This window comes from Rhinolophus sinicus, linkage group LG12 (genome assembly GCF_036562045.2).
Source record: "Rhinolophus sinicus isolate RSC01 linkage group LG12, ASM3656204v1, whole genome shotgun sequence".
Taxonomy (NCBI): Eukaryota; Metazoa; Chordata; class Mammalia; order Chiroptera; family Rhinolophidae; genus Rhinolophus; species Rhinolophus sinicus.
This window is the reverse complement of record NC_133761.1, coordinates 42,842,268-42,986,152: the sequence shown is the minus strand read 5'-3', so window position 1 is coordinate 42,986,152 and position 143,885 is coordinate 42,842,268. Positions and strand designations below refer to the sequence as shown.

The 143,885-nt window shown below is 43.2% G+C and overlaps 3 protein-coding genes and 1 long non-coding RNA gene across 15 annotated transcripts; 2 read left to right on the top strand and 2 right to left on the bottom strand.

Annotated features, from left to right (window-relative positions):
- Positions 1 to 12,385: 12,385 nt before the first annotated feature.
- Positions 12,386 to 29,794, top strand: FAM89A (family with sequence similarity 89 member A). Its single transcript, XM_019757379.2, has 2 exons — positions 12,386 to 12,707; positions 28,665 to 29,794. Exons 1-2 carry the CDS (start codon positions 12,447 to 12,449, stop codon positions 28,920 to 28,922), a joined length of 519 nt encoding a protein of 172 aa, XP_019612938.1. The 5' UTR covers positions 12,386 to 12,446; the 3' UTR covers positions 28,923 to 29,794.
- Positions 13,354 to 21,804, bottom strand: LOC141567829 (uncharacterized). The gene is made up of 3 exons (XR_012490681.1): positions 21,673 to 21,804; positions 20,308 to 20,465; positions 13,354 to 18,474 (listed from the first exon to the last, which is right to left on the bottom strand). It is a non-coding gene; the product is annotated as an uncharacterized LOC141567829 (long non-coding RNA).
- An 11,000-nt stretch (positions 29,795 to 40,794) lies between the features above and the next one.
- ARV1 (ARV1 homolog, fatty acid homeostasis modulator) lies at positions 40,795 to 54,119 on the bottom strand. Its single transcript, XM_019757364.2, has 6 exons — positions 53,861 to 54,119; positions 47,496 to 47,615; positions 45,834 to 45,987; positions 42,907 to 43,131; positions 42,078 to 42,224; positions 40,795 to 41,463 (listed from the first exon to the last, which is right to left on the bottom strand). The coding sequence occupies exons 1-5, from the start codon at positions 54,083 to 54,085 to the stop codon at positions 42,082 to 42,084; spliced, it is 867 nt and encodes a 288-aa protein (XP_019612923.2). The 5' UTR covers positions 54,086 to 54,119; the 3' UTR covers positions 40,795 to 41,463; positions 42,078 to 42,081.
- A 165-nt stretch (positions 54,120 to 54,284) lies between these two features.
- TTC13 (tetratricopeptide repeat domain 13) lies at positions 54,285 to 130,879 on the top strand. Of its 12 annotated transcripts, none has more exons than XM_019757356.2 (25): positions 54,285 to 54,634; positions 68,531 to 68,625; positions 72,277 to 72,352; positions 75,538 to 75,608; positions 84,024 to 84,089; positions 85,591 to 85,683; positions 88,320 to 88,436; positions 89,391 to 89,501; positions 95,090 to 95,172; positions 96,623 to 96,764; positions 97,020 to 97,194; positions 98,977 to 99,133; positions 104,040 to 104,170; positions 105,527 to 105,659; positions 106,240 to 106,332; positions 108,545 to 108,628; positions 109,444 to 109,528; positions 116,022 to 116,131; positions 117,441 to 117,576; positions 119,561 to 119,640; positions 121,661 to 121,739; positions 121,887 to 121,966; positions 123,527 to 123,596; positions 129,894 to 129,993; positions 130,328 to 130,879. In XM_019757356.2, exons 1-24 carry the CDS (start codon positions 54,358 to 54,360, stop codon positions 129,963 to 129,965), a joined length of 2,616 nt encoding a protein of 871 aa, XP_019612915.2. In that variant the 5' UTR covers positions 54,285 to 54,357; the 3' UTR covers positions 129,966 to 129,993; positions 130,328 to 130,879. The 12 variants fall into 12 exon arrangements, with proteins under 12 accessions (XP_019612915.2, XP_019612914.2, XP_019612916.2 ...); XM_019757355.2 differs by having other exon boundaries at positions 130,318 to 130,879; XM_019757357.2 differs by having other exon boundaries at positions 116,025 to 116,131; positions 129,894 to 130,879.
- The last annotated feature ends 13,006 nt before the right edge of the window (positions 130,880 to 143,885 follow it).

The window sequence follows — 143,885 nt, the reverse complement described above, 5'->3', positions numbered from 1 at the left end:
CCATCAAACTCTTTCCCACAGAGACTGCATGACTTTGTACAAGAGTTCCAATTTCTCCACATCCTTTTCAACACTTGTTATTAACTGCTGTTTTTAAATTATAGTAGTAGCTCATTATGGTTTTGATTTGTATTTCCCTAATGACTAATGGTATCCAGCACCTTTTCATGTGCTAATTTTATTTAAAGATTTTTTTTTTTTTTTTTATTGGGGAAGGGGCACAGGACTTTATTGGGGAACAGTGTATACTTCCAGGAGTTTTTTCCAAGTCCAGTTGTGTCTTTTCAGTCTTAGCTGTGGAGGGCGCAGCTTAGCTCCAGGTCCAGTTGCCATTGCTAGTTGCAGATGGTGCAGCCGACCATCCCTTGCGGGAGTCAAACTGGCAACCTTGTGGTTGAAAGGACATGCTCCAACCGAGCCATCTGGGAGCTCAGCGGCAGCTCAGCTCAAGGTGCCGTGTTCAATCTTAGTTGCAGGGGGCGCTGCCCACCATCCCTTGTGGGACTCAAAGAATTGAACTGGCAACCTTGTGGTTGAGAGCCCACAGGCCCATGTGGGAATCGAACCGGCAGCCTTCGGAGTTAGGAGCACGGAGCTCCAACCGCCTGAGCCACTGGGCTGGCCCCCTCATGTGATAATTTTGCATTTGCGTATCTTTTTTGGAGCAATATCTACTCAAGTCTTTTGTCCATTTTAAAATTGGATTGTTCGTCTTTTTGTTGTTGAAATGTATGAGTTCTTTATAATTCTGAATACTGAACCTTATCAGATATATGACTTGCAAATATTTTCTCCCATTCTCTGGGTTGTATTGTAGGCCTCTTGAGAGTGTCCTTCCATGCACAAATGTTTTCATTTTTTATGAAGTCCAATTTATTTGTCTCTTGTGTTGTCTGTGCTTTTGGTGTCATACTTAAGAACACATCCAAAGTCATGAAGAACTTCCCTATGTTTTCTTCTAAGAGTTTTATAGTTTCAGCTCTTAAATTTAAGTCCTTGTTCTGGTTATTGTTTTCTTCTATTCATTTTGAGTTGATTTTTGTATATGGTATAAGCTAAAGGCCCAATTTCATTTTTTTGAATGTGGATATCCAGTTTTCCCAGTACCATTTGTTGAAAAGATTATTCTTTCTTGATTGAATGGTCTTGGTACCCTTGCAGAAAACCAACTGACCACAGATGTGAGAGTTTATTTTTGGTCTCTCAATTCTAGTTTATTTGTTCATATGTCTGCCCTTATGCCAGTTCCACAGTGTTTTGATTACTGCAACTTTATCATAAGTTTTAAAATTCTGAAGTGTGAATCTTTCAAGTTTTTCTGCCAACTCAGTTTTAGGGTCTCCTTTAAATTTAATGGTCTCTCATGCTAGACAATTTTTGTTACTTGTTAAAAATATACAACATTTCTCAGCAGGTAGATTTAACTCCTGTGAAATCCTATTATTTCCTCCTTTACGTATTCCATTCATCCTTGTAATACCTAGAACTCTGGTAGTCTTCTTCTATTACCTGACGAAGAAGAAGAGGAAACATAACTATCTAAACTCTGTTCATGAATGAACAGATTTATCATAAACTTTGGAAAATGCACACTTGATCTTGCTGGTTGATGGGCCGTATTTTTAGATTGAAGCAGGAAAATATTCTGTAACAAACTCACTTTACCTCCAGAACACGATCCTGTCCGAGAGGGGGGCGAACCCTCCACCCTTCAGTTCTTATGGCTGGACTAATAATAAAATAATGAAATTGATGCAAGATCTGATTAACAGGGAAAAAAACAATTTAATATGTGCGCATAAGAGAATCATAAGATGATGCTGATATTATAAAATGAGGCTCAAAGAAATGGCTGAACCAGGCACCTTTTTGTACTTTTTAGACAAAGAAATAATAAATCTATGAAGAATTGACAGGACAAAAAAAAAAGTTAGTGCTCATTAGAAAGGAATCTAAGCAAGGTTTGGGTATTCATTAGTGAGGAATTTAAACAAGGTAGTAAATTAGCAAAGAGGCCACAAGCCTTGTTTATACAGACTCTTTGGCTGGAGTTGTTTAACTCTAATGATTAGGGGTGTCTCCAGGTTTAAGGAGGACACCTTTCACCTGGGAGATTCATTTCCTGCATTCCAGGAGACAATGGAGTGTCAAAGTGCCCTTTTGTCACTGTCTGCTTGTCAAATAACTTTAATTAAAGTATCCAGTGTGCCACTGTGGGATATTTTCGGGTGGCCTGTCTTGGGCCCCAACAATCTCTTGGTAGCAGTAAAATCTGTCCAGATGGCAGAATTCATTGTGTTCATCAGGTCTTGCCAAATAGCTCCAGGTAAGAGGGTTAATATATGCACAGAAAGTAGGTATGCATTTTGGATAGTTTAGGATCCTTCTCACTCTCACCAGAAGCCCCTCCTAGGAGTGGGAGCACAGTAGGAGAAGGATGGAGGGAAGCATGGAGACCCTGAGCCAAAGTGGGAACCACTTCTGCCGAGTGTGGGCAACCCATCCCACCTCCCTCTTTAGATGTAAACATCGAACCTTGCGAAAAAGCTGCTGGTCATTTGTTTGTTTGCTTGTGTTTTTTTTGTTTAAGCAGAAAATTTCTCTTAAAATAAGGATGGCAAAGGGGTAAAGATGAGGTGGAAAACAAACCTTTTTGCCTTGTTTGTGAATTTGACTTACTCTGCTACTAACTCATTCTGGCGATTGAACAATTTGAGAAAGTGTTTTAGGCGCTAAGTACCTAAAGGACCAGCCAAAGTCTGGGGGCGGAGCTTGGCTGCTCCAGAATGCAGGGACACCGGAATACAACTGGAAGAATGATTCTGAGAAGGTTAGAGTCACTGAAGAACCAGCTTTTTAAAAAATAGCAGATTTGGGAAATGGGAGAATTCTTTATGTTCTTAGAGTTACAAAATGACGATTTAAATTTCAGATTGCCCCATTTTACTGAGTTGCCTCCGCAAATTATCCCAGTGTCATTCTTGATCTGGGCTACCTTGTCCTCTCACCAATTGGAAATCTACTTGGTCAGCGTGTAGCATATAAATTAGGATGTCCTCCTCTCACTCTTACAATCTACTACCAGAAAGTGACAAGAAACCCAGCCCCTGCTTTGACTCAGGGAAAGGTTTGGAGCCTAGAGGCGCCTACAGTCAGAGTATCGAAACCCAGATCTGGTTTCCTGGCCATTAAGCCATGTGTCCTTCGCAAGCCACTTAACCTCATCTGTAAAATGTGGATAATAATACGCATTCCATCTGCTAATGGTTGGTGTGATGACCAAATGAGATAATGCACGAGAAAGGGCCCTTTAAAAGGACACAGTACAGACAATGGTTATCTGTGAGTGGTAGTTTTCCAGGCCAACCTTATGTTCTTCTTTGTGTTATCGATAGTTTACACTTTAAAAAATAAGTTTATTGATATTTTTATAAATATGTATTTAATAATTTTTATTATTTAAAAAAACATGCAGTGTTGCACAAGTAGAAGTTATTAAAATTATTCTTTTGATGCTAATTTTCCTAGTAAAATGCATCAGTTGCTAACTCTAAGTCTCAAACTGACGGTGTCAGGGTGTCTGTGTGAGATCTGAGCATGTAGGAATTAGTTAAGCTTTATACTTAAACATTCAGGAAAATAGAAATAGGACTTTTCATGCCCCTAAGGAATAAGCCCCTTCTTTGAAAATTGGTTAATTTAAATACAACCAACGTGGTTACCTAGAGCTCGTACTAGGAAGTGAAGCTCTGGTTTCCCCACGGACTGCGCTGGGTGTCCGCCTGGGCTGTCCCCTCTGGCGGGTCAGAGCTTGGAGTCTCCTAGCCCTGCAGAAGCTCTGGCAATTGTTGGGTGGTGCTCCTTCGTGGTTTTCTGACATCGCACTCCGCGCATGAGCAGCTAGGTGTTCAGCAAAGATCTGAGCGTAGCCCCACACAGCCTTTGCCATTTGGCGTACCTTCCTCCTCTCCGAGATTCTTCCTGCCCGACAAGCTCCAGCTGCCTCTGCCACCCCAGATTTCAACCTCAGTGTCTTCTGCAGCAAGCCCTTCCCCTCTGCCTGGCTCTGCAAAGCGCCTCCAGACAGAGAGCCAGGGGAACCGTAACACTCACCTGTGATCCTTCTCTCAGGGGCCGCAATCCCTTGTGGCCTGTTGTCCAATATCTAAAAACAGACTTCTCCTGGATTTTGTTCACTTTTCTTTGTTTAAGGTGGGAGAGCAAATCTGGTACCCGTAACCCCACGTGGCCAGAGTCAGAAATCCTCAAACAAACATTTGAAGTTAGAGCGTTCATCTCCTAACAGAGATGGCCCATGTTGGGGATTAGAAAGCTGGTGAGTGTGGGACCAATGCATAATCCTCTTTGTGTCTCTTATAAAACCTGGGAGAGCTACAGAGCAAAACTGAGGGACAAGTTATTCACTAAATAATTATCAGGTGCCTCCTCCATGCCAGGTCTGGCCCTGGGGCTATAGTAGAGAACAGATATCCAAGTCCCTGCTTCGTGATGAAAACTGGTGGTGCTCTAGAGGGTACAATCAAGGGATAAAAGAAAATCCTGCGTTTCACCAGAGCATCTTTCTACTCCACCTACCATGACATCACCTTTCCTTCTTACCAGCTTTAAAGTCCCACTTTTAAGTTTGACTCTACAAATCTTTTCCTAAGACCTATTAAGTGCTTTGCCCCATGCTAGAAGCTGACGATGATTTGATGATGAGCAAAGCACAACCTCTGCCATCACACAGGTAGAAGAGATGAGGCACGTGTAAAAACAAGCAGTAAGTGCAGCTTCCCCTGAGCACTGTTTTAGGACATGGACTGACTCCTAGAAGCACAGGCTCTGCAGTGCTGCTCTGCCGGGCCTGGGAACTGACCTGGCTCGTAGGTTCCACAGGACGGACGTCAAATGGGGCGCTTCATACTGGAAGCGAGCAGACCCCCAAAAGCCAGGGCAGGAGGAGGGCACAAAGCAAAAGTACCAAAGGGAACGTGTGCACTGGGAGACTCAGATTTTCACTTCTCTGTACATGTCCACGACAATGCCACAAGTATTGATTTTAGTAAGGAGGCAAATTCACAAATCCAGAATCTGCAAATCCAGAACCCAAGTGATAAGGATGGAACATAAAACCTGACCATGTCACTCCCCTGCCTGAGTCTCCAGTGCCCTGCCATTGTCCCCAGGGAACTAGGCTTGTTCACCCCTCTTTCAGTCATAGGACCAATTATGTATGTAACGTTTCAGTGGATGTGCCCGCATCCTGTGCTTAAGGACAGAAACTGTTTGCTTGTATTCCTATCATATTACACAGGTTGGCTCATGGTAGATGTCTAATAAGTAGCAAATTTTGAAAAATAAGTGAATAAACCAATAAAGAGAAAAAATAAATGAATAATGGTAGAACACAGGGAATCTAGGATTGATGATGGCCATTACTTTAAAAGTTATTTTCAATTTTTTGTTAAGAAATTTGCCTGGAGTGAGTACATAAGTCTATTTAAATGATTAATTCAACTTTGGTACCAAGCTTACCACCAGAAGAGTAAAAATGGCAGCAACCTGTTTGCTGGCCCACACCACTGTGCCGTTCAGCCTGGTTAACTTGTAGAGCTCAGTGAAGCACTGCTCACTTCCACTCAGCTGTCTGGAACGCAGAGGACTTTGTCTGAATTAATTCCGTCTGATGCTCCCGGTTCTATTTACATTCCAGTCCCCCTTTGCTCTTTGGGTAGATTCCAAGAGCTTTCAGTTGTACTCCACTTCTGCCCAGTGAATTTTAACCCCATTGTTTGATATTCATTTAAACAGTGAGCAGTGCCAAGAGGGGGACGCCATGATTTTCAGTTTCAGTCAGGCCGTTATCTGAACAGGATTTGTAAATAATGTCCCAGCCAGAGGGTTCTTGGAAATGCTGGCTTTTGAATGGCTTGTTTCAACTTGAGTCTTGTCAACTGAATGGCTTTTATTGTGTGTGACAGTCCCAGTGACCATGATAGGCATAATCTCAACTCTCATTCACTCAGGATAAAAAAGAAAGCATGCATAGTCTCCAAGGGTAATTCTCAAATCTCTATTCACAACCTGCATCAAGTACTATGTTTTTAAAAAACCATCTCCCTCACACCTCCTCTCCTCTCCATCCTCACAAGCAGGCCCTGGTCTAGGGCCGGCTTTCACTCTTCTGTGGACTAAAACTTAGCTCCCAATTGCTCTTTCCTCCTTCAGTGTGTCACCCCTCCCCTTCTCCAACCTGCCCATTCTGTACCTGGGCCCGCCACTGTGGCGTGTGTGGCTGGCTCTGGTCCTCACCACGTCTTCTCACAAGACTTTCAGGATCATGCAGTTCCTGGCCAAGAAACAAAAGCAGGATCGTCCCACTCCCAAATGGATTCAGATGAAAACTTGTAATAAAATCAGGTACAACTCCAAGAAGAGAGACACTGGAGAAGAACCAAGCTGGGTCTGTAAGGACCCATGTTTACGTGGTAGCGAAGCCACTAGCATGTCACATGGAAAAATTCTTTATTTCGTACTAGTCTTTGGGATCCAGTGTGTGATTTATAACCACAATGTGTCTCAGTTTGGATTGGCCACATGTCGAGTGTTCACGAGCCCTGGGAGGCTGGTGGCTATCACAATGGCCAGCTCAGTTTTAAGCACTCTTAGCCCTTGAAATCTGACACAGATGAGTGACAGTATAATGTACACAAAGAACGAGAGTCAACTGATTGTTGTCACATTGGAGGAAGGTCTCTGGCACAGGGTCTGTCCTTGACCCTGTTCTGCTTCTCATTTTCATCAATACTGCGGTGGTTAAGAGCACCATTTTGTAATGTGCACATAGTTAATCATACTGTCCACTTAAACACAAGTCAATAAGTGGATTGCATGTCACGTGCTTATCACAACTAAACAAACGAACAAACAAACAAACAAACAAACAAAAAGCTTGCTCTGAATCAGAGACCTTAATTTGAAATCTCAGTTATACCACATGTGTGAATGTACGCGAGTTAATTTTCTTCTTCTAACTTTGCTTTCATCATCTGTAAATGGGGGTAATTACACCAGCCTCAAAGGAGTGTTATGAAGAATAAATGAGAGACTGCCTGTAAAATGCTTACTCCAGTACACAGAACATATCAGGCCCTTAAAAATATTAATTTTGAGAAAGATAGGTATTAAATTAGACTTAAAGAATCAAATTCAAAAAGCTTTTCCCAGACTGGATCCGATAAGTTGAATAAAACAAGATGAAATTTAATATACATAAGTCAAAGTATTACATTTAGGTTAAAATATCCAGCTACACAAAAATAAGCTTTCAGGTTAACTGTAGTACATACAAAAAGAGGCATTTAATTAATATAGTTAAGAATAAAATCATAATTGTACTTTTTATTTTAGCCCATATTTAACGTAAAATGCAAGTAATACAAAAGGGTATAAAAATAAAAAGTTAAAACTCTTCCTCTCAGAACCTTGTTTTCCCACTCCCTAGAAGGGCCACTTTCTTCCTTCTTCTTCTAGAAATGTCGTAGGCCTAAACAAACATCTATATGTTCACCCTTTATATTTATATTTATTTTTATTTTTTTTAAGGAGGATGCAGCTCACACTGGCGCACATGGGGACAGAACTGGCGACCTTTGTGTTATTAGCACCACGCTCTAACCAACCCAGCTAACCGGCCACCCCCACTCTTTTTAAATCTTAACATTGATGGGGTAGACTGTTAGTCTTTTGTGCAACTTACTTGAAAAGGGGTTAAAACTAAAGTTGGATTAAAGTTCAATATTCTTCAGAAATATCATGTGTCAACTGCAAACTTTAATTTGATTTTAAGCTTCAAAAGAAGTAGGCTAACCGTAAAATGGAGGAAACAGTCCAAGGCTATTTAGAACACATGTGGAATTTTCACTTACATATGAACACTACCTTTAAAGAAAACACTGACAAGCAGTATGTGTCTGGAGGAGCCTGATTAAGGCGGCTAAGTAACTCTAAACCCTGTCTTCACAGAAGACCAGCTGTTTCTCTGGGAGGAAGAGCAGCCATTCAGATGATCTCGGAGAGCAGTGTTTACCCAGGGTCCTAACAGTTTAAAATGCTTTCTAACCGAGGCATTTTTTGACTAAGGACTTTTGTGGAGATAAGTGAGACAATGTATGTAAAAAGGCTTTTAAAAGTAGAAGCCGGATGGCCGGATGTCTCAGTTGGTTAGAGAGCCAGCTCTGAGCAACAGGGTTGCCCCTTTGATTCCCACATGGGCCAGGGAGCTGCGCCCTCTGCAACTAGACTGAAGGACAGCAACTTGACTTGGAGCTGATGGGTCCTGGAAAAAACACACTGTTCCCCAATCAAGTCCTGGAAATACACAGTTCCCCTTTCCCAATAAAATCTTAAAAAAGAGAGAGAGAGAGAGAGAGAGAGAGAGAGAGAGAGAGAGAGAGAGAGGTCACCACGGACAATATTATTTCTAAACATTAGAAGGGTCTGAAATTTGAATGGCAGTCTCCACCCAGTGTGACCCCAAAGCATTTTAGGTATTCAAGTAGAGGCTGGTACCCCGTAGACAAAAATTGTATTTTCTATTTCTTTTTATTTTTTTTTCCCCTGCCCTGATTTTTAAGCCATTGTTTCTCAGTCTAGTTGTAGGGCACAGCTCCCTGGCCCATGTGGTAATCGAACCGGTGGCCCTCGGCGTTAGAAGCACAGTGCTCCAACCAGCTGAGGCACCAGGCTGCTGTATTTTGTATTTCATTTATCATCTCAGAGTAGCTTGTTTGTATCTTTGAGCCTGGCTCATTGCCTGGCATAAAATAGATTGAAATGGAAGGAAAAAAAGGAGGGAAGTAGGAAGGGGAGACGTGAATGAGTGATATTAATCCAAAACATTCCACCCACCCTTCTCTCCCCGCCCTAATGCTTTTTTCCCTCCCACCAGCTGCCCATCTATTTCAGTCTCCTCTTGCCTTGTTTCCCCATATACTTCTCTAGTTCTCTATCTCACTTTCCTATCTCCTCTTCCATGATTTGGTATGCACTAAACCCTAGTTCCTTCTTCTTATCTCCCAAAGGGCATTTTATTGTCTGGCCCAGCTTCCTCAGCTAGCTGCTTCATCTTGCACTTAAGAAAATCAAGCTTGCGGCAGGTTCTTCCCAAATGGTTTAATTGCTTTACTGTACTTTCTAGCTTTCTGCACTCTCTTTTGTCCTTTCGTATTATTTTGTTTACTGCAAAGGGCTAGTGAGTGAAAGTGTTTCTAAATACTGGTTGTGGGCTCTGCCTTGTGATCTCTTCCATTTCAAGGGTTTTGATCATCACCTACAAGTGCAGACTCTGGTCCAGCCTATACACAGCCAGTACCTGGAGTCCGTCCCTGGCATCTCCCCAATAGGAAGACAAGGCTTGAGACAATGTACCATTGCTTATTAGCTAAACAAACTTGGGCAAATCAACAACCTTTGGTGAGGTCCTCATTCCTCTTCATCTTTGTGTGACCATGGAGCTTAGCACTGTGGTTTACACATAGTAGATGCTCAATGAGTTATGTCCAATGATACATTCTTTAAAAAATTTTTATATCACTAGCTGCCTAGCATAGCACTAAGTACTAGAATGGTTACAAAAATAGTTGTGCCCTTGTCCTGACTAAATACTTAAATAATGTTAAGGTGACAAAGCAACAACTTAAAAATTATATAAAAGAGTATGATTAAGTACATTTGCTAAAATGTAGGCCAAATACATTGTACAACTGCTCTCAAAGTTTTCTAATTTAGTCCTGCAACAAGTGAAAAACGACTACTGTGGACAAGAAGATAAACTTCTTTATGGTTTGCAGAATTGAAAGTCATCAGCTCTAAAAAGAAAGCTATGTGGACTTTCAATGTGTTTTTCAGGTTCTATTCTCTCAACAACCTAAGTTATGAAACTTTCAGAATTATGAAAAAAAAGAGCACAAAAAGACTGCGATGTTCCAGAAACCACACACCAAGTGGGTAGGGATTGGAGGTGAGATGAAGGCATGGCTGGATTACTGGCTGGACATGAGAATGCCTCTTGGTGAGTCCATGAAAGTTCATAGTACGCTTCTAGCTGAAAAGGCTAGAAACATTGCTTTGATCCACTAAGTGTCATCAGATGTCGGGACTTTGAGGTCTATGCTCCAAGGTTCAGGTGCCTGACCTTGATCTACAAAGTCTAAGAAAAAGTGTGAGTTAATAAATAGAAAATTGGATTAGAAGTCTGTATGTTCTGACTCCCAAGAGCCTGTGAACAACTAAACAAAACCAAATAAAGAGTAAGAAGAAAAAAAAAAAGACTGATTTAGCTGCATAGGACTTCTGGGCCTCATTCTGGTTTGAGGTCAGAATATTGGTGTTTCAGAAATCAGTAAACACAAAAAAATCACATTTTCACAAGTTATTACTTCATTCCTGTTTCATGCATGAAACTTTAAAGGTACTTATACTGACCTTTTAATAGGCAGGCACCGACTGACACTTCCCATGCGTGTGAAAATATTTGGTAGCTCTTGCATAGTTATGTTTTGGGTTTATACAAAGAGTCTTAATCAGTACCACAGGAATCCTGTAGAAATTTCTATTCACACAGGTTGTTATTTGTAGAGATAAAGGGGTCTATTCAATATGTTCACCTCACTGAGTATATCCCAGATCGCAGAGCCTGCCTTTAAAATTGTGGGGTTGACGTTATTTAAACTGTCCCTCATGTCCTGGCACTGGGGACCTCATGTTGCTGTACAGCTGGCCTGAACCGTCTTTCCTTTATGCCATCCATAGTCCTCTAAAGCATGTGCTTTAAAATGATTTCAGGCCCTGATGCTTTGAAATTATTTCTTTTCTCATTGCACCGTGGAATAACCGAACCTCCTATCACCTAACTTCGGTGAGCTCTGCTAGAGACTGCAGGACAGACAGCAACGTGACACATGGAATTAAAGGAATTCATGCCAGGGTGTGATGGAAAGATCAAAATGGTTCTGTCCCCTCCTGTCCCTTACTCCCACACAAGCAAATTTGTTACTCGGTGGGGAAGACACCCACTGTTTAAATAGGTGAATGAAGGACTACCCCAAATCCGGAAATGTGACTAGGTAATTAGTGCAAGGTGAGGTGGGGTGATAAGGTGGAAAATTCTGGGCAGCGGGTGGGGTGGGAAGAGTCTCGGATGCCCTCAAATTACCGACCTAAGCTGGGGTTTCTCATTGTGGGTCTCAGCCAGTTGTAAGGGTCCAGGGGAGAACATCTGCGAACGTTCAAAACCTGCATTCTGGGGTGGGCCCCAAAGGGGCGGTAGGTTAAAGGGGGAAAGCCCCCCAAAGTGAAGGTCTTCTTATGTTGGCTGTCTAAAGCGCTCAGAGCACGTTGTAATTTATGATCCTATTGAATGTATTTAGAACAATTGAATCTTTTACAATTAAAACCAATAATCAGTAGGCGTTAAAGTCATTGACTGTATGCGGCATTGGTATCTAACCTGCGGTGGGGCTGTGTCTGCAAGTCTGTCCCGACTTCCTGACCCCGTCTCTAATCTGGTGTAACTGTGGTTTTTGTTCTTCCTGGAAGGGGGAGAGCCTGTTTCTCTTTTTTCTGTGAGTCGTGCTATTTTTGCCTCAGAGTTGATGGCTACTTTCCTAGATTTAATCCTTTTCTCTACTTTCCGAACATTTCCATTTAGAATTACTTTTGTGCTTACGGCGAGGCTGAAAGACTCGTTTGTTTTCAAGTCTCAAGGTGGACCTGGAGCTCTTCTAGGCTGGACGTGCAACTTACCGAGAAAGCCCTCGCGGCAGAGTCTGGATTTCGTCCTCGAGGGGAAGCGGGGGTCCTGAGGCCAGACCTCGGTCAGCCGGGACCTGCCGGTTGGGTCCTGGCCTCCGGGGACGGCGACCGCAGGCGGGATCCCCAGAACCGCCAGACCTCACTGGCGTCCTGCGGCTCTGAGTGGGAAACTCTGTACCCCCTCCCCGGGCACCAGAGGCCTCATCGGGGCGCATCTGAAGTGGGGCCCCCTCGGTAATTACGAGCAGCCTTGGGGGCTGGTCAGGGAGCCTACCTGGTCTGGTGCAGCCGGGGCGGGGCTCAGTCCCGAGAGTAGCACAGTCTGTGAGGGGGGGTGAGGGGGGTCGTCGGGGGAGGGGCTAGATGTAAGCCGGGCGGATACAGGGCCGGGACCAGGCGCGCGGAAAGGGGGTGGGGTTGGAGGAGAGCGGGGAGCGGGGGGCGGGTCCGGGGTAGGTGGGCGGGGCTGGAAGTGGGTGGGGCTGGAAGAGAGCCAGGCCGGTGGGGCTTGAGGGGGCGGGGCGCGGGTGGGGCGGGAAGTGGGCGGGGCGCCGTCGGGAAGGGGGCGGGGCGGGCCAGGAGAGAGTTGGTCCGGCAGTCGCGGCCGGGCGCGTGGCCGGGCCAGGGCGATGAGCGGGGCCGGTGCGCGGGGGCTGCGGGTGGACGGGCTACCCCCGCTGCCCAAGAGCCTGAGTGGGCTGCTGCACTCGGCGTCGGGCGGCGGCGCGGCGGGGGGCTGGCGGCACCTGGAGCGGCTGTACGCGCAGAAGTCGCGCATCCAGGACGAGCTGAGCCGCGGGGGCGCGGGCGCCGGCGGGGCCCGTAGCGCAGCGCTGCCAGCCAAACCTCCAAACCTGGACGCCGCGCTGGCCCTGCTGCGCAAGGAGATGGTAAGGGGGCTCCGCAGGCCGGGCGTGGGGGCGGAGGGTCTCCCTGACCCGGCTCGCCGTCCGGGCAAGTTCGCGGGACCCGAGCTCTGCTCCGGAAGTCCCCGCGCCAACCCTCCCTTCTCTGGTTCTTGTGCCCCAAAAGCTGGCGTGGAAAGACGGGCACTGTCCTCTCAACTACCCCTTTTACTTGTCCTCTGTGTCCGCGATTGGACCCTCGCCCAGACAGGATCCCTACTCTCCAAAGGCAGCTTTGGAGAGCGGCTATCCCCAATCTGGCCCCTGCTGGCTCGGAAACCCCGGCGGCCGGAGGCGCGGCGTGGGGTTCGCCCTTGGCCTCGGTGCGGGAGTGGCTTTCTCATCCCCCTCAGAGTGCAGCAGATCTCCAGTGTCAGGGAACGGCTTTCCCTGCGCCCAAGGGGTTAAGAGTTGTGTGCGGTGGTGCTTTCCTGTCTGGATGGGGACAGCTGGGTTCAAGCGAGCGTCGATTGGAACAGCCCTCGCCCCTCCCCGGCGCCCCAGGCGGCGCGTGCAGAATCCGATTACAGCCGGAGCCTCAGGCTCCAGACGGTCGTGCGGGCGAGCGCGCACCTAGCCCCTCTCTGTGAAGGGCCCCTGGGGTCCTCCCGTCTGGGATCCAAACAATGGGGCTTAGTTTTCGTCAGTCCTAGGGAAGTACATTAGGTGCTTCTGGACCAAGACGCACGATTTAGGGCGACGCCAAAAGCAGGGCAAGGACAGAGATTTAGGTGTTATCGAGCCTTTCCCCAGCTCTCTCCACTCGGCTTAGGCCAGAAGAAAGCAGAGAAACTGCCTCCTTTCTAACCCTCTCGCTGGCTACGGTCACCACCCCCTCCTCCCCCCGGCGTCCCCGCCCACTGCCCCTCTCTTTAGGATCTGCCCATTCCCTTCACCTAGTACTGGTTCTTTCCCTCTTCCAGTACAGGTAAATTCTTCATTAAGGAAATCCAATATGTGAAAGCCGTTTTGCCCCCAAGAATAAATTTGCCAAAATATTTATAATGGGAATCCTTTGAATATGCGTCTAGTTCATTAAGAAAAATTCCATTTATGCATCTTTTTCCCCCCAGAAGCATATCTGTTCTGAAAACAGAATTAAATCTAGAAAAGCAGCCTTAATACTTTTTAATCAATTAGATACTGTCTTCTCACTCTGTAGCTGGCATTGAAGTGATTTCCAATTCTCTTTGAAAAGATTTTTAAGCTTCTTACAGAATGACTTTAAATTCCAAGCCGAGTGTTTTTATTTATGAATAAATATTTATAGACACCAGCAGTGCTGCGTTTGAATTAGATAAATTTATGTCTAGTATGTTTACAGTCTGAACTTAGATATTGCTTAAATATGGCGGTGAAATAGGAAAAGTCCTCCCAGCTTAAGTTCCATACTGAAACTGAGACAGGAAAAGCTCAGGGCCACTCCTTTTGTGACGCTGTCTGGTTTATAAACATGCTTTGGAGTCTTGCTGTGGTGGCTTGGGAGTCAACATGCCATTCCCAAAAGTAATTTTCCAGGTCCCTCCTGGTGCCACTCAAGTACAGCCACAACCTTGTAATTTTGTCTTGGGCCTGAGCTGTCTCTAAGCCTAACGATCTGAAGCACCAGGAAAATAAACAGCCATCCTGAAGTCTGTCTGATATTTAGCTGAGATAAAGTTAAGATAGGCTACAGGCCTTGACAAAGTCCCTTTCAAGAAATGTCAGAAGGTCTTTGAAAGTATTCTGGTCTTTTGGCTTTTTCAGAGACCTGCTCACCTGGGGTGGTGGGGGTCTGAGTGACCTGCTGAAGCCCAGGCTCCCACTGTGAGGGCCTCACACAGATAAGAACTGGGAGTTCATTCCTGAATTATTTCCAGGAACAGTTTGTGTTGATCTATTTAATTTGAAGGCCTGAGGTCAAATCTGTGTCAAGGGACAGAACTGGAATTCATGGCCCTTGAATGTGATTAATCCCTTTAAAAAAAAAGTTTTGTGCAGAGAAAGGGCTGACTTCCAGCAGCTGTGACATGGAGGCGACAGGATTTTAATCAGGGAAAAGGGCCCTAGGACAGCGACAGCAAGCAGGCACTGGGAGTGGACGGCAGCAAGGGGCTTGTGATGGTGGGCCAAGGGTTGCCAGGGAAGGGGTGAAGCAGGACAGTGGCACAGAGTTGGACTCTGAGAGATGGATTTGATTGTAGGGTGTAGGAGGGAGAGCTGGACGCGTGGGAGGAGCTAGAGGAGAGCAGGAGGCAGAGCCTCCAACAAGGTGGGGACCCGTGAGCGGGGAACACGCGGGAGACGCTCCTCCGAAGCAGATGCTGCGGGATTGCTGACTAAATATTAGAGTTGGGGAAGGTGATGAAAGGAACCAGCGGTGACTTCAGCTTCTCATGGGACGTGCAGGGAAGCAAAACAATTCAAAGTTACGCACAGTCCTAGCACCAGTGATAATCACTGGTAAGATTTTGGGCTGTTTCCTGTGTAAGCGCAATGTAACTGCTTTCTATACATCCGCTTGGAATTTTTCCATGAGATACACACTCAAAGTCTTTCATATTTGTAAAAATCACTCATAATTTAAGTACCTCCCCTGAGGTCATAAATTCAGTCAGATGTGTCCAGCTCCAAAGGCCTGTTTAACTACTGCACTATACTCTCCGCGTGCAAGCCTGCACACACACTCGTACATTCACACACACACTCATACACGCTCACACTTACTCATATACACACACTCACACACACACACGCACACACTCGTACGCATTCACACACACAGATCATATTATATTGCCTTTCTCGGGGCACATATTACAAACATCTGGGTCAATATATACTGGGGATGCCCAAAAATGTGCACATTTTAAGAGATGTTATCTATGTATTACTTTGTGGTGTGTTTTTTTTTTTTTTTTTAAGATTTTAATGGGTGAAGGGGAAGAGGACTTTATTAGGGAACAGTGTGTCCTTCCGGGACTTTTTCCAAGTCAAGTTGTTGTCCTTTGAATCTTAGTTGTGGAGGGCGCAGCTCAGCTCCAGGTCCATTTGCCTTGTTGTTAGTTGCAAGGGGCGTAGCCCACCATCACTTGTGGGAGTTGAACCGGCAACCTTGTGGTTGAGAGCCCACGCTCCAACCAACTGAGCCATCTGGCCACCCGGGAGCTCAGCAGTAGCTCATTGACTTCATTCTAGTTGCGGAGGCGCAGCGCGCTGTCCCATGTGGGAATCGAACTGGCATCTCCTTTGCCCAGAGCTCGCACTCTAACCAACTGAGCCACCCGTCCACCCTATGTATTACTGTTTGAAGTTGAATTGAATTACAGTAGCAATATGTAGTATGACACTGGCTCAAAAGATAGCGTTAATCAAATGAATGCTAGTATCATTCATTGTATTACAATTTTTTTCCTTTCTTAAAATGTGTGTACATTTTTCTTGGCATACTCTGTGTGTTAGAATGGCTTCAATAACTGCATAGTATGCCTTTATATGGCAGCAACAGCCTTGATAATCCCTCATTGGGAGTGTGGGGTTTGTTGCACATTCAATGTGGGAGTCAGGAGAAGTGGCTGCTTTCAGCGGGAAGGTGGCTTGCCAGGACATCAGTGGAAGAGTGTTAAACATTTCGGAATGTGGAGTGAGAGGCTGGAGGGGAGATTTTGGCCTGGAGAGAATGGTTTGAAGGATGGTAAGGGTGGGAGCTGGGGAAGCTGGTGTACAGGGCGTGTGAGGGCAGGGGGAGCCTGTGTGGGCACAGGATTCTGTCCCATGATTGGTGACACCCTGCTCTGCTCTGAGAGTCATAGTTTGTACTCCAAGTTTCAGCACTTCCTGTTCCAGTGACCCCTTCTCTGGATTTCTGTACCACTGTGGTTCCCATCTCATCCCCCAATGGGCCCATTTAGAAAGCCGTGAGGGTCATTCAGATGGTTATTGTTCTATAGACCAGAAAAATGCCATTAAAATGAGAAGCTGAGTTCATCAGTTTTTTTTTAAATATCAGAGAGTATTTTTAGATCATATTCAATGGATGTTTACTGGGTGTATGTTAGGTGTAAAGTGCTGGATACAGGGGTGACTAGGAACATTCTAGATGTGAAGGAGCTGACCCCATCTGGTAGACATGGGCATCTTCACAGCAATATGACTGCTGTAGTTTAGACCACTTCTCGTTTTCATGACCGAAGACTCCACCTTGGTAATAGAAACTCCATCTGAACTAGCGAGCTCTTGGCAAAGGCACAGTCTTGTTGAACAGCTGGATGCACATACAGAGACAGGACCTGGCTGTTGGGGTTCCAGGAAGTCCACTGTATTGTCCCCCCTCTCCCACCATTTTATTTTTTTTCTACCTTTTGGAACATGGCTTCTAACAGTCTGCACTCTTGGTTTCGCCGTTGCTTCTTAGGTCCAGTCTGTAAATGCTGTGAGGAAGGACTCAAAGTGCCCAGCTTGGGTGGCCTGGCCAGCCTGGGCCAGCGAGTTGTGACCCAGGGCACGATCGTATTTTACTAAGAGTGTGTGACCATGTGGGGGGCTGGGCATTCCTCAAAGAAAGGACGGTTTGCAGAGATGGAGCAGAGGGCTGCTGGACAGCCAAAATACTAGATATCACAGACCTCTTTCTATATAAAAATACTTTGCCCTGAGCGCTCCACGGTTTGAAAGAGTTTTACCTGCCTAAGCTGACAGGCTAGCTTTGCTCACTAGATCTCAGTCAGCATTTCAAATCCTTGCATGTGGTTGAAGGAGGTCTTGACTCTCCATATCCACTGGGCCCCCTGGCTCACACCTTTTCTCACGCAGATTTCCACAGACTATTCTGCCCAGCAGCTCCGTGAGGTGAGGTTGCCTCATCAAGCTCAGATAGCCAAGAGTCACACGAAAGTGTAGAGGCAGAAAAAGGGCCTCAGACGTGAGGCAGGGGACCGTGGGGGCAGGGGGCGTGGGGCAGCGTCCCCGGGGATCCGTGGGTTCTGCTGCTCAGACCAGCGGCAGCAGGTTCTCACAGGTCTGCCTCGGAACCTCTTTGCCTCAGTTTCTTTTTGTCTTCAAACTATCAAACAGTAGTTTGGGCACCCACCTGTACACGACTGGGAAGTCATCCACACAGAACTTTTTGTTCTTGAACTGAAAAGATTTGGGAGAAGAATTTAATCTCAGGAGAATGTTTCATTTCTGAGACCAACAATACTTATCTGCCTCACGTTTCACTTGAGACAACTAAATGTCTGGTGAGCTTAGCCATGTGTTAGCTTGAATGGCAGACATCTCCGTGGGATTCAGTGTTCCCCTCCACGTGACACCAGTGTCTTGGAGAGGAGCTTGTAGTCTTTGAAAGGGTTTGTGGTGAAGGTCCAGCCTTAAATCGGGCCTGTGAAATGCCGTCTGAGACGAGGGCCTTAGCTCGCACTGTGGCCTTCTTGGTTGTCATGGTCACAGGAGCCTGGGGGTGCCTGATGACCTTGATCCTGCCAAGCTCGTGAAGCAGGCATCAGGATGCTGAACTGGCATTAAATTCTGTGGTATCACTTTGGTAAGCCTGTTCTCTGCTTGAGGCTTAGCTTCCCTGTTGGGAAAACGAGGGTTCAAGCCGCGAAGGATCCTTTTGGCTGTAGCAGTGTGATTCTTTTCCTCTCGTGCCTTTCTGGGTCTTCGCAGCTGCCTAGGAGTCAGTCCCATAGAATCACGTGGGCACGAGTACTGGCGGTGGTGCCCTGAGGACACTGCACCGCTGCGTTTGCTGCTGCACACCCACTTCGCGCAACTGGAAGCAGAAAAGAAGGAATGGGGCAACTGCTATTCTTGGACGCTGTTTATCAAAAATTAGGCTGTCTACGATAGTTCTTACAATTTTTAGGCCATAATTACGCTGTACAGTACTTGTCCCCATTCCAGGAACCGCCCCACACACACACACAAAAAAGAAAACTAAATATATGCAATCGTTTGTGCATGTGAAAACCCTTGTGCGGCTGTGTGGTGGGGGTGGGGCAGTAGGGCTGGCTGTGGGGTCAGCGGTCTGGTTTCACTCACTTTTGATGTCACCTCTGAGATTCTACTTATAGTCCCAGGATCTGAAGCTGTAAAGGACTGGAAGATGTTTTTTCATACGACTTTAATATTTACTATTACTGTGTCTACCGAGAGGGGCCGTAAGTTAATATTTTTCCTAACTCACAAGTGTCTACAAATAGCACGCCTTCTACATCCCCCGCCCCTTCTGGTTGAAGGTGTCTGTCTGTTAGATGTGAATATGAAAGTGCCTCGTTATTGCTACTGTGGCCACCTCTTCATTTGCAGAGGTTCCTGAATGAGCTGGTGCCCAGGCGTGTTTGCGTCTGGAAGAGCTCAGTGCTGACCCTGGCTCCGGGCCTGGTCCAGCAGTGCTGGAGAGCTTAGGCCAGGTGGGCGAGGACGTCCAGGGCAGCTGGAGAAGCAGACCGGCCCTCGTGCAGTTCATCCACACCATGCAGCAGCCGGAAGCTTTGCGTTTAGCGCCTGGAATACTCACCTACTCCACGGAGACTTCAGACCCCAGTTTGAAAAGCTAAATTTTTCAGGATCCCGGGCAGGAAAGCCTGCAGACAGACCACAGAGCCCAAGAACAGGAAACCAGCCCTGAGACTGGCTGGATCAGATATTTGCCCCTCTTGCCCAGCGTCATTCTCCAGAGCCGCCTCCTCCTATTCGCCCCGTTCCCTGCCCACATGCACAGGATGTTTCTAGATAAGTGGGGAGGGCTCCTTACGTTGCTCCTTCCCTCCTGTGGCTTGTTCCTTCACAGACACTTGACACAGAGATGTTTATTCTCCCTCCAAGAACTTTGGAGACTGAAAAACCCTTAGCCTTCCTTATAGTTCTATAGAAATTCGTTAAGAGGAGTGTGGCCATTTCAGTTTCTATGGGCACTTTGTGTTCACTTCCTCGATCACCCCTAAGAGCTGTGGGCTGGGCTGGTTTTGCAGGTACGAGAATCCTGTCTTTGAGGGTCAGGACAGGGAGGTGCTGACCTTGGGGTGGGGGTGGGGAAGGGAGGGTAACCCCTATGGGCACCAGGCCACCTCAGCCTGGAGAGGCTGAGCACAAGATTATCACCGAAATACATATAGAGACTAGAGAACATGGAAAGGGTGTTTTATTAGGTTGTTGACTGTGCTTCGAACTGGAGATAAAGTAGCCAAGTTCAAGGCAGTTAAAAAGAAATGCAAGATGTTTAACATTCTTATAACCACAGATATGCAAATCAAAGCAATAAAGTCTCATGTTTTACCTAAATGTTTTAGAGCAGAGATTTAAAAGAATGATCATAATGATGGTGAAATAATTTTATGTAGGGAAATAAACACCATAAAACAGAATTGATGCCAACCACTTTCTGTTGCTTATGTCAGTTGTCTGAAAACACTAGGTGCTGATATGAAATTTTCTATACATTGTCCAAGAAAGGGTTTTCTGATTTTAGTTTCAGGTTATCTTTCTTAACTGTACCTGCTCCTACACGGAGGGAATCTCGATTAATTGGATATCATTCAAGAAAATGACAGAACACAAGCTAACCTTCAAATGTCAGAAGTCATGTTTTTACCTCTCATCCCACCTGATTTTTAGCATCAGCTGCATCCATGTCAGCATTCATTGTCTTGAGTCATGAACCTTTGGGCCTTGGATGGATGGTCTGTTGTCTGTGGCCCCAGGACTGGGGAGGGATTGGAAGGAAGGCATCCATTCCTCTCCTCCCCTGCAATTTCATTTATCCTACAAAAATAGTCATACAAGTGAATAACAATACTTGTACCTGGATATGTATTGCAGTCATACATAACAGAATTGTATAATATGTAATAATGATAGAATACTACACAATTGTTGAAAAGACTGTACAACTGTATATACAGACACAAATGTTCACAGTATAAAAAGTAAGTTACAAAACTATATATATATAGTATATATACATATATATAAAAACAGTATATATACATATATAAAAACAGTATATATAAAACTATATATATGTGAATATATATATATGTGTGTGTATATATATATGGAAATGGTAGCTAAAAAACAAATTGGATATGCATAGTGTCTTGAGGGATATATCGAAAGGCTAAAAGTGGAAATCTTTAGAACAGTGGTTCTTAAAGTATGGTCTGGGACACCTAGGGGTCCCCAGATTCTTTTGGAGGTCCATAATTATGTGGTGGTCATATTGACAAATGTGACTTAAAATATTACCTAAGGAAATGTATCAACCTTTGGAAGATCTGCATAATTCAGTGAATCAATTTTCCACATTTTTCTTATAACTAATGCTTGATGTTATAAAGTCATGCATGGTTAAAAGACCCATCCAGAGGGCAAGGCTGATGAATTTTATTGTAACAGAGCATGAAAAATTCACTGGCATAATTATAAGTCCCACCCTGCAGCCAACTAAGAGGAGTGTCGAAGAAGAATATCCCCACAAGTATCTGAAAGCCTACTTCTTTCCCAATTACGTATCTGTGTGAGGCCAGATTTTCTTCAATCAAAATGTCACAAAAGATCAAATGCAGAAGCAGATAAGGCAGATGTTAAAAAGATTTACAAAATGTGATTGTTCCTAAAAATTTTATTTATGTTCATTTTTAAGAGTAAAGGGGTCCTACGACCAAAATATTTGAAAATTGTGGCTTTAGAAAGTGGAATCAGGAAAGACTGGTTTATGTAATTATGAACCATTGATTTCTTAATACATTAGAGTGTTTTTACACCCGGGGGAAAAGTAAAAGGATTGTGCAAAGACATTTCTTAAAGAAAATGGTCGATTCCTTTTCTTCATCTATGCCTAGGACCAGACAAGAGGAAATGGGCTGAATTGGTACTAAGGTTAGTTTATGGGACACGTTAAGTTGCAGAATGGGCTCTCAGGGTGGACGCCTTCTGGGGTAAGCAGAAAAGCCAACTCAAACTGCCTTACCTAGTAGAGGGATTTGTGGAAAGGTGTAGAGGTGGGGCGAGCTTTGGGTCTGGCTGAATCTGGGCACAGTCATGCAAGCTGGTCTGTTTTCTGCCTCTGAATCACCATGGCTCTTCAGAGTCTAGTCCTCAGCTTGGTGAATCTCAAGTGGTTACGGGAGATAAAGCTGGTCAGATGGCATCAATGCATTTCCGCCCGAGGCAGGAGAAAGTGGTGCAGGAGACCACGTGATGGATGGGAACCGTGCCTCAGTGAGCGCAGAACCACAGCTCACAGGGGAGCGTAGGGCCTGGCAGGGAGGGGCATATCTGTCAGCTTGGGAGCTGGGTTAATAGCCCCTGCCCACGAGATCCACACTGCTGCAGTCTTTTCTTTGCTTTTCCTTTTCTAAACAGTATGCAGGTCAGTGTCCTTCTGTCAACACATCCTTTATCCAGAAATCAGGTTACGATCCATTAGGTCACTACTTCCTTCATTACGTTCCAGTCCTGCAGCCTTAAACTACACAGCTCAATTAGATTTCAGGCATTTACCAAGTCTCGTCTGAAATAAATTTACAAGCATCCGTAGATGCTTCTTCATTCTTTATGTTTTGAAAATATAACTTTGTCAAAGTCCTCTCATTGTAAGTTAATACATATTCATGACAGAGAGTCTAGAAAATTCAGAAAAGACAAAAAAAACTAAAACTCACCTGTGATCTCAGCCTGTTGCTAGCCCACAGCTGGCAGTGTGGCATGTTCCTTCTGCTGTTGTCTGCTCAGGCAGTGCTCGCTGGTGGTCACAGCACCACACCTGCAGCCCTGCAGCCCTGGCCGGCTCCCTGCTCTGCCCCTGGCTGCCACCTTCCAGGGCTTCATTTGCTCATCAACAGAATCAACACCTCCCTCACAGGACAAGGACGAAGCTTATATATTTCAGGAGGAATATGCAGCCCAGTTCTTCTCTACCATCAGTCCCTAGAAGTGAACTAGTTAGCTGACTAAAAGTTATGCAGTATTTTAAGGCTTTTGATAGACATTGCCCGTCAGTCCTCCAGATTTTATAAGCGCGCAGTCTTGCTAGCAGTGTGCATCCATTTTATTGTACTTTTTGTTATTACTACGTAGTTTTAGAAATTAAGAGTATCATGATTGTTGGGAAGAAATTAAGCAGTACAGTAAGAAGTTCTGCTAGCAAACATTTTCTCTTCCAGTCAGAAGCTTACAGATGTGTGTGCATATACGTACAAAGTGAGATCTTGGAACGTTTGTGCTGAATAGTTCATGTTGGTCACTGTTCTACGCTAGTACATGCAGAACTGCTCGTTCTTTTAAACGACTGCCTGGTTTTTATCGTGTGACTCCACCATAATGTCTTAGACCAAGTTCCTATCACCCATTATGTTTTGATGTGAACTCTCATACAACAAACGTTTTCTGCATCTGTCCCCTTGTTTCAGGACCCTATGCTATAGGTCCCATCCTCCGGCTTAGCTGTACATCCCCCCGCCCCATGTGAGGGGTTACTTTTCATCTCAGGTTGAGGAATTGCGGTGATAGGAGATAGTGGACCGGGGCGGGGTGGGGGGTGTCACTTCAGAGTCCATCCCAGTGGAATTTGCTGAGAAGAACCCGTCTCAGCACCACGACCGGCTCCCTCCCCAGCCCGACCCACAGACCCTGCTCAGTATGGAGCCAGGCACTGATAATTCATTTCCTGTCTGTTGGTTTTGCTTTCTACTCACTGCTGTATTTGGGAAGAAGTTGCTTTTGTTTATGTCTCTTAAACATGCTAGTGAATTACTGCAACTTTTAGTTTTAGTTTCTTTTTTTTTTTTTTTTAGTTTTAGTTTCTTAAAACAGACTTTAATACTAGTTTTTATTTCTAAAAAATATCCTAAACTTTTTTCTGATACTTTGCTTTGAATCAACAAACATTTCACTTTAAAAGTTCCTTTCATCTTCTAAGCCTTGTGCCCTACAGGTAATGTTTCTATTGTAATTTTTTAAAGTTAGGAAGAAGTCCCTCCCCACCAAAGATATTCAGAGACTGAGTGATGTGAAACTCAGCTGGGAGCCACCGCCCTATCTGAGGGGCACTTCAAAAGCCAGCCTTTTGTGGGTTTCTGAAGCCATGTCAAGGGTGGCTCGGGATTGTGTATGTTGTGGGTTGGTGAGCACCTGCGAGTGCTGCTGGCGGGTGCAGGGGGCTGTGGGGAAAGAGAAGAGAAGGATCAGGAAGGAAGCAGGAAGCCTGGACACAGAGAGGAAGGAACCATGTCAGCAGTTGAAAGCAGTGGAAATGTGTGGCTTGTTCTTCTCTTGAAAGTCTAGAATGAGGGCTACAATGACAGGGTCTTAGAAAGCTGTGCTGTCCTTAAATGAGCCTATCTGAATTTTTTAAAGGTGTAATTTCAAAAACAGCTGTATCTTCTGAATCCAGCTGTGAATTCCGGAGGTCAGCTGTCCTTCAGGGACCTGTGGGAACACATCAGTGAGATGATAGCCTTCCGGTGCTGACAGAATGGAAACAATGGGGGGTGGGTAGCTGGCTTGCGGAGGTGTCCCCCTCCCCCCACGTACACTTTTTTCTGGAAGAATGAGTTCTCGTTCACGGGGGATTTAATTATATTATCTCTTGGATGGTCCCCTTTCCACGTCCCCAGACCCTCATACTTCAGTGTGGAGAGACTGATTTCTGGGGCCGACTGTCGTGAGTCTCTCTCCCAGTGCACATGGCTTGCGCTTGACCTTGTCACGGCATTCAGAGAAACTTGGTTTTGCATCTTCTGCTCCTATCAGGCAAGACGTGAGTGTTGTTTTTTTTAATGATGTGGTGAAAACCGTGCAGAGCAAGGCTTCCTCAGGGCACCTTGGGGTGCTCTGGGCACAAAGGGCTACCTGTTCAGCCCTGCTGCCTCTGGGGCTCTCCGGGTTGGAGCGAGGGGCCCACTGACCCAGGCTGCTTCTGGGAGGGCACCTTAGGTTTCTCCAGCGAATGCTCCCACCCAGTGCCTGCTCTGCAAGGCTCTGTGCTGGTGCCGAGGGATGGGAAGGAGCTGGGTTACTGCCGCACCGGCCTGTCCTCCATTAGGAGAAAGGAGAGCTATGCGTGTCGTTAGTGTGAGGCGGAGAACAGTAAATGCCACAAGACCTGACAGAGGCGAGGGAAGAGCGAGGGACGTGGTTGGAGCCAACCAGTCTGAAGGCTGGAGGAGATGCTGGCGTGGGGCCGGGCGAGCCAGGAGCAGGGCTGTAACCAACGCAGTGGGGACAAGTGGGAGACAGTTTGGGTGCCACCTGACTGTTGCCTGAGATGCAGGTAGAGCAGATTATGGAATGCTGCCTCGGGGTTTTCAGCTTCCTGCACAAGACTCAAGTGCTGGTGTGTAAACAAGCACAGCCCAGGCACAGGTGTCCTGGTGGCAAGCAGGTTTGTGTAGGACCTATGTGTCCTCACGGCTCATTTGGAGGGTGTCTGTTACATGAGAGGAGGGCTGGTGCTGAGGAAAGCAGGGAAGCTGGGGCGTGTGTAGGCATGTGTGCACGTGTGTGTGCTTAAAGCCTGTTCAATCAGTCGACACCCTTGGCATGTGTTGGCTTGGGTAACAGATGCGTGTGTTGGACAGGCTGTATTCCCAGGTGGGTCAGACCTCCGTTTCTAGGCCAGCATTCCACAAGGCAGCTTTGTGAGTCATCGGCTGCTGCAGTGCAGAAAGGTCCAGGACAGGATCCCACACCGGCCGGGCATGTCCTACTAGGCCAGGGACACCTGGAAATGGCCCCTCAGGAGAGAAGCCTGGGACCGAGGCACTGTGGGAAGTCGGGGCCTCTGAAACCCGGCCAGGGTCGCAGAGCCGGGGAGCCCAGGCTCCCTCTTCCACCCCGCCCTCCTCCATCAGGGCCAGCAGCATGGTGCTCTCTGAGACTTCTGTCTGGTTCCATCTTTCATTCCCAAGGCAGGGGACAGTCTTGGGGTCCCCCAAGCGATCTGGTATCAGAGTGACTCAGAAGAAGGGTCTCCAGGATCCAGATGGATCTTTGCTGGAGCTTTTTGAGCAATTATTGGTATGACCCTGGGAGGGAGTGACTCATGTTGTTAAAGTTCATACTCCTTGTATTAAGTCCTACAGAAGATAGGCTGAATCAGAATCTTGTGGCTTGGTTATGGTACTCAATTCAGGTACAGCAGAGGTGTCTTGGAAAACTGGAGCGAGGCCAGAGGAATGGATTTGATGGTTAATGGACCAGAACGTCCTCACGAACAATTGAAGGACCTGAGGATATTAGCTGGAGAAGACGGTGTTTTCAGGGGGTGGGCAGCGACAGAATGAAGATTATCTTCAAATATTTAAAAGGTGGTTAAGAAAGAGAGAAATTAGGTTTGGATACACCTCGGTAATACCTGGCAGCAGGGCTGTGTAGACCAGGGTGGGAGGTTTTGACTTGGTAGAAAGAATAATTACATCTGTTTGAAAAGGAGTGAACTGGTGTGGAAGGTCCTCCCTTTGGGGGTGGAAGTAAGACATCCGAGATCCTTTCCTACTCGAGAGTCTCCAGTCCCCACCCTGCTCCTGGCGGAGCAGGCTCGCTGCTTGCTTCCATCTTGCCTGACCACGCTGGCCGTCTTCTACCGAAGATGACTGCTGCCTCCGCTTTGTGTCGGTATTGACTGGTGGAGGCAGGGGCATGGTGGCACACGGTGCACGGTCATTATGGAGCTCTGCTGCCCGGTTTGCCCTGTACCTGCCTTTCCTTCCCAGGCGAGATTCCGCAGACTAGCAGAGTGGAGAAGAGTAACGAAAACAGCGCCAATGGTAGCAGCAGCTGTCGCTCTTCCTAGGAGCTGGAGAGTTTGTCCATGTCTCTCAACTGGGGGTGGCAGAGCCAGCATTTCAACTCAGGCAGGTACTCTCCATGCTGCTCTCTCTGCCTGGCTGGCCTGAAATAAATATAAGTGTCCTGGGAGAGACAGAAAGATACTTGTGTCAACACAGGTTCTTCCCTGGAACTGGACCTCAGAATCATCTGGGTGATTTTTAAAACACAGGTGTCAGGGACCCATTTTTCCTCCTGACACAGACGCCAACGCAGCATACTCACACTCTAATCAGGGCAAGGAGTGATGGTGTCACCCGAGGGTGTGGCACTGTGACAGCCTGAGCATCTTTTGCCGTACCTGTGGCTTACCTGGTCAGGTGTCCTTTTGAGAGCAGGAGCCAGGTCTCTGCCCTCTGACAGCTCAGGAAACTCCCAGACGGGTGCCATTTAGGACAGAGTCAGGGGTTCACTACACACTCACAAAGTGTTTGAGATAGCTGTACGTTATCCCCCCTATGTCCCTCATTTTATAGGCAGGGTGAGGGCAGGGCCTCCATAAAGCCATTGGAAGTGGCAGAGTTGACTGGGCCTGGAGGCCATGCCCGTGGCTTGTGGTGAGGTCTCTTCCTGAGAAAATCTCATTTTAGAAGTTCCAAGGTAGAAGGAATTCTGAATAATGGGAATTGCTATGGAAACAACAGAACTTGCCTCTCGATCTGGAAGTCTTCCTTTGAGCGTCTTAGCAAAATGTGCTAAGTAAATGTGACCTGGTTCCTGTATTATGGTATGTTTGGCTACAGTGGGAAGGTAGCCAGTGTTTGCTTGGTGACTCGCAGTAGTTGAGGGGTGTGAAGAATACCCTGGAATTTAACACCCAATCTTGTGACAACACAAATGTTTCTTTCTGGACCCCAGCTTCACTTGTGAAAAAGTCAGACTGTTATGAGGAGCAAAAGCTCCTATCTGGGTATGACTTACAGAAACTGAAACCTCTAACATGTCTCTGTGTTTTTCTTGTACACATTTCCATGCATTTTTGGTGCTTTAGCCCAGGACTTGGTACAAGAGGCGTTCAATTACTGCTTATTAAAATGGATCGATATTTCACTTACTCCTCCCAAGATTCCCGTCAGAGAAATTATTATTCCGTTTTGTCATTAACCAAGGCATAGAGATGATTCATGACCTGCTCGAGGGCCGAGAAGCACAAGGCGGGTCTCGGCATCTCGTTTGGAGTTTCTCCCCAGCAGCGTTGCTCAAGGTCACTGTCACCAGTGGCCCCAGACTTACTGAATCAGCATCTGTGTGGTTAACAGGAACCCCAGGTGATTCTCACACACATGAAAGTGTCAGATGCTCTAGGTTAGGCTGAATTTCCAGGTGGATTAACCCTTTGGGATTGATAAAAATGATGCTTTTTTTTGTCCTATACTTTTCTGTGGGATGGGCCTTGGGGAAAGGAGGAACTTGAAGAGAAACAAAGATACAACTTTTAAATGTTCTTTATTCTGTCACCACTTGTGGAAATAGTTCCCAGGAGACTCTTCGAGGCCCCGTCTTGCAAGGCTCAGTCAATGGCTTGCGCTGGCAACTGATCCCAGCACCGTCTCGGTTGGGGTAAGACTGATCCAGTCGGGAGGAGAGGGAATCAAACCACCTCTCTTGAGAGCCTACAGGTTGAGCTGGTCAGAGGGTGGGTGCTCCAGGGGCCAGTATGTGACACTGAGCGGTGCGCTCCTGTCACTGGGAAGATGACTGTGGTGTTTCAGGGAGCTGAGAATGACTGGGTTAGCAGGGAAGGCACATGTGGGTCGTCTCTGAATCTGGTCATAGCAAGAGGAAATGACACACTTGTGTCTTGGTATCCAGAGTGAAACCAGCCGGAGCTACCAGAATGTGTAGTGCTGTTGCTTGACGGGTGTGCTGGCTGAATGCCGGGGAGATTCTGCAGGCTGGGGCCCATGCCCTCAGGGGTGACCCTTCCCTGACACTCTGAGTAATGTCTGAGGTGTGGGCATCCCACAATTCAGGCTGTCTCAAAAGTGGAAAGCCAAAGCATGCGAGTGACGCCCCGAGTAGCTGGCTATGCGGAAGGAATGTGCTGGCACGAGCAGATGGCTGGCGCAGTGTTCCACTGAAATGAGACTCCAGGGCTGACTTCTTGTTTTTACCTCCCACCCTCCCCTCAAGGTTGGCCTCCGACAGCTGGACATGTCCTTGCTCTGCCAACTGTACAGCCTGTACGAGTCCATTCAGGAGTACAAGGGAGCCTGCCAGGCAGCAGCCAGCCCCGACGGCACTTACGCTCTGGAGAACGGCTTCTTCGATGACGAGGAGGAGGACTTCCAGGACCCCCTCCACGACGGGAGGGGACGCAGCCCTCAGAGGGACCTGTCACTGCCCGCCCCCACGCTCTCCGGCCACGACTGGATTCTGGAGTCCATCTAGACGGTCTCTGGAGGAAGGCGGCTCTTACTACCGACTCACTGTCAGCATTTGCTTTCCCTCTTGCAGGAAGGCTCCTCTGCTCATGCGGGGTGGTCCCCAGGCTTGCGGGACCAGTGCTGCCAGTTTAATTTGTAGGTAGGGAGAGCTCCACGGACACCTTGTGGGCACCTGTTTGGATGGCCGAGTTTCTGCTTAGGTGCACAGCAGTATTCTGACACCCTGGTACTGATGACTCATAGTGACAATATGGCAAGAGAATCCTGGAGAAGATCCTCGTGGGAATTTCCTGCGAGACGACTTCTAGTTTGTTCCTTCTCGACAGATGGAAGACGATCGCCACCGTCTTTGTTGTAGGGTTTGCCCCCAGTTGCGATGTGTCAAAGCTAACATTTCACGGCTCCCTTCCTTAGTACCTTCTTCAGCCTTGCTTGCTTTTTCATGAGCTTTTGAGCCTCTTGGTTGAGCTTTATTTACTTGTAAGCTGCATTACCAACTGTCCAGGTGACTCCATGTAAGCTCTATACTGAAAAGACAAACATTTCAGGTTACACCAATCAACTGCATTCTCTGAACCTGTCAAAACAACGTGTATCATTCCTTGCCCATCAGAGATAGGAGGAAGGAAGAGCATGCGAAGATATGTCGATTGGGAAAGAAACTGGGCCAGCTCATGTTTTGTATCATTCACTGTACGGTGGCAAACGTCTTTGTTTCTAAAGATTCTGAATGTAAACTAGTATGTTAGAAAGTGAGTCCCCCACCTCCACTCAAAACAGTGATCACCTTAAGCCTTAATATATTTATTAAAATCCTTTATGAACACTTTATACTTTGTGGATCAAAAATGAGGATAAAATGCTAAACTCCCTGTCTGTAGCTGTGTATTATTTTGGTCTGAATTCAGAATCATCAACTTTCATAACTTGAATGCATTGAATATAATCAAATACTGAAAGAAAATTAGTTTTTTTAAATTTATTTTTCAATTACAGTTCACATATAGTATTATATTAGTTTCAGGTGTACAACATAGCAATTAGACATTTATATACCTTATGAAGTGATCACCCTATAAATAAAGTACCCATCTGACACCACACATAGTTATTACAATATTATTGACGATATTCCTATGCTGCACTTATATATCCCCATGACTATTTTCTAACTACCAATTTGTGTTTCTTAATTCCTTTGTCGTTTTCACCCACCTCCCCAATCCCCCTCCCATTTGGCAACCATGAAAATGTTCTCTGTATCTGAATTTGTTTCTGTTTTGTTTGTTTATTTTGTTCTTTAGATTCCACATATAAGTGAGACTCCAGGGCTGACTTCTTGTCATGTGGTATGTGTCTTTCCCTGTGTGACTTCACTCAGTATAATACATTCTCTGTCCATCCATGTTATTGCAGATAGCAAGATTTTATTGTTTTTTTATGGCTGAGTAATATTCCATTATGTATATGTACCACCTCCTCTTTATCCATTCAACCATCGATGGACACCCAGGCTGCCTCCACGTCTTGGCCATTGTAAACAATGCTGCAATGAACATATCGGTGCACATGTACCTTCAAAGTAGTATTTTGGGTTTCTTCAGATAAATACCCAGAAGTGGGATTACTGGGTCCTTCTTGGTCTCTTGTTTTAAAGTCTATTTTGTCTAGTATAAGTATTGTTACCCCAGCTTTTTTTGTTCTTTGTTTCCATTTTCATGAAATATCTTTTCTCTATCCCTTTACTTTCAGTCTCTGTGTGCCTTTCGATCTGAAGTGGGTCTCTTGTAGATAGCATATGTAAGGATTTTGTTTTGTTATCCATTTAGCCACCCTATGGCTTTTTTTTTTAAATAGGCAACAGATTTGTTTTGTTGTTGTTTTTTTTAATTTTATTGGGTAACTGTGTTTTTTCCAGGACCCATCAGCTCCAAGTCAAGTCGTTGTCCTTCAGTCTAGTTGTGGAGGGCGCAGCTCACTGGCCCATGTGGGAATAGAACCGGCAACCCTGTTGTTAAGAGCATGTGCTCTAACCAACTGAGCTAACCCGCCGTCCCCACACTATGTCTTTTGATTGGAGCATTTAATCCATTTATATTTAAAATAATAGTTGATAGATATGTAGTTATTGACATTTTATTATATACTTCTTCTCCTTCTCCTTCTCATCCTCTTCCTCCTCCTCCTCCTCCTTCTCCTCCCTTTAACATTTTGTGTAATACTGGTTTAGTGGTGATGAATCCTTTAGCTTTTTCTTGTCTGGGAAGCCCTTTTTCTGCCCTTCAATTCTAAATGATAGCCTTGCTGGGTAGAATAACCTTGGTTGTAGGTCATTGCTTTACATCACATTGAATATTTTGTGCCAATCCCTTCCGGTCTATGAAGTTTCTGGTGAGAAATCAGCTGGCAGTCTTATAGGAGCTCCCTTGTAGGTCATTAACTGCTTTTCTCTTGCTGCTTTAAGATTCTCTCTGTATCTTTAATTTTTGGCATTTTAATTATGATGTGTCTTTGGGTTCATCTTGATTGGGACTGTTTGTGCTTCGTGGGCTTGTGTGTTTATTTCCTTTGCCAAGTTAGGAAAGTTTTTAGTCATTATTTCTTCAAATAGGTTTTCAATTCCTTGCTCTCTTCTTCTGGTACCCTTATGATGTGAATATTGATATGCTTGATGTTGTCCCAGAAGCCCTTTAAACTCTCCTCATTTGTTTGGATTCTTTTTGTTTGTTTGTTTTTGCTGTTCTGACTGGATATTTTCTGCTACCTTATCTTCTAAATTGCTGATTCGATTCTCTGCTTCATCTAATCGACTGTTGCTTTCCACTAATGTATTCTTCATTTCAATTATTGTATTCTTCATTTCTGACTGGTTCTTTTTTATGTTTTCTGTCTTCATTCTTATGATTCCCATCTCTTTGTTGAAGTTCTCCCTGAGTTCAGTGAGCATCCTCATAACCAGTGTTTTGAACTCTGCCTCTGGTAGATTGCTTGTCTGCATTTTGTTTAATTCTTTTTCTGGAGTTTTGTCTCCCCATTTTGGCTGCCTCTCTGTGTTTTGTCTCCCCATTTTGGCTGCCTCTCTGTGTTTGTTTCCATGTGTTAGGTAGGGCTGCTGTGTCTCCCAATCTTAGTAGAGTGGCCTTATGTAGTAGGTGTGCTGTGAAGCCCAGTGGTGCAGTCTCCCTGGTCACCTGAGAGGGGTGCTACAGGTATGTCCCTTGTGTGGGTTGTGTGTGTCCTCCTGTTGTAGTTGAGCCTTGGTTGCTGTTTGGAGGGATTGACCCTCAAAATTATTGGTTGTGAGGACTGGCCGTGACTACAGTTGAGGAGCTGTTGTGCAAGGGCTGACCCTATGGAGCAGGATTCACTTTAGCAGGGCTCTGGTGCCTGTGAAGTCTGCCCTTTGGGTGTGTTGTTTGTGGAGGTGGTTAGGTGGTGCTCTACTGTGGTCTGAAGCTGGTCACTGGGTATATTGGTTCTGGGGCCTCTTGGGAGGGGCTCCATTGCAGGTCAAGGTCAGTCACTGTCTGTGCCCTACCTGGGACCACTTGGAATGAGCTACAGAGTGATCTGCAAGTGGTTACCACTTGTGCTGGGCTTGGAGGTGGCTGGGAGAACTGCAAACTAAGGCCAGCTGCCGCCAATGCCCTGCAAGAGGTGCAGGGCATGCTGAGGCCTGATGCTGCTTGTTTGGGTTTTGTGAACCTTTGAGATATTTTAGGAAAGTCTGCAGCATGCGCCAAGACAGACCATTTGTATGTAAAAGCCACTGGGAGTGGCTTGGGTGGGCACATAAGTTGGGTAGGGCAGCATCTCAGAGAATCACCAGGGAGGGGTAAACGGTGTTAGGCATGTTGATGGAGACTCAGATATGGTGGCCTCTCATGTCTGCACGCTGGAAGTGGGGAGGGGTGAGGTGGAGGGCTCAAAAAAGGAACAAAATGGAGCCTGCCCAGACAGAGCTGCCCCTCCAGCCCTTGTCCTGCAGCCAGACAACTCATTTCCTTCCTGTGTGTCTCTGGTGCCTTTCGAGTTGCTTCCCCAGTGCTGGAGCTCAGAGTGAGTTTCAGTGAGTAAGTTCGGGCATGCACCCTTTAGAAGGAGCACCTGGGACTCCTGCCACCCTACTTTTCACTCAGCCACAATCTCAACTGGTTTTCACAACCAGAACTTATGGGGACTTCTCTCCCCAACACTGAAACCCTGGGGAGCCTGATGTGGGCCTGGGACCCCTCGCTCTCTAGGGGATTCTCCGCAGCTGAGATATCCCTTCTGTTTCTTAACTGTCACACGTGGGTGTGGGACCAGCCCACTCTGTCTCTGCCCCTCCTACCAGTCTCAGCATGGCTTCTGTATGTCCTTAGTGGTAGGACTTCTATTTAGCTAGATTTCAGGTGGTTCTCAGTGACAGTTGTTCTGTAGTTTAGTTGTAATTTTGATGTGGTCATGGGAGGAGGCCCTATTCTTCCTTCTTGACTAGAAGCCCAATTTGTTTTCTTATCCTGAAGAATTTAAAAGAAGCTTTTTTCCTCTATTGGCTTTTTTGCGAAGTGTTGTAGCCACAGTAGACGACCATTTACAGTGAACACTCCAGACCCCTAGCTCCTCTTCTTATTAGCACCTCTTTGGGGTCAGAGAGAGAGGAAGTAAACCTCACCTTCATGAACCACCTGTTGGCAGCCTGTTGTCTATCTGACTCTGCCAGAAACTGGGGTGAGGTGCCTAGAAGGAAGAGCACTCCTGCTTATTTCCTGTTTTGAAAGTAGTTGTTAAATGAGGCATAGCAGTAAGTTGCCTTTATCGTGTGATATACTGTTCAGTGGGGACAAGAAAATTGAAAGTGATAAGACCAAGTAAAGTCTGGTCACCTAGTCTGCAGGAACCTGCTCCTTCAAGGCTGGGCCCCTGCTTAACTATGAGTTGAACCTTAGGTGAGCTGTCTCAACCCTGATCACATTAGCACCACTTGGGGGTTTTTTAGAAAAATGTGCAGCTTGGCTCAGGACTGCCCAATACTCATCCTGCTTTGCTTAGGAAGGAGTGGGGCCCGGGCATGGGTGTGGTTATAGAAGTCCCCTGGGTGATTCTAATGCAGATCTGATTGAGATCCAGCATTCAAAATGTGGTCCATGGAGCAGATCACCAGAAACATTAGAGATGCACAGTCTCATGCCCCAACTAACCTACCAAGTCAGGTCCTGCGTCTTGAGAAGATGCCACCGATGAATCTTTTGCACCGAATTCAGCAAGCACAGCTTTGTGTCAGCCCAGCACCAACACTGCAGTGTGTCCTAGCAGCACTGAAGAACTTCCTGGCCTGCCCCGGCCGCCAGCACCCCGGCCCCTGGCCCCTGGCAATGGCCAGGAGACCCAGTCCTCTCCGAACAGGCTAACAATCTCCAGGTACAGAGCTTGCACTGGCTCAGGTTGGGGGAGCCCTCTAGTTCACAGTGCTTGGTCCCCGGGTTTGTGTCCTTGGCTCTTTGGAATCGTGATGACTTATACCCTTTGGTTTCTGGGCTCTCGTATCCTTCCTGCTGGAAAGTCTGTCAGAGTCAGAAGTGGAGGCAAGGAGGACCTCACCCTGCATGTCTCACTCCGACAGAGAAGTGGCACCTATCATAAACCACTGCAGTTTTTAATACACCGTTTGAAGTATATGTAAATCACCCCAAACTTTCTCTTACTGCAAGCATAGTGTACTGTTGTAAATATAGCTTGGCAAGGAATGTTAAAATTTACCAAACCATAAAATATTTTCTAAAATACACTCCTTACAAAGGTTCCACAGATGATTAGAAAATAAATTCAACTGGTGTCCCTTGTTATGTGGCATCAGTCATTACCTTTAGGCTCAGAGTGGGACTCTCTCCCTCCTCAGTGGCCAGCAGAGTGCCCGGCAAGCAGAAAGGCTGAAGAAACCATGCTTACCGCTGTCAGGCAACCTGCATAGTCATTAAAGAAAAGCCCCTTTAGCTTTCTAATAGTCAGTTAACCAACCTGACTCCTCGCTTTCATTTATCTGTAGCTGAGGGTGATGTCGTTCACTCAGCTAACATTCAGTTAGCACTTTTCTGGGTCATGCTGAGCCAGGCACAGAGAACACAAGATGAATTGCAGGAAGAGTCTGACAGATGTGACATTTCCCCAAACAGCCTAACACACGTGGTTAAGTATTGTGATTGGGAAGGTGCCATGGGCCACTGAGGCCTCGAAGGAGACTCAGCAAACACTCGGGATGTTGGCAGAGATGACATCTGAGCTGGTCTGACAGAAGAATAAGTTCTTCACGAGGAAAAGAGAAGGCAAGTGGAAAGGCATAAACAAAGTCTCCAGAATCTGTTATGTGTAGTGTGCGGTTTCATAAAACATTTTTATTTCTGTAATTAAAACACATGTTCAATGATTTGCCGGAGGTCACAGCTGAATGACGGCAGCACTGAAGTTCTCAGATGTGGTTTGTGCTTTATCTGCGTTTAAGGCACAAGCGGGTGCTGGGGTAACATGACGCCCAGGACATTGTCTGGGGCAGCCCCTTAATCCTACAGCACAGTGCTTTATGATTTAGTGGCTTATTGTGCGGTATTTCCTACTGGATCTTGGGCTGACTTCTACATGCATAGTCCTAATTACTTTCAGAGCCTGTATTGTAAACATCTGCCAGGTGTATGGGTGACAGAAGGCTCTACAGCCACCGACGGCCCTTCGCTATAGGTGTGTTGGCTATTCAGTTTCATCTTTCTTCCTGAAGAACCTTTACTGCTGGTAAAGCCCAAGCACGTCTTTTTGGTTCAGAGGTTTGTATCCGAGCCCACTCTGTATGGAGGTGGTAAAACTTGTATCGGATGATAACATCAGAGCTTACACCTGAAGGACAGCTGACAGCTGCATTATAATTTCATGGGTGAAAATGCTATGGGACGTGTGAGCCTCCTGACCACCTAGTGTGGGTTTTGGAGAAAGTGTCAACGGCCCACCTGGTGCCTTTGTTCTAACTGTGATGGGAGTATGTGACCTTTCCACCTCATTTCTCTGGCCAACTGGGGACAGGTCCCTAGATACCCCATTTCCTGTCTGGTTCTCCTGACCCCTTAAAGAACTTGCACAAGTAAGCTTAGCATCTACAGAATATTGAGTAAAACCTTTATTAAGTACACTCACAAAGCAATATTAGCAAGAGAAAAGAATGAGACAGGAAGATTTATAGCCTAGAAAGGCAGACCCCTGGGAGAAGACAGGATGGGAGATGCCAACAGGATAATCGTGCACTGCCAGCCTCAGGCAGAAGCTCCCAGGCCCCCTCATCCCTTTCTATCTCCAAGATGGAGAAGCTCTAATGAAAGTAAGTGATGAATGGGACCAGGGCCCCGGGAATACAGACACCACTGTTACTGGGGTCGTCGGTTTTGGTAGGAGGAGCCCTGGAATTAGAAATAAACATAGTTAAAGCCACAGTCACCCTTCGACCTGAGACCACGTCCCAATTCTACGAGGGCACAGCCTCATAGAAGTTAGAATTTTACTCAGCTTTGTTGTGGAACTTAGGGAACAGAGCACCTGACCCTGCGTTCTCTCCCTTTCTCCTGCCATCAGGATGTTAAGATGTCAGCATGGGGCTCAGGAGGAGAGAGTGAAAGGAGACCACTTAAGGTGGCCTGGAGAACATGCTTTGTTAGAGATGAGAAAGCCCCTCTGAAATGCCCAGGCCCACACAGGTGGGAAAGCCATGGGATCTGAGGCTGAAGGGCAGGCCTGTAATAGTGCCACATGCCTGGTGTGTGTCTAAGTATAGATGCCTCCGAGCAGAGGGAGGTGAGTTGAGAGAACGAGGAGGCACCTTCCCTAGACCCAGCCTGCAGGTACTCTTCACCATCTGCCAGCAACATCCCCTCAGAGCACTGGTCCTCTGTTTGTCTGACCCCCACCAGCCTTTCTGGCAGAAAGACTAAGGGAGACAAGTGCATCTCAATCCCCCTGTAGGCGTGGGCATGGGCCTCCTCTCCACAGTCTTCTATCGGACATACCCTAGTGGCTGTCTCATTGATCATTAGCCTACGGAGGCTCAGGCACCCACTGGAGCATTTCCCCTGGGCTGTGACCTCACTTTGGAAGAGGCCCAACCAAAGACCTGGAAGTCGAATTTATCGCCCATGCTGCCAAAGAAAGACGGAAGGAAGCCCACCTCATGGGAGTACAGAGAGGGCCTGCTCACACAGTTATTTATTTTAAGTGGGTTGGTGTGATTTATATACTACCTTTGTTCCAAAAATGATTTAAGGCTGCTTTCTAAAAATTCACACAACACAGTAAGATGCAGTTTTTTTAAAAAATGGGTTTAGGAACCAGCACAAAGGGAATGCCTGGGCAGGGCAGCCATGACGAAGACAAGTATGAAACCAGCACATGAGGTGCCTGCTGTGAGGAAAACTCAGCTATGTGCTCGCAGAACACGGCACATTCTGACCCTGAGTTCAAATTAAGGCCATAGATGGACAGTAACTGCTCAGCACTAGAGCAGGTGTTTGCCTCGGTGTCTCCCTGCCAGATGTGTCCCAGCGAGGTGACTTCTGGAAAACGTGGGAAGAGTCACAATGGCAGGCTTTGGATGTTGCAAGGGAATCTTAAGACTTCCTGGAATCCCCTCCTAGCCAGCGCAAGGCATCCTCCATCACACACGTCCAGTCATAGAGGTCTGCTCCACCAGCTCCACCAGCTCCAACAGCAGCTGGGTGTGGCAAGGTGCCCTTCAGAGAGCACTTTGCAGCCCTGAACTCTTCTTCCCTGTGACTTCACAGGACAGTCCTGCTCCAATTGGGGAGGGTGTGTATTTGTGTGTGTGTGTTGGTGGGGGGGGCTGCTGTTAGCAAGATGATTTTGTGGTCGGTTGAAAAATGCTATCTCCCCCCCAAGATATTTGGACCAAAGATATGGTCGCTGGAATGTATAAATATTACCTTATTTGGAAAAAAGGTCTTTACAGATGTGATTAAGGTAAGGATCTGGAGATCACCAGAGTGTCCTGCATTATCCGAGTGGGTCCTAAATGCCGTCACAGGTATCTTAATAAGGGGCTGAGGTAGATTCGACACCCACAGAGGAGGAGGTGCTGTGAATATGGAACAGAGATCGATGTGGCTACAAGCCAAGGAATGGCAGCAGCCACCAAAGCTGGAAGAGGTGAAGAATGGATTCTCTCCTCGGGCCTCCGGAGGGGGTGTGGCCCTGCCCACACCTTCACCTGGGCCCAGGGAGACTAACTGTGGACTGCCTGCCTCCAGAACTGGGAGAGAATAGATATGTTGTTTTAAACCACTATTTGCAACTTGTTACAGCCTCCATAGAAAACTGGTACAGATTTGCACGCACCTGTGTGTTCTTCTTCCCTTAGCTGTTTAGCTGTGTCACAATGGGACATCATCATGCAGTCTGCTGGCCGACTACCAGGTGCTAACCCTTCCGACATACAGTACTCAGGATACATTTCCCGATGGGCTCTTGGAGTCAACTTGAGTCAACAGGCATCTTCCAGGATTATTATGAGGATTAAATGAGTTAATAATTATAGAGCCCTTACAATAGTGCCTGGCACCGGTAATTGTGTATATAAATACTGTCAAGTAGGAATAAATAAATAGAATTCGGTTTGGGTACTGAGGCTCTTGCTTTTGTAATGCTTTTCTTCTGTTGCCTCATCAGGACCCAGAGAACATTTTAAATTCAGTCTTGGGTTAAGAACAGTTAAGAAAGTTCCCGATTTTATAATCAAAGGTTAGGGTTAGATGTGTTAGATGTCAGAGGATACAACACAACTTTTAAGGATCACAGCTGTCCCACTGAGGAAAGAATATAATAAATTGTTAATTTTCTTCCCTAGCTTCTTCACTTGGAGACAAAGGACTAATATTTAAATCTGCTTCTAGTCATTTGAGTTCCATATTTATTTAAAACTCTCTTGTGCTTTATTCCTAACCTTATTTGAAGAACAGTAAATTATCCTTTTCTTAACAAAGGAAGAGAGACCCATGGATCCCTAATTAGACTAGGAGTAGAGGCCAAGGTTTAAGTCCCAATTCTGTCACTATACACTTGTGTGACCTGTAGCAAATCCTTTAACCATTCTAGGCTTCAATTTCTTCATACAAGACTATGATTTTTAAAATATCTTTTTAATTTTTTATTCATTTTTGTCTTCTTGTAAATATCTGAAAGTACTCTTTCTTTGGTGTGTATACACACCATGATGCTTTCCTCCCAATTTAGCTCAAAGGGCTTCAAACACTCTGATAGAAAATCTTTTAACAAAAGACCCCTTGTCTGCTTCTCTTGTGCCTTATTAGTCTATACTGCGCTCTTACAAGTTGAGTGCTTCTGGTTCGTGGCTGTATTGGAAACTGAACAGCCGGCATGGGCTGTCAGTGGCCACTGTGTGACGATACGTGACCCATGACTGATTGTGAGGCGGGTTTTGTAGGATGGCTGAGAGTATGAGCTTTTTGATCAAAATGGGGATATCTAAAGGTGACTTAATTTTTATCAAGTAGATTTTCATATAAATCCCGCTGTTGTCACACATCTTGATGTGGGGGGACAGGTGGCTCAGAGAGCAGACATCGTCCTATGCTGCCTCAGAATCGCACTGGAACTTCAAAACGAGGTCAGGACAAAATTGAACAATTAGAAAATCTAGGTGGTGGATATGTTTTCACTGTACAGTTCTTTCAACTTTTGTATCGTTGAAATTCTTCATGAATACTGTTGGGACTGTAGGGCTACAGACAGCACAGAGAAGATGCAGAGCCTGGGCCGGGCAGGGGGCATAGTCACTCTCCACGTGTACCTGCTGGCCAGCCCTCGGCCTTATCCTGGAGCCTGGCCCTGTCTGTTCTCTCTCCAGGCAGTGATGGGGTAACTAATACCGTGAATGGAGTCTAGGATCAGAGATGGGTCAGACAGGTGCCCTCTGTCATCCGGCATATCCTTCAGCTCTGAGCTGACCGTCTCCCACAGACACCTCACTGCCACCAAGGGCAGAGGTATCTAAAACTTGATTAAAAAAAAATCAACAAATAACTTTATGATGATCAAGAAAGACTAGGGATGTGTTGAGTATGAATTTCTAAATGGGTGATGTGCTCTTCACTATCTGGGTTAACAGATCAAAGATTTGAAAGCTATGATCAGTGTATTACATGTTTGCCGTTTTCTTCTAATACCTGTTTTTTAACTGACCCTTTCCTTTTGGTTGGATGCCTTTGAACTGGTTTTTCTCCCTCCCTCAGCTTTGATGGCTCCATCTGGTGGTCAACATCCACCATCCTGCGGCTGTTCTGTGATGTCCTAATTGGGTTTGTTCTCCTCTTTTTAAGGATTTACGAGTATGCTGGTTCATTGTCCTCGGGATACATTACAACTCACGAGGCCCTTCATAATCCAACCTTGATGTGACTTCCTTGTGTCATTTGTAAAACTCCCACTACCCACGCCCCACCCAGTTGTGCTGTACACTCTCGGTTCCCTGCACACACGCGTTACATACCCTCTGCCCTCTAGGACTTTGCATGCATTGTCATTCTCTCTACCAGGGATACTGCAAAGTTCCTTTCCTTTCCCCCTCTTCTTGGAAGACCTTCTCAACTTCTAGGACTGGAATATGTGTTCCTGCTCTGTATTTCCCTAGCCCCCTACTGCCCCCTTTACAGCACTTATCATGCTGTACTTATCTTTCTAAATCCATCACTACTCTGGAAGCTTTAAGAGGCCATGTCTTTTCACTACTGTACCCATAGTATCTGACACATAGTAGGTGCTCAGTAGTTATCTGTTGAATGAATGAATAAACAATGAGAGAATAAATGAATGAAAAAGGGAGAAAAAGGGAAAGGTAATGCTTGTCTATTTATTTAATAAAAGCTTTATTGACATATAATTACCCCTATAAAGTGTACAATTCAGTTGTTTTTAGTTATTTCTGGGTCAGCTAATTTTAAAGAGTAACTTAGTTACAGGGGAAGATACTGAATTGAAAATTTACAAAAGCTCAGTTTATTCTGATTTTATTAAAATTGTTTCTGTTGTAACAACACAAAATATTATTTTAAATACATTATTTAAAGACTTTGACATTTAAATTAGGAAAGATACAAACATTCCAAGGAATGAAACATAGATCTTTTATTATGTGTGAATCATGGATTTATGTTCCTCTTTTAATTTAAATGCTTAGCTGAAGTAGTCTATAATGTATAAACCTTCACTTTGTGCGACATGGGTCCCTGTAGCAACACCCCGCGTGTGTGTGTGTGTGTGTGTGTGTTTCTGGGTGTGTCTGTGGGATCTGCATGTGGTTTAGTGTTTCCTGTGTGTGGGGGAGGGATCTGTGATGTCACAGGGCTGGTTTCAAATGCCATAACCATTGATTTCTTTTTCAGGAAGTTTATCCAAATCTTTGCTTCATTTTATGCAACAGGAACGAGGAGCTGGTTTGTATTTTTTGTCTTCTCTTTTACAGATGCAGCTGGTCATGCCACACACAGTAAAGAATAAAACTGTGGATAAGAAAAGAAGTAATTAGAATGGCTCGTTCTGCTGAAATCAAATCAACAGCTGCTCATTAGGGTAGGCCCTGTGAAGGAAGACACAGAGCAACCTGAGGCGTGTCTCTCCTGGCACCGCACTGCCCAGTCTGTCAGGCATCAATGAACAGGAGGAATTTTAATATAAGACATGGACAAGTATAAAACGTGAAATAACAAAGGAGGATAATGGTTTGCACATGACAGGTGGTTTGTTAAAGACAGGTGACCTTATTTTCTTCACCAGAAATCATGACAAGTAGAAGCACTTGTGGAAGTGGGGCACAGTATGTGGATAGTCTCGGAAGATCCAGGACAAATGCTGTGGTTTGGGCACTAGGCTGGGTACTGGGCACCGCGCTCTGGGTGTTGGGCATTGGACTAGGCGCCGGGCACTAGGTACTAGGTGCTGGGTAATAGGGGCTGGGCAGGTATTGGATGCTGGGGGCTGGGCACTAGGCTCTGGGTGCTGGGCAGTAGGCTCTGGGCACTGGGCACTGATGGGTATGTAAGGGCCCTAATTATGGTCAGCAGCCTCTGTCTAACCAGAGAAGGAGACCTGTCTGAACGCAGGAACACTCCTGTACCTCCTCAGAAGTCTTGAGACATATAGATGGCACAGTCACTCCCAACGTCCCATTCCATCCTCTGGAGGAGATAGACCACGGTGCTTTCCAGCAGTAAGCCACTCAAGATGGCCAGAAAGGAGAGCTTCCGGCTGGCGTTCAGGGTCACTGCAGAAGAGGCAACTGGTAAGTTCCTCAGAGTTTAGTTACGTTATACTGTAATTATTAAATAATATGTAAGTTATGGGGCAGTATGAACGGAACTGTTTTGTGAAGCTGTTTTAGAAAATCTCTATTTGTTCCTATTAATTTATGCTGTTACTTTCTCCCACTTTTCCACTTTGGAGAGAGCCAAAGTATCTGCTTGTAACAAAAATATTCTTGAAGTCAAGACACAGATTTCCATTAATATTAAAAGGGAAAATAACAAAGAATAACAGAAAAAATTGATCCTCTTGGCTTTACAGTTGACAAGATGATAAGCATCATGATAAAAAGTATCAGGTAACTAAACAGCTCATTTAAAATAGCACTTGTCACCACGTGCAGGGAAATGAAGACACACCGGGTGGCTTCTCCCTTCCTTTGTACAGTAGGAAGGGTCCTGGCTTGACCACGGCCAGACCGATCCCCTCAGGATAAAGATAATGCATATGAAAGCGTTTGGAAAACTAAATAGGGCCATGTGGTTACACTGAACAAAACTGACGGCGTGCTACCTGTAAGGCACAAGAGCAATGTTAGGCCTTGTCATTGTTCTATGAAGATTTCCAGTGTTTAACAGGTTATCTAGAAATAAAGCTGTAAGCTTTTGCCTCAGGCTGTGAAGACAGAATCAAACACAACGTGCCTCTGATTGCCTGAAAATTGGATGTGAGGACAAACACTTTAATGAGCCGCAGGCACAGCGGTGTGTAGTCATGCTCCCAAATGACAGCCGGGATCAGCAAGAGCTTCCCATAGCTCGACAACAACAGGGCTTTCAGCAGCAAAACCGAGTCGGGGTGCTTTTCTTCTGCGATGGGGCGCTCTACCCACAGGAAAGTAAAAATGCCAATAAAAAAGGCAGCTTGTTCTGAGGAGGAAACAGAGGATAAAAATATGAATGTCCTTATCCCAACTGTATCCCCTGCAAACAAATAAACCACAATCCCAAAATACAGCTCATCAGCTGACTTCATCAAGAGACTCTTTATCAAGACCAAATTTTCTTTTCTTTCTCTCTCTCTCTCTCTCTCTCTCTCTCTCTCTCTAATAAACTCCTGCCTTTTGTGGCAAATCTTGCTGGTATGACGTCAAAAATATTTCAACAATTCTTCCATGAAGTATTTCATCACCCACTGAAGAAAAGGTAACTCTGCCAGAACTGTCATCATCCGTTTTCTGAAGTTCCTTCTTGGAAGTAAGATTCTGTCTAAATGTCTTTGGTGCTGGAGATCTCCACGTAGAGAACACAGAACAGAGACTTTTCAGTCTGGAAGATGGGGCCCAGCCTAAGGGCTACACGGGAAGACGTTTTCCTTTGTTCATTCATCCACTATTTATCGAGTGCCAATTACCTACAGGGTTTTGAACACCTAAACCAAAAACTTCCTTTTCCAACTTTAACAAACTGAATGCAACGCCTCATCGTCCCAGGGAGTCACTCACAGAAGAGTAGAGGCACTGGTTCCACTGGTGTCCCACGGTCAGAACAGAGACAGTGCATCCTGTTCCCACTAACTAGCAATGGGACATTTCTTTTCACTGCGTTATTATTTGTATTAAGTGGTTAGTCCTCTGATTACCCAGCTGTATATGTTTTGAGTGGCCTGTCCCATAAGCTGTGTTATTTAGGTTTCTGCAGAATCAGGTTTTTTCTGGAACACATATATCACATTACAGGAGAAACATCTGGATTCTTCAGAAAATGTTTTATAGTAGGTTGGTGCAAAAGTAATTGCAGTTTTTGCAATTACTAACCTTTAAAACCGCCATGACTTTTGCACCAACCTAATAATTGAATATAGTCAAACTAAAGAGGTTCCAAATAGAGGTGAGTAGAACCCATAATTTAGAATGGTTAGTCTAAATGAAATTTAATATATTCTTCAGGGGACATATGCTGTCTCCCTTCAAAATGACTGAAGGGCTTGTCAAAGGCAAGCATCTGCTCTCACCGGAAGCTCTTATAGCCTGAGGTTTAGACAAAGAAATAGTAAAATTGGAGAAACTCAAAAAGCTGCACCACCATGCAAGACGCTAGAGAGAAGGGCTTCTAGCACTGGCAGAGATAACCTCCACAGCCTCCTACCCAGAACGTGGGAGGGGTAGGAAACTCACCAGCCCTGGGCTCTGCAGCCTCCTACGTGACAGGTGTCAAGCAGCCCCCCCGCCAAGGGTCTGTACCCATTAGCCCCCCCCCCCCAAGGGTCTGCACACATCAGGTGGATTCAGTAGGAGCTGCCACCCACACAACCACTCTGTGCAGGCCGCAGTGGGGAACACATGGGATGGGAACCCAGAGACTTTTCCGGCCTAGAGCTGATATTCACTCACTGTGCGGCTCCTGAGAAGTCACTAGCCCTTCCTACAGGTGTAGACAAGGCAGAACTCCCAATCTACGCACAAAAGAGGATGGTTGTGACAAGTGAGTTGACGATACCATAAAAGCAGTGTTTGAATTATAAAATGCTATATTTATGTGAGAAAATTTTATAAGCTGTTTTAGGGATTTGTAACCTAATTATGGATTAGATTAAGACACAAAAAAGTAACAACAGAAATTTCTGATTATCAAAATATCACTATCCTACTGTAGAGTAGGTCCTATAGGAATTCCAAACGATTTGAGAACAAGCCTGCTTTATTTCTTTTTTGAATTATGGACATAAAGCAGTTTATCTTTAGAAATTTTAAAAGGCTTTGCTTTATAGTTTAAAATGATATTAGGTTCTAGTTCTTGGCTTAGGGGATGTGTTCAAAGATATTTTTAATATTATTCTGTATATTTGGAAATTCTCAGCATATACATGAATTTTAAAACCACAGGATGGGGATGAGAGGACCGAAGGAGTGGGGTCAGATAGAGAAGGGGACAAAAGAGGACACATAGGGCAGAAATATGACACTGGAGCGGACTGGAGACTTAATACTACTAGAATAATGTTCCATTACAATCAAAGAATTTTAGAAGCAGAGAAGCATGAAAACCAGTAAGTAATACAAGTCACAGAAATTAATTCAACACAATTCTGACCTAAGTCAAAAATTCAAATACTGAAGAAAAACAATTCCTAAACTTAAGGAATTTGGGGGAGTAGCCAGCGTCCCTGCGCACAGTCAGATAAGCAGTACTGTTAAATACATCGCGTAGGTACGAGGCCATTAACACAATACATTGGCTAAATGCCTGGCAATTATAATCTGTTTGAATAAAGATGGGACCTCAGTCATCTTCTGATTGGATAATTAGAAATCCCATTTAAGAATTTTACCAACAATATTATGTCTCAAAATATTTTCTGAAACTCTCTAATCTGATAACATCCATCAGATGGATAAAGACCCTCTAATCTGATGGTATTTCCGTACCATATTTGTGGTAACAAATGAAAAAACAACAAAGCAGATAATTTAGACAAACTCTCCTAGCAGGTTAGTGGCAGTACTGCAAACTTAGGCTCAACTCCTGTACAAACTAGCTCCTCTTACAAACCATCAAGGCCACGTGCCTTAATTTTAACCACAAGAGTAAATATGGGTTAGCTCAGAACAGAAAGCATGGCTTGTTCCTACCTAGAGAAGCAATTGCAAACAGTCTGTAGAAATCCCACTCCTTAGCGTATCGGATGAAATCGTCAGGGTCGGGGTTCTGGGTTGAGTCTTGGAGCTGCCACCATCTCAGGTATGCTTCACAAAGCAAACAAAACATGCAGAGCTTTCCATGCAGCTGGTGGTCAGAGACAGTGCCATTCAGTTAGGTGAAGACTACGCAATTGTCCTTAAGACCAACAGGCACAGACATACGAGGGATGTAGTTTGTGCCCTACACAGCATCTAGCACAGAATTTATGTGACTCGTGGATAGGTGGAAGTAGCAATAAGAGAACAATTTAATCTGACGATTCCATGATAAGAAACTATTAGACTGAACAAGAATTTTTTAAAAAATGCCCCTAGACTAGACGAGTTATAAATTAATACATTGAAAGACAGCAAGTAAAAGGTGCAAATCAGCTGGAAATTCTAGAGTCTGAAATTTTGGCAAAACAGAAAATACCAGGCACCAAGAACTGGCTTTTTTCTATCGTTTCTCCTACGGGTTGAACTTTATCGATACAAAGTGGGAACTACAAAGCCAGTGCAGCGCAGGGATGGGTCTCAGTGTGGGCTTCTGAGCTCCCCCAGTTGCACAATGCGGCTCCTGGCTGCGAGTGAACCCCCTAACCCCTGGGGACTTTTCAGAAATACTGATGCCTGGATCCCATCCCCATTGAGTCTGATTTAATTGGTTTTGGTTGAGGCTTTAACATGAAAGGATTAACCACCGCCCCCTCCCTCTTTCCCAGGCAAAGTTTGAGAATCAATGCTCTAGTGATTTAAAAACTGCCCTGGTTCTTAACTTGGGGGTAGGGGTGGGGGGCACAGGGATAAATAAATTGCATGGTTACTGTCTGTGTTAGCTCAAACTTAGGGTTGCCAGATTTAGCAAGTAAAAATACAGGACACCCAGTTAAATACGAGTTTCAGCTAAACAACAAAGAATTTTTTTGTATATGTAGGTTCCATGTAATATTTGGGACATATACTAAAAACAGTTATTTGTTGTTTACTTGATTTTTTAATTTAATTGGGTATCCTGTATTTTCTGTCAACCCGAGCCGAATTATTAAAGAGTTCAAAATCCAATACACTAAGTGTGTATTCTGAAAATCCCACTTTTACAAGTTAAGACTTTTCTGATTAAGCTCAATGTTGTCACTCATCTCAGGCATTCCTTCAAGAGCAAAGGATAAAACGCAATGAATTTGTTGTTCAATATTTTTCTTCTAATGTTTGCTTCTTTCAGAGAGTGTAATTCTCTCCCTACCTGGATATATTTAACTTTTATTCTATTAAAAATAATTGATGTCTGTTTCAAAAGGTAACCTTCTAAAAGGCAGTGATCCAGGTTATGGTTTGTTAGTTTCCTACCAGTGACCACATTCTTAAATATTCACTAAACATTGTACACCTAAAAAAAAAAAAATTAATGCCTGCTATTTCTAGAAACTCTCATATATTGTCAAGATGGAAGAACCACCTTCATTAGAATTTTTAAAAAATAATGTTCTTTAATTCTGTTCAAAATTATTATTTTAAAATGCAAAAACATCAAGTAAAATTAGAAATTATTCTTTTAAAATGTAAATACACCATCAAGCAAAATTAGAAAATAAAAAAATTATCACAACTTACGTTTATTTCAGTATTGAAAAGAATATGCCTGTAGGCCTGGGCTTTGCATAAAATAGCATTAATCAAGATTATAACGGGATCATACTCGACATATTTGTCTACAGGTTTCTGGCAAGATTTCTGAAATAATGAAAGACAATATTAGAACAAGCAAATTTATACATTGTGAAATCTTAAAGGGTTTCAAAAGAGCAGAGTCTATTTTAGACTTGTATAATAATAAGGTCCTATCAGCATTTATTTAAATAAACTTCCATTCAGATACAGACTGTTCATCTATTTAAGACCTGATTTTAGAAATGACTAAATATAATCTTCTAGGCTAGAAACATTAATCTTTTAATCTCATATTTAAATCTAAAAACATATTTGATTTAAAATCTGATTTTAGGCAGAAAAGTATTCCAGAAAAGTCTAATTTGAAGGCATCGTCATAAAATAAATTTCTAGTGTACTTTCATTGATAAATTGTTGTCTGTTGGCTAGATGGCCCCCAACTTTGTGTCCCTGAAGCATGATCTGGAGAAAAGGGTTCAGAAAAGTAACCCTGTACCCAGAGCTTCTGAGAGTTCCAAGCAGTAATGAATATGGCAGTGCCAACAATCCAGGGGTGGCAGATACCAAGAGAAGCCTGTTTTTTTCTCCAAAACAATGAGAATATGGAAAGAAAGTGGTCCTTCTCTATTCCAGTAGAGACACTAGAGAATGCCGGCTGTGTGTAAGGAGCTGGCTTGTGCAGTGGTTTTAGGTTACCCAAACCAAGCCTCCCTGGGCTTTCAGCAATTCCTATGAAATGTTTTTTTTATTTTTTGGACACAAGTGATTACAATGTTATCAAATCCCAACACTATTAGAACATGTAAAATGTAGGTGTACAAGAAAGAGCAAGCTCTTTAGAAAAGGGACACTTGAAACTGTTAGTTACAAAGTTACATCACTGTGTAAACTAGTGGCTACAATTCAAACACAAAACGTTTTGAAACTGGGAAAGGATGAAAGCAATAGAAATGATGGATACGCGAACATTCTAGGACAGCCTTTAATTACATCGAAGTGCAGAAGAAACAAGAAGTGCACCCAAGAGCACTAAGCTGGAACCCCAAATAGAAGGAAAGCTCAGATTCACTTCCACTTTCTGGAGTTTCCCCGCCTCATTCACATAGTTCCAAGAAATGACTATGTTTGTCTAGTCATCAAGTGAACCAACGAAGGGATATGTGCCAGTGCCTCAAACTGAAACCCACCTAATAATAAAACTGAGGCAAAAGAGGTTCATAATTCTGCAGCCTTTTTGCTGAGCAAAGAGTAAGCCAGTGTGTCTAAGCAGAAGCCACAGAATCGGAAATTCTACGTTCATCACGAGAGCTGTTTTCTAGATCCCGTTGCTGAGCTCCCCATATGGAGAATACCTCCTCTCTTCATAGGAACAAGAGTGGAAGACCAGAAATGAATGCTACGTGCTACTTCATTTTAAAATGAAACCGCAGGCTGGTCACCTCTCTGTCCTTTAAATGTTCTCTAAAACCCATCTTCAGACAGCATCACAAGTCTAAGATAGGATCTGGAATTTTAAGGAGGTAGGCAGAAACCAGCAGCAGGAGACACAGCCATCACTTGTCTGACAAACGTTTTGGAGTGGCTGGTACATTCCTAACGACAGCTCTCTGTACTTGGCCATTTCTATGGATCAGGCACTTCCAAGCTGTACGATATTCACCTTGAGACCTACGTATCTTTCCTCAAGGACCTCACATTTTACAAGGGAAGGCAAATAAACATGTCACTGTAGGTGCTACCATGGCATGAGCCCAGGGTGACATGAACCCAAACGGAAGCAGCAGCTTCTGGTATCATGTGATATGCTCTGTGCTGTACCCATCTCACCTTCTTAGCATTCTGAGGATTTCATAAACATTGAGAATTCATTCAAGTCTGCTCGTTCCCTCCCCAGTAGTTTAGGCCTAATTTTTCCTTCTTCTGCCTCTATTATTTACCTTTCCCTGAATGCTTCCTTTACCTTGAATGTAAAGAGTAAAACCATACACACAAAAAACAAATGTAGTAAAACATTCTATTGAGAGATAGCTAAATTTAGTAGATACTTTTTTTCTTTTTACATTGGCAAAATTGTTTCATTCCACATCATTTACTACTTAACAGGCAGTGTCCTGAAAGATAAACTTGTCCTGTAATTGCTACAGCACAGGGACCAAGCACATCCTGGGGACTCAAACGCTTCCACCACCGGTATCTTAACATGCTACAACTTACTTTATGCTGCTGTGTTCTCCAACTCCCTAGCAAATCACATGTCTTTCAGAGTATAAATTGGCTAATTTCTTCATGAATATTCTTGCTGCTTCTTCCTTCCCATCACGTCTAGGACGACCCCCTTCCCCATTCATTCTCAAATCTGTTTAATTTTAGCTCCATAATAAGCAAACATTTATCTTAAAAGTGGAACCCACTAGAATTTAAGCTCAAGGCCAGGGCTGTGTCTTATTCTTCTTTGAACCCAACATCTAGGGGTGGAAATTGGATACTGTAGTTGAATGGAGCTGACACTTAAGAGAATCTCAAAGGAGTCTTGTTTTGTTTTGTTATCATAATAAATTTATCAAATATCTGAGCACTTAAAATAGGCCAGGCACTACAGGATATTAAAAGCACTATATCTTCAAGCATAATTATAATAAACTGTGAAATGCTGAAACAGAAGGAGTGGCTAAAAGCAAGAGACGTGGATGGAGGAAAATTAGGGAAACACAGAAAGGCAAGCTGGGAGGACCAGCAACAGTAAGACAAGCGCACGGGGAAGGGCAATTAGGATGAAAAGTACAGGGAGAGATCAGGCTGATGCCACACACAGAGGGACGAGACCGAAGTACGTGTGAGTTACTGGCTGTAAGACCACTTAGAAACTTTGGATATTTTTTCACAACAAATAGCCTGATATCTAAAAAGTTTTTACTTTTTAATCTCAGGACTTGGAGAGCCTTTAAAACATTAATTATTTTGTGGTATAATTTTTGAGTCTAACATCAACTAAATGATGTTTCCCGGGTTATGCTGTTTTGCCTATTAATATGCATTAGCATGATAAAATTGAGGACATTACACACTCTATCTCATTAGGAAATGACTGTATATGGTAATGAATCCACAATGTACCGTATGACCATTCAACATTCCAAATATAACGCTAAAATCTGTCTCCTGGGTGACAGAGTGCAATGTTTGACAGGGGCTGTGGGGGAGGGCGTAGCTGTTTACCTAAACCGCTATCCAATAATTATTTTGTCTTTCCATAAATAAAGGTATAGAGAAGCTAATGACTAGGAAAGGGATTTTGTTGTTAGCTTACTCCCGATAATTGAGGAAAAAAAGATTATTTTATATTATTAAAGATTACTAACTAAAGTGCATAGACAGATACTAGCTTTTCTCTGGACAAAAGACTATATTCACTATTATGTGGATGCCATCTTTCAGAGGGATCATTTAACTGGACCAGTCCAAAAGTCATTTAAACCACATATATAATAACTTACTGTTCTCTCCCTCGTACGAGAATTGCCAAGGATATGATCCTCTAAAAAGCTAGAAATGGTTCATGCATTCAACAAATATTTATTGAGTACCTACTATGTGTCAGGCACTGTCGTGGGGACCCAGCTACATTACTGAATAACACATACATAATCTCTGCCCTTGTGTAGCTTACATTCCAGTGGGAGGAGATACGTAAGTCAATTATATAGAACATCAGAAAATGATAGATGCTATGGAGAAAGACAGAGCAGGGAAGGGTGATAAGGTGTAACAGACTTAGGTGGGGGATCACCATTTAATAGGGTGGTCAGAGTAGGCCTCTCTGAGATGTTAAAAAAAGAAACATTTGAAGGAGGCGAGGGAATCAGCCCGGGAGACAGCTGAGAGAAAAGTGTTGCAGGCAGAGTGCAAAGGCCCTGCAGAAGGAACTCGGCGGGTTTAAGAAGTCCCGGGCAGCCAGTGGGACTGCAGTGGGATGAGGGATGGAGAAAGTAGCAAGAGCTGGTGGAAGGCCTTCTTAAGTCAGAGTGAGGATTCTGACCCGAACTCTAATGCAATGGAAACACTGCAAGGTTTGACCAAGGAATGGTGTCATCTATTTGAAAGTTACATTTTCAAAGCATCAGTCTGGCTGCTGTGTGAAGAGACTGAAGAGGTGCAAGGGTGACATAGGGAGTCAGTTTAGAGTTATGCTAACAGTCCAGGTGAGACATGGTGGTGATGTGGACCGTCATGGTAGCAGTAGAGGTAGCGGAACTGGAATGTAATTTGAACATAGAGCTAACAGGATTTACTGAGCAACTAAATAAGGAATGTGAGAGAAAGAGAAAACTCAAGCATGACTCCAAGGTTTTTTGGTCTTAGGAACTAAAATGGTAGCGTTTCCATTAACTGTGCAAGTTTGAGATGACTACTGAAAGCCAAGTGGAGAAGTCCAGGAGGCAGCTGGATGTCTGAGCCTGGAGTCCAAGGGAGGGGTTAGGTGGACGTCGACCACAATTTGGGAATTGTCAAAATTTAGATAGAATCTAAGGCCATGAGTCAGAATGGGCTCTCTAAAGGTGAGTGCATAGACAGAGGCCCAAGAACCGAGCCTTAGGATTAGAACGTAAGGGAGGTTAGGCAGAATCAGAAAGGGTGAGAGGAAATAGCCAATTCGCTAAGGAGAAAACTACAAGACACGGTGTCCTGGCAAGTGCCCACGGCATTTCCAGGAAGAGGACGTAATGAGGTCAAATCCTGCTGCTGGGTACCTGAGAATGGATTGGCCAAGTGGAAGTCAGTGGTGATCTTAACAAGAACAGTTTCTAGTGAAATGGTGGGTGGAAAGAAAGCCTGAAGTAGATTCAAGAGAAACTAAGAGAGGAAATAAACATGTAAGTACAAACATCTCTTAAAGGATTTCTGCTGTCAAAGGGAGGAGAAAAACAGCATGAGCTAAAGGAAGAAGTAGGGTCCAGAATTTTTTTTTAATGGAAGAAATAGTGGTGTTTATGTTGGTGGGAGTGATCCAGCAGAGAGCAGAAGGGTATTTCAGGGACATCCTTAAGTAAATGGAAGAGGACGGCACCCAGTGCACAGGGGGAGGCAGTGCCTTTAGACAGCGATGCCAACAGTTGTGCCTCAGTGACCGAAGGGAAGATGGAGCACGTGGATAACGAACGCTAGTACTCCTGGGTTTATGCCAAGGACATGGAAAGCTGTGCAAGGTCTCTGTTTTCTTAGCAAAGCAGGAGAGGACGTAGGGGAATCTTGAGGACAGAGAAGGAATGTGACGATTGTTCCGAACCACGGAATGTGAATGGCTAGTGAAACATAAGGTGATAGCCAGATGGCATCAAGGGCCCACATGAGGTTAGTGATTATGAATTTAAGGTACGTTTCCCCAGCAACATACAGTACATACAGTACAGCTGTAGGGGTGTAGGGACAGATCAGGCAATATGTTGGATTTAACCAGGGTTGACATTTTGCCAAGTGAGGGAAACCCTTTGAGAAAGGAACAGAAATTGACGGTGCATGCGCCAGATTGTACCAGTTGACAACAGATTAAACAGGTACATGTGCACACTTTGTCTACTCCCTTGTATATTCCTACAGGTCATGTTTTTCTAATTTATGAGAAAAGCATCTGATCAGAAATGGGATAATGTATTGACTGCCTGTCATGTGACAGGTTCTTTGCTATGCCCTCAAAAGAACCTCCAAATTTGTGACTTTTTAAACATAAGATCATTCCCTATAAATAGACTGAACACCTTGAAAACAGAATTTTTACTTCCTCTTTTGGTTTTCATATTCCAACGTCTAGCATAGTGCTTTGTACACCATACAATTACGACGATGGATGAAACCTGAAAAAGAAGTATTTCAGAAGAATTTAATACGGGTTATGGAGTGTAGGGATGGTAACACTTATCGATCAAGGGGAGAACACCTAAGAATGAAACAGCTTTGGCGTGAACCCAAATGTCAACATTATATGATCTTTGAATTTGTCTGCACAAAACCTACATCTATCTCCGCCCGAGGATCCGTTCGCCCGGTTAGGTCTCACCCACAAATATGACCGATATGAACAAAGCAGTGTACGGTAGTGAGTTCTCCATCACTACAGGTATTCATGCAAAGGTTTGACAGGCAGACCTCGAACGGGTATGGCAAGCATCGGACTGAACGAGCACTATATTAGAGGATCCTGAAACTTGATTTCATCACCCTAAAAAGCTGCTACAGATTCCACTGTCTCTCACGGTCCCCAAATCTCGCCGCGCCATTTTCTTTCCAAGGACACCCCACACCTGACAACTCACACAGATGGTTATCTTCAGCACGCCGTGGTTATAGTCTCGGTACAACTCCTTGGCCTCCTGGTTGCATTCGATGCACCTGTATTGGCAGGACGCCAAGGCATTAGTGGCAGCAGGAGTCGCCGTCAGCCCTTGCCCGCTGTCTCCCCCCGTGCTCCCCTTGCCCGCTGTCTCCCCTTCCGGAGTCCCACTGCCGGGCCGTAGCCCACCACGCCCACCAGTGCCCATTTCCACGCCACTGGGGCCCAGAACTTCCGATCCAGTGGCGGGGAAGACGTCAGACGCCGAACCGGAAAGCCTGCGTCGCGCGGTGCCTGCTGGGATTTGTAGTCCTGGCACCAGAAACGAGCCCCAAGGCTGGCCCAGCCGGGACTACAACTCCTAGCAGGCAATGCCAACCCCCTCCCGCCCCCTTTCCACGGCCCACCTGCCCGCCGCGGGTGAGGGCTGGGCGGCCGCTGCGCGCGGCGGGGGCCGCCGCACATGCGCCTTGAGGGAAGATGGCACCTGCCCGCTGCTGGTGCTGCTGCTGTTGCTGCTGCTGCTGGGGAGGCGCTGTGACCGCCGCGAGCGCCGCGGGGCGCGTCCTGGTGCTGCTGCTGCTGGGGGTCCTGTACGCCGGGCCGCGCCCGGGCGTCCTGGCCAGCGAGCACTATACGCCGCTGTCCCTGCTGAAGCAGGAGCTGCAGCACCGGCAGCAGCAGGAGGCCCCGGCAGGCGGCGGCTGCAGCCCGCAGTCTGGGGACTGGGGGGACCAGTACTCGGCTGAGTGCGGCGGTGAGTGGGCGGCAGCGGGCGGGCGTCCGGGTCGCCGCGGGGCCGGCGCAGCCGTGGGGGCTGCGAGCCCGGCCGACGTGCCGGCAGCCCGGGCCTCTCCGACGCCGCCGTGGCGTGTGTGCCTGGGAGAGCCGGCTCTGGGAGGTGTCACGCCGCGGCCGCTTCCCGCCGCTCGCACCCTCGCCGCTGGGCGCCCTCGTCCCGTAGCCGCCTTGGCGAGGGAGGTGAATGGAGAAAAGAGCTGACAGCATGCTCTGGGGCCCTCGCTGCTGTTGAAAGGGTGGACGAGGAGGGGCAGGCGGCGGGGGTAGCCCCGGACCCGCGCGTGCCGTGGGAGCGAGGGAGGGACCGACGGACTTAGGCGGACGCGGGCCCTGCGGCGGGGCCGTGCCCGGAGCGGGGACGCCTGGCCCGTGTAGGCCTGGAAATCAGGTTTCCTGACTTCCCGGGCTGATGTATTAAATACAGTCGCTGAAAATTCGATCCCTGGAAGAAAGAAGAACAAAAGAGCAAGCCCGTTTTATCTGCTCGTTAACATCTTGCTTCCAGTTGTTAAGGATTGACCTGTGACCTGTCAGGTGTCTCCCAGAGGGTAAAGGGGCCCCGCAGGCCTTGAGCCTGTGTCAGCTGTGCGGCTCATTCATTGAGATGGGGCGCTGTTGGCCTCAGTTTAGTAAGTTATGGTAGATGCGTCAGGAGCAAAACACATGTGTGCGTTTTTTATTCTGACGTGCTGTACTGGGTCCTTTCACCCTTCTGGCCCCTCGTCTTTTTGTCTTTCGCTGTGTGAGTTGCCTTACTTGCTTTTGGAAGGTCTGGGCCCACCTAGCTCAGCTTTTATGAGGTGACTTTTATGGCCTGACAGCAGTGTTCTTTAGCATGCTGTACCTGGGAAGACAATACGTATTTTTTCCGTTGAGATGAGATGTCAAGATTAGCACGCTCTGATTGCCTTTTAGCACAATCTGGCTTCCTTGAGGAAGTCTCACTGGGGTATGTTACATCGTATAGCAGGCCTTGGCTAGTAACAGTGTCAATAACATGGCCAGCATTGCATAGTGGGAAAAGAATGGCTCTTAACTCTGTCACCTTCTGTGACTCCCAACAAGTTAATTGCCTGTCTTTGCAAAATTGCCTCCTCTGTAAATAGAAGACACTATTACCTAATTACAGGGTTTATTTTCTTCACAAGTGTGCTGTGAGGAAAATGAGAAACAGCTAACATGTCTGGAGTGCTTGCTGTGTGCCCGACGCTGTGGTAAGAGCTTGAGGGCAGTTAGCCTCTGAGTCTCTCAGAGCACCAGAAACTGCCTCATTGGATGGCCTCCCCTTCGCTCAGATGAGGAAACAGAGGCACAGTGAAATCATCACTTTCCTGAGATCCCCCAGCTGTGAAGGGAGGAGCCCAGGTGGTTAGGCTCCAGATAAAGCTTGTCTTATACACTAAGTGGTAGTAGTAGGAAAACACACCTGTAGTACTTACTAGTACGTGTTGTGTAAATCTTCATTTCCTCTCTCCTCTCACATGTAGTCATGTGATGCTCACTGGCGAAAGGAGACCCATATTCTAGGCAATGGAAGATAGAAATCCACTTATATTATGAAACCAATAGGTATTTTTGATCTAGGTGGCTCATTTCACATCTGCTGTTCCCTGTAGCTTTACTGGCTGCAGCATGTAACTGTGGTAGAGACTCTGAGAATGTCTCTCATTCTCCCTCCTTTATCCTAGACAAGTAGGAGGAAGCTGGACCCTCTGAAACGTGCCCCAGCTCCTCTCTGACCTAAGAAGGACAGATTTACCACTAACCATGCGCAGCCTGAGGGGCTGGTACTCTGTGTCCAGAGCCCCCATGTGATCACCGTAAGGGTCTGGATAAGTGCCAGGGTCCAGAACTAATTATTTCTTCAGAATCAGACTGACCTGACCTTACCAACTATTAATCATGTCATCGTCACTTGCTGGCTGATCCAGCCCCAGACCTGTCCATATCAGGCCAGTCCCTGTAGAGAAGGCAGAAGCAGCAGCCTAGCCACTTTTCAGAAGCCTTCCCACAGCTTTCAGATTCAAATGGATGAGTTGATGGCAGCTTGGGTCAAAATCTGCACACCTGCTGGTGAACTGTATATACATTCTCTTAAGACGGAACCCCAGTGATTGTAGGGCCAGAGACAAGGGCTGGTGGGAGCCCTGGCTCTGAATAGCGCACTGGCAGTGGCTGACCGTGCAGTGCGGACCACCATCCAGTGGAACCCAGGCCCAGGGAGCAGCCGGATGTCAGTGGGCTGGGCCCCTACCCCTCTGCAGGTCGAGCTGCAGAGGTCATAAGCATGGATGATGCTGGTGCTATGGTCTTAGCCTGAGTTTTACTGTCCCCAGGCCCCTTCTACTCGGTCTCTTCCAGCACATTTTCACATGTCACTTTTTATTTGAAAAGCATGTATAAGCACCAACTTCTGACTGTCTCTGTTTTCCTGTGGTGAGAAGAATTTTTTACTCTTTTAAAAAATGAAAACGAATGTACATATTTTTCAAATAAAAATAAATTATTCTTGTTACCTCTGTGCTGTTTTTAGTTTGGAATTGTGGGAAGAAATAATGAACAGAAGATTTCCCCCAGTTCTTACACTCAGTTTTAAACTTGTAAACACTATATACATTCTTATTTAATCCTCCTGACACTGAAGTAGGTACCGCTTTTATCGCCATTTTATCTACTGTGAAACTGAGACAGAGAAGATAGGAGAGGTTACACAGTAAGCAGTAGAGTCACAATTTGAACTAGGCCGCCCAACCAACTGTTTGTGCCTTATCTCCTCAGTAATATTTGCATATTAGTATAATATCTTACTAATATTAATGATAAAGTCCTATACCCTTAAGCATGTTTGTTGAAGGTTATATTCTTAAATAACTTCTAGAATTTTGTATTTACGTATGTGCCAGGATGCTTCACTGAACCTAACATTTTGACGCCTAGAGCCAGAATGGATCTGTTCTTTCTCTGAAAAGCGATTTGTGTGCCTACTAGATGCTACGCAAGTGTCCTGGGCCCTGAGCACACAGCACAGCTGGCTGAGCTGGAGGGGAGCCTGTGCTCTGGTCGGGGAGGACGGCGGTGTACAGCAGGGGTGTGGGGACGCTACTGTGGGAGGTGGCCAGCGAAGGCCCCTGCTCAGGTGACATGAGCAGGGACCTGGCTAGAGTGAGGTTTGGAGAGATCTTAGCAATATCTTAATGCGACACTGACATTACAGAGTGATAAAGTGTAAGTAAGTTGTAACTGTCCACAGATTTAAGAATTCAGGTTCTCTGTCTGCTCTTCCTGCCAAGTTTAACTACACTTTATTCAAACGTGGCATTCGTCTGTATTAAACATATCTTTATGTTTCTAAGATCATCTAAGACGTATTTTAGGAGTTCAAACATGCATTTCTAGTAAAACTTGTTTCTCTTTTGAAAATGTAGTATTAACAAGAACAATGAATTTATGTGATTTTTTTTTTCTTTTTATTACCTTCTTGAGACTTTTTTGTCTGTTCCTAAGTAAGGTAGTCTTGTACTTGATATCTTAATGGTGGTTTTCAAATAACCACCGTCTTCTAACTGGTGACTATGCTTAATACCTCAGTCAAGTGCAGTGAGTAATTTACAACCTGAAGTCATTTTCTTTAGTTTGTTGAAATGAATAATCCCAGAGTTGAGTTTATTTTGCCTTAGTTCTTGTGGAGAAAAGAGCATTAGTATCTGTCTCATTTGGGAGTTAACTGCCAAAGAAAAAAATGAGGAAGTAGCTCTCAGCCTGGCTCCGTTTTTGACCAAGCCAGTAAAACTTGAAGATTGCCAGTGTATGTGGTATGTTCTTCGTTGAGGAATCAGCCGTTTAAACACGTGAACTTGGTCTCCCTGCTCACTGCACTGACATCGTTGCTGGGCCTCAGGTGAGAAGGAATCAGGAGAGGGAAATTTTTATAATGAGAGCTATTTCCTTTTTTGTCCTGGCGACGAGGAAATGAAGAACCACATTTTATGCTCAGTCATGGCCAAGCGCGCTTACTCTTTCTGTTGCTATATTTGCTCAATCCTTTTGTGCCGTGGCCCTGATTTTCTGATTGTCATCACATACAGTTTTGTGGCACCTCTCTTCCGACCTTCTTTCAGGCACGCACGAGCACATGAGCCAGTGTAGAGTGGCTAGCAGAGACCAGGCTCGGAGTCACGGACGGCCTCCTACGTCGTTCTCCCGCCCGCCCTGGCCGCTGTGGCGTCTCCGGGAGTGGTCTGCCTCTTTCAGAAAGTCCCTGTTAAGGAGTCGCTCCCCCTGGCCTGAGCCCGAGGAGGTGCTAGCCCAGGGTATTTGCCCACCCCGTGGCTCTTCCATGTGGCTCTATTGTTAAGAACCACATCTGCCCCTCGTAAGGTCCAGTGCTCGTGTTCGTGTTCAGCTCCTGGTGATGAGGGTCCATTTTCTCTCCCCTCTGGATGAGAGCCTGGGTTTTAGAATCTACCCTATGGAGACCATGCCACAGGAAGTGGCAGGGCTTGTTCTGTACAAAACCTTTTCAGGAAGTCTGCTATGGCGTGTAGACACGGCTTGACTTCATTGTACTTAATACTCGGCTGACTGACTTTTAAAGCTTCCCCTTTTCACAATGTGATGTTTTACAGAGGTCATCTTACCTTTTTGTTTGGTCTCATTTTCTTGCAGATAGAATATATGCAGCACTTATTGAAGTACCATAGCAGAACTTTAGTACTTTTCACTGTGGATTAATGTTTTCCCACATTTTCCTTCTGTCATCTTTTTTCTTTTTATTGAAATAGGACATATGCGCAGAAAAATCTACATATTACAAGTATATAGCTCCATGGATTTTCACAAACTGAACAACTTGTGTTAGCGGAAGGCACCCTAAATCAATGTGGCATCTGTTTTTAAGCTTGCTAAGAACGTCTCCTTGCCTGTTTCCCTAGCTTCTTTGGGAAGTGCTTGGTATGGCTTTGTCTGATTCAGGACCCAGCACAGTGGACTTCCTCTGTGTGCGTGGGGGCTGGCGTTCCTCAGACACTCAGGAAGCCGGCATCAGTCACATGGGCCACCCTCTCCCTCATGAAAGATCAGTTGGTGTCCCTTGGGACTGTTCCTGCCTGTTTGGGGTTTTTGGAGCGACTCTGTGTTCCCTGGTCACTGATGTGGTCTCATCACTGCCCAGCTGCTTCAGCTGTCCCAGGAGAGTTGACATTTGACAGTACATGTGGGTTTATGAGAAAGTCTTCAGCTCTTAAATGTATACGCTGCTCGGAGCACCTGACACGTCTTCAGTCCCGTGTCTGACCCCAGGCTAGGTGAGCAGCCTCCGTGGGTCGGCTGGCTGCCCAGTTTTTGGCCACGGCACCCTCCATCCCTTTCGGTTAAGCCACTTAACTTGCTTCCTCACCTCTTTTTCCATCTGTGCCGCTGACCAACTCCTTTCTTGTGGTTTTATACATTCTTTACATGTGTTAATACTTTTATGTCGGTTAATACAGCTTTGGTCAGATTACATTCATACTTCGTTAAAAAGCCATTCTGTCTCTTTCAGGTGGCTTTACAGATCCTTCTTCTAATGGATGAATGATATATATTGATTTTATAATCTAATTCTCAGTAGGCAGCCTCTATTTTCCGATTGTTTTATGGTAACTTACATATCCCCAGAGCTGATGAGTAATATTTTGTTAGAATACAAGAAGTATATACTTCTTCAGGGGAGAATTTTTCCTGTTCTTACTTTCCTGTTATTGCATTCTAAAAGAAATTCACCACTGGGACATGGGACAATATAACGTACAGTGGCTTAAACAGTGTTTGTCTTACAAACGCAGAAATTGGTGAAAGCAAAAGGCACTGCAGGTTGATGGTGGCTGCTTGGCCTTCAGGGAGCCCTCCTAGCCACGGGGATGCTGTCTGCTCTTCCCAGGTTACCCTCCACCTAGGGCTAGAATTATCAGTAACTACCTGGCACCTGGCTTCCGCGTTCTGGCCTGTCCCTGGGAACAGCTCGGTCATCCTTGTTCTCAGGTGAACTGAGCACGCTGTCTGTTACAACGAGCATGAGGCCGTCATGTGATGACCACAGCCCAGCAGCTGTTGAAGTCCTTATAAAACATTTTCCTTCGGGGATTGGCCATGAGTTTGCTATTTGCAAGTTTTGGTTCAGTTTTCCCTTGCAGACATGGATTTGTGACGAATACATGCTACTTCCAATGCCACCTTCTCTAATCACTCGGAGGGAATGCCCTCCTCTTATCTGATTGAGAAAGAAGCAACCAGAAGAGAACTTGCTCCCCCACCACCCCAGCCTCAGCCTGCCTCAGCTTCTGCCTTCACCTCTACTTGTGGTGGGATGTGCCCCTTCTCGTCTCCCATCAGCATACAAATGGTTGTAACAGCACCCTCCACCCTTGAAAAAACAAATAACAAAGACAGGGCCTCATCTCTCTGCCTCCTATTTCCACAGAATTCCTCCAGATGTTTATGTGTGCTGCCTCCATGCCTCCAGTTCTCTCTTGAACCTACGTAGTCAGCTCTGTCGGGGAGGAAAGAGTTCTCCTCTACCCTTCTAGGTTCTTCTGGCTGGTCTAAGTTAAACTGACACGAGACAGACTCACAGGAGAAAAACCAAGTTTTCATATGTGAGGGGGTTCCATAAGAATATGAAGCCCACAGCCTGTCAGGCAGCGGAGGCTTATGGACCATCATGAGTGAGGAGAAAGGAGCAGAGGTCTGGGACTTCAACACGGAAGGAGAGAGTTGACAGGGACATGGGAAGAGCAAATGTTTGTCATGCCCTGCAGAGACAGAGACACAGGACTGAACCAGCACATCTTGGCTAAGTTTCTCCCCCAGTTCACTCTTTGTAGCAATCTCTGGTGATAGCTCCCTTCCTGCCGTAGGCCCTCCATCTAAATTCCTCGAGGCAGTAAAGGAAGAGGCAAAGAAAAACTTCCTCAGTCCTCTGTTTCTCAAAAATAATCATCCTAAAATAATCCTCATGTCAAAGAGACTCATTTGGGGTAGCAAATTTTGCTCCCCTACATCTCCACCCATCAGCCCTTCTTCCAGTCAGCTGTGTGAGGTGTAGAGGAGGGGGGAGAAGAGTGATGGCCTTGCTGTGCCTAAACCGCTTCCTGCGAGGACCCAGCATTGGCAGAGGGAGTGGTGGCAAGTGTCCCATGGACCTTGATTGATGCAGTGGCCTAGAGCACAGATGTGGCAAGTCAGCTCTCTGTTTCTTTGTGACCTTGAACATGTCCATTAACACTGAGCTGATTTCCACGTGTGTACAGTGAGCCTAAGTAAGGTATGTTCTACCTAGTTCCGAGGATGGAGGAGTGAGAGAGATCATGTTTGTGAAAGCATTTATTAGGTTGGTGCAAAAGTAATTGCAGTTTGAAAGGTTAAAAATAATTGCAAAACTGCAATTACTTTCGCACCAACCTAATAGCAAGCTGTAGTACTGTGGAGACCAAAGTAAACTTAAGGAAAGCAGGAGGAAGAAACTGACAGGAAAAAACCAGCAGTTTTAGCCTAGATGTGTATACTGACACTCAGCAGTCGTTTTCTGTGAACAGCGGGCCTTATGTCTGTTCCTCACACTAGCCCGATGAGGGTATGTGCTGGTAGTTACTGTGATGTGGGGAACCCGAGGCCAGGCGACACAAGGACTTGCCCAAAGTCAAATAGCCGGTTATGCTTCTGAGCCAAGTCTTTCTGTCCCCACAGCCTGGCTCTGAACAACTCCATTACTTTGCCTCCAAACTAATTAATTAACTTTGAAGTCAGGGAAAGAGTAGATTTAAACATAGGAGTTAATTCTCTGAAAATACTGGTGATGTTTAGACAATGATCTAGTAAGACTAATCAAGAAAAATGAGAAGAAACAAATATTTGACTTTAGGGATAAAGGAGTATAATGAAAAATGAAAATCATGATAACTTCGTAACTTTATGGCAAATATGTAGAACAATTCAAAGAGTTGGCTAGTTCTTTAGGAAAAGGTAAATGACCAAGTTGATTCTCCCTCTGCCTCTTAAATATCTTTTCCCCACCAGATCAGCTCTTTTCTTTCATTAAACTTAAGCTTCCTAAGCTTTCTCAGAGACCCGCCAACGTTCCCTGCTTAGTCATCCACCGTAAGAGAATGGTTATCAGTTCACACGGGCGGCTCTTGTCTCTGGAACGTCCGTATGTGCAAGACATGTGCAGTTCAGCATCTCACAGGCTCTTGACTGAATCCCAAAGGTCGCTCTTCCCTCCGAAACGGTTCTTCCTCTTAAATGTCCATTTCAGTTAATGGCACCAATTGTCTCCTAGCTGCACAAACCAGATACCGGTACCTTTTCCCTCTTCCCAGGCCTCGTTTTTCTCACAGCGCTGTCTTTTTTGCTTCATATGTCTTTTTAGGCTGTGAACATCCATTTCAACCGAGCGGCCTCTGCCTTTGTTTGGACGTTTCCCACTGTTTAATTGGCCACGGCCTCCCACCTGACCTCCCTGTCCTTCTCTTCTCACACAGCTGTCTGTGCTCTTTCCTCCTGTGTAAGCCTTCTGTGATTTCTTAGTATTAAAGAAGAAAGGGAATAGATGATGCATGGCCTGGATACTAGAGAAACATGAAGAGGAAGTAAAGGAAATCAGAAGCATTATACAGAACCAACCCAGAATAAATGAATTAGAAACAGAGCAACAATAGAATTGATGCAGAGATCCAAGAGTTGGTTCTTGCAGAAGATTAAACAGACAAACCTGGGAAGGCTGTCGAGTGAGCAGAGCAAATGTACATCATGAATGACGGGATATGTGCGATGGAGGCCATTAGAACGAAGACAAAATTAGAAATCTCTGCTAACAAGGTTAAAAATAGGAAGCAATAAAGAAGTGTCCAGGAAGACGATGTAGCAGAAAAACATGAGATTTTGTAATGTGCTTTGAGAATATTTCTGCACCATTAAGTTTTACTTGTATGACCTAAGCAAGGAGGAAAACAGGCTTTTCCTAATTTCATGGAAATTACACCATTTAAATACAGTTTGTTGGGTTATTGTTGTAAAATAACTGAAACCATAGTGAGTTAAATATTTGTATGTTGAAGAACAGATTGAACTTTCTGTCCCAGACAGCGCTAATTACAACTGTACTAAGCTATGTCTCTATGGCACACCTTCCCAAACCCGTGGGAAACGCTGATGCCATCATCTGATACAGGTGGGGGAAAGAAGCTAGAACATAGTTACAAAAATCCTAAGTAAAATACTGGTAAACTGAAGCCAGCAAGCAACTAAAAGAATAATCTGCCTTGATCAATTAGCTTGTTCTAGAACCATAAAAATGGTTTAACTTCTTTTTCGGTTCAACTTCTAAAAAAATGGAATTAATCACCTTAATAAGTCAAAGGAGAAAAATCATGCGATTATCTTAAAGAAATACCCGAAAGCACTTGATAAAGCCAGCATTCCTGATTTGAAATTTTTGTAAAACAAAGGCGAGTCTTTCCTTTGTATAGTAAAATGCATCAATCTCTGCCTATAGCCACATACAGCAGCTTCCCCCTGGGGGTTTGTAAATGTTAAATGAAAAGGTTATCATCAGAAGCTGTGGCAATCCCAGGTCATTAAAGGAAATATGAATGTCAGGAGTAAGCATGAGTGCCTTTTATCACTAGTATCATCGAGCACCTCTTTGGAGGTTTGATCCAGTACAGTAAGATACTAAATGAGTATAAATATTAAAAAGACCTGGATATAATTACATTTGGTGATATAGTTATTCACTGAATAAATGGAGACATTGACAGCTGTTACAGAGCTCACTCAGCCATGTAGGCAGATGAAATATTAAGCGCTAGCCAGTTAAAACAAAGATTTACAGGGCTCTGTTCTTCAGCCTGCACCACTCCCTGGTCCTGCCAGCCTCCCACGGACTTTCCTGCAGATTTCCACTCACTCGTTCGTGACTCGTTCGTGGCACAGACTCGTTCGTGGCTCCAGAACCAGACTGCCTGTGCCCAAATCCACCTCACTGCTTGGCTGGAGTGAGTGAGGCTTTGGAAAAATTACTTAGTCTGTCTGCCTCATTTTCCTTGTCTTTAAAATGGGGATTGGAAGGGTGTGCAAACATGATCATGATGATACCAGTATTAGTGGATGTTGTTTTTCAGGCCCAGAAGCTTCACCAAGCAGGGCACTTCTCCCCATGATGCTCAGAAGCGGCTGTGATTTTGCGTCTGTGTGTGACTGGTTACTGTTGGTTTCCCCACCGAACCATACTCTATATATACAAGGATGGGTCATTTCCGGTTTCAACAAACAGTGAGGGTAGGCCAGTGCCTGGGACGTAGTAGATGCTCAGTAGTGTGTATTCAGTCATTATCAAGACAGTTGTTAAAAATCACAACTAACCTGAGTGTGTAAATTCTATATAAAATTTCACATGAGTTAATAAAAGACTTGAATAAATAGATTAAATTTTGTAAAGAAGTTAAGTATTCCTCCCCTCTTTAATCTACAATTTTAATACATTTCCAATAAAAGTCACAGGGGGATTTTTATTTTTAAGAACCTTAACAATGTGACTGAAGTTTATCTGAAGGAAAGATGTTTATCCAAATCGACAAGAAGTTTTTGAGAAGAAAATTGATGAGGCTTTGCTTTACATTGAGAGGTGTGTGTTTATTGTAAGACTACAATAATCGAAACTGTGTCACCAAAGTCAGAACAAACATCACTGTGAGGGATGAGAAAGTCTAGAAACAACAACATGCATAATTATTGTAGAGAAGTGAAATTTTATTTATAATATATCAAAAGTGGCATATAATCCCACCAAGTTTCACTACTGTAGCAGGATTAGCCATGTGGGAAAGTGTTAGGTTAAGTTGTTAAGCTGAAAGAGCACGATAGAAAACAGTTCAGTGCGCACAACCTAATGATAAGAGTAGCAAACACGTTTTGAGCACCTCATTTGTGCCAAAAAGACTACCACTTACTTACGTTTCCTTATTTAAACCTCACCATCACTCCTGGGAAGTAGATGCTCTGCTTGCGCCTGTTTTACAAATAAAGAAACTGAAGATTGAGAAGGCTGATCAGTGGCTGAGAGCTAGTAAGTACGACAGAGAGAAGGAATTCAAAACGGCTGTCTGATTGCAGAATTGTCACTCAGAAGTAGACACCACAATTTTCACAATGGTTCTCAAAGCAACATCGTATTCTAAATGGCTTTTATTTATGTTTTGTGATTTTTCTGTATTTTCTACAATGAACATGAATTATTACTATAATTTTTTAGAAGTAAGTGTCCATGTAGAGATTGGACAGTCATCTCACAGAGCTTTTGCAGAAGATGAATAAATGTAAATCTCAAATATTACTTTTTAAAAAAATCTATAAACACCCCAGTGCCTATAACGTATTGTGAAGGTGGCATTCAAATGGGTAATAAGTGGTTCTGGGGTAACCAGCGAACCATTTAGAAAATAATGAGAAATTCTCTCTCTCTCCTGCCCAAATAGATTCAGATGACTTAAAAACGAGCACAGGATATAAGCAACTTACAAAAGAAGAGATGCAAATGGCCAATAAACCGAAAGTTTAATCTTATTAGTACTGTTTTCAGATTGGGAAAAATAAGAGCGGCGTCCTCTGAGTGGCGGGAACTAGACGGTCTCGGACATTGCTGGTGGGAATGGAATCGTTAGTACATACTGGGAGGGCAATGGAGCAGCATATATAAAAGGTCTTAAAAATTGTTTATACGTTAGCCTCAGCAATTGTATCTGTTAGAGTTTAGTTTAATTGACTAAGTTGGTAAATTTGCAAAAATATAGGTCAAGGATGCTTACTGAAACACATATCTTAAGGAAAAAAGAAAGGCCGTCCTAAATACCCAGTGGTTGGAATGTGGGTGAGTTCCATGCAGGGGAATGCTGTATAGCCATTTAAAATTATATAGGTATTTATTGAAACGGAAATGAATTCCACAAAGTAGGATTGCTGGACTGGAATTAGGCATGGTGTATGCAGTGCTTAACACATGGTAGGTTCTCCAATGTTAGCTTTTGTAAAAGGTAGGCGAAGCAGGTTATAAATCGATGTACTTCCAAAATGTCTTTCATCAAGTCATTATCCTCCGACTACGTATCTGCTGACTACCGTTACTGTTTCTTCCTTCTTCCTGTTGGTCTCAGCCTTTCTCTTGAGTCCAGGACTTTCCCAGTCTGACTTCTCACCTTCTACCCACACTTTTTCTTTCCAGCACCATCCTCCAGCCGGGGTTGCCACTCTGGCCCTCTACCTTGTCTTGCCTTTGTGACATGTGCCTCACCCGTTGTAACGTGGAGTAGCCGTTCCCTCTTGTAGCCCCGTCAGCCCATCCATCCGTCTAAACCCTGCTTGTGCCTTGTGACATTTAACATTCCAGCTTCAGTAACTGCTCACCACTCAGAGCTCCCATGATAGATCATGTCCTGATTCCTGTTGTTAAGGCATATGCACGTGAGAATTTAGCTCAGTTGCTTCACGTGGTTCCTTGAGCGTGATTTCTTGCTGTTTAATGACTGCTGAATTAGAGCGAATCTTTTAGAATAATTTATTGAGGCAAAATTCACATAATATAAAATTAACTGTTTTTAAGTGAACAATTCAGTACATTCAATATTGTACAATCACGCCAAATGTTCCCATCACCCCAAAGTAGACCCCCATGCCTAGTAAGCACTTCCTCCGTATTTTCTCCTTCAACCACCAGTGAGCATTCTGTTTCTGGATTTGCCCGTTCTGGACATTTCCTGTAAGTTGGATTGGACAACATATGACCTTTGTGTCTGACTTCTTTCACTTTTTGTTTGGAGGTGTCAGTGCTTCGTTCTCTCTTAAGGCTGAACAATATTCCAATGTGTGTACTACAGTTTATGTATATCTGTTGATGGACATTTGGGTTCCTCCGTTTGCCTCCATTGTCAGTGCTGCTGTGACTGCATGGTCACACTGTTGTTTGCGTCCCCATTTTCAGTTCTTTGGGGGTGTATCCCTAAGAGTGGAATGGTGGGATCATATAGTAATTCTGTGTTGAACTTTTCGAGAAACTGCTGAACTGTTTTCCAGTGTTCACACCATTTTACATTCTCACCAGCAACACACAAGAGTTCCAATTTCTGTACCTCCTTGCCAACACTTGTGATTTTCCATTTCCAAAAAAGTTACAGCAATCCGAGTGAGTACGAAGTGGTTTGGTTTGCAATCCCTGGTTAGTGATGTAGAACTTCCTTTCATGTACACAGTGGCTGATTTTATATTTCCTTTGGAAAATTGCCTGCTCAAGTCCTTTGCCCATTTTTTAATTGGCTTGTCTTTTTCTTGTTGAATTTTAGGAGTTATTTATATATTACAGATCGTAGGCCCTTAGTGCATACCTTTTAACATTAGGTCCCCCTGGTTTGGCTTTGCTGTCCCTTTGGGATTTTCTTGTAACCTGTGGTAAATGTTGCAGATAGGAGGGGTCTAATGAAAGGATCTTACCAACTAAACCAATTCCATATGTGCTGTGAGACTAGTGTTAGACTAGTACTGTCTTTGCCCTGTTGCCTTTAGATAAGTTGCAACCTACCTAAACCTCATTCCTCTATCCGGGAAGTCTAACTGCTTTGACCGTTTCCAGAATGGTTGTGAGGACAGTCGCTCATGGGTGTGCACAATACAGGAAACTAAAACATTGCACAGTTGTAAAGGTGGGAGATGAGATGCCCTTTTGTCCTTATTTTGGTTTTGTGGATTCTTAACATTCCAATGCATACTTAAGCATGTAAGAGCCATCAGTTGAAGGGGAGGAGAATAACAAGGCATGTTTGCTTTTCAGAGTCCTCCTTCTTGAACTTCCATGACTCGGACTGCGAGCCCAGAGGATCCCCACCCTGTGACTCTCTGCTTTCCCTCAACACCGAAAAGGTCCTGGTACGCATCTGCTCGCCATGCCTTGTGTGTGTGACCTTCTGTGCTGGGACGGTGATACTAGTGCCAAAAGGTGGAGGTCACCTCTGTTTATCACCTGGGAGTCAAGCCCAGCAGTTCTACGTGCATAAGATAAACATAGGTCATCTGGTGCTTGGTCACATTGAATTATTGTGACTTACGAATTGGATGGTAGATCATTCTGGGCTCCAGAACATTTCACATTTAAATTCTAAGGGATAAAGGGGGATCGTGGCTGAGTCTTATTTCTAGAAGCCTTATGTACTTAAAAGTATGGTATACGAGGTGTGATAAAAAAATATGGTGACTGTTTATTTAAATAAAATTTATTATAGTAAAAGACACATTACCATGAATCCCTCTCAAAATACTCCACCCTCTTGTTTCGAACACACTTATCCCATTGTTCTTGCCACTTTCTGAAGCAGTTCTGGAAGTCCTCTTTCATGAGTGTCTAATTCATCCTCCATCATGACAACACTCTGTGTCACATATCACTTCTGATATATGGCAATCTGTGTCAAATAAAAACATTACAGTGTGCCCTCATCCACCTTAGTCACCGGATCTCGTACCATGCGACTTCTGGCTCTCACCCAAGGTCAAAATGATTCAGGACGTCGAGGCAGCCATGACAGCACAACTAAAGACACTCACGAAAGAGGACTTCCAGAACTGCTTCAGAAAGTGGCAGGAATGATGGGATAAGTGTGTTTGAAGTGAGGGAGAGTATTTTGAGGGGGATTAATGGCAATGTGTCTTCTACTATAATAAATTTTTTAAATTTAAACAGTCACCGTATTTTGTGATCATACCTCGTCATCTTATTTTTCCAGGCTTTGATTGTGTAGGTCCCTTTTATGTCTGTATTTTTTCTTCACTGGGGTGCACGAGCGCCTGGCACTGGCAACTTCTGCTTCCGCCTGTCCGCGTTGGACACGTGCTCCTCGAGCCTCGCTGCCTGAAGGGGCTCTGCTTGCAGTTCACACCTAATTCTGTGAAGCTGAGTTATTCTCTTAGTGCCCAAGGTTACAGCGTTTTCCTCCAGGCCTTTCCTTTCAACATCCATATAGATGTTGTTTTCTTCTTTTGTTTAAAATTCCGCTTTAGGTTACTCTTTTGTTTCCAAACAAAGCTTTCGTTTTCTTCTAAAAACTACTGAAAGTAGATAGGAATTGCAAACTAGAGAATGATCAGCTAATTTTACCTAACGTGTTGCATAGCCGCCAACTTGATATGTGGAAACACTTTTGAATTAGACTTGCCACAAACCGGACTGGACGATCTTACATTATAGAGAGCCGGCCATCACTGAAACAACTGGTAGAGATTGGATAACCCCCACCTTGGAGCGGCAATTACAATCTCAGAGTTATGAGGGAGCTTCTGACTGATAGTAATTCCAATCTTTTCTACCGGTGGCATTTCCAGTTTAAGATGGCAGTCGTAACCAATGGGAGAAAGCTCACCAATCTTGTTCTTTCGTTTTCCCTAGGTTAAAAATATGGGAGTTCGGCAATTCATTCCTTCATTCATTCTCCACATATTTATTTTGCACCTGTTATGTGCCAGGCATTGTGCTAACAGGTGCTGGGGATACAGCGGTCAGCCGGATAGCCTCAGTGCCTGCAGCCGCTAACGGAATGATTATACAAATAACATGGAAGTACAATTGTGCGAATCGTGTGAAGGGAGAGCCAAGGGTCAACATGATCTCCCTTAAATGAGGGGCCTCAGGCAAGACAGCTTTCAGGAACTGAGATGGAAGCAGGGACCTGAGGATGGATTGGAATTGGTCTCCTGGCGATGTGGGGACCACTGCCTAGCCCCGCTGCCCACAGAAGTGCTGTATTGGAAAAGGGAGGGTCTTGCTGATCAAGCAGCGAGTGTGTCCTACTATACTTTTCCTGCCCCTGCTGTTACAGGTTTTATTTCTAATGTAATCAAAATAGTTTTAAACTAGATACATTCTCCGGTATACTCTTGGTGTTGCCTGGTACGTGATTTCTGCTTTTAATGGGATTTCACATCTCTTCTCTTCCTATGTCTTTCTGCACAAAGCCTTGGAAAATGGTAGCCTCTCACTGAGTACTGGATGAAATAATAAGACTTTTTAAGTATTAAAATAATTATTTATAGACTCCTTGTCTTGTCTCTCAGCAATTTATGAAGCAGAAGAAGCTTTTGCATCTGAGTGCTTGTCCTTAGTCAGCTGACAAAGAGGAAGGACTCGTGTCTGATGACACAGTGCCATGGAGCTGTCACATGTTGTCAAATGTGCCGCTTCTGAAGAACCCTACGAGGTTCCGGTGTGGAGAAGCTCCCAGCCAGAGAGCAAAACGAGGGAGCGGGTCGAGCTTTTGCCTGGTTAGCAGGTTTCCCCAGAGGAAATAGTGTCAAACCTTCCAATAGTAGAATTCTCACATGATTCATGCTGCCCAGAGTCCTGAAGTGAAGTGAGAACTGTGACTCTTGAGCTGGCATGCCCTCTGACTTGTATGTTTTTACCTGTGTTTTAACCAGAGGGAGCTTACTCTTGAGCTGTCTTATAGGCAAAGCACATACCACTCCGTCTGCATCATGAGTATCTAATGGTGCTTCACGGCTGATGGCTAAGTAGCAGACCCATTAGTCAGAAGAGTGTCCCATTGTGCTCGCTTCGGCAGCACATATACTAAGAAGAGTGTCCCACATGAAATTACCTGGCTGTTATCTCTGCCTATAGGCATCTGGGATATGGGTTTAAAACAAGAGGAATTCAAGGAGGTTCTAGTCCTATAGTTCTGCCAACAGTAACAGACTGTCTTAGCTTTTCCTATCTCTCTGTGTGTGTACGAGTGTTAATTCCATCTTGGGTGAATCTGGTGTGAAGTTCCTGTGTTAATGTGGATCCTGCAGGCTCAGTGTATCACAGCTCAGCGTCGGCAGCCTAACCTTCTGGGAAGTAGTAGCTGTTCCTTTACCTGACATGATTTGTCATGGTGGTGCCGTGATTTTGTACGGTGAACAAGCCTGCCTGTGAAGTCATTCCAGCTACTAAGCTAACGTGTATAGATTATGTTTCCTTATTCCCACTGTAGTTTTAGCCCTCCTGCCAGATATGCGTGTGTGTCTACATGGTTTCTTCATGAGCGAGTCTGCTGCATTGTACGGATGCTCGTGTTACCCTTGCTGTGCGTTACTCAACAGACTGTCTTGTTTCTTGGCCAGATTTTGTTGGTCCTTTTATGGTGTCATCTCTGTACAACTTATAGCAAATATTTCTAAAATATTTTTAAGATTTAAAAAGCAGCATTCTGTTAGCAAGCCACATTGAAGAAGTGACTGTCATCTTTGCAACATAACTGAGGTCATTAAATCGTCCGTGAAAATATGGAGGGCACAGATTAATCCCTGTGGAGGTAAAAAGATAACTGGTTCTTGGGAAGGGAAGCCTGAGTGACAGGGAGAGGAAGCAAGTCAGTTACACGCAAGCACCGACCTTGAATACGTACTTGATGTAACTTCAAGTGAATATTTTTTTGCTTCCATAGAAATCAAATGTAGCTTTAATTTTTCAAATTACAGATTTTCATTATGTTTTCTCTTCATTTGTGATAAGCAAAAATGTATGTTTGTCTTGTTTTATTTCAGAGCCAGGCCAAGTCCATTGCTGAACAGAAGAGATTCCCGTTTGCTACTGATAATGACAGCACAAATGAAGAGTTAGGTGAGACTGGAGCCAGGGGATAGCCCTGCGATATTTGCCTTGAGTTATGATTAGACGCAGAGTGGGTTGGCAGGACGGTGAGTTAGAGAGAGCGCAGAGACCAGCTCAGCTACTGTGAGGGCCCGTGGATTATACGTATGTCATAAATCAAAGGTTTGGATGGAAAGTTCAGGAAGGACTGTTTCATCTGTGTGTTTCTATGGACATGAGTAATTCAGTAATGAGTTCTTACGAGCTGTTACTCACTAAAGGGTTATTTGTGTGCTGTCATCAACGACGAGCAATATAGGAGTGGAAGCAGAAGAGAAGCATCCTTTAATTTGCTGTGTAATAAAATAGCTAATAAAATAGCTAGATTTAGGTTACTTTTACTCCTGAGGACAATCGGTTACTGTGGGGTCTAAGAACGTGGCTGTAGAAAAGTTGAGTTTGTCCAGATCTGCAAATGTGTCGTGCAGTTTGGCTTGTTCCTGGCATGTTTTAAAACAGGCTGGTTCCGCCGTCCATGCCTGACATGCTTTGGGTACGTCTCCTCCTTTCCTGGTCAGTTCACACTTGAAGGGATGGAAACGAAATTGCATACAGGACTGAACAGTGCAGCTGGACAGACTTCACGTGGGCACGTGCTTCCGCGTGGGGCCGGGTAGCCAAGCACCTGCAGGAAAGCATTTCTGTCTGATTTACACGTAATCATTTTATCCTTTCTGCAGCCATATGCATTTTATATTAAGAGTGAGCGCTTCTGGAATTGGTGCTTTTTCTCTGTTAGTGCGGATAATTGAGAGCTGAGTATTTGGAAAGTATTAATGACTTTTTGGGGATATTCTTTGAGTAGGCTTTGAGAATTAGCTGCCTGTTAAGGCATCAGATTTGGTCTTTTCTGAAGTCCTTGGATTCTGTTCAGCCTCGTATTCATTTATCTGAGAATAAATAATGGCTCGTTCTGTGCTGCAGGAATAATCCTCGCAGAGCCTGGGGTAGCACAGGCTGCCTGCCTTAGGGCCTTTTGACCACAGTATTTGTGTTCCTGGAAAAAAAACAGTGCCAGGAGATGTGGACTTGCTGGTTAGTAAGGATTTCTCTGAGAATTCCAGCCATGCCCGTTGTTTTCTTTGTCTTTGGACTCCACAACAAACTATGGTTCCTAACAGTTATTTATATTTGTGCAAGGTTTAGATTATTCTTTTTAATGGATACTTTGGGGTTTTTATCCAAACATGTTTACTTTTAGATGGAAAGATTTGAGAGCTACATTTGGTTTTATTTGAGTGGAACTGAACACCTAGCTGTGGACAACAGTTTGAACATGTTGCTAAGTACAATATTTACCCCCTAAAACTGTACTTGTTTTTGTGGGTCACTTATTCATTGTTCATCTAACAGATACTTACTGATTTGGGGGAGATAGACAGGAAATGCAAAAAGTTTAGATCTGCAAGGAATCGAAGAACATTTCTACAGGCTTGTGAAGCAAGACGCAGAGAGTAATGAGAAGTGCTGAGGTCCCGTGATCACATGGCCCGTGAGTGGCAGAGCCAGAACACCAGCCCAGACCTGGGCTTTCCAGGATATCATCACCTTCCTGTGTTCAGAAACGTACAAGTTTATGTTTCAGTGCCTGTGTGTAAACATCGAGGGGTTTGGCCCGTCCACAGCAGTTGTGGCCCAGCCTCCCTGTATCTCAGGGCAGCCTGTTGGGGGCAGGTGGGGCCTAAAGGCCTGCAGCAGACCCAGGACTCACCGCATGTTGTCTTTGCACAGTTGTTTAACTGCTCTGTGCTTCATTTCCGTGCCTGCGCATGGGGGTAATAAGCGTACCTTCCTCGCTGCAGTTAAGGAATAAATGAGTTCCTATGGATAAATGCTTATGATTGTGCTTGGCACGTGTAAAATACAATGTACTCACCTATTGTTATTATTGTTTGTTGTTTTTACTACTAATACGTTTCGCCCCCACCAAAGATGTCTCTGATTTTCTCGTCTGATACAACTATCTGAATAGTATCTATTCTTATTGTTCTGAATATGAGTTTGATCTTGATATATCTTTTCAGAGTTATAAATAAGGATAAAAATAGCCCTCTTTTTGTTTTGAAGAATGCCCCCCAAAAGTGCTTGTATTATTATGATGCTCAGTGTTTTTGAACTTTACTTTTCTCAGGTAGTTATAAGGATACTGTAAATCTCTTTCTGCATTTAATGTTTCTACTGCACTTAATTTTATTGCTACTTTTAACTGTCAGGAAACTTAAGCTTTTAATGACAGTAAAAGTTTTAGTTGCCCATCTTCTTGAACATCTATTAGATCCTAGAATTAGAAAATTAGAGAGTACAGCTTGTTTACAAAGAAATGTGATCAAACTAGTATTATATTGAATGAGGAATATATTTTTTCAGGTATATTAGGGGATTTAGGGAGTTGGGCAAATATTATAGATGGAAGTGTAATCTGGAAGATTAAAATTGATTGTTCTTTTGGATAGATGAAAAAGTTTAGTCAAAATATTGTCATGTTTTAAGAGATTGTCAGGTCTCTAATTTCAAAATACCATTTATGTAAGTGATTGGATCCGGAACTATTCATTCACCTTTAGTGTGTATTTTGAGTAGTGTTTTGACTATATTTTTAATACAAGAGGTAGAAAAAAGACTACCGAATGCGTTGCAGTGGTGTGAATTATCTACAGTTAAGCATTATATTAATATATATTAATTTGAGCCTCTGTTTTTGTTCTCACTAGGTAATTGGCAGTAAATTCAGCACCCCCAGGAATCGAGATTTGTGATGCTATTTGGGTATTTGTCATAACTTTACAGTAAAATTACGTTGCCATGTTATGTGGATATTATTCAGGCTTATTACTAGCTCTTGATATATAGATGAAAACATTATAAAGGTTATTTAGTACTGAAAGAGAGTGATGGGCTTAGAAAAAGATAATTACTTCTTCTAGGCAGATGTTTTATAGATGGCTTTAATAATTTAAATCTAGATAGAACTAGAAGACTGATTAGCAAGTGCAGAGTGGTAGAAGAATTTAATTACGTCTTATTAACTTCTAGGTTTTCTTTAACTGCTTCTAGTCCTTGGAGCTGCCTTTTAAGATTCAGTAAGAATTGAGTTACTGATTCTAATCCGAGACCCTTTATTCTGTCCTTTGACATTTTCGTGTTTTGTTTCCTAGCCATCGCTTATGTGCTGATTGGCAGTGGCCTGTACGACGAAGCAATAAGACACTTTTCAACAATGCTGCAGGTAAGTTTCCTCCTCAGTCATGTAGCTTCCAGTTTATAGGTCATGACGAAAACATGGACGTATGCGTAACTTAAGTGCTGCAATAAAACATCTTTATAGAGATTCTATAAGAAAGTAGAGTAAATCAGCCCTGACTGAGCACTTCTTGGTGCAGGCCTTGTAAGGCGCCCTCGTTTCTCTTTGCAGTATTACTGTAAACGAGGAAATGAGATCTAAGGAGCTCAAGCAATTTGCTTATAGTCTCCCCATCATCAGGTGGCCGACGTGGGGTTCAAATGCAAGCTCACAAAAGACAATTATTAGCTTCAGTTTACTTTCCTCTCTACCACGATATCGCCCATGAGATGTGGGCCCTGGAAATTCTTGACACTCAGATGTTTACTTTTTACGCAGACATTGATTTCCATGGTTAACTGAAGTTCCACTCATGGATTTGTTTCTCGCCTTAAAGTATAATTACGAAACTCTTCAGTGGAAGTATTGGGCCTTTATCGATTGATAGCTGCATTAAAATCTGGTTAATATAAAATGCTTATCTCCATGGGTAAGAGTTGCCGAGGAGACTCTGACTGCAGCCTAACATTGTTGGCCTTATATCTGCTGTCGTTATTTAACTGGATTTTTGTAGCTACTTGGCCATTGTCGATGGTGTGTCTGTACAGTGAAGGAAACACAGGCTTTAGGATTAGAGATGCCTGAGTTCTAATCCACTCCGCTGCTTCCTCCTGGCTTATGGGGATGATAATAACTACCTCCAAAAGCATTCTTGTTACGTTTAGATGAAACATCCTATAAAGTCCTTCGTACCCAGCGCCTGGCATGTAGTAAGTGCTCAGTAAGTTTAGCAGCTCACCACCCCTCTGGCCTGTGTGTCATAGATTATCTTCATTTTGAGCTGTTAATTTGACATTTTTCCTGTGTTTCGTTTTCTCTTTTTAAACATAGCTTTAGTTATGTTGATAATTCTGTCTTTGTTCTCAAAAATCGCTGAGGTAGTCCTACTTCTTACTTAGGTCCTCAGACCCAGGCAGCTGGGTCTGTATATTGGGAGGTTTTACGGAACAGTGTTCTTTGGTGGGGTTTAAAGTACGAAAGGGTAGATTATAAATAGTGTTTAAAATCACCTTTCTGTTTACCATTGCAATATTAAAGAAGGTAAGCAAGCACTTTTACAGTTAACCCTGGTTTGAAAGGGAGGTTTTGATACCTTCATAGGAGCAAATGACAATTAGGTATGGTGACCAACAGCAGAAAACTCTGCGAGCTTCCAGATGTATTACCAGTTCATTCAACTTTTTGAAAAATATGATTGCCATTGTAGTTGAAGGCAATTATCACAATGTTAAAGAAAAAACTTTAAATAGTAAAAAGTTTCCTAATTCTGCTACTCTTCCATCATTCGTTTTTTATGACCTTTTCAAAGTATGCATTTGTGTTTTATAATGTAAATATTTTGTATTACTTTTTTGTATAATCTGTACTATTTTGTATTACTTTTCCACTTAATTTTATACTGTATTTCTCTACAATCTTATGATTGTAATAGCTGTATAATGTTCCCTGTGTTGTCCATTTATTGTTGTAAAACATATTTCTCTTGCAGTTGTGTTCAGAAATTAGATCAGAGTCTCTCTTTGTGCCAAAAATGATATTAATATATTGAAATTTGATATAGCACTTTCATCAACCTGTGATGCAATGGGTTGCTTTCAACTGGGAAATTTTTCATTGAGAATGTGTGGATTATAAGGTTGGACTGTTTCTCTGGTGATTCAGGCAATTGATGGGGCAGGAGTGGGGGCATGGGGGCAGCGATAAGATCAGACACTGCTGGCCCACAGAAGAAAGAGCTGAGTGGTCACTCAATACATTTTGACGTGGAGCGAGAGTGCCTTGGGCTCTCCCGCTGGCGCTTTTCTTGGTGGTTTCTCTCTTCTTACCTTTTGTTTTGATGCTTCCCAGCTTTTCCATGTCATGACACACGTGGCAGATCCTGTATGCGTGGCACTCTAGAGTAAACAGAAGCAAATATGAAGGTGTTAGGGTAGAGCTTGGGGAATATTCATCACATGGTCCTTACGTGATATAAAGACAAAATGCAAAGATTTATTATTAAATGCCAATCTTTTCAAATATTTTAATAAGAAACTTGACCCTGCTTTTCTAGGCCAAACTTTTTGTGTGTTGGGCTTTCTGTTTGAAAGTGATGCACACAATTCCTATTTAAGAGTTTTTCGTTTCCTTCAAGTTCTTGACAGCTGGTGTCATCAAGAAACTGTACAAATAGGTGGAAGCAAGTGTGCAAAGAACAGTTGTTGCTTCTTCTCCAGTTGACTCAAAGTCCTTTTCTCACTGTGAGTCATAATTTGCATAAATCAGTCCCCTTAAGTTGTATTTTAAAAGTACGACTGTTCTCTAACTGCTCTTCCTTTTCTTTTATTGGCAAATGCACTGATAGTCTTTCTTGGAGTAATGAAATTGGTTTTTATCCCAACATTACCTTGTCATGCCCCGTATTCAGAACAGCGGTGAAGTGTTCCTTCCAGCGTGCTTGGATGACGCTGTTAAAGTCAGGCCTGAACTAAGTATCGCAGGAGAATCATTGTCACCACATGCTATAGATGTCCACCTGTTCCTTGTGGAACCTTCACAGGTGCCAGAACTCCATTTTTAAACCAATAAATGGCCTTTAACAAATCTGCAGTAACTGTTCACACACAAACTTTTTGGGTTGAGTTCATTAACTCCTGGCAAGCGTTTTCTTGGACAGCCCGTGAACTCCAGTGTGAAGCGGCAGAGAATGGAATCTGATTCCATTAATAGAAAGCTGAGAACAAATGGGACTACAGGGGCTTAGATTTTATTAGAGTCACCATTTTTATAAGATCGTTTAATGTGAAGTTTGGATCTATGCATGAGGGCTAATTAAATTCCAGAATGAGCTTTTGATGTGAAGTTTTTGTACCTTCCTGCTGTCTTAGCTGCACAATCATGGAACAAACTTATAAGAAATTTCCTTAATCTTTGTTGTTTCAAAGTGTTCATTTGAGTATTTATCCAAATATGGTTTGTTTGGTGCATCTATAAAGGAAAAAAATGTTCTTGGAGTATCAGGGTTTCATATGAACACAATTCAAAGTTGAATACATCTGTTAGTCTTCCTAGAAAACGCTTGTTTTTAAAGGCTTATGAAAGTGAGTGATCTCTACATTGATGCCCTTATGTCACTTCCACATGTGTCAGTGTGTTGATGATAGTGTTCTTGAAAAGTGGAACCATTTCCTGATTTCTGTGCTTCTTTAGTCCCCATGCAGGGCTGGGAAACATAAGTGCTGTGCCATCTTTATGAGGCAGTTGGCAAATTGCTTAATTGTGTGACCTTGAGCTCACCTGATTCTGATCTGATTCTGGTGGAACTGAATTCATGAAAGAACGTCGTGTCTTATTTTTCATTAGCAGACAGCATTTAAACATTGCCCTGCACGTGATGTTTTAAACATCCTTAATGTAACTATATATGTGTGTCTGCCATGTAGGCAAAGCCTAGTCCTCACTGCATTGCTGTGTAGTGACTTTTTGTTTGCTGTGATTCACTGACTTTTGAGTTTAATAAAAAAACCAGCTTTGTGGTGGAAAATATTTGTAAAATTTTAAGTCACTATACTATAATGAGAATAGTAAATTATACCTTTATGGATTTTTAAAAAAATCAGATTTTTTGAGTTGAGACATCCAAGTGGACAGCACTGCAGTAAAGTAGCCATCTTACTCTGCTGTGACTTTGCATTCGCATAAAGTAAGTAACATTGGAAGATGGAAATAGTAGTTTCCATGTAATTCATGTACAATTCTGAAAACTTTATAAAATACAATTATTAGACTTGTATATTCAAAAATACTTCGAAAAATTGATTTTCTGAGCCCAGTTAGGTTGTAGAAATAAATACTAGTTTTTATTTGAAAAAAATAATTTATTATGACATTTCATAAAAAAAAAACTTTGACTTACGGTGAACATCTAAAGCCAATGATTGATAAAATAATAAAGCTGTATCAATAAAAAAACTAATAAAGCTATTATTTAATTTAGGAACCCTGTTACAATGATAACAACCACAATAGTTATAGATCCTTCCATACTGTTGGGAAAAAAAATTCTAGACAGAATATGCATTGAATAGAGCCATTCAATTTACTCTTTTTGGAATTTTTCTAAAAAATGTAAAATCCCAAGAGGCAAAAGAATGATGCCTGAATTCAGGAAGTTGCCAGTGTTTCAATATTTCAACTGTTTCAGACTTTTGAATGGCTGTATTTTAAAGGATTAAAAATTTTAATAGCCATAAAAATGGAACAGCTGTGATAGCTGGGGGCCCACCGGAAGCCATTCTCTATGGCTTAGCTGTCCTATGGCTTTGCCTTACTGAACCCCACATCTGGCTTTTTCCTTCCATTGGCTGCACCCAGTTGTCACTAGCCACGTCATCCTGCTGGCTTCCCATGGGAAGAACAGGCCAGGCAGAGCTGACTTGGATCTGCTAACCTTTACTATTCCTTAAGGTTTTCTAGCTGCACATTTGGCCAGCGTTTGTTGCTAATAATAACTGCTATGTATTAAGACTTATCATGTGCCAGGTACTGTGCAATGTGCCACAAACCCAAACATGAAAAGACATACCCTTGAGGATATGGTATTCCAGTGGGGTGACAAACATGCAAATGCAAAATAATGATGTAGCAAGAGAATTAATTTAATGAAATTATATCCACTTGGATGTCTGAAAGACATCTTCGACTCAAAGTTTCCAAACCGACCACATGTGCTCCCTCGATCCGTCCACGTGCCCCTCCCACAACTAAAAGGAACCCCTGGTCGTATCCCAGAGTCTCCCAGCTCAGTGAATGGCCCCCCTGGGGTCACATGAGTCTACATACCCCACACACTCAGTTCTATGTATAGACCTCCTAAGGATCTCCTGTGTCCATCTGCTTCTGGTCCTGTTCAAACCACAGCCGAGCCTTCCATCTGCCGATGACTGATGGGGCCGGAATATCCCCACACACGCACACACGTACCCCCATGCACGTGCGCGCACACACACACAGCATATATATACGTGCACTTTAAACACACATATTTTGCTGTTGCTTTTAGGTTAAGGTAAAAATCCTTAATAGGGTTTCTACCTACTTCTCCAGCCTTATCGTGGGACACATGCCATGTTCCCTGTCTCCCTCAGGGCCTTGGCACACTTGGCTCTCTGCCTGGCCCAGCAGTCACTCTGGGATTCCCCGCCCCTGTAGGTCTCAGGTACCTCTTCCATAGGAAGCACTTCCCAACCTCGTCTAGGTCTTCATGCATTTTCTGAAAGCATCATTTACTCTCTAGCACTTATTGAAGATGTGACTACATTTATACTTTGGTTCTTTGGCTCTGCTCCAAGAAAGCAAGACTCTTTCGCCTTCTGTGTTGGTTTTTGCTTACAGTGGTATTTTTGGCACATGGAACCAGACATGGCTGAGAGCATGCGATGAGTAAATATTTGTTGAATGAATGACTAACATCCATATGACATTTAGTAGGAACCAAGGAGAAGGAGCATATTTATTTTCCAGGGGAGGTTGTGAGGGGTCAGAGGAGAGGGAGCGTTTGAGCTGAGACTGAAACACTTTCATGGGCACAGAGGCAGTGGATTTGCGTTTCAGGAGGGAGGGCAGCATTTCACATGCCCTGAGCTCTGGGGGTGTGTTGCATGTAGGGAACTGTCCAGAGTGCTGAGTCTAGAGTAGCAGTCGGGAGTGGGGGAGCAGACGAGACAGGGCTGGACAGAAAGGCAGGAAAAGGATCGGCAGTTTTTGCAAAGGCATTTAGATGTTACCTCATTATTTTTCAAGTTGCGAGTTGCTTCCCTTTAGTAGGGCCTGAAATTAACTGGCGAATCAAAACTAGCACTGTTTTAAAAATGAAATACATTAGACTAGAAAAATGTTACATTACAGCATGTTTGGTAAGGCTACATATGACTTAGTGGCACTTTTGTTTCTGATATGTGTGTATATGTGTGTATGTTATGTACGTATGTATGTGTATACTGGGTTGCAATGTAAAAAGTATTTCTTATTATGGGTTAGAGCAAAAATGTGTTTGAATGTCTCTGTTGTAGATATTGGGGAGCCAGTGAATAATTTCAGCCAGAGGAGTGACAGACGTTAGTGTTCGACAGGTGACCTTAGTGTGTGTCTGGAATTGAGATGGGAAGACACAGGAAAATGTGACAACTGCTTCAGTGGCCTACGCGAGAGAGGAAGGCGGCAGTAGGGTAGTGCGATGCCTGGGGAAGGACAGGCACCAGATTTACCAGGAGGTGAAACTGCCAGGACTTAATGGGTAGATATGTTGGTTGGGGAGATAGGGGTGACTCCGGAGTGGCTGGATGTGTGGAGATGACAATCATGTCAGTGGAATAACTATTTAAATACACCTTCTCCTAATTCACCTGACATGACATTTTTCTTAGTTTCAGGATGAAAGCTTCTTGCATAGTATCTTTTGAGACATTACAAATCTGAGAGTGGGTTTTCCTCCAACTGGAGAATGTCATCCTGGGATAAGCTGTGTGGGCTCCCTGCACCCTGCCCAGCCTGGCCAAGGTGCTGTTCTGTTCAGTGTCCCATCTTCTGGCCAGGGTTTTTGCTATGGAAAACAGGAAGACAGCCTGACTTGCATTCCTCAGTGGGTGACTGTTTTTCCTGCTCCTCCTCTCCACCTGTACCTGCATCCCTCTCCTGCTTTCCTTTAAGCAGGAAGGATATTTAAATGTTTCAAGTGTTAACCTCTGAGTGGCAGGATGAGAGGGTGCCCTCTCCTTTCTTTTTGTGCTTCATTTTCTAAATTTATAAGAAATTTATTGACTGTTCAATAAAACTTTTTATTTATAATAAAATTTTCTGTTTTCTATATTCCTTGAAACTTAGTATCTGGAGAGTTTTATTCTGTGCACACACTGCCCCACATGATCATATATCCATGTTACTTGTAGCTGCCATTCCTTTGGAGTTCTGTCACTTGTACTTTGTTTCCACTTAGCAAATACCATGCCAGTTACATATAAGTTATAAATCACAAGTATAGAACTATACGGGAGCCAGGGAGGTGACCTAAATGAGCAAAGTGCGTTGATGTGCGGTGGATGGGCTTGTGGTAAACTGACGAATACACACCCTTCATTTGAAGAGGCAGCCAGGACTTAGTGCTAGTTATTGCTTGTCATGTGAGAATGCCAAAATGTGGGTCTATCTTCGTTGAATTTTCCAAGGGAGGCTAGAAACCTGTAATTGTTTACTTGAATTTCCCCAATTTTCCACACACTGTGAGGCCAGTCTGCTCGCTGGCAGTGAGGCAGCAAGTGGTCACTTGATGTACCTCCTTCAGTTTAAAGTAGCTTTTTTTTTCCCCCCAGTGCATGGCGTCTTCTCCCACTTGCTCATCCTTAAAGTTGATGTGTCTTTTTTTCCCAATACTGGCAAACACCCTCTCTCAGATTTGAACAGAACCGTAGATTAGCCTATAAGATGCCTCGTCTGGTACAGTTCTGATAAATTCTTTAGCCGTGTCAAGAGTTTCACCCAGGGCCTTATAGCCAGAGGCTGTTTACTCCTTTCTTCAATGTTCAGGGAAGGATCCAGAGATGAGGTCAAAACTGCAAGGCTAAGTGGAGTCGGGAAGCGTTTCACTCAGTGAGTGGGGCAGCTCAGACCTCTGACCTGGGTGCAGAGCCTGGCAGGGGCAGCAGGCGCTGCCCTTGGTCCTGAAGGTTTTGTGTCTGGTCCATCGGAGAGGAGGTTGCAGAAAGGGTCTGTTTTTTATTCTGACCCATTCGTATAAGGACTGTGTTACCCCCCAGCAGACTGTGGAGCCGACTCGTGTCTTCGTTTCTCACTGTGCTGGCACTGAGGGGTCTTTTCCTGCTCAGATTATGTCATGAGTGTATGAAAGGAGACAAAGTAGGAAGAGATGTTACTACCCAATCCTTTACTCATATCCGTTTACTTCTCTGAGCCTCTACTGTCTCTGTAAGACATGCTTGCTGGTGCTGCCAGACATAGAGTTGTCCAGGGGGTTACATTTTAAATGAGATGACTGTGAAAGAAGCTAGGAAGAGATCAGTATGGGTCTCCCTATTTTAGTATATATATATATATCTTTTTAATGCAAAACTCTTACTGCATGTCTCATTCAAATGAGCTTTAGGATCACAGACTTTCCTGGTTGGGGACTGAATATGGACTTACGAGTGTCATAGCATAAAGTAGAGCTGTCACTTGTGGCATTAACATGCTTTAAGCAGAAACTGATTTTTGTTTTGTTTTGTTTTGTTTATGGTTTTTGACGTGTTTCTGTTTTGGTCTGACTAGGAGGAGCCTGATCTGGTTAGTGCAATTTATGGCCGAGGGATAGCCTATGGAAAGAAGGGCCTACATGTGAGTATGGAATAGTGACGCTTGCCGTAGTGCCTACCTGACCTGACGCGGACGAGGGTTTGATGGAACTACTCACTGTCCGTTCAGCTCCGATGGAACACGCAGTGTGTCGTTCCACTTCACAAATGAGCAAAGGTCCATAGAGGGTTTTCACAGGATCAAATGGCCAGGAAGCAGGGCCTGAGAAGCTGTACCCAGGTCTTCTGTAGTCAATTTGGCCATACTTTCTGGTCCACAAGGACAGTCTTTGCCAGCCTAAACTTTACCTCATGATGAACTGGACATAGATCAAGAAAAGCATGAGACCCTGACTGAGTCCCTAAGAAACATTCCTTAGTAGACGTGGAGACAAGGCACCAGTTATCCAGCGGGACTCAGAGTTTTAGTTCCATTCACGATTCTTCAAGGGTGAATAGAAGAACAAATGTTTTTTTTGTAAAATTTACTTTTGTTTGTTATCATATATTATAATTCCCCCAGATAGGTGTATCTCTGGAGACTTATTCCCCTTTTTTCTCTGAGGAATGCAGGAAGAGGGTTATAAGAAGTCTATTTTGCTCAACAGAGGCACCATGGTATAAAAATAAAGCCTTTCCTCAGATTATATAGTAAATAAGGAAATGGTCTAAGATTCAGATCTCCACATTTTCAGTCTAGAACATGCTACATAAACTTTTTCTGTTGTCTTATTGTATATTAAAAGTACTAAAATGAAATTATGCTTTGAGGGAGAAACATCACTTTTGTATCTTTGCCAATTAAAAAAGTTGTGCTAATTGGGTGCTGGCCTATTGGAGAAATTTTATGTAATATTTGTATACTTCTGAGACATAGACGACTGAGAATGAACTCAGGTTTGGGAATGGTGGGGGTGCTTAGGAAGGTAGCAGGGCATCAATAAATGACCAAGTTGCCCTAGTGGAAGCCAAAGATAAGCAATGTCTTCCTAACTCTCATCTGTTTTAATTTTATATCTTGACATGAAATTTGCTTGTATCTTTAATGCATTTTTAATATAAAAATGACATGCTTATATAATTTTAATGTCAAAGTAACTTGCAAATTTTAAAGAGAACTTACCTAGACTTGTTACAGTGGAGGTGTGTGGGCTCAGGGCTTTGATTGACACTGACTTGGCCCCTTCTGTACCCGTATTGCCGCCGGTCAGCATCGTTTTGCATGCTGGTATCCACATTTTCATCCCTTCCAATTCGTTGATTCAGTGTTTAAATCGGGTAAATGTAGAAACTATCCTGCCATCTGTGGAGTGTGGTATAGGTAGTCAGGCCCAGCATGCTGTTGCTGGGTAGGGAGAGTTGAGTAAGTTAAACAAGGGTAACGTAACTTATTTAACTTGGCAGACCTGTCGTCATAAGCTAAATTCATATTTATTGCTAAATAAGTAGTTATATCGTTACTAAATTATGAGTTATTTCAGAAAATCTATTCAAGCCTGTTCTGAGTAACAGTGGATCTCATACTAAGCTAATGCCTTTTCAAGGACATTAAGAATGCCGAGCTCGCTCTGTTTGAACTGAGCCGAGTAATTTCCCTGGAACCAGACCGTCCAGAGGTGTTTGAGCAGCGAGCAGAAGTGAGTGCAGTTTTCTTTCTCCCTCTGTCCTTATTGGATTAGTTGAATCTCAGATTTTTTTCCCTGTTATTACTTGTAAATTTTAAAGCTCCCTTATACCTATTGTATTTTCTTCCTCAGTACTTAATGCTTTTAAAAATGGTTGAAATTACTAGAAAACTATGGGCCAAGTGATACTTCTGATTTAACGTATAATACTAATACTTAGCATTAGAATATGCATTTCTGATGTGTACTATCAGTGTTCATTGAAAAATATATCACATATGACATTTATTGTATATATACATACTTTAGCAAGACTTAATATGACAGTGTGGTCAAAACGAAATGTACAGCCCTTAGAAGTAGGTGTGTGTGTGTGTGTGTGTGTGTGCGCGCACGCACGTGCGTGCTTATATAAAATATTCATAAAACATACCAATCTGCATAGAGACACAGATCAGGTAAGGCTGACTATAACCAGACCTTCAAGAAACTTCTAACTTGAGCTGGAGACAGATCAGTAACGGTGAGAATTCCAGGAATTCCAGGTAATTCTTGTGCGAGGAGACACTAAGAGGAGGTGCTTCTCCAGGAAAGGCGTGGCCTGCCGGAGTTCCCAGCGAGCTTGGCCAGGGTGTTGCGGTGTCCACAGAGGTCTCACTGAGGAGGTGACAGGAGAGCCCATCAGATCCCACATCCTGGGGGACAAGGTCGTTCGGAAGGGTGTTCAGATCAGAGAAAAGAATGTGTGCAAAGGGACCCCTTTTAATGTTTTTAAATGAAAACGTTACTGTTTTCATAAAATAATAGTAAGCTATCCATGTTTAGCCATGTTAAATGCTTTAGAGTTTATGTTAATGTGTTTAACCTGAATAAAACTTAACTTTTAACCATCTGATCTGGTGGGATTTCATAGTTGAACTAAAGAGGAAAAATTACTTCTTTTTCCTCTTGGGAGAGAAAACTTAGCAAGTAAAGGAAGCATTAAGTGTTTTAGTAATTTAAAACTACTTGTGATGTTTTGTTCTCAAAATTATAGGGTCTCAAATTATATAGTTCAGTTTCTGAAAGTGAATTTTATGTTTTATTGGGGATTTGGCTTTCTCAATAAAATTCTTCCTCAATTCATAGTATTATAATTCATGACCTGTGGTCTGTGTCGGACGGTAACCCTGAGGGCTCATTACTGCAGAGGAGTCTGGCTGGCACTTCTTGAGAGCATTTGGTGGCTAATTTGTCATCATCTGCGGGGGTGGGGGGGGCGAGGCTTTTTCTCTCTGTTATTCTGATGTTATGTGAAAATGTTATGATAAAGCATGAATTTAATTTCTAAGTTTTCTTAGAAAAATGACTTAGTAGGCAGATTTAAAAATTTTGAAAGTCTAATAAAAAGCTCATTGTGTATCCAAAATGATATTGGTAACTAGAAAAGTAATTTTCATTTATCTTAAAAATACGTAGTAATATCCCCCTTTTCCAACGTTATTGGGCATTATTGCCCCTACATAGTGATTTTTCCAGCTAAATTATAGCATACCATTTATATATGTCAGAAATTATTTTATGAGAAATCTTTCACTTTCATACTTTCCAAAATAGTCTATATTTAATGAACATAATTACACATTCTTAGTTACTCAGGTCATTTTTCTGCGTATTGATGACTGTGCTGGGCTGTCATAATTCAGTTACGTACCTAGGGGTTAATAAACTAGGTGGGGATGTTTTTCCTTCCAAAACATAACCCCAACCACTGTGCTTTTGAATTCTCAGGCATCCTTTCGTTTCTTTCCTCTTTCTGTACCGTTCTTGCTACTGGTAATGTGCCTGCCTGAATCCTGTCTCTTGCTGGTTTTAAGTTCCTGCAGAGTAGGAACCAGGTAGTAAAACTTGACAAAAAAGACCTATATTATAAGAACAAAATAAACCCTAACTTAAGGACATTTGTTCAGGATAAAATGCTTGAGCTTGGTTGCATGGATGCTGATACCCATGTTGGATTTCCTTATGTCTTTTCAGTGTGCTTTTGTATTCTGAACTGTCTTCTATATTGTCATGTTGCCTGAACATAACTGATGCTGGACCAAAAGAGCTCTCCAAGCAGGCTTACAGATGTTCTTTCTCCTACTTTGCAGATCATGACTGAAGAGTTAAGACTTTTAGCACACAGGGCTTACAAAACACCTGGAATCTTAGAAATTGTCATTTAGCACTTACTACCTCAGAGGACATAGCTGAAGGTCATGGAGGACACTATCAGTGTTCAACAGTTTCTCTATTTTAATCGTTCAAAGTTTTTTTTCAGACTGATTTTGACATGCCAAATTTTGATCTGAAAGAGAAATTACAGGTTGAGAAACAAAAGGTCACATTTCAGGAAAAGCGACACGTGTGATAACCCAGAACGTGACACAATCACAAGGCAATCGCTGTAGTCATGTACTTCAGCAGCCTCCCATGGCTTGATGCACTAGTGGTCCCTCAGCTTGCTGACCTGGAATCGCGCTGCTTAGTACGTGGGGTCTGGTCTGCTGAGAGGGTCGTACTGAGAGAGGAGAATGTTGAAGTATAATTGAAAAGTCAAAAACATTGGCAGTTTTAGGGTTGATAATTGGAAGTGTTCTTCCCTAATTACATTTTTGGGTTTATAGATTCTGTCCCCTCTGGGACGAATTAATGAAGCAGTGAATGACCTCACTAAGGCTATCCAACTTCAGCCCTCAGCACGGCTGTACAGACACCGGGGGACTCTGTACTTCATATCAGAGGTGAGGAACGTTTGCCTTGATACATTTCCTTTCGTGATGGTAAAGATTTCGCTTTCCCTTCTACTTCAGAAAGCTACTATAGATTTGGGTTTGGGGCTGTGTAGTAATATGTTTGTGATACAAGACAGTTCTAAGAGCATTTTCTTTACCTGAAGGTGAAGCCATACAGAAATAATAAGTACCAAGAACACATTTTCTTGCTTGAGGTGTTGGCAATAACTAATTCTGGACTAGGGGGAAGAAAGAAAGAGAGAGAAAAAAGAAATTTGGTTCACAGGTATTGCTGTAGCCTTTCCTGGAGATGTCAGCATAGGGAAGCAGGTATGCCTGTTATTAGTGTGAGTGTTAAACTTAGAGGTACAATTTATGTTCTTTCGGGTACCACAACCCAAGAACCATCACCTGACCTGATACGGCTTCTGAGACTAAATGTAGCTTCTGTAAGTGACCCAAATCTGAGAAGATTCTCTCTTATCGTCATAGTGATATTTATGATTGCCACAATTCTTTTTGGATTTATAGTAATTTTCATAACAGTTTTCTAATGCAAAAGAAAATTATTTTAAAAATCTCAGCATAATACATTTTAGGGTTGATCTATGCATGATTATTTTAGAAGTATTCAGTATAATGTTAGTACCAGAAAATAATTTTTAAAGTTACTCTAACATTATGACTTTAATAGCATTTAAAATGGTATTCTTTTTATAATTGAAACAGTATGCTTAAATTAAACCTTTGTGAATTTGTCCCATCAATTTCCTAAGAAAATCAACTATTTCAACAAACAGTATAAGCATTCAACTTATAATATTTGTGGTCATGAAATGTTTCCTTTAAAGCCAAAAAGGGCACAGAATGAATTGGGATTTTTTTCTTACCAATCAAAAATAGGAAATGTCCAAATATCTAATGAATACTACTTTTATTTTTTTTCCACTCTCCTTTTTATAGGACTATGCAACAGCCCATGAAGACTTTCAGCAGTCCTTAGAGCTGAACAAAAACCAGCCTATAGCTATGCTATACAAAGGTTTAACTTTCTTTCACAGAGGACTTTTGAAGGTGAAAGTGTTGTGCAGTATGTGTACTGTAGAATGATTCTGCTTTTATTTTGCGGGGGGGAAGAATTTAGTAGAATTTAGTTCGGTGTGTTTTAAAATGATATCTAGTATATCTAATTAGTTTATCTCAAAAGGTAGTTTGAATCAACGTGTTTATTGAGCTCCTACGATTGGAAATTACTTGGAGGAGAGTCCATAAGTGGAGAAGATAAAATGTTAGTAAGAGGGAGAAATAATGCTTTACACTTACAAAAGATACAATTTTTTCCACATATAATTTATCGTATGGTAAATACACTAAAGAAAGTAACATAAGCTATGCACTAAAGAAAGTAAAAGAAACAAAGTGCTTAAGAAACAGAGATAAGAAAGATTCATTTAAACTATGGAGTTAGAGAAAGTTTCACAGAACAGGTAGACTTCGTCCTGGGCCTTGCAGGCAGGTGGGATTAGGTGGGGGAAGAAAGGCACTGCAGGCAGAGAGGAAAGCGTGGGTGATGACAGACATGGACATATAGCCCGTGGGTGGGACAGGAAGTCGGCATGAGTGTGAGGGAGACAGGCTGGATCAGTGGTGGAGGGGAGGGTCTAACATGCCTCCAGCACGATGCTGAGCATTTCACTTTAATTTGTAGGCTCAGGGGAGCTCTAAAATCTAGATCTGGGGAGAAATATATGGTTCAGACCAAATCTGTCATTTAGGAAGTGGACTCTGACACGACAGTGGCCAAGGAGGTTAGGGACAGAGGTACTGATGAGCAGACTTGGCTGGCGCCCCAGGTCAGAGGTCATTAGATGACTTGGGCTCCTCCGAAGGCAGTGGAAGCAGGTGGGGGGCATCTCTGAGGTGCATCCATCACACACTGTCCCCTGAAGACTGCTGTGGGGGGCAGTGAGGGACATGGGAAGGCATGATCTTATCTGACTCCACATGTGGGAGAAGTGTCACCTCCAGCCTGTCCCTTCCTCCTGCCCTGGGTTCTGCAGTCTCTGAGCACATGGTGAGAACACTGTGCAGCAGGCTTATGTTCTGCCAGGAGTGGGCAGGCCAGAGCCAGGGCTGAGAGCCCTGGGTCCCTCATCTTGGCCCTCCGTGCCAGAGGCCTGGCCCACACAGAGTCAGTGCTCTAGTGCAGGATACATCAGAACTGCCCAACTGCAGACCTGCATGCCTACGAGCCCAACACAGGCAGTCTAGACAGGTGGAAAACACATCATTCTGACTCAGACATCAGGAGAGCTTCACAAGGAAGGTTGCAAGCTGTGGCGAATTTCTGTAGCGTGTGGCGGGGGTGTGCACTGGAAGAGAGAACAGCATTTTATTGTTGGAAAGAGCCCTGAGGGTTCGCGCGCGCACACACACACACACACACACACACACACACACGGGTGGGGTACCTTTAAAAATTTAAAAAGGCCACATATAAACCTCGGTGTGACGGACACAGCCTGTCACATAGTAGCTGCTCAATAAGCATTAGTGGAATGAATGGATTTCAGGAAGAAAGCTTTGCATTTGGACGTGGCACTCTCGCTCTGAGTCCTGTTGACTGCCTGGACAAGTTACCTAAACTCTTCCAGCCTCTCCTTCCACATCTGTCAAGTAGAGATGATTCTACTCTCTGCCTCTTGAAGCGATTGTGAGGATAAAATAAAATAACATATGAGTAGTACTTTATAAGGTATAAACATGAATCAGTTATTAATTATTATAGATTATTTTACATGTGAAAATTTAATCTACATTTCATAGACTCCGAAAAACTTAACTCCCGTCCTCTAAAAATCAAACCAAAAAGAAGCTTGTAGACTTTACTCCATACACCTCATACCTTTTTTGCAAGTGTGTGGAAGGCAGTCGTGACCAGGTCTGTCCCTCAGGGCTGAGTCACAGCCACAGGTGGCTGTTCCGAACGCACCGTGAGCAGCTGCCAGACGGGCCTCTAGGTAATTCTGCGTCTGCCCTGCACTCTTCTCATCCTCTCCCAGTCGCCATCTATTAAAAAGTTCAAGGCCACAGTTCTGTGTTCAGAGTATTCCCCTCAAATGTCTATCTTATGGAGGGGAAAAGATTTGAATACAAAAAATACCGACTATTAGTATTAAGAAGTTAAAAGTATTTTTTTAAGCAAACAAATGCAAACACATGATTGTACTTGTAACTGTAAAGCCAGGTTTAGGCATGTGGGCAGGGCTGTCTGTGTTTTTTTCAAAATGAGAACTTTTCAGAAAAGAGCTACAACAGAGACACTAACTACAAATTGGACAAGGACTAAAATTCATTTTGGTTTATTCCAAATCCTCATGGTGAGATCCTAGAAATGGTGTTTTCGTTCCCCAGCGTTAGAAGCCCCTCAGTAAGCCAAGCTTACCAAAATTATGTGACCCTTTCTCCTTTCACCATGCTCGTAAACACAGCATTCAATGTGTGTAATAGATGGGAACTTTTTCTTTGCATTTTTATAGATCTGCTGTCCAAGGAGGTCAGAGTGTGTACGTATTGTCTCATTCGTCCCAACGGCATCCCCATGAAGTATATAGAAGGAGCAGAGGGTGTCCCAGTTACACAGATTGGAAAACTGAGACAGCGGTGAAATGCCTTACTTAAATTCATCAACGTAGTTTAGCTCTATCTCTGTTTCTCTTGTTAAAACTAGACACAGGTATTAAATGGACTGATGAGTCTGAGCTGTCTTTATGTCCTGAAGGGGGTCTCTCCAGGTCAACCGCAAGTTAGAAATTAATTAAGTGGGTAATGGCTTATTCGCTTTACGATATACATTAGAAATATATTAGGCAATATTACATGACAAATTTCACAGCTGCCCAATTCAATAGACATATCAGACATCTTGGATATTCCTAGGGGGAAAAAACAGCAAGCATTTTTCTATTGAATTCTCTGTTTTATCTGTGTTGCAAGGATATTTCAGAAATGATGCATTCCGAGCATGTTTTCATCACCTTTATTGTGAGAGTTGCCTGAGACTGTTCTAGTTACAGTGAACAGCCTGGGTGGTTGCTGGCCGCCCCAACACCAGTGAGGAAGATGGAGACTTGAAACTGGTGGTGAGGGCATTCGTTACACAAACGAATTCAGAGCCAGTTCTTATGCTTAGAGATTGATTCATTCAAACGTAGTTTCTTTGTTCCCAATGGCTTAAAATCTTGATTCTGCTATGTCCCCTCTTTGGCAGAATGAGGTAGAGAGCTGTGCAGTGATTAGACAGGAACCCTGAAACCAAAGCCTCTTAAAAGCTGAAGAGAAATCAGACTGAAGAGCTGTGCGTCCGAGCGTGCTGTAAGTGCCGTGGGCAGCAGGTGTCCCCAGGCATCTCCGCTAGGTGTCCACAGACACTCCAGACTACCGCGCCCGGCTGCACTCATGACCCCTGCCACCCCGTCTGCCCACCTGGTCACCGTCCTTCGTACTGTCCTTCCTTCTGTTGGTTCGCACTCTTGCCCCCACCCAGGCTCCTCAGCTCCAAAGGCCTCCCTATCTCCCCTTCCTCCCCCTCCCCCCCCAAACAGCCACCAGGTTCTGTCTCAGTCTGCCTTTCCAGATGTCTCCTGAATTGGACCCTTTCTCTCCCGAGACACTGTCTCCATTTGAGCTTTCATTATCTCTTGTCTGGACACTGCTGTCACCTCCTTCTTGGGCCCCATTCTCCCCCACTCCAGTCTGTCTTCTCTATTGTTGCCAGCAGAATCCTCTAGAGGACATTTAGTGGAGTCGCACACCTACCCACAGCCCCTAGGCCTCGTTGCCTGAGGGGACGGGCCGGACTGCAGAGTGTGGCAGACGCCCTTCCCTCTCAGGTCCCAGCTGACGCACTGGTGCAGCCCCTGTCTTATGCACTGGCGTGCCCCCCCATCTTTTCCCTCTGACCACTTCCACCGTGCACCCCGCACACCTGCCACCCATGTTCCCCACCGATCCTGAGCCCTGTGCCACTGGCCATACCACTTCCTCTGTGGAAGAGGCCCTCTCTCTTTACCCAGTTCCTTCTCGTTCTCCAAGACCCGGTTCAGTCATTACTTCCTCTCTGAAGCCTGTCCTGGTGTCCCCAGGTTCAGTTAGCTGTTTCTTTCCCTTTATTCCCAAGACTTTGAGTCATGTCTCCACTGTAGTTCTTAGTTTGTGTTCTAATAACCTGGTTATATAGCTTTCTAAGTAGACTGAGTTCCTAGAGGACAGAGATAATGACCTGCTCATCTTTGTGTCCCCTGTTCCTCACCCTGCCTGGGCACATAGTAGGCGCTCAATACATGTTTGTTGAATTAAAAATATAGTTGTAACTTTTAAAAAAAATCACGACTATGCCACAACAGGAAGCCTAATTAATAAGTGGTCTTTAACATTTCTGAAATATTAAAATTTGTCTGTTCTCATCTTTCTAACAAACAGTAGATATTCAGTTGGCTTCCTTCGCAGTTTGTTGTCCCATTGTTGCCTTTGAAGCATTTTAAAAAGCCAGCCTCTCTTGCCCTGCTGCTGTCTCACCCCCTACCCCGCCAGCCAGAGAAACAAGAAGCAGAGAACGAATGACTTTTTGAAAAGACTTCGGATTGTTGTTGCTTTTGCAAACTGATTTTGTGTGCCTACCAAATCATTAAATATTTATTGAGTGCCTACCATGTGCAAGGCATGTGATATCTTTAGTAGTTTTCTGCTATGAGTTATCTAATCAGGTACGACATGATTATCACAGAAGTTTTAAAGTCTCTCATGATACTTTGTCGCTGTTAAGATACATCTTTTCTTTGGGAAATGTGTGAAATGTCTTCATTATTTTTTGTAACAGTAAACAATCAAATTGTAATAAAAAATACATTCGAGACCAGCTTAAGGCCAGGGTGTTTGTTCTGAAACAAATCGGTACATTTTATTAACCGTTCTCACAAGAAGAGCCCACAGCGTCCAGGCGCACTGTGTTTCCTCGGGGCTTGTCCCCAAGGCAGAGTACCCGGTGGCCTTAACCGCAGCCCTGGACTTGTGCCGACACACGCTAGGCCGCAAATGCCCCAACTGTGAGGTGTCTGTTTTATTTTGTTTTACTATTTCTTTCTCCTGGTAGATCGTAGGAATACTTCTGGTAGCCAATCTAGGAGCCTTTTTACTTATTTTACAAACAATTTCACATTGGGCTTGCTTTTCTCTCTCTTTTGTTGGTACAGTTTCAACGCTGCTATTAATAGTTATGATCATTTTGAGTTATTTCACACAGCTGTCAGGCTTACTTTTGTTCCACGGGGCTTTTATTAATTAAGGAAATGATACTAATATGCAGGTACTATCATTAGACTGAAACAGACAGTGAGGAGCTATTTCCCATTTTGAAAGGGAGAGGCTCAAGGCTCTGCTATTGTTCATAGTTTTGTTCATGAGTTTGTTTACTACTAAAATTAAATCCTCCTGACTCATAGTTTATTGTACTTTCTATCTCCTTTTTTAAAAAGTGCTCCTATTAAAAAAAAAAAATCACTGAGAGACAATGTATAATATCTATTTTAAGTCCTTTAGTGATTAAGTAAAAGTCAATTTTAACAGTTATGCAAATGAAATAATTTTCTGTATACTTTTTACAGGAAGCTATTGAATCCTTCAAAGAAGCTTTGAAGCAGAAAGTTGATTTTATTGATGCATATAAAAGTTTGGGGCAGGCCTATAGGTAAGTCAAGTAATAACAGTTGGGTATGAGGGAGACTGTAGAGTGGGGAAGCAAGATAGCCTCATACAATAGTGACGCATTTTTTAACCAGAAGAAACTGTTGTTCTGAATCATACAGGCATTTACACACTTGTTGAGCTCTTCTCTGGAATATAGAAGGAACCATGTGTCAGAGGGTATCATGATGCATGTTGTTATATCTTAAAACCACTTTGGGGTGTATGTATTGGTCTAGAAAACGTTAGTTCTTCACGGGCTATCATTTTGAACAGTGGCCTTAAAGCTATTGCATTAACATAGATGCTGCTATTTTTTAGGGCACAGCTAAAGCTGGTGCCCACGTCACTGTGATCTGTTTGAGGATTCCTAGAATAACAGAGGCATGGAGACGTTACAGTCATGATGCATCTGTCAGGAATGAAACACTGTGCTGGGCCCTGGCTTCCGACTCCAGGCATTGCCATGACCGGGAGAGCGATTCTGACTTTGGCTCTGAAAAAATTATACGCTCTGACTTATGCAAAGTACTATAAAAGTTAGAACAGAAAGACCCTAATGGAAATCCCCTTCAAAATTCTGTTAGGTACCTCATTCAGGAAAGATTAAATTCAAGAACTTACTTACGTGCTGTGCTACTTGTAGAAGCTCTCTTATCCTGACCTGGAGCAAGTGTGTTTGGAGTCGTTTGGGGTTGAAGGGATGATATTTATCCTCCCTGCCCCACGGAGTTGTTGGGGACATAAGTTAAAAAACAGATTTGAAAGCGCCTAGTAAGTAATCAAGTGCTGTGTAAATGTAAGCAGGTGTTACATTTTTTAAAGTATTCATTATTTATAGAAAATGGATGTATGGGATATTTGGAAGGTACTTCTATTATTTGTAAAAATTTTAATATATTAAAGAAGGTTGGTCAGGAATAACCATTTACACTCTGAAGAGATCACATTTCTAAAATACACTTCTTTTTTCAGAATTTTAAATGATATAACAATATACTAGACTTTAAGTAACTTCAGTGACAGAAAAATATACAATTTTAAGCCTATAAATTTGATTCAGAATTGCTAACCTTCTGTATGATTATAACCTACATACCTTTTTTTCCCAAAGGAGAAACATATGTTTCTATCCAAATACTAAAATGTCTACACAGTGTTTTAGGGGTTGGAGCTCATCATGAATTAGGGAAAGGGATCTGAATAAGCTATAAATTAATTTTCCCCAAAGAATTTCCAGAACTCTGTGGTTATCCTATAATCAGGTAAGATTTAGAAAAAGTAAATGAGATGTGATGTGTCAGAGGCCACAGAGCTGAAAAGTGGTAACATTAACAAGGGCCTGCCCACATCAAGGCATCTTGTTGCAGACCAGACCTTAATTCGGAGGATAACCTCCTGCGTGTTTGCTGACGTGCCTGTGTGGTGTTCAGAACTGTTGTTAAATTCCCTAGGGAGCTGGGCAATTTTGAGGCAGCCACTGAGAGCTTTCAGAAGGCCCTGCTGCTCAACCAGAACCACGTCCAGACCCTCCAGCTGCGCGGGATGATGCTCTATCACCACGGCAGCTTACAGGAAGCCCTGAAGAACTTCAAGGTGAGACCCTGCGTCTCACTGTCACTCACTTCCCGGGTTATTCTTCAGCCAAGTCAGTGCGATGAATGGGGCGGGTGGCATCAAAAAGAAAGAAGCACCATGGCCTTGTCCTGCAGACTAAGTCCCAGAGCATGTGTCGGGTGTGATTTAACCCGGAGGAAAACCTCTCTAGTCCCGGGCTGAGGAATAAAGCACTTGAACATTTTCTTGAACTGTGTTGATGCTAATACGGCATTTTCTCCTTCAATGCCTCAGCGGTGTTTGCAGCTAGAGCCGTATAACGAAGTGTGCCAGTATATGAAAGGACTCAGCCATGTTGCAATGGGACAGTTTTATGAAGGAATAAAAGCACAGACTAAAGTTATGCTGAACGATCCTCTCCCAGGCCAGAAGGCCAGCCCAGAGTATCTAAAAGTGAAATATCTCCGAGGTAAGTCAGAAAACTGCAGACTCATTGAAATTTAATGCTCGAAGCTATACAAATCCTGTTGCTTGTCTCTCCTATGTCCCTATGTCACAGAAGCTCAGTGACTTGCGCGCAGCCACCCCTTGCTGGTGGTGGGATCTGGTCTAGATGGAGTTCATGTCTGATAAATACCTGGTCAGTTCTCCTCTCCTCTTCCTACCGTGTTTCCCTGAAAATAAGACGCACCCAGACCTTCAACTCTAATGCATCTTTTGGAGCAAAAATTAATATAAGATCCAGTATATATTATATTATATATTTATTATATTATATTATTATATTATAGACCCAGTCTTATATTAAAATAAGACAGAATCTTATATTAATTTTGGCTCCAAAATACGCATTAGAGCTGATGGTCCGGCTAGGTCTTATTTTCGGGGAAACAAAGTACATATTTTCTTTCTAAAGTTAAAAAAGTTTTACTTAAGTAAGAAAATGTAGTTTGAACTAAATGTGGGTATTCATGTCTCATTGTATCCCATCCAGAGATTCAAAATGACAGGGAGGTAACCTTTTATGAGGTTTTCACTGCTAAATGGAAACATGGTTTCTTTGCTCTGTCATTCCCTTCTATCACAAGTCTCACCTAGTTTGGAGAAATTAAATTGGGATAAGGAGGAAAGCACAGTTTTGATTATCCTTTTATTACATGGTCATAGTCTTACTCACCTTTTCACAGCTGCTCATAAACATATTTTTAGTTTTCATATAAAGCCCAAGTCTTTACTTCGGTTTCTTCTCTTTCTTTCGTTGTCATTAGCCAACTGAAAAAAAATTGCAAGCCATGTATGTGATTCTAAATTTCTAGTAGCCATGGTAAAAAAGTAAAAACAAACAGGTGGAATTAATTTTAATAATACATTTTATTTAATTCAACATAATTCACAATACTAGTTCAACACATAACTAATATGAAAACACTATTCATTAAATATTTTACTTTTTTTGTACTAAGTCTTTGAAATCTGGTGTATATTACAATATATCTCAATTTAGATACTGAATTTTCATTGGAAATATTTGATCTAAATTTAGATGTTATAAAATTTAAAGTTGAAAAAGGAGATTCATATATGCAAGTTGTTCCCAACATACTGAAGTATTCTAATAATTGAAACAAATATCAGTTTTTAAGCTTCAATTAATTCAAATTAAATAAGAAATTTAAATTCAGTTTCTCAGACAGCCTAGCCACATTTTAAGTCCTCAAAAGCCAGGTGGTTAAAGGCTGCTTGTTGGCAGCACAGCTCTTTACTCTAAATTACAATTCCCTTTTTTCCTGGTTTAGGAGGACTTGGGAGGCGCACTCCATCTTGAGGGATTTTTCTACACAGCTTTATAGAGATAAGCAGCAGTTGGTCAGGCAGATGATGAAATTGTATACATAGTCAGTTGATCTTTAAGTTAACCAGACTCTGGATCTATCAGAGAACCAGACTCAATCTGACACTGAACTTGGACTCTCATACTCTGGAATTGAAAAGTGAGAATTTGGTGTTGTTCATGGAAAGGTGGTTAAAATTTAGCCTAGGTGGACCGGATTGACTGGCTTGTATTTCACCCTGGTAACTCAAGTCAGTAAAATTGTCATATAATAGTAGTGACTTACTGAAATTTGGAATCTCCATTTAGAATTTTTATAATAAATAATAATTTGTTACAAAGTATTTGTATGGCAGCTAGCTACAAAAAATGTTTCTTTAGCAGTATTTGGGTGTGTCAGGTCTCACTTTCTGTCTGCAGAGTATTCTCGGTATCTTCATGCACACCTTGATACTCCCCTTACGGAATATAACATTGATATGGACCTACCTGGAAGCTTTAAGGACCACTGGGCCAAAAGTCTGCCTTTCCTCATAGAAGACTATGAAGAACAGCCAGGGTTGCAACCCCACATAAAGTAAGTGCTTTAAATGAGGGTTTTGGTCTTTTTTTCCTTTTCAAGCTTGAACTATGAAGTTCATCATAATATCTCTTAATTGATAAATAGCTTTCTATCCATGTTTCTGATGGATTTATTTTTGGATTTGACATGTCTGCAAATACTTCTTTTAGTTTATAAAGAACCGTGAAACTTATCAGAGGATATCATCTTTCCTTCTAGCCTGATCTTCCCTGCTAATTTTGGGCAACCTTCAAACTTCTGATGTGCTTATTGGCAGTCTTTGATATGCATTATTCTTGTGCCATGTAAACTTTAAAAAAAAAAAAATTCACATCTTGGAGGTTTGAAATTACTGGCCAACTACTGCTGCAACATGGTAAAATGGGCATGCTAAAAGACTATCCCATTACCAGTTAGATCTAGAATAGATATTAATTCCTGGGAATCTAGCAGTGCCTTAAATATTAAGAAAAATCTGTAAAGCAACCCCCACTTCTCTAAATAGAAAGAAGAGGGGAGATTCAAACTAGAGTGGTGAATGGTAAGCACATTTAAAAGGGAGAAAGTTTCCTGGGGGTAAGTGCATCTAACAACTACTGCAATAGAATGCCTTGAGCCATACGCAAGATGAGTTTCCTGAACTTTAAAGGGTAAAGGGATCCTATATTGGAGGCATTCCCAGGATCTCAACAGAAGTAAATGCAAATCCTTTCTAGGAAGAAACTAGTGCCACTTTGGTTCCCAAGTATTTCTACAGACTAAGATTGTTAGTATAAGAATCAAAAATCAAGATAATCAAAACTATATGTGAAAAAAAAAAAGCATGTGTAAGAATCAACAGAAGCAACAAACAACAGATTTAGATCCTCAAGGACTTCAGATATTGGAATTGTTGGATACAGACTCTAAAATAACTCTAAATGAAACATTTAAAGAAATTATGAAGAAATCACAAACATGGACAAGGAGATTATGAAAAATGACCAGACAGATTATAAAAATAATTGGAAGCTTTAGGAATAGAAAATATAATCATTGAAATGAAAAATCAGTATGTAAGCTAAACAGCAGATTAGACAGGTGTAGCTGAGAGAAAATTGCAGAATTGGAAAAGAGAGCATTAGGAATTATCCAGAGTGTAGCACAGAGAGTCAAGGAGTTAAGTAGAAAACATGAAAGACAGATAGAAGATGTGAAAGATGTAAGAAGGTCTAACATATGTTTAATTGAAATCTCAGCAGGAGAGAATGGGGGGGAGGGAGTTTTTGAAGAAATAATGACTAAGAATTTTCCAGAAGTGAGGAAACACATAAATCCACAGATATTTTAAAAATCAGGGTAAATGAAAAGAAATCCATATCCAGACATATTGGAAGTAACTGGAGAACACTGAAGATAGGGAAGAAAATCTTAAAAAACAGGAAAGTTATGTCACCTACATAGGGTCAATAACTGGACTGACTATAAACCTCTCAACATCAACAAGGACAGCTTGAAGATAATGGAGTAATATCTTCAAAGTGCTGAAAGAAAATAACTTTCAACCTAGAATTCTATACCCAGAAAAACTGTCTTTTAAGATTAAAGACCAAATAAATGTGTATTTAGAAATTCAAAAACTGAATTAACCACCAACTGGCTTTCACTAAAGGAACTTCTAAACGTAGTTAAGGAACAAGGCAGTTGACCCAAGGAGTAAGATTTGAGATACAAGAAGTAATAATGAAAAAAAATTGGTAAGCATGGTAAATTAGTGAATCTAAATAAACATTGTTTATGTAAAACAACATCTAATTTGGGGGCTTATAAAATGAAATACTGGACAAAAATAGCAAGTAAATTGAGGGATAATAAGAAAGTATTGTAAGTGAATGTGGGTTAAAGACTATGTTAGGGCATTGTTACTTATAAATATTTAAAATGTCTAGGGTAAGTACTAAAAGTTAGAAACAGAGTGTACAACTTCCATATTAGAGAAGAAAAAAATGAAATGAAAAAAAAAAACCACAAAAAAAATTAAATCCAAAATCAACCAGAAAAGAAGGTGAATGGGTGGAGGGAGGCATAAAAATTTGGGACAAACAGAAAAAAAATAAGAATAGTTTGAAATGAATCCAGATATATCAATAATGACAATAAACATAAAGGACTAAACGTCAGTTAAAAGACAGACATAGTTGGATTGGAATTTTTTTAAAATCCAGTTATATGCAAGAGGCACCTAAACATATAAGGACACAGAAGGATTGAAAGAAAAGGAGTGGAAGAGGTGACACTAGGGAAACACTAACTGCAAAGAATCCTGGTGTGGCTGTGTTAATATGAATGGATTTAAATTTAAAAAGCATTGCTAGGAATAAAGATTATTACTACATGATGGCAAAGGTTTAAATCACTAGGAAGATATAAATCTAAACTTATATATGCCTAATAAAATAACTTCAAAAATTGACAGAAATACACAGGGAAATCAACAAATTCAGTGTCATACTGAGAGGTTCTAATTTTTGATAGATCAAACACCAAAAAACCAGTCAAGATTTAGATTATTTGAACAATGTAATTAACAAACTTGACTTACCGGTCTGCTATAGAGTTGTGTACCCAATAATTTAAAAATACATATTCTTTTCAAATATACTTAGATCATTTATAAAGACTGACCACTTATGATGCATATTTCAAATAACTGGTATCATATCTGACCAATTATGAATAAAAATATATATAAGAAAAAAAATCCCCATTATTTGGAAATTATAAAGCATACATATTGAAATATAGATTAAAGATGAAATCACAATGGAAATTTGAATATACCTTAAAAATGAACAAAAATAAAAATGCCACATACCAACACTTGTGGAATGCAGTGAAACCAATATTGTGAAAAACATTAATATCCTTAAATGTTTTACTAGGGGAAAAAAAAGCAAATTAATAGTTAAGTATAAAAATTAAGAAGTAGGTAAAACAACAAAGAAAGCAGGAGAAATAAAGCTAAAGAGAGAAATTAATGAAAACTATACAGCAGAGAGGTTTGTAAAAATCAAAGTTTTGTCTTTTTTACTAACAAATTTCTGGTGAGGTTGATTTTTTTTAATGCAGAAACCTAAAAAACTCAAACTATTACAAATGATAAAAAAAAGATATTACCACAGATCAACAGGTATTAAAATGCTAAGGAGAGACAGCCAGTGGCTCAAGTGGTTGGAGTGCTGTGCTCCTAAACTGAGGTCGCGGGTTCGATTCCCACATGGTCCAGTGAGCTGCGCCCTCTACAGCTAAGATTGTGAACAACAGCTCTCTCTGGAGCTGGGCTGCCGGTGAGCAGCTGGAGGTTGGCATGAGCTGTCATGACTGCTGTGAGATGCCACGGGCTGCTGAGTGCTGCCATGGGCTACCGTGTGCCGCCGTGAACAGCTGGCAGCCGGTGAGAGCTGCTGTGAGCTGCCATGAGCTGCTGTGAGCGGCCGACTTACAACTGGTGACCAACTTCCTCGGCCAGGGGAAGCGCAAGGCTCATAATACCCGCATGGGCCAGGTTGCTGTGTCCTACACAACTGGACTGAGAAACAACGGCTTGAACTGGAGTGGGGGTGTGGAAGAAGGTGAGGGGGGAAGAAAAAAATGCTAAGGAGAGAATGCTATACAAACTTGTATGCAAATATATTTAAACAAAGAATAAATGGACTAACATCTAGAAAATCACAGTTTACCAAACCGACTTGAGAAGAAATAAAAAGCCTGAATACACCACACCAAAATCGCCAAGCCCAAATGATATTACAGGAGTATCATATCAGACTTTCAAAAGAATAGAAGGCAATATTCCCAAAACATTTTGTGAGGCCAATATAAAATTATACCAAAAACAGACAAGCATTATACATGAAAAGAAAATTAGAGGCCATTCTCATTTATAAGTGTGGATGTAAGAATCCTAAACAAAATATTGGTAAACCCAAGTCATCTCTGTAGAAGCAAGATAACATCATACCAAATTGGATTGTTTCTAGGAATAGAAAGGTGATCTAACTTTAGAAAATGTATAATTGCCAGTTAACAGATTAAAGAATAAAAAACACATAATTATGTCAATAGATACAGACAAATAACTAGGTAAAAAACAATTTATGCTTTACAAAAGATTAAAACTTAGCAAACTAGAAAAACAAAAGTATTTTCTTAGCCTGATAAATGGTAACTATTAGAAACCTATAGCAAACATCCTTTTAACTAATGAAGTGTTAGATACATTCACATTAAAATCATTAGCAAGACAAAAAATGCCTAAAATAATTGTTTCTCTTCAGCAGTGAACTAGAAGTCCTAGAAAATGCACAGAGGGGGGAAAAGAAATCAAAGTTATGTGGATTAGAAAGGAAGACAGACATCTATCATTATTTGCAGATCACATGATTCCCCCACCGCCCAGAGAACGAGAAGATCTACAAATAAGAAATGCTGGGTTTATCAAGGTGGTTGATTATCAAGGTGGTTGATATTGCAAGAATCATTTGCATTTGTATATACCAGCAACAAACAAAAATACTGATTATAATGGAAATAAGTACTTAGGAATCTATCTTACAAAAGGTGTGCAAAATCTGTTTGGTTGCTGTTGGAAAAGGCAACCCATGCAGGTTATGTATCCTGGAGTGTACAAGCCATGGTCGGTGCCTTCTGAGCTGCAAACTAGTTGTCAGGGTTACAACAAGCACGTGATTGTCACTGTGCACACACTCTCCTAAAGACCCTTTTAGTTTGTGTGCGGTGGGTTCAAAGCACTGGAGGAAAAATTGTGTGGCCAGAGGTTTCTTCATTGGTTTTCCAGTGGAGGAAGTGACTGCTTCAGGTGAGACTGGATTACCTGATGACTGTTGCAAAAGTCCTTATCACGTCCATATGTTTCTTCCAGAGATGTGCTACATCAGAATTTTGAGAGTTATAAGCCTGAGGTACAGGACCTGATTTGTGTAGCTGATCGTTTGGGATCACTGATGCAATATGAAACACCTGGTTTCCTGCCAAACAAGAGAATACACAGAGGTATTTTGGAAATATTTCTGACAAAAGGTCAAGGATCGCTAAACCGTGTGCTTTGATAAAAAATCATGTATTGTGCTTACTCAGAATCTTGGTGTGGTCATAGCAAATGTATCGCTTCATTCATCTGAATGTGCAGGGAAGATGGCTTCCAGCCTTTGATTGTGTGCTGTTGTCATGCTGCAGATGTAGAATGTAGGTCTGAGGTCATTAGCACAGGCCAGAGGGCTCACCCAAGTAGCCGTCTCCCGGCTGAGGCAGAAAAAGGAGCTTGGACCTCCAGTCGCTTCAGTAGGCAGCAGAGCTGGGAGGGGACGACTTGGGGGTGTCTCCTCTGGGAGATTATAATTTCAGTGGGGCCATTGTGACTGTAATGTGTCCCCCGTCTTGTTAAATTACCAATACTTGTGATTCTTTCTTTATGCATCTGACCCTTACACAACACAGGTTTGAACTGTGCGGGTCCACTTATACATGGGTTCTTTTCAATAAATATATTGGGAAATTTTCTGGAGCTTTCTTAGTACTGTGACACAATCATATTGATTACACTAGGCTGCCATAAGGCAACCACGTTGTCGCTTCTTCATTACCAACACATGAATCCTTGTACCTGTAAATAAATACGAATTTCTTTTTTTCATTAGCTTCTCTTTTTTTTTATTTCTACCAGTAGTGTTAGTAGTACGTATAACGTCTACATGACAATATTTATGTAGGTGCTGACAGACGATTTGTCTTGTAAACAGATGACAAATGTACTATATTGATAAATACACACAGTACTGTAAATGTATTTTCTCTTCCTGATGATTTCCTTAATAATACTTTCTTTTCCCCAGCTTACTTTATTGTACGAGTACAACATATAATACATATAACATACAAGCTATATGTTAATCGACTTCATGTTACTGGTAAGGCCTTTGGTCAACAGTAGGCTGTTACCCTGTTTCCCCGAAAACAAGACTTAGCCAGACAGTCAGCTCTAATGCGTCTTTTGGAGCAAAAATTAATATAAGACCTGCTATTATATTATATTATATTATATTACATTACATTATATTATATAAGACTGGGTCTTATAGTAAAATAAGACCGGGTCTATATTAATTTTTGCTCCAAAAGATGTATTAGAGCTGCTTGTCCGGCTAGATCAATCAGGGAAACACAGTAGTGGTTCATTTTGGGGGGACTCAAAAGTTATACTTGGAGTTCTGACTGCACGGGGGTCGGCACCCCTAACCCCGCATTGTTCAGGGTCAACTATAATGACTGTGGCGTTATCACTGAACTGGGTGAGAATCAGCCCATGTCAGGTGCACTAACAAACTGTTTCTCAATCCTTCTTCCTTCCAGCCATGGGCCTGGCAGCATTGGAAGTCATGCAAGCTGTCCAGCGTACGTGGACCAACGCCAAGGTCCGCATGAATGGGAAGACGCGGCTGATGCAATGGAGGGACATGTTTGACCTCGCAGTGAAGTGGAGACGGTAACTGTGTTTAAGGGAGAGTCAACTGCAAGTCCAGTCATTGCAAAGTAATGCAAGTCGCCTCCAGCTCACGGGTTTTGAATCCTGTTTTATTTACTACCAGTAGGCCTTATAAGTTGTTTTCCTCTTTAAAGTTTGTCAGGAATTTCTGGTATCGTTACTCTTTGAAATACAACCAACCAATATTTTTGAAAAAGGAATTAATGGTTATGCTTCCACACACATTTTTCATGAAGTTTTAGAAAGAGTAGTCTCATTGGAAGCGCATGTGTGAACATCAGCGTACGTCCCTTTATAGTTGAAGTGTGTGTCTGGCCGACCAGCCGCAGTTTAGAGGGGGAAGCGTTGATTCATTTTCATGAGAAAACTGCTCTGCTAGTAAACCTGCACTGACTTTTTCCTCGGCCCTGTCAGGGCATCTGTGGAATTTGCGGGTTTATGTTTCCGATTTGCAGATGTAGTGGGCTGAGCAGTTGCTTTCTTCCCATTTTTGCCAAGACTCTTACAGGTTTTGTTTTTAATGCTTTGAACGTTTCTAGGTTGTATAAGACCTTAATCTTTAACGAGCTCTGTTTTATAGGATTGCCGACCCAGACCAGCCAGTGCTCTGGTTAGATCAGATGCCAGCACGAAGTCTTAGCAGAGGTTTTAACAACCACATCAACTTAATCAGGTATGAACCTTCTGTGCATCTTTCCTGTTTTCATCGGCGTTTATTCTAAATAGACAGGTCATGGAGACATGAGCGACCCAGTGCTTCTTTCCTGGTGACTTTCTATGAGGGCCTACACGGGTTAGCTCTGGACCTGCAGTGTCCTGCCTGGTCCAGTTGTAGAGAGAAGTACATACCCCCCATGCTCCTTCTCCAGGCACGTTTTCTGATGGAGAGCCCAAGTGAGGGGTGGACTGCAGAGTCCTGCCTACGACGTCAGTCTTTCATGGGCCCTGATGCATCACAGAAAGTAATTAGATGGAGAACATTGCATTTGCCATGATATCCTGATGACATTGCTTGGCTAAAGAATTGACACGTCTGTTATGGTGGCAGAAAAGCTCTCCATCCAACCCCCCAGCACACCAGGGGTTTGGGTCAGTAACACCATCTGGTCCCTAAGCTGCCTGCGGGGGGCAAGGGGCTGGGGGTGGGGGTAGGTTGACTGGAGGACTTTTCTTTTGTCCAGAGGCTCCACAAGTTAGGGACGTGGGTGAAGCGCTCCGCTCTGTACCCCTCCATCACGTACCCTCTAAATAAATGATGAACAAATATGAAAGGATATCAGCTTCAAGGGGACCCACTGAATTTAATTTTAGATAAGATTTGTAAATGTGTTAGCTACGTCACATCCAATATGCTTCTAGTTCTAGAAACCTGAATCAAGACAGTATTATTCTATACACCTTTGATGTTTAAGTTTAACGGAAATGTCATTTATATACTTATTTTTTTAATTTTTAGAAAATAAATTTCCCTGTGACGTGTATATTTCTGTTTCTTCTGGAGTAATTTGTGGCACTTATAGATAGACTCAAGTACCTGGAGTTGAAGCCAGGGTCAGTGTGCCGCATGGTGCTGACAAAGAAGGGTTAGTAAGTGCCGGCCTCAGAAAGCTGTCAGTGTGGTGCAGAAGACGGACCCGTGAACGACTCGGCGGTGTTAGGATATGGTGGCCGTGTGTGCAGCATGCCGGGGGGACACAGAAAAGGAGCTGCCTGAGCTGTTAGGGAAGGTGAAAAGCAGAGAGGTGGGTGAGGCATGGCTACCAGGGAGTCGGGCTTGGTCAGGAAGGGACAACTAATTCCTGGTGACTGGTGACTAGTTTGCAGTTAAGGTGTACCAGCAACCAAGGCTCGAAAGGCAGGCAGAGACCAAAATGCAAATAGTGTTTTTGTTCCCAAAGATAACTAACTTTCTGTTCCATGGTAAAGCTGGTAAAGCTCATTCCCTGAAGATGCTGCTTATAAGGATAACCAGCATCTATTCAGAGATTATAAGGAGAGAAGTGACATGAGCACATTTGCACGACCAGATAACCACTTTGGCTGCAGGTGGCAGAACAGGTTAGAGAGGGCAGTGACCTTGATGGCAAAGGAAGTGGTTAGAAAGTGGTGTCCTAACTGAGGTGAATAAATAGCAAGGTCTGGAAAGGTGTGTGAGCTGAGTTGGAGGGAGGGACGAGACGGGAAGTGAGAAGGTAGGATGAGGAGCGCTGGTGGGTTGGACATGAGAGAGAGGGGGCCACAGGGAACTGTCCTGGCTCCGCTCATGGGTGTCAGAGTAAGCTATGTAGCAATGGGACAAAGAGTGGGTGGATGTGTTTGGGGGTGGAGCTGGGCGAGTGCGCAGGAGTGGTTTCCTGTGTGACAGTTACGAACTTGAGGTTGGGGGTGGTCCAGGGAGTAGCCGGACATGTGCATCAGCGTGTTGGCTGTATGTGACCTGCTGGGAGAGGGGGCCTAGGAACGTGAGGAAAATGATATTTAGTGTGAGTGGTGGAGATGCAAACTGCTGGTCAGCTAGACATCAGGAAGGGGGATTAGCAGAGAGTGCTGTCGGAAGAACCACGGGAGAGGGGACGTGTGGCTGCCGAAAAAGCCAAGGGATCCATGCAGAGGAGGAAACGCATCAACGCTGCGCCTCGTGTGAGGCTTTTTGTCCACGTGTGGCATCTCCGGGGCTGAGTGGTCCTTTCCCACCAGATAAGCTCGGGGCTGAATGAGCACCCGCTACAACAGTTCTTTGTTCGTTGGCTGCAAACAAGTGAATCTCCCACACTTTCTTGCTGTTATTCTCAGCTCTCCTACTGCTCCTTTGCGTTAACTCGGAAATCAGGTGTTGTTCGAAATGTGCTCCTTTGTGAAGACTCTTAATTTCTGTTTTCTTGCAGGGGTCAAGTCATTAACATGAGATACCTGGAGTATTTTGAGAAAATTCTTCATTTTATTAAAGACAGAATTCTTGTTTATCATGGGTAAGCCTTTAACCGTCCATAGTTGTGGATAGATTTCACCTCTTATACGTCAGTTATAGTTATGAAACTTGAAAACCAAGCTTATTGACAGGCTAAACAAAGTATATCAAATTTTTACATCGTGTTTTAATCATAAAGCTTTTCATAATCACTTATCAGTCTTCTTGTTAACAGCTTCACAAAATCCATGGGCCTCAGTGGGTGTGTTTTGTCTTACACACAATATTGTGACTCTTCTGTTCTGTTTCTTCTAAAAGGCAGGATGTGTCTTTGAATTTCTTTATGAGGGATTTCAGCTTTAATATCCATCCTCCCTCACCTGAAAGGCAGCATGGTGTAGGTAACAGTGAACAGAACACTGGAGCAAAATGAATTCTGAATGGTTATCATCAAGGAAATGTAAAACTGGTATAAAATCCTAGCAGGGTCCTTCCGTTTGAGCAAATTTAGAAAGAAACACCGTTTCCTTCTGATTCCAGAGTTGGAATAGGAGAGTCAGGTTTGAGGACCAAACCCATTCCCGTACATCTATACACAGACACTGGCTGTCCACCTGCTCTGCTCTTTCCTACCTACCTTCTGGGTGGGCTGCTGTCTGTTTCCCTAATTCTCATCTGTAGCCCAAAACTCATTAGGATTAAACCATCCCATTATTTAGAAACTTAAGTTGTGGCCCACCATTTTGAATATTGAGCTATTCTTAGTTAAGGACAATTAAGTTAGAGGAAATGGCATAATTATTACATTTCTGTATTGATTTTAGTCTCTCTCTCTGTCTCTCTCTCTCTCTCTCTCTCTTTCTCTCTCTTTCTCAGAGCTAATAATCCTAAAGGATTGTTGGAAGTTAGAGAAGCTCTGGAAAAGGTACACAAAGTAGAAGACCTTCTTCCAATTATGAAGGTAAATTTATCATCAAAATCGCACTACATGTTTTTAGGAAGAAAATAAAACTACAGCACTGTTTTAGTTATTAAATGCCATGTTTATTAATATTATGCTATAAATGTTTTAAAATTTATAAAGCATGCTACCTGAAAACAATAACATACACACACTGAGTAATAGCCAAAGTAAAATAAGACAGGCATCAGACGCAAACATAAAAGCAAATCTATAACGAAGCAGTGGATATAGGAAACAAGAAAACTTAAAAATACATACAGTGGAAATGTGTTTCTGGCCAAACAGAGTGCCTGGTACTTGACTGCCTTTTCACGTCATGACAGTAATAAAACCCGACAAAATATAAGGCAGCTATTTTCAGGGTTTGGACAAGACTTGAGACATTCTCGAGAGAAGGGAAACATGAGGTGAGCCATGCTTACGCCAGCTTTCTGCCTGGGATTATTTACTAGAGCACTGAACAGGTACGTGGAGCCACGCAGAGTATTGCTGAGCTCAGGAGTGTGGGTCTGGCTGGATGCAGAGTGGGCAGTGCCCAGAGGCCACCCGTGACTGAGAGCTGGCTGCGCACATGCAGTGAGACTGAGGCTCCCAGAGCAGTGTCTGCTGTGGGGATGAGCTGACGAGAGCTGTCAGAGGTTTCACAGCATGGATTGACGCTGGAGTTCTGGCCTCACCAGGATGGAGGCATCCTGTGAGCCCTTTGGGCATTTAGTTAAGACCCCAGAAAGGACACACTGTAGGTGTAAGAGCACACTAGAGTAAGGTCCATATCCTAGGGCAATTTCTAAATAGGTTACCCTGCCAAGAAATAAAAGCAAGCCTGAAGGGATTAAATGGATCTGCTAGTGATTTGACTGCCTGCTAGAACAAAGTTCAATTCCCTTTAAAGGAAGGCAATGTAGTCTAGAGTCCTTAATTATTAGAGAAGTGAAGAAGCAGGAAAATGTGACTCATAACCAAGGAAAACAAAAGCAGTTAACAGGAACAGATGCTGAGATGATCCAGAAGTTGGAATTAGCTGTTCTAAAGTTTTTGTCTGCTTCGTAAACATGTTTGAGAACTTAAAAGAAAGCATGAACACAGTGATGGAGAATCTCAGCAGAGATAGGAACTGTAAAAAGAATAAAAAAATTCTAGGACTGAAGTCAGAGGTCTCACATTCAGATTGGTAATCAACTCACAAGACACGTTGTCTTTAACCTAACAATAGGCTTAGGTAGTAGGACGCTGGACAAAGAACAAGCCTGTGCAGCGTCCTCAGTGTCATCATGAGGCCCAGGAAGGACCCCGATGGGGCTTTCGAGCACCCTGCCCCTTTCTTTGCATGGTGAGATGCCATCAGAGTAGGTGCCCACACTCACAGAGAAGTCACCTCACAGCTCTCCTGGTCCAGAGGCTGTCTTCCAGGTCAGGGGCTTTCACAAGGATCTGTCACTGTTTCTACGGGAGGCCAGCGATGGCGCTCTACTCAGTCATAGAAAGGAAGAGGAAGACTGCCTCCCACAGCAACAGGGCTGAACCCCAGGGACATTGTGCTGAGCAAAGCAGGCCAGACACAGCAGCGTGCGATTCCGTTTACAAGGAGCCTTGGCTGATCCACAGGGTGCCGGGGCAGTGATTGCTCATGGGGAGCGGGCTTTACCTGACAGGGCAGGGGGAGCTGTCCAGAGTGATGTAAATACACGCTACCTTGATGTCATTGTGGTCACATGGGCATGTACACATCAACTCTACCTGTGCAGTTCAGCGCATATAAATTTACTTCAATAAAAAGTACATCATTTAAAAACAAACAGCTGATGAGTTCATTAACAGACACAAAAGCTTCCTCAGATCTTAAAAAGAAAACTCAGTTGTCACCAGAAAGCCATTAAAAAGTCAAGTAGAATAAAATAGCCATAAAAAAAAAGTTCTCAGTAAATGTTATTCATTTGCCATAAATAAATGTTACTTATGTGTACTTAAAAAAAAGTACATAATTTAATTTCCTGAGAGATTTGAGCCAGTATAAGATAGATAGAAGCAATAGAAAAGAAATAATCAGAACTCTCATAATTTAAAAAAAAAATCTCTGCTAGACTAGCAGATTGAAGACAGCTGAATATCAAATATATGAGCTGGAAGTTCAAACTAATGAATTCTCCCAGAATGGAGTATAAAAGGACAAAGAAATATAAACTACAAGAGAAGATGAAGAACAGACCTGTCTGATAGAAGTTTAGGAAGAAGAGATGATAAAGAAGCAGAGGCGTTCACTGACAAAACAGAAAATAGAAGCAAGGCTGTAGAGAGATGAAAAGATCAGTGGAGGGCCTGCTGCATGTTCAGCAGGGTGAATGTTCAAGTACTGATACCTACACGCATTCTGATAAAATTTGGGCAATTCGAGGTTAAAAAGAGTTTTTTTTTTCTTTTTTTTAAAAACCGCATAGAATTACCACATGATCCAGTAATTCCTCTTCTAGGTATATATCCAAAAGGATTGAAAGCAGGGACTCGGGACATGTTTGTACACCCATGTTCACAGCAGTATTAGTCACAGTAGCCAAGAGATGGAGGCAACCTAGATGTCCATTGATGGAAGAATAAATAGGCAAAATGTGGCCCATCTGTACATTGGAATATCATTCAGCCTTAAAACGTTAGGAAATTCTGACACAGGCTACAACATGGATGAACGTTGACATGCTAAGTGAAATAAGCCAGTCACAAAAGCCACTCACAAAAGGACAAATACTGTATAATTGCACTTACACGAGGTACCCAGTGTAGTCAAATTCACAGAGACAGAAAGTAGAAGGGTAGGTGCCAGGGGCTCGGAAAGGGGAGAATGGGTATGGAGTCTCTGTCTGGTATGACAGAAAAGTTCTGTGGATGGATGGTGGTGATGGTTGCACAACAATGCAAATGTACTTAATGCCACTGAATTGTACAGTTATAGTGGTTAAAATGGCAAACTTTATGTTGTGTGTATTTTAATAGAGAGAGAGAGAGAATATAAAGAGAACATCTTAAAGCTTCCAGAAAAGGAAAAAAAGGTTAAATCCTGAGAAAGGAGAACCCCACTGATGCTTGACTTCCACCCGGCAACAGTGGATTCTAGAAGACAGTGAAGGGAAATTCATTTGCACCAACCGTACCAATGTTCAGGTGTGAGGGTGAAATGAAAACTATTTTAAACACACAATTATTCAGAAATTTCATCAAGCCTAGATCCTCTTTGTCAGAATGATTCAAGGACATAAGTACTTTCATAAAATGAACCCAGAAAAGAAAACACAAGATATTAGAAATAGTGGTGAACAAATAAGCCAAGGAAATGAGCTGTTAATCTATAATGTTAAAAAAATATATAAATGTTGTCTGAAATTAAAATATCAGATAATGTCAATATTAGACATTGATGAAAGTAGAGAACAGAAGTAAAAATGTTACTAAGGTATTTGTTTTTTTTTTCAGTGAGCGAATGTAATCACTGACTACCCCCCCATATTGGCAGAAACATACAAGTTTAAATATCTATATCAAAAATTAAAGAATAGAGATGGGATGTATAATCTGCTAAACCCCAAGAAGGTAGGAAAATGGAATAAATAAAACAAAGTTCAACTAAGCACTTACAAAAAGAGGAGGGGTAAAAATAACGTACGTAGGAAATGTATTAATGGCAATAACAAGTCTCAATATGACAGTAATAATCGATCCCCTTATTGAAAGACTGAGGCTCTCATGTTGTCTTTCAAAGTCCAGCTGTATTCTGCTTACAGGAGACCTAACAGAATGGCATTTAAGAAGTTGCAGGGGAAAGTGTACCAGGCAAATTGTGATGAAAGGAAAAGTGGGTGTGGCAATGTTAACGTCAGAAACGTTTGGCTTCAAGGAAATAGACACTTCGGGACAGAATTATATTGTTTAAAAGTATAATCCATTAAGAATTTATAATTTGATGAGGCTTTTTTCTATCTAGGAATATATAACTACCCAAAAATATGCCAATAGCAGGTAGATTTGATTTTTTCAATTAACGATGTGAACTTTGATGTAAAACCTGAATATGTAGTTCTTGTAGCTATAGTAGATAAGATTGATTTATAGCAAATAAAATTTAAGAAACGTATCTGACTGACCAGTGCTTACCCCTTTCTGAGGAATAAGCAGGAATCATGTTGTGAACACTAGGGTCCACACCTGCCTCGGGGGCTTGGGCCCCAGCTCCTGTCTGCTGAGGGGCAGTGATTCTGAAGACCCACCTCGGGGCGTCATTGCGAGGGTCTGGTGAACTGACGAATGGCTCTCAGTCTCCTCAAGCTCACGATAGTAACTCAGTAAACGTATTCCGATGCTCCCTTTACTGCACTAAGAAATTCCTAGAGAATATATCCCATTTACTCAGAAAACTTTAAGAAGTCAACACAGTGCCGTGAAAGGAGTTCTACAACGTACTTTGTTGCTAATAGAGCAGCATGGGTCACCATTCAGTCTCATCTCCGTGAGGCGCCCTGAGAGCCAGCCAGTGCTTGCACCTGTGTTAAAATCATCGTGAACGTGACAGCTGCAAGTGCAGCCTGGCCCTGTGTTACCTGGTGTCACGGGTACAATGAACCACTATGTCATCATTGACGTGGCTTTCTGGAATGGTAAACCACGCTTAGTAAGTTCCAAACAGTGTATAACACACTTTCCTCAATGTACATGCTTTTTGCATTCCTGGAAAGTTCAGTGTACATTAAAACTGTGTAACAAATTTTTACTGTATAAGTGTAAAAATCTGGTTCCAGGAAATTATTAAGTTATAAACAGATTCTTCACCTGCATGAAAGCCCAGTGGCATGGGAAGTCACGCATAATGTGTGACTGCCCTACGCTGTGCAGCGTCCAGGAGTCTTGGCCCCCACCTTCCTAATCCCTGCGGCCACCAGACTCTCCCATAAATTCCCCAGACGCCCCGCAGGGGGCACAGTGGCACCAGTGAGAGCTGCTGTCTCAGTGTTTAATCTGTAGCTTTCCTGTGGGTATTTTAGGCATTTGAATTTACTGTATTGAGCAGGATACAAAATCAGCGTAGGGAGATTTTAATATTATATGTATGTCCTTGTTTAAGACTTTTTAAAAAGAAAAGCATAATGGACCACAGTCATTCGGTGCAGCTGAGCGGGAGCATTGCCCGCCAGCTGCCCGCCTCCCTGTGTGGAGTCGCTGCCTGGCTGTGCTGTCTGCAAGTGACCCCCACTGCAGCACTGTACGCCTTGCTGTCCCCCACGATTAGGGATAAATTGGTATTTTTGAAGGCACGCATAGAAGTCTATAAAAAAGAACCTTGTGTTTAAAGTGCTCAGTGAAACATGGTGCCATGACAGCGTCCACTGAAATATGCAACATACTTCTAGTGAAAAACCAAGTTAAAATCTCCCTCAGCTCTCCTTGAGTCAGCTTATTAGCAAACAGTGTGGACTGGAGGTCATGAAGGCCTGGCCTTGTATCCCTACTCTGCCCTCTCGCTAACTGTCCAGACCTCGCCAGGCGGGTTTCCTCTGTGAGGTTGAGACCATGAGCGTTAAACGAGAATTGGCTAAGAGTAAGTTCACACACTGCTTCCTCTAGAAGTCCTTTCTTCCTGGAAGCTACCTCCCATCTGGTTCCCGCTGCTGGCTCTGCCCGCCTGTGCTGTCCAGTGCACAGACCCCATGGTCCCCCAGACCTCAGTGGGCACCTGCTGGGCTCAGACAACCCCAGCATCTCATGGGAAGCATGACCACCTTGTTTGGTGGTTGCTTCTCTCATTCAAGTCTGTCAATCCTAAAAAAGAGTTGGCAACACTACATAACTGAATCTGGGGGAGCTTTTTCTGGAGTAGTGACAAAACCTGTTTATGGGCATTTTGGTTTTGTCAAAAATGTTTTCAACAGAATGCTGACATCCGAAACTGCCTTCATGCTCGTCACCCCTGAGGGTCATTCTTAGCTCTGTAATTCCCGTAGCCTCCTTCTCTGTGTTCTGCAGAGTTGGAGAGTATGTGCATGCATGCATGTGTGTGTGATGTGTGTGTGTGAAATTCTCTAGTTCGTGTATAATTCTGAATACTTTTTAGAAAAATTGGACTCCGCTTTGAAAGAGCACACATGAATACAAGGTGCTTTTCCGAGTTACAGGGTATTGGGGACAAGTCTTCTGCTAAGACCCCCAGTTGCTGCCCATGAGATAGCAGCAGAAGAACCCGGGAGAGAGCTCGTGGAGCCCAGCAGTGCTCCTGGCTGCTGAAGGGAGCCTGTGCGCCGCGTGCCCAAGCTCTCTGCTAGCCTCCCTTAGGCGCCACACGGAGTGTAACGCAGGCAGCGGTGTCCTCGGTCACTAATGGCCGGCTGTCTTCATTAGGGACTTCTGGGACCCTTCCTAAAGGCGTGGAATTTAGAGTCAGCACTCAGAGTAGCCTTTGGGGGTTCGCGGTGACTTACACACCGGTAACGTGAATTTTCTTTTTCCCTGAAAGCAGTTTAACACTAAAACGAAGGATGGGTTCACCGTGAACACCAAAGTCCCGAGCCTCAGAGATCAAGGGAAGGAATATGACGGGTTCACCATCACGATTACAGGAGACAAGTACGTGAGCTTCCTGCGGGCGCCTGCAGGCGGGGGTCCGTGCCTGCGCTGCTGCCGGCCCGCCGCTGCCGGGTCCGCCACCCGGGCTCTCACGTGGTCCGGAAGGGAAAAGGACGACGGCCCCGTGTGTAGCTTTGCCCGTTACTGTTTTCAGCGTGTCATTTGGAGTATTACACCACAGATACCTATTCTGGCGGTGCTAAATTGAGCACCTTTCTGGACATGAATGTAAGGTCTAATGTGGTTTGTGGAAAAGCGTCTTCAGAGTTCTTAGAGTTCATTGTGGGGAAGGCTTTTCCTCTGCTGTCTGTCTGTTTTACCCCATGCCTTGTCCTCTTGTCTGGGCCTCTAACCCGTCATGTAGACTCAGGCTGGGTGTCCGCTGCCCGCCTCCTGGTGCCTTCCCAGGGCTCACTCCACTGGGCACTCCCCTGCCTCCAAAAATCACTCCAGTCCACACCTGCCGTTGCCTGTGGATACCGAAACCAGCGCCCCTGCCAAGCACTCGAGGCCTTCCAGAATGTGGGCTTGAACGATGGTGCCTGCTCTCACTGAACGTTTGCTCTGGGAGCCTGGCCTGCTTGTTCCCTGAGCTTACCTCCCACCTCCTGTCTCTGTGCCTGCCATTCCATCCTGATGTCCACAACCCAAGTTCAGAGCCTTTCTTCCAGGGAGCTTTTCCTGTTTTCTTCCGTGTCTTCTAACTTAGATCTGACCTCCTCGTGAACCGCGATGAACTGTGTTCTGGCCCTGAGATAGTCTCAGCTATTTGTGGCCTGGTTTCCACCTTCTTCCTCAATAAAGCAGCTGTGCTGTGTTCTTTACAAGGCCTAAGACTGCTCAGCATTTTGGCTGCTGGTGTTGTACAATACCTGTTACCTCGAATTTATATCCTCCAAAGAGCCTCGCATGGAGCTCAGCAGGCAGGAAACGCTTAAAACGAAAACAGAGTTCCTGAACTTTCTTTCGACACTTAGTTCTCTCCTGATCTCCGATCATAACAGTGTGGCTGTCTGATCAGATACTGACCAGCCATTTAAATGCATTCTTTTCTATGTGTGGTTTCCGCCTGTCTTCGCTTAAGCTCATATAATGAATACATGTAGTTAGACTGAGCAAATGTTCTATTTTGTGAAGAAATTGCATCCTTATGAACCATGCTTCATCTGTCTGTGGTTAGAAACGTGGCATCTGTCCTTAGGCATGTCCTCTGCCACATCAGCAGCTCTTTGCTTCACTTTTCACTTTCTGTGTTTGGCTATTTGAATTGTGTAACACATGCCTTTGACGCACGTTCTTGTAATTTTAGGATTGGCAATATATTATTTTCTGTGGAAACTCAAACCACAGAAGAAAGAACGCAGTTATATCACGCTGAAATAGATGCACTGTATAAAGATCTAACAGCGAAAGGGAAAATCCTCATCCTGTCATCAGAATTTGGGGTAAGCTTTGTTTCCATCTTATCTGTGCTTTCTGTGTTTCCTTTGTAAACTTGCAAAGCCTCTGCCTTTTCATTGGAATTATACCTTTTATGCTTAAATCAGCTTTAAGTGACCTATAAATATTTTTTAACACTCTTATAGAAACAATTCCCATATTTAGTAACTACAGTTCATGGAGGAGGGGAAATGATAAATTTATTATTTACTATATACAGAGGGTGCCAAAAAAAATGTATACACATTTTAAGGAAGGAAAAAACTGTATTAAAATTGTAACACTCGAGGCGGCCGATTAGCTCAGTTGGTTAAAGCGTAAGCTCTGAACAACAGGGTTGCTGGTTTGATTCTCACATTGGCCAGTGAACTGCGCTCTCCACAACTAGATCGAAGACAACAAGCTGCTGCTGAGCTTCCGGAGAGGCGGCCGGATGGCTCAGTTGGTTAGAACGCCAGCTCTCAACAACAAGGTTGCCGGTTCAATTCTCACATGGGATAGTGGGCTGTGACCCCTGTAACTAAAGATTGAAAACAGCGACTGGGCTTGGAGCTGAGCTGCGCCCTCCATAACTAGATTAGACTTGGAGCTGCACCCTCCACCACTAGGTTGAAGGGCAATGACTTGGAGCTGATGGGCTCTGGAGAAACACACTGTCCCCCAATATTCCCCAATAAAATTTTTAAAAAATGGGTAGAAGTCTGCAAATGTATAGTATAGAAATAATTTTTTTAATTGTAATACTCAATATATACCGATAACAAAAGATGAATGCAAGTCATGTTTGACTTCTGCAATTACAAGAGGTGCTCAAAGTGGTTCCCATCAGCGTCCAGACACTTCTGATTATGGTGAACTACTGCTTGAGCAACGTTGACCAGTGTCCACATATATCACCGTGCATGCCATTTCAATTTCTTCCTGAAGTGCTGCCACGGTCACAAATGTGTGCAGTTGTTAGGCTGGAGGATCTGCTGCACAGTCACGCCTCCATTGTTGTTGTGCTACCACAACGTTCTCGAATTTCAAACACCAGTTCAAAATGGTCTTGCACCCCTCGAATGATGACTGTGTTTCCGCCATTTTCTTTTACTGTCCTGCCTGTTGCATGGTGACACTAGTGTTCATTTGATTAACGCCATCTTTTGAGCAGACATCATACTACACATTGTAATTCAGTTCAACTTCGAAAAGTAATACATGGATAACATCTCATAAAATGTGTATACGTTTTTTTGGCACCCCAGTATTATCCTAAGTTTGGGCTCTGTCATGATTTAAATGGAAAATTTGGTCTGAATTGAAAATGGCCTGCACTGCACTTAGCAGCCTTCCCTGGTCCGTGACCCTTGCCCTCCATTGCGCACCCCAACTCAAGGGGCCCCCTTGAAGCAGGGCCTAACATGTCACCTTGGTGGCTGCAGCTGCCTCTAAGACACGAGTGTGGTGGGCACTCCTGCGTCCTGGAGTGGATGCCTGTGGCCCAGAAGTCAACTCATTTCTCTTGCATTTAATCAGTTCTTACATATTTTTAAGCATCTAAGTTTTTACATATATTTGAGTATATTTATCACCTAAATCTCAGTGCAGAGCAGGGCTTATCAGAATCTTTTAGGGTAGAGAGGCTTGTAGAAAGCATATTCGATATTAATGAGTGCTTTGTTTTATTTTAATCTCAATATATATTTTGACATTACAAGTAACATTAAAGGAGACTGAGATTTTTATGTTTATTAGAAAAGTTGGCACTTTTAAAAACAGCTGGGAAAGTATTCCTCTAAACTGGACTGTGTGTATACCCTTTCATTAGAAAAAATGATGGAAAAGCGTATAAAATATTCAAGAATGTGAGAATTAGGTTCTTGTAGGAGAGGAATGAAATAATCCTGTTCCTGATATATATGATTCATATTTGTCTTGTCACCTAATAAAAACCTAGTTTGTAATCTAGGATTGAAGTTCATGAGCATGTGCTTTCTTTTTTTCTAGGAGGCTGATGCTGTTTGTAACTTAATCTTATCCTTAGTTTATTACTTTTATAATTTAATGCCACTCTCTCGAGGATCCAGGTGAGTGATACCCTATAATTCAAAAGTTTTTCCATTGAAAAGCATGTTTTTTGCTTATACTTCCTGTTGTGGATGTGGGTACAAAAGTAACCCAAACAATGACAGGAAGCCACGTTTTGGTTTTTCAAAGTCCCCCCAAAAAGTCTGTCCTTAATCTAGCACATCATCAGAGGAATTAAGAAAGATATTTCTAATGTAGTGTGCTTGCCTATTACAGGCTTGGGGGTCATTCATTCAACAAAGATGTATTGAAGGCCCACTGTGCGCAGGCATCATGCTCCCTGTATTTTAAGTTTCATGTTCACCCAGACTGTTACCCTGCCCTCTTCTCCTTGTTTCTCCAATTTCTGGCCATTTATTGACCTTCAGCCCTAATGTTTTATACTTCTGAATCATCAATCCTTCCATACTATTTTTATTATTGTGAAAAAAATTCTTTCTTCTTATGCATCCATCAGTTTTTTAGATATCATTAAAACAAGGGCGGTGTCTGTAGAATTTTCTTTCTATTCCCTTTTACCCGGTACTGTGTGCAGTAAATCCCATTGATGGCATATGCTATGTCTAGCACATATTTGAATTTAAGATTTTTTGGCTAAAATAATGTACTTGAATGTCATCTTTGATTAATACTTTAAAAGTAAAACTCTCCTAAATGTGGTAGCGAATATTGTTATAATATTAAAAAGGCATAGAAACAAAATAGGAGCATGAATATTGGAATACCAGGATAATTCCTGTTAGTTGTGTGCACCGAGTCCGTGGTGAGCCCCAGACCTGCACACACCACCTTTTGTGCAGCTCTTCCGCGGGCCTGTGCAGGCCCCCAGCTCATCCTCACAGCTCAGTGGCTCCTGTGTGACGTGCGATGGAAGGTCCAGCTGCAGTCCTCTCCGACTTAGGCCCTCGGTCCCTACTTCTCTTCAGTCCCTAAATCCTGTTGATTCTGCCTCCAAACCCTCTTTCTCTCTTCCTTATACTCATAGCTACTGCCTAGTTCAGACCCTAGTCACCTCCTGACACAAGCGTTCTAACTGGAGGCCCTGTTTCCAGGCTTTCCTCCCTCCCCTCTCTGTGCTCCAGTTCTGTAGACGTCTTGTCCTAAGTGCAGCGGCATCATGCACCGTGCCAGTCCCCACCCTGCCCTGGTTTACCTTGGGATGGGCACCTCCCTCCTTTATCGGCCCTACCTCTAACCTGTGGAACTTCTGAGGGTCCCCCTGTGGGCCCTCTCCTCACACCTTCATGTCCCACACGTGCTTCCCTCCGTCCAGTGCATTTCCCAGCCTCTTGTGCTTCCTGTGACACAGCACTTGCCTCTGTGAGGTCTTCCCTGCCAGGCCACCCCAGGAATGACTCACTCTCTTTGGCGTCTGCCAGTGTGTGCTGTCATCTCCCCAGCCAGGCTGCTCCCTCTCAGAGGCCTTCGTTATCTGGGTCCAGGGCATCTCGCCTGGGGGCGCACAGTCTGTGTGTGATGGAGGTGTCAGAATCCAGAGTGAGTCTGTTCTGTGCCAGGAAGGAAACTGATGCAACATATTGGTTTTCAAACCAGTCTGGTAGTGCATTCTGGGCATGTGTTCTGCTTTTCTTTGGGGGCCAAAGTTTTTAGTGCGTCAATGGTAAGATTAATATGTTTGTATTTACAAAGTATGTTGTATATGCATTTTAAAGCCAAGCCTCATGAAGTTGTGAAACACATAAGCAGATACATTTCCTAATTCATTTCACAAGAATCAAAAAACCAAGTGGAAAGAAATGTCCTAATTAAAAGAAGCAGTTTTTTTCCTGAGAAAAAGAATATTCTTAGTCACTTTTTTTTAGAAATCAGTAAATATTTTTATTAGTAGTAAATTAGTAAACACTTTTTAAAGCAAAATAAAATATTCTTATGTTTAATGCCGAAAGAATTCATAAAAGAAATAAAATTTCACCTTATATGATGGGAAATCCAGGGTTAGCTCTAACATGGTAACTGTTTGTAGATGGACTAATGTGTAATTGTTCTTTATTTAAATAGTGTGATAGCTTATTCGGTGATCGTGGGAGCGTTGATGGCAAGTGGAAAAGAAGTAGCAGGGAAAATTCCCAAAGGGAAGGTACGTTGGAACTGAAAGGGAAAACTGTTGGTTTTCTTTAAATTCCAATCAGGGGTTTTGGGGTTAAGATCCATGAGTTAAATAGATCTCAAAGTGAATTTTTCGACTTCTTATTTAATCACATTCCTAAATTTCTTTCTTTTACAGTTAGTTGACTTTGAAGCTATGACAGCCCCTGGTTCAGAGGCCTTTAGCAAAATAGCTAAAAGTTGGATGAACTTGAAAAGGTAACTACTTGATGGGGGTCAACAAGGATATTACAACTAAAGAGGGAGAAAAGAGACTTCCTGTTAATTTTGGAGCTATTTGAAACTGGAAGTGTACTCATTTCTTTGAGTTACTATTGTACAATAAATTTAATCAAAATTTTCAAAGTTAAAATTGTTGTGTGAGATGGCTTACAGGGTGAGTGTATGGATAGAAATGAATAATAAATAAAAAATAAGAAGCTAGTTTGTGAAAGTTGCAGATGTCGTATAGGTTGATGAAAAAGTAATTGCAGTTTAAAAGGTTAAAAATAATTGCAAAACCCACAATTACTTTTGCACCAACCTAATATTTATATAATCAGATAGTCATTTCTCTTGGCTAATTTGCCCTTTATCCCAAGCTCTTAGGTTCAATATGCAGGAGTAAACTAGGAAACTGTGAGTGAACTAAACCCATTTCAGACTTACTGTGTGTGTTAGCACTTTGTTCAGCTGCATTTTACTGCACTCTAGGTTCTGAGAAAGTGGTACTGGGTCCTAATTTAGGTGGAGAATACATGTGAGTCAGTAAACATTAAATGAAATGACCGCTGACGGATGCTGGGTGAGGAGTCTGGCAGACTCTGATCTTTCCTGGCTCTTGTTTCCAGAAGCACTTCAGAGGAATGTGCAAATTTGGGAAGAAACTAAGCTCACAGACATTATTAACTTTTATAGTTAATAAAGAGTAAGCACATTTCACTATTTGGCTTCATTTATTCTTGTTCCTTCTCCATGTTATTTTTTACATTATAACCACCAGTTTTACCTTTCACATCTATTTGACATAGCAACAGCTCCCAGAATTGCTGGGTAATTTGTACTGTGTTTAAAATGGAGAAATTCATGTCTGTAGTAGACTCTTGTTCAATCTGTAACTATACCATTAGCTTTGTAATGAAAACTTTTTCCAGTGTATTCCTCTTTTAGGTTTACTACTTTACACACATTTTAGTAACACAAACATAAGGTCAGAGATCTTGCTTCTGTTTTATAACATGATTTTACAGTGTTAATCTTTCAACAGTCCTCTAAGGAAAGAATAACAACACCTTACCTTGTGCCGTCACCATTTCACAGTGTACTTTGACGTGTGTTACCTCATTCCACACTCATGGTGACTCCGTCAGTTGCTACAGACAAGGCGAGTGGAGCCTAGAGAGGTGACTGAAGCTAATAAAGAGTGAGGCAGGACCCGAAACCTGTGTCTTCTGATTCCAAGACTGGCATGCACACCAGTGGGACATGGACGCCTAACAGTCATGTGTAAACCAGAGTTTAATTTTGTTTCTCAAAGACTCTGGTTTTACTTCTAAACAGCACATCAGATGAGTCTGCTGATACCCCAGTCCATTGCTTAGAAGGATCTGTTCTGTTCCTACCTCCTCCTTGCTTTTGTAATAATTGTCTGACATTATGTATCTATACAGGCTATTCCAAAGTGAGCATTATAATAGGAATAAATACAATATAAGTTTTGCCCTTGTTTTATAAAATTGTGCTACTATTCACACTTCTTCTTTGTGTTTTCTTTTTCAGTATTTCACCTTCTTATAAAACTCTTCCGTCAGTATCCGAGACGTTCCCAACGTTAAGATCGATGATCGAGGTGCTAAACACTGACTCCTCTCCACGCTGTCTTAAGAAACTCTAGTTACGCTGTGGTATTTACACAAGTAAAGGGCCGGACCTCTTGCTTCTTAAGTTATTTTTTAAAACATGGAATTATAAAGAAATTAGGTCCTTTATTACTTTTGATACCAATTTTTGATAGGAATTGAATACTTGAAATCATTTTCTTTACTTTCTGAACCATAACAGAAATCATGAAAGAGGGTTTTAGGGGGAAACAAGGTATAATGTCAGGGAGAGAAAATGTATGTATTTGCCAGTGGCCTGTTGGTTTCCACTTACAACATCATACAGCTCCTTACGCAAAAACAGTTTACTTAAAAAACCAAAAATTAGTAATTAAAAGGAACAAAACCAACAACAAAACAGGAGTGTTTTCATTCCTTTAAAGAACTGTGTATTTTCAAAGACTTTATTTTTATGCACATTATGAGAGAGAGTCTTGTCTTCGTGTGTGGTTGTCCACTTTATTTGAACTATGAGAGACTCATGAGCCATCAGCGTGCCACAGAGCCCACAGCCAGGGACACTGCTGAATGACACAGACAGTTTTGGCTGAATTGTCAAACCGAGTTTTTTATTTTCTTTTTGTTGGAACAAATAAACGGGTGATTTCTCTAAATCACCAGTTTTTGACACTGGATTATGTACGTTTTTATTTTGTGAATTAGTTTCACTTTCAGGTATAAGAACATTCAGAAAATTACTGATTTTTTTTTTTTCAGACAGGGTAAATGTCCGTGAGTAAAATTGGTTCATTAAACTATTACCATTTACAAATCGTTTTCATTTTTCTTTGATTCTTGTTAAAGAGGTAAACTGTTTACCGCTCTCTCTTACTTAGTTCTTGTCTGTGTTTTGTAAGAGTAGTGCAGCATGCCTCAAGGTGTCTGCTGGTGGGGGTGTAATAACAATGGACGTTACTGATTATCTCCAAGGCTGGGTGGCCGTTTGATCAGGTGGGATTTGCCCTTTGGAAATATGCCATTCTGGGCCCTGACATGGGCTCCAAAACAGCTACCGAGATGTGGCTCGGGCTCTCATCTCATCTGAAGGAGAAGCGGAGAATAGCACTTTCTGCCATGATGGAAATGCTCTGTGTCTGCCCTGCAGACAGAGACAGTCCCCTCCATGCATCTGTGTCCGACAGAAATTAGAGTGGGAGCCTGTGCTTTTTAAGTAAGAGGCTAGGTTTTCAGTGGTTTCATGTAAAAATCACAGTTTGGTGGCAGCACAGGGAGACAAATGGGAGAGAAAGACAAATCTCCAGGAGCAGCTTGAGAAGTTTCCATCTATTACAGATTGCAGGGGTCTGGGGCTAGGCCAGGGGTCTGCATTTTCACCAGTACCCAGGTGATTCACACACAGGTAGTCTAGGAACCATACCTGCGAAACATCAAACTAGGATGTCGTAAAAATTTACCTGGCTGCCCTGTTGGTTTTCCCCCTGAAATTGTGAAACCAAGGACATTCCTGAATAATATGTTAGTTTTGATTAGAACTGGGGTAGTCCTTTTTCCTTCAACCTGTGTACCATGAACATAAAAATCACTTTAGTTCTACAGTTTGCAAGTCCAAATTTGGTCAGTTCTAATAGTCCACAAAAGTTGGGTATGTGTACATATATGAAACTAATAATATTTATCTGAATATAATTTAGTTCACAAGCCCCAATTTCTACTGGTAATAGGTCATTTCACCTGTGCCAGTTCCAGGTGATTCAGACATTTCCAAGTTTCAAACAGGCCCCCTTTGCCTCCCAGGGGACACAGCCCGATTCCCTGAGCCATGCTGGTCGGCCCTGCCGAAGGTCAGCCCCATCCTGGCACAGCATCTTCTGCTGCTGGGTTCCTCGGCCTGGTGGGGACGCGCAGCAACAGCGAGACACCACCTGTTCTGTTGCCTCTTCCCAGGCTGCTGGCCTGTCAACACGGCAGGGCCTGCTGAGCTGCCCGGTCACTGCGGAGGCCCCCTGTCAACCGTCACCCGGTTCTCGGGCGCCAGGCCGCGCTTGGGCCTTCTCTGTGAGGCGTGCTGCCATCTTTTCCAGGAGGACCATAACCAGAGGCTTCCCTCTCCAGGGGGAGGGGCCCTTGTGACGCTCATTCATTCTGAGAACTTATAGTTGGCATTTTTCCAAGTGTTGTCCACTATCCGCTCATTTAATCCTCTCAGGAGCCCTGCGAGGTAAGCACTAGTGTTACCTCCACTTGGATGAGTCAGACGGGGTAGAGACTCACTCACCCGGCACAGCTCTGAATGCTTCCCCAGTGCTGGCCAGATAGAAGTAAGCGCTCAGTGAAGAGTGGGGTGTTGGGTGGGTGGAGACTGGCTCCAGCACCCTGGGCCTTAACCCGTAAGTGGACTTCCACTTCCTAAGTACTAAGTCAGCTGGACAAACGGAACCTGTGGGAAAGTAGACTGACTGCTCCAGCCATCTACCAGGCAGAAATGTGGCCATGTTACTAGAGGGTCCCCAGCAGTCATTTATCAGGGATTGTAAAACATTGGCTTGTTACTTAATGCAACTCTAGAGATGACAAGAATGAACAAATTTGTCAAAACTTATAACCTCAACTAAGAATTGTCACGTATTAGGATCAGAATTTTAAACATTACATCTCTGTCCAGAGATAGATTCAGAATCAATAAATCATTGAATTAGTGGGTCTAGAAAAGATTTTACATGCAAACTCCTAAATTACCACTTTGGTGTAAAAATAATTTCTGAGGTGAATATAGCACCTTCTGCTTTGTGTAAATACACGTGTTAGCTATCCATCCCATTTCATGAAGGTTTAAAGTAACGTATAAAAATACACACACCAAAGAATAATATGAGTGGGGGAACCAGTTACTGCTATTAAAATGTATACTTGAGCATGTTTTATATACATGACTTTTAATGCTTATAGCACTTTAGAACATAAAGGCTTCTTAGATCATCTAGGCGAGCTCCTACAATTTGTAATAGAAGAAACCGGGACCTAAAGAGATGAGTAGAGTCCCAAGGTCGCACAGGTGGGGCTGACAGGACTGTGATGGGCCTCAGTTAACGAGGGCCATCATTGATCCTAGTGCACAAAAACTCCTGACAACTGCCCCCGCGGGCCTTCCTTTTTTCAGGCTAAATAGCCCCTTCCTCGTCATTCTTCTTGAAATGAAACATTCATGCATAAAAATCATAGTCCAGATGTGATCTGACTGGTGCAGAGTGTAAAGGAACTATCCTCTTTAAAAATTGCTTTATTGAACATACATACAAAAAACATACAAGTGTACACGTTGATAAACTGTCTCAAGCCAAAGCACCTTTATAACCAGCATCTAGATGATGAGAGAACATTACCAGCACCCAGGAGTTTATAGAAATACATGTATATATGTATACATAAATATGTATCAAATTTTATGTCACTATAACAAAGACTACAGTAGTTCTTTAAGACCGAAGTCAACTAAAACCCTGTGCCCTAAGTCTTCCATAGCTGTGACGATGTCTGATAAAGCTTTACCTTGACCTTTTCATCTCCATCAAGCGTCATTTGTTAATATTGGTCCATTCTTTCTTAGAACTGTTTTTCTCTTTTTTCTTTCATTATATTAGTCTGGTTATTATCCAATATACTACCTACTCCTTTAGTTTTGTGTCAGCAATAAATGATTTCTGGTTTGGATTAATCCAATAAGAGATACGATATATTATCTCAGGCTTATTCTAGCCTTTATACCTCCAAGCACTTTTTTTTCAAAAATTCTTCTATCATAATGATATTATGTTCGTAATTTTAAAAATGTATTGTCTATGAACACCTGTATCGTAAGTGCTTTTACTTATGAGTAAAATCATGACTTTTGTAATTCATTTGGTATCAGAAACATTTTCATGAAAACAGTCATCTATCCTGGTGCTACTTGACCCCTCTGAGTTCCCTTCTGTATCTCCCTCCTGTTCTGCCTTTGGGTCAGTGTATCCAACACCCTAACATAGGGAACACGTGTGCATGGTCGCACAGCCCCAGCTCACCTGGGGAGAGTCAGACCGGTTCTGCCTGAGTAGTCCCAAGCTTCCTAACATCCTGTGACACATCATGAGACCAGGAAGGAGTGAGATTACAGTGCATTTCTCCTAAAAAAAAAAATTTGAGCAATCCAAATGATAACAGAGAAATTAAAAAGACACCAGAGAAAAAGTATCTTGTCAAGTCCTCACCTTCACATAGTATGAGTGCAATGGATTCTTACACAGGGAGGTGTCTTTTCCCGGTGGTGCCAGGTGTTCTTTTACCTGCGTTGTGTCCTGTTCCAGAGGTTCCATGAACTGGAGTAGCATATGAACAGCTGCATATGGTAACTCTGAAGAGAGAATTAGGCACAACCTGCATGGAGCAGGACAACAGTTCTTTACACTGGCAACTAGGTGGACATTGAATGCTGGAGTTGCAAATAATTTTTATATTTAAAATTGAATTATATTTTAAAACTGAAAAATTCAGCTTCTTAAAGAAGTTTGATTGTAAATCATTTTTGAACTTTTATTAGTTTGATGTGTAAAAAACAACATAATGATTAGACATTTACACACCTCACAAAGTGATAACTCCGACAATTGATTTTAAATGATATTTATAAATTATAATTTGTATATTGCCTTTGATTTTATTAGATAATGTTGACTATTTTAGAAGAAAAAACTTTTAAAAACAAATAATTTAGAACATTTTTACATTTACTTTATATTTTGTGAAAATATAATTCAAATTTTGTATATGTTGACTGCAATTACATCTTATTTTTAATCCTTTGCATCATTACTAGAGCACAAATCAAGTGAAAATCCTGAATATAACATTAGTGATTTTGCTGAAATGAAGGCAAGAAGGATAATTTTATGGAATTACCCTTAATTCCATAAAATTGAGTCATGTATGTTTTTACTACTCAGGCAGACTTCAGGGCCTATGGGAAGACCAGACATGTGTGACGATGATTACATTCAGTTACCGTTGGTATTTTGCCAACTATGCAATGTATAAAACCTGTAGCCTTACCACATTTATCCATTTTTTGTGTTGAACAGTATTAAGATAGGATAGAATATCTTCTACTTGACAACAGATTTATAACTTCTGAATATTTGGAAATACGAGTATGGTATGTGGGCTTCCTTTGTACTCTTGCTCCTGGCCCTAGGATTAGGGCTGGGCCGGAAGGGGCGTCTCTGGCGCTCACTTCCGCTCTTCTTGCTGGCTGCATGCCCGCGCTCCCAGCTTGATGGGTACAAGATTAGCACAGCACTAAGTTCTGCATCTGAAACCCAAAGACAGGCCACCACCCTGAGTTTCAGTCCCAGGACGTCTGGGAAAGGACTCTGATTGGGCCAGCTTAGGTCAAGTGACCACTTAGACCCCCCCAATCCTCACGTGATAACCTTGCAGCAACAATGAAAACAGGATGGGCAATTCTGGGCTAATGATGGATCCCCAACTTGGCCAATACATTTTCATAGAGCGTGGTTATTTTGTTCAGCAAATCTCTTCTTAGTGGTTTCAATTCATACGTTTATTTAGAATATATACATATATACATATATATATGTGTGTGTGTATATATACACATATATATGTATACATACATATATGTACATATATGTATATATGTATATATATATATACATATGTATATATATATACATATGTATACATATATACATATATATATATACATATATATATATATATATATATATATATATATATATATTATTGAGCATAATTTCTAGAGGTAAACTTTCCAGCCTAGGTTACAAGAAGGATGGCCATATACCCAGGTTTGCTGTCTCACTGTAATTATTAAAAGTGCCCCTTTTCATTAAAGGTGTTTTGGTTTAGATGACAGCTCACATGGTGCTCCTGATTATAAGTGGCCTTTTGTTTGGTGAGTGTGAAAATTAATTGATATTCCTGTTTGGCCCATGTGGCATTGTCACTGCAGACCCAGCCAGCCATCTTTTGATACCAGCAACTCCTAGAGGCCAAGCAGTGTTCAGGAGACACACTGGAAACCCTGTCCTGAAGGAGAGAACACCAGTTAGGCCATCATAACACAGCCTGTTATAGATGGGAATGGGGAAGGGGGCACGGGTGGCTCTGCCAGGGGAAACTGGGGAAGACCCCCTGGATGATGAAACACCCATGTGGGATTAGGTGACATGAACCTGAGAACTGCTGACTATGGCATATTAAAACGTACCTCTTACTTTTATTAACTACAGAATTCAACTGAGAAATTCATCACCACACAGATGATTGCTGACGTGGGAGAAACACCCAGGATGGCTTTCTGACAATGACATTGGCCACCTCATTCCCAAGGTCAGTTCTGGAGTAGGTGTCTCAGGTGTATGTAGCCAGGGGAAGAGAGTGGGACATGCCTGTGTCACACAGGGACACCAGAATGTCCTCAAGTCCCATCCATTCAACCAACATTTGTTTATGGAGAACCCATCATAAGTGCCAGGCTCTGAGCTAGTAAATGCTGGGAAACAAAAACAGGAAAGACAGTCTGCCCATTCATAGGCTAGTTCAGGATGTAGACAAGTGAATAATAATGATAATAGACGAGCGGTGAGCAGTTGCTATTTGCCACGTACTGTGCCAAGCACTTACTTGTATTATCTTGTTCCGTTCTTGGGTGAGACACGTCAAGTGGGAAATAAAATAGCACCTACAGGAAAATGGAGGAGGAGAAAACACAAGGAACTTCCCTAAGGTCACACAGCCAGCAGTGGGGAAGCTGGGGTGTGAACCTAGACAGTCTGTTCCAGAGGCGATGTCTCAGCAGCTTCCACAGCTCTCTCCGGAAGACGTCAGCAATTAGGATCAAGTGAGAGGAGAGCTGTGAGGGGCTGAGAGGTGCCACTGCATCTGAAGTGCTTCCTGGGAAAAGGGTTGGCACTGAGGTTCACCGAGATGCCTCTTCTCTCCAGTGCAGACAAACGATGCTGGCCACACCCTGATGGAAACTTCTAGCATCAATTTATTTGCTTTCATTAATTTGATGGTGGACCATTATAAATAGGCTAGTTTTAAGGCCTGGGGAAAAGGCACCCACCAACTTGCTAATTTTGGATGACAGAGAGCTTCCCTGTTTGTAAAATGGGGGTGGTTTCTTTCCAGGTGTCAGTTGGCAGATACCCAAGGGGCTAATGAGCTGCAAAGGAACTTTGTTTTTCTGTAAATAAAGAATTTGTTTAATTAATTATTTTTTGCTTTTTTTTAAGGATTTTTATTAAAATATAGCTGACATACAATATTATAATTAGTTTCAGGTATACATCATAGGTATTCAACAGTACCCACCTGGCACTGTTCAGGGTTATTACCACGTTATTGATTACAGTCCCTATGCTAACGAAGTGATCACCATGGTAAGTCCAGTAAACATCTAACACTGTAGCATGTTATCACTGTATTATTGATCTTTTTCCCCCTTTTTAAAATTTTCAATTACATTTGACATTCAATATAATTTATATTAGTTCCAAGTGTATAGCATCAATGTTAGACATTTATATAATGTAGGAAGTGATCCCCTGACAAATACCACCTGGCACTATACATAGTTATTACCGTATTATTGATTATATTCCCTATACTTTATATCTCCATGACTATTTTGTTACTACCAATTTGTATTTCTTAGTCCCTTCACCTTTTTCAAACTGCCACCAACACCCCTCCCTTTTATTACCCTGATAGATCTAGTACCCATCTGACACCATACATAGTAATTACAACATTACTGACTATAGTCCTTATGCTATACTCTACATCCCCATGACTGCTGTGTAACAGCAAAATTTTTTTTCAAGAGTTTATTGGGGAAGGGGAACAGGACTTGATTGGGGAACAGTGTACTTGTAGGACTTTTCCAAGTCAACTTGTCCTTTTCAATCTTAGTTGTGGAGGGTGCAGCTCAGCTCTAGGTTCAGTTGCTGTTGTTAGTTGCAGGGGGCGCAGCCCCCCATCCCTTGTGGGAGTCGAGGAGTGGAACCGGCAATGTTGTGGTTGAGAACCCATGCTCCAACCAACTGAGCCATCCAGGAGCTCAATGGCAGCTCAGCTCAAGGTGCTGTTGTACCAACAAATTTGTACTTCTTAATCCCTTCTCCTTTTCACCTCCCCAACCTCCCTTCCATCTGGCAACCATCAAAATGTTCTATGAGTTTGTTTCTGTTTCATTTGTTTGTTTATTTTGTTCTTTAGATTACCCTTATAAGTGAAATCATATGACATTGCCTTTTGCTGTCTGACTTACTACACAGCACAATACCCTCTAGGTCCATCCATGTTGTCAGAGATGGCAAGATTACCTTCTTGTTTACAGCTGAGTAATATTCATTGTAAATATATACCACCTCCTCTTTATCCATTCATCCATTCAGGGACAAGGTTGCCTCCATATCTTGGCTTGTGTAAATAATGCTGCAATGAACATATGGATGCACAAATCCCCTCGAAGTAGCATTTTGGGTTTGTTCAGATAAATACCCAGAAGTGGGATTACTCTTTGTCTTGTTATAGTCTTTGTTTTAAAGTCTATTTTGTCTAATGTAAGTATTGCTACCCCAGCTTTTTGTTTGCTTGTTTGTTTCCATTTTCATGAAATATCTTTTTCTATCCCTTTACTTTCAGTCTGTGTGTCTTTCCATCTGAACATCTCTTATAGGCAGCATACGTAGAAGTCTGTTATCTTATCCGTTGAGCCCCCCTATCTTTTGATTGGAGCATTTAATCCATTCACACTGACAGTAATTGTTGATAGGTATGTAGTTATTGCCATTTTGTTATTTATATTATTTATTTATTTATTTATTTTTGTCTTAAAGAAGTCCCTTTAACATTCCTTGTAGAATTGGTTTGGTGGGATGAACTCCTTTAGCTATTTCTTGTCTGGGAAGCTCTTTATCTTTCCTTCGATTCTAAATGATAGCTTTGCTGGGTAGAGTAATCTTGGTTGTAGATCCTTGCTTTTAATCACGTTGAATATTTTGTGCCAATCCCTTCTGGCCTGCAAAGTTTCTGTTGAGAAATCAGCTGATAGTCTTATGGAGGCTCCCTTGTAGGTAACCAAGTGCTTTTCTCTTGCTGCTTTTAAGATTCTCTCTTTGTCTTTAACCTTTGGCATTTTAATTGTGACTTGGTATTGACCTTTTTGGGTTCATCTTGTTTGGTACTCTGCACTTCCTGGGCTTATATATCTATTTCCTTTGCCAGGTTAGGGAAGCATTCTGTCATTATTTCTTCAGACAGGTTTTCAATTTCTTGCTCTCTTTCTTCTTCTGGTACCCCTATAATGTGAATGATGGTACACTTGATGTTGTCCCAGAGGTCCCTTAAACTCTATTAATTTTTTGGATTCTTTTTTCTGTTTGCTGTTCTGACTGGGTGTTTTCTGCTACCTTATCTTCTACATTGCTGGTTTGATCCTCTGCTTCATCAAATCTACTGTTGATTCCCTGTAATGTAGTCTTCATTTCTGTTATTGTATTCTTTATTTCTGATTGGTTCTTTTTCATGTTTTCTATCTCAATTTTTATGTTTCCTATCTATTTGTTGAAGTTCTCCCTGAGATCATTGAGCATCCGTATAACCAGTGTTTGGAACTCTGCATCTGGTAGATTGCTTGTCTGCATTTTGTTTAGTTCTTTTACTGGAGCTTTGTTCTGTTCTTTTATTTGGGACATGTTTCTTTGTCTCCCCATTTTGGCTGCCTCTCTGTATTTGTTGTATATATTTGTTAGGGCTGTTATGTCTTCTGCTCTTGGTAGGGTGACCTTATGTAGTAGGTGTGATGTGGGGCTCAGTGGTGCATTTTTCTTGGTCACTTGAGCCATGCACTCCAAGTGTATCCCTTGTGTGGGTTGTGTTGCCCTCCTCTTGTAGTTGAGCCTTGGTTGCTATTTGCACATCATTGGAAGGGATTGACCTCATTGGGTGTGAGGACTGCCCGTGACTACAGTAGAGGAGATGTGGTGCAGGGCTGACTCTACAGAGCAGGATCTGCCTCAGCAGGACTCTGGTGCCCGCCCAATCTGCCCTTTGAGTGTGTCATTCTGGGAGGTGGCTGGGTGATGCTCCAGCTCACTTCAAAGTTGGCCACTGGGGGCACCAGTCCCAGGACCACCTTGGAGGGGATGCGCTGCAGAGCAAGTTCAGCTGAAGTCTGTGCCCCACCTAGGGCCACCCAGCAGGAGCCACAAAGAAATTCACAGATGGCAGCCTCCTATGCCATGCTTGGAAGTGCCTTGAGAGGCCAAGCTGCGAACCAAGGCAGTTGCCACTAATGCCGGGCTTAGGGCTGCTCAACCAGAGCTACAGGACACGCTCAAGCCAGGTGCTCCTTGTCTGGGTTCCGTGAACTTTTGAGAGACCCTAGGAAAGTCTGCAGCATGAGCAAAGGCAGGTGGTTTGTATGAAAAAACCACTGGAAGTGGCTTGGGTGTAACCGAAAGTTGGGCGGGGTGTAGTCTCGAATCACCAGGGTGTGGGGAATGATTGGCATTAGTCAGCTGGATAGAAACTCAGATATGTCTGCAGCCTGCGTTTGCACACCGGGAAGAGGGAGCGCTCAACAAAGAAGCAATGGCTTCCACGAGCTCCTCTGTTTAGGAGAAAGCTGCCCCTCTAGCCCTTATCCTGACAACTAAGTTACCCCTGTATGTCCCTGCTGCCTCTCCAGCTGCTGCCCCAGTGCTGGAGCTGAGAGCTAGTGATGCTGTTGGTGGGTAAGTCCTTGGATGGTCCCTTTAAGAGGAGCACCTGGGACTCCAGCCGTTCTCCATCTCACTCAGTCACAATCTCTGCTGGTTTTCACAACCAGAAATTACGGGGGCTTCTCTCCCCGGCACAAGAACCCTGGGCTGGGGAGGGGCCAGGACCTCTTGCTCCTCCAAAGCCAAGATATCCGTCCCGATTTTTCATGGTCACACGTGGGTGTGGGACTAGCCCATTCTGTGTCTGTGCCCCTCCCACCAGTCTCGAGGTGGTTTCTTCTGCATCCTTAGTTACAGGGCTTCAGTTCAGCAAGATTTTAGGTGATTCTCGGTGATGGTTGTTTTGTAGTTTAGTTGTAATTTTGATGTGGTTGTAAGAGAAGATAAGCACAGCATTTACCTACTGTGCCATCTTAACCGGAACCAGAATCTGTTTAATTTTAAAGTAAATATTCATTTAAAGAGATATTCTGAAAGAACTGAGCAAGTATGAAAGGGAAATAGGAATGAGCAATGCAAATTATGTAAGTAAAATACAGAATACTTGGTATTAAATATCTAAAAGTAGAAGTGAATGCTGGACTTATGGGGGGAACCACTGCGTGGGTCATAAAAATGTCTGGCCACTGTGCTAACTAATGATGTTGAATGTTGTCCATAATTGAAAAATTAGGGGGGGAAAAAAAGGAACTTCTCCTTTTAAAAGGAATGTGAGGAAAGCAGCCTGAGTCTTGTGGCCCAGCCAGACCCATATTAGGCACATATTCTGCCCTCGTCTTTCTTTCCTTTGCCTGGGCGTGAAGTCAGAGTGCCCAGCTACTAAACCAACAGCCAGTTAGAAATCATGAGAAGCCACAGGGCAAGTTAACAAATGAGCAAGTCATGGAAGGTCTGAGCATGAGGAATGGGGAACAGTGCAGTAATAACATCTGTAGTCCATACTGTGGGTGGGGCTCTACAGAAACTCACCTCAGCTTTATTGTGTGCGCTGCTCGTCTGGAGAGACCCCGTACCAGGCAGTGAGGGTTTAATATTTAGTGCTGAAATGAGCTTAGGGAACAGCAACAGACCCCCGAGTTTTCTGCTTCTTGGCAAATGGGCTAGGATTACTGCAATTTACAGGAACAGTTAGTTCTCTGTTTTAAATTAGTCGGGAAAATTTTCCTAGCCTCAGCTTCTCAAGAGGAAAATTCCACTTGTGCTCTGAGTCCTGTGCCTACGTGTGCCGGCCCTGATTACAGCGTGTACCCTATAAACGCAAGTAAGGTTCCGTTGATGCCTTGCAAATGGATGTGCTTGCCTCATTCCCTTCGATAGCTCTTAATATTAAATGCAAACTGGCTTCCTGGAAAGATCTATATCCGGTAAAGAGCCTCTGTCCCAAAATTCAAGGGACTTACAATGTAGGTGTGACTTTTCTGGAGGAAAGCCTTGTAATGTGAATGGAATTCTTAAAAACGTTTACTCCTTTATCATTATGTAGAAGTCTTTGGATGGCAAGAACCAGAAACCTATTCAAGCTAACAGGCAAAAGAAGAGATTTTCCTACAAAGGCACAGGCCCGTCCTCTTGCTTCCTGCAGCCAGGCCTCAGGAAAGGACCGGAAGTGAGGGGGTGGCCACAGAGAAGCCAGGAGGTTTGGGTTCTCTCCTTCACAATCACGTTTTGAAAGACTAGGATTTTCTCTCTCCTTCCAATTGCTGCTGCCCAGAGAGTGTCTGACCTGCGTCTCCTCCCAGCTTCAGGTTCCTAAGTAGAGCTCACTGATTGGCGCTGCCCTGTTGTCAGGGAGACGGAGTCCCATGTCCCAGACCCAGCATACCCACTGGGGGAGAGGGAGGTATGGTTCCAAGAAAAGTGACTTTTCCTAAGGACCTTTCTTCTGCCATTTATAAAAGTCCCAACATATAGGTTTACTTGAACAAACTGTGTATTCCCTTATTTTGGAATACTGTACGACCATTAAAATCATGTTTAGAATATTTAACAAAATTAGAAAAATGTTCATAATATGGTTGAGTGAAAGGGACAAGTTACAAAGTAACATTTTTTTTTTATCGTATAATAATAATAATAACTTTATTATATAATGAAATTATTTTACTATTATTTTTAGTATGTATACATATGCATAGAGAGAAGACCAGTGTATAAAATGAATGTTCACATAGTTACATTGTGTGGGTGTGTTTTCTCTATTTTTTCAAGTATTTTTATGTGGACATTTATTACTTTTATGATCGAAGTTAATTTTTAAAATTAATTGACAAATTAAATAAATACAATTACCTGAGGTGGAAAAAAAACCATATATTCTGAGTCAGATATTTTACAATTTCTAAAATAATAAATAAATGCAATAAAGGATACCTAAAAAGAATTAAGTGGCTCTTTTTGGAAATAGTTTGGGGAAATAACTGCTCTAAAATTTTGTAATGTTCTATTTAAATGCTTCTTTTAAAGGTCCTGGCCTGAACTCTTTAGTATTCAATGCATAATTTAAACATTTCATGCAATTTAGGAATAACTATTCTAGTAATAAGTGTGATTACTAGAAAAATGTAGACAAGTCAGAAAGAGAAAGATATTTGAGGGGAAATGACAGTCACATCATTCCACATAAGCAACTGGTTTTTCTTTATAATGAAGTAAGTTAGTGGAGGAGAGAGAGTAACATCCAGAGGGAATTTCTCGGTTGAGAAGCACTGATGGAAAGGTAGGGGTAGAGAACTTTCTCCCTTTACTTAACTAGCACTTGAATGTTCAAAAAGAGAATAGAACCATTGATGGGAACATCCGGTAAGGGGTTTGCATACAGGTTTTACTAGGAATCTTGGAGATGGGATCAAATCTGGGAAAGTCAGGAAATGCATCAAGATGAGTTAGAAAAGAGTGTCATCAAATCTTAGGAGAGACCAGTGAGTCACCAACACCATGAGGTAGAGCTTCTGGAAGGTTAGGGAGGGCTCTAAGTAGCCTTTCCCACCAGCTGCATCCCTGTGACTCAGAATCCAACTTCCACCGCTTGTTCCCAGGCCTACCGGTTCTAGACTGTGCCCCGGCACCACCTTCAGTTGGTCCCTCCGTTCTATCTTAGCTTCTGGTTTGATACCTTCTCACTCTGTCCACAGCCCCAGCATTGGCCTGGCATCGGCTTTCTTGCCAGGTGTCTTCCCTTGCTTCCCAAGTCTGGGTTGCTTGATCTCGGGCATGATTCAGAAAGAAGACATAGGGAACAATACAAAATGACTATGAAAGAACAACATAAAAAGTGCTGTGGGAAAACCAAAAGGACCTAATTACATCTGCCTGAAGCCGATCTCTGGGAGATGGCTACTCAGAGGAGGTGATGAGTGTGCTGGACCGTGGAGGACAAATAGGACAGGTAGGACAGAAAACCTCAGCAGAGGCAAAACTGGGGGGAAATAATCAGAGATGTGAAAGTGCATGGCACGCTTGGGGTGGCTATAGGTGAGGCTGGAAAGGTCATGTGGAGCTGAAGGCGTGGAGTCTTGCGGTTGTACTAAGAAATTGTGACTTCATTCTCTGAAGGTAGGTTTTAAAGCATGGGACGACTTGATTAAATTTGTTTAGAAAGATCATGGCTGGAAGAGGGCAGGTCATACTCCGCGTCCCTGACTCACTCTCTGCAGCCCCGGCCCTCGCAGGCCTCAGCTGAATCCTTCACAGGGAGTGCGTTCTGCAGTTCTGCCCTAGGCCTCGTCTTGTCCCTACTGCTCCTCACTGACCATGTCTCTTCTTATGGTTTCAACCTCTATTCAATTCAATTTCTATTCAAGTTCTAGCACTGACATCCCTGCCAACTCTAGCCATGCATTTCCAGTTGCCTACTAACACTTCGTACCTGTGTGAGCTCCTAAGCTCAACTTGTGTGCAGCCAAACTCTTCAAAATCCTTCCCCCATCCACTAGTTCTTGCCCCGGAGCCCTCATTTTTGCCCTTTGTCTCGTCATTCTCCAAGTTACACAAGCTTAAAACTTACTGACTGTTACCTCTTCCTTTTCTTTGTCCCTCATGTTGAGCCCATTTCCAATTCTGTCAAGTATTTCTTTGTGATTTCTGAAAGCTGTGCCTTCCCAGTCCTACTGCAACCATCCTACTTATCCCCCCCACCCCCATTCTATTATAGGAACAGCAGCTTCCTAACTGGTCTTCCAAGTCTCCGGTCACTCTCCTGAGTTATCTTATTCTGGTATAGTTTCTAAAAATCTGCTGATTCTAAAGGGCGTCATACAAGGTAAATATTGAGCATAGTCCAGATTACCCTTAAAAGTCCCTTACACCTCAATTTTTTTTTAAGTCCCTTAGGAAGATGATATACTGAAGTTTGACAAACCATCCCTACAAAAATTCAATAACAAGACATATTTTTTTCTTCCAGTATGGGAATACATTGTGCTTTCTCCTTCCCAGCACTATATGTAATGTAGTTGGCTTGCATTTAGAAGCCTCTTGGGGGGGGGGGGGGGGGCGGGGAATGTATTTTTAAATACTTCATCTATGAAAGGCAAACAAGAAAGAATTAGAACTGTAGGGGAGGAAAAATAATTTTTCCTCTACCCTTCTGAGTTCTTGGCTGAGACCCACTCACTGCAATAAAAGATTAACAGGAGAAAAACAAACAGAAGTTTATTAACATATATACCTCATGTATATTGAGAGATACCCAGGGAAAAATGAGTAACTCTCTGAGGTGGCTTAGAACTCTGGCTTGAATATCACCTTCAGCTAAAGACAAAAGAAAGAAAGGTGTGGGGGAGGAGAGTCCTGGGTGGTCACCAGGAAAAGCGCAGTAAACAAGAGTAAGTTTGTTGTACGGATTTAAGTCCCTGCCTTCTCCTTGATAGGGTCTAGAGTTGTCCCAGGTGATTAGCCTTTGTCTTTCCTGGCAGGGAGAGGAGGAGGAACACGTTTGTAAATTTATGTCCTGCTTTTAGGCAAATAGGGGAGGGCAGGGAACTTTTCTTATATCTGTTTCTTCTCAATTGCCTTCAGCTGAAAATAATCCTTATGCATATTTTGGGGTGGCATAATCTGCCACCCTCCAAGTCTAACTGATAGCACAGCAGATCATCTCTTCCTCTCTCCTGCTTGTCCAGACACGAGCTTATAGAAAAGATGGCGTATGAGGTCTGACAATTAAGTTCGAGAACTTGTAATGATGTTGCTAATCTTTTTTGATATCAGAGGGATTATTCATTATGAATTTGTACCAACTGGACAGTTAACCAAATTTACTATTGGGAAGTGCTGAAAAGGCTTTGTGAAACAGACAACCTGAACTTTTCACCAACAATTCATGGTTCTTGCATCACAACAATGCACCAGCTCACACGGCACTGTCTGTGAGGGAGTTTTTAGCCAGTAAACAAATAACTGTGTTGGAACACCCTCCTTACTCACCTGATCTGATCCCCAATGACTTCTTTCTTCACCCAAAGATAAAGGAAATATTGAAAGGAAGACATTTTGATGACATTCAGGACATCAAGGGTAATACGAGGACAGTTCTGATGGCCATTCCAGAAAAAGAGTTCCAAAATTGCTTTGAAGGGTGGACCAGGCGCTCGCATCAGTGCATAGCTTCCCAAGGGGAGTATTTTGAAGGTGACTGTAGTGGTATTCAGCAATGAGGTGTGTAGCACTTTTTCTAAGATGAGTTCGCAAACTTACTTGTCCGACTTTGTATAATATCACCCACACTGCCTCTCTGCTTTAAGTTTTTTAAACATTTTTTTGCTAAGTATCTATAATTCAATTAATTAATCTATAATTAATCACAGATTTTGCTGACGTGGCCCAGGTTACTTTATTTGGGAGAGAATTTCGGTTTCTGCATGGTGCTTTGCTCTTTAGACCTTTGCTACCAAAATGTGGTTCCCAGGTCCTCAGTGTCAGTATCACCTGGAAGCTCGGGGGCCATGCAGACTCTCCTAACAGCATTATATTCCTCGGAGCCCTAAGGGACACATTTGGGAGATGCCAGCGGGGGGCAGTGGATGCTGTAGGTGATGCCGAAGCAGGGAAGATGAGAGAAGACCGGGCTTGGCCTTGGGGAAGAAGACAGAGAAGGAATGGGGAGCAAAGGAGGAAAAGATCCAGGACAGCAGGCCTTTCCCACAGGGGACCAGAGCCACGAGACCTCTGTCTCTCATTCAGCAGAGGACATGGGAGGGCGAGGCCCAGAGGGAGCCCCGAGGCTCGGCCCTTAAGGGCAGAGTGTAACAGCCAGTGGTGTGAAGGGAGGCCTTGGCTTGTAGGGGCAGAGGGGAGGACAGCATGACGAGAATCTGGAAGTGGAGAGAAAATGGAGCGAAGCAAATAATGGAATGGAGAGGAATTCAGTCCGCTTGTAAGAGAGGAGAGGTAACAGGTAGGAAATGGTCCACACTCATTTGAATGATAAAGGGACCACCGTGCCCACCCAGTGTCTGTGCTTTTCGGGATGCATAGAAGGGTCCTGAGCTGTGTCCAAGAAAAACCAGAGCTGGGCAGCAAAGTGGTGAAAACAGATTTTATTTAAGACTATCGTAGTGGGGTGGGGGGAGACACCTCAGTATAGAAAAGGGCTCAGTTTTGAGCACAGTCTGGGCAAGTGGGAATTTACAGACAAGGAGCAGGGTGGGGACAGCACATGGAAAATTACTAAGAGAAAATATCAGGATAAGGGAGGGTCTGGCTAAGCAGACTTAACAGAATTCTTGCTGAAGACAGGCCAGAGTAGTGAAATGTCACCTGGGGGATGGTGGGGACTGAGGAACCCAGTCAGCTATCAAGGTGACCAGATATTGAGGGTAGGGGTTTCTGGTTAAAATGGCTTAGCAGGGTTCTTGCTAAAATTGGAACTTACAAGGAAGTACACAGAGGGGCCTGTGAGAAGTTTTAGGAGCCTGACTAAAGTTTGGTCAAGCAAAGAAGCTTTGTCACCTGGAGACAGAGGGATACCTTTGGTCCCTCACAAGTTGCGAATGCCTGGCTCTCCTAGAATAATCCTTACATCCCTCCTCAGCCTTCCCCACAGCAGGCTCCCACATCCACAGCAGCATCTGTCCCCCTGGGCCCGGCCCCCCGAGACCTCAGATGTGCCCCCCGATAAGCCACTGAGGGCCTGTGACATCAGGGAGCGTGATCCCGTCCACTTGGTTCTTTCTCAAGATTTCTTTGGCTATCTGGGGTCTTTTGTGGTTCCATATAAAGTTTAGGATTCGTTGTTCTGCTTCTGAAAAGAATGCCATTGGTATTTTAATAGGGGCTGCATGGAATCTGTATGTTGCTTGGAGCAGTGAGGACATTTTAACATTAATCCTTCCAGTCCCCGAGCACCGCATATTTCCAGTTATGAACACGGACACAGACGGCTTGGTTGCTGCTTTTTCCAACTCTGGTTTACAGGAGAGGGTAGAGATTGCTCAATATAGTTGGTTCCACCTAGCTATTGGTTATGGATATAGGAACAGAACTAATATTTCTGAAATGTAGCTTTCTTGACCCCTCGGGCCTCCATTGTATGTTTTCAAAACAGCTTAATCAGCTGTCCATGTACGAGGTTTTAGCCCAAGAAAGGCGCCATAGGGAGTCCACATTCGCTTTGTGGAGGGTGACAGCCTGTGGGTGCTACACCAGGGACGGGGCAAGGCAGGTGGGGACACTCCCTCCCTCGGTGGCTCTCCACCCGCAGGTGGGCGTGCAGCCGCCATGTAAGCAGTGTGGCCACCTTGCAGTTGCTCAGCTGTGTTTGAACCCCCTTGACTATTGTCCTTATGCAGCAGTGTGGTTTCTGCTGCAGCCACCACAGTTTAAAGGAGAGGGGGTGCAGTGAAGGTCAGCAGGACGGCATTTAAACCCAACTTATAAGAACCAGTGGAATTTGGATAGGTGGATGTGAGGAAGAAAGGCTTTCTAACCAAACCGACAGAAGGACATACAGCTCATGCCTGTCCCAGGCTTTGGTGATGGACTGGGAGAGAGGGTGGAAGGCCAGAGAGAGCTTAGGCCTAATGTGGTAACAGAAAGGGAGACACCCAACTGGAGGGCTTGTGGAGGAAGAGGAGGCTGGCAGGGGTGTGCAGGGCGGTTTGGAAGGACTGGCTGGAGGTCGACAGGGGTCAAGTTCACTGACGCCAGCACACATGTGGCATATTTGCAGTGTTTGGGAGCATCTCACTCTCTGTTTGGAAATGTGAATGGCTCACAGCACTAGATAATTTTAATGTGTCTATTACACAAACGATATTTTCAAGGAAATTGAAAAGTAAAATTCAATTCCAGAAACTTAATAGACAACTGTTTTCATTTTTGCATAATTGTTTGCATCCTTCTTAGCTTCTTGGTATTTTGATGGTATTTCAGGTTAAAACGATTCAAGAACATAGATTAAATCCAAGCAGTAACAGTAGAGTGAAACATATTGTGACTCCCAAAAGTCAGGCTTTAGAACGTCATGGTTTTATCCACGTCACTGAGCTTGGTGAACGACAGAGGTGAAGGAACAGATTCCAGCGTATCCCCCTAAATGCCCTGAGGGAGCCGGGTGACCACACAGATCTCATGGGGTGACATTCACAAGCCAGGAGCCCGTGTAACAAATGTCTGAGTAGCCTGCAGAGAAGAGCAGAGGGAAAAGGCCGCATTTCACATCTGGGAGTGTTTAGAAGTCGAGAACAGACAGTTTGGAGGTGAGAATTCCCTTATATCTCAATCAGTAAATCATTGCTGCATACTTTCATGCCTTCTGCCCCACTGGACATTTTTACGTCCCTCATTCTCTCTCTAAGTACATTTATACACTCTTATTAAACCACAGATTTTATATGAAACTGAAGCCATTTCTGTACTGTTGAGGCTGCTATAACAATAATACCACAGACTGGAGCTGAAACAACAAACATTTATTACTCACAGTTCTGGAAACTGGAAAGTCTAAGATGGAGGTGCTGGCAGATCCATGTCTGAAGAAGGCCACTTCCTGGTTTGCAGGTGGCCACCTTCTCCGGTGTCCTCACAGAAGCTGTCTCCTGTCTTTTCATCAGGGTACTATCCCATCATAGGGGCTCCACCCTTATGATCCATCACCTCCCGCAGGCCGTCACACGGGGGAGTAGGGCTTCACCACATGGATTTGGGGGGACACAATATGGCATCCATAACACACATGAGGAATGCCCCAAATGCTGGTGCTGTTCTTCCCAGGGCACCGGAGTCTGAGGTCAAGCTGTAAAGGAGGCGGTCTGTCTCGTTTGGGCCGACCTTCCTACCTCCTTTCAGGTACATGTGACTTTGAGGACTTCACCTCCCCAGATGGGGTTTCTACAGTGGGTAGGAATTTCAGGTGAGGGGGGAAATGAACAACCGCTTCTGGAGTTGTTTACATTTTTACAGAGGACTGAAAATCTCAGAGGCTTTTCTAAATGTAAAACTTCAGGCAGCTAGACGATTTTTGTTGTTTCCAAGAGGACTTTTAGCATTTTT

Excerpts from the sequence above, each read along its gene's own strand:
- FAM89A (XM_019757379.2), top strand. The coding sequence starts at position 12,447 with ATGAGCGGGGCCGGTGCGCGGGGGCTGCGGGTGGACGGGCTACCCCCG. Across the intron at positions 12,708-28,664 it reads CCCTGCTGCGCAAGGAGATG|GTTGGCCTCCGACAGCTGGA; the intron begins GTAAGGGGGCTC and ends CCTCCCCTCAAG.
- ARV1 (XM_019757364.2), bottom strand. The coding sequence starts at position 54,085 with ATGGGCACTGGTGGGCGTGGTGGGCTACGGCCCGGCAGTGGGACTCCG. Across the intron at positions 45,988-47,495 it reads TTTTCAATACTGAAATAAAC|CTGCATGGAAAGCTCTGCAT; the intron begins GTAAGTTGTGAT and ends TCTGACCACCAG. Across the intron at positions 43,132-45,833 it reads GTTTGCAATTGCTTCTCTAG|AACAAGCTGCCTTTTTTATT; the intron begins GTAGGAACAAGC and ends TTTCCTCCTCAG.
- TTC13 (XM_019757356.2), top strand. The coding sequence starts at position 54,358 with ATGGCACCTGCCCGCTGCTGGTGCTGCTGCTGTTGCTGCTGCTGCTGG. Across the intron at positions 88,437-89,390 it reads CTCTGTACTTCATATCAGAG|GACTATGCAACAGCCCATGA; the intron begins GTGAGGAACGTT and ends TCCTTTTTATAG. Across the intron at positions 89,502-95,089 it reads TTCACAGAGGACTTTTGAAG|GAAGCTATTGAATCCTTCAA; the intron begins GTGAAAGTGTTG and ends TACTTTTTACAG.